General features: G+C 43.9%; 3 protein-coding genes across 7 annotated transcripts; 2 read left to right on the plus strand and 1 right to left on the minus strand.

The window, feature by feature from the left end:
• Window positions 1–1,502: 1,502 nt before the first annotated feature.
• On the plus strand, window positions 1,503–43,221 carry CSNK1E (casein kinase 1 epsilon). 2 transcript variants are annotated; one of them, XM_028745802.2, is made up of 11 exons: window positions 1,503–1,733; window positions 5,948–6,035; window positions 24,325–24,435; window positions 24,555–24,703; window positions 25,354–25,582; window positions 34,595–34,765; window positions 36,318–36,466; window positions 37,955–38,147; window positions 38,489–38,628; window positions 39,854–39,919; window positions 41,591–43,221. In XM_028745802.2, exons 2-10 carry the CDS (start codon window positions 5,960–5,962, stop codon window positions 39,884–39,886), a joined length of 1,251 nt encoding a protein of 416 aa, XP_028601635.1. In that variant the 5' UTR covers window positions 1,503–1,733; window positions 5,948–5,959; the 3' UTR covers window positions 39,887–39,919; window positions 41,591–43,221. The 2 variants fall into 2 exon arrangements, with proteins under 2 accessions (XP_028601635.1, XP_028601636.1); XM_028745803.2 differs by lacking the exon at window positions 1,503–1,733 and adding an exon at window positions 2,021–2,041.
• Window positions 43,222–51,758: 8,537 nt separating this feature from the next.
• On the plus strand, window positions 51,759–85,432 carry TMEM184B (transmembrane protein 184B). 2 transcript variants are annotated; one of them, XM_028745900.2, is made up of 10 exons: window positions 51,759–52,115; window positions 64,352–64,582; window positions 68,141–68,306; window positions 72,441–72,531; window positions 73,525–73,600; window positions 77,826–77,917; window positions 78,552–78,721; window positions 79,227–79,421; window positions 80,287–80,310; window positions 81,412–85,432. In XM_028745900.2, the coding sequence occupies exons 2-10, from the start codon at window positions 64,379–64,381 to the stop codon at window positions 81,651–81,653; spliced, it is 1,260 nt and encodes a 419-aa protein (XP_028601733.2). In that variant the 5' UTR covers window positions 51,759–52,115; window positions 64,352–64,378; the 3' UTR covers window positions 81,654–85,432. The 2 variants fall into 2 exon arrangements, with proteins under 2 accessions (XP_028601733.2, XP_028601734.2); XM_028745901.2 differs by lacking the exon at window positions 80,287–80,310 and having other exon boundaries at window positions 51,761–52,115.
• A 6,188-nt stretch (window positions 85,433–91,620) lies between these two features.
• On the minus strand, window positions 91,621–115,532 carry MAFF (MAF bZIP transcription factor F). Of its 3 annotated transcripts, none has more exons than XM_028746282.2 (3): window positions 115,245–115,532; window positions 97,092–97,164; window positions 91,621–94,754 (listed from the first exon to the last, which is right to left on the minus strand). In XM_028746282.2, the coding sequence occupies exons 2-3, from the start codon at window positions 97,125–97,127 to the stop codon at window positions 94,341–94,343; spliced, it is 450 nt and encodes a 149-aa protein (XP_028602115.1). In that variant the 5' UTR covers window positions 97,128–97,164; window positions 115,245–115,532; the 3' UTR covers window positions 91,621–94,340. The 3 variants fall into 3 exon arrangements, with proteins under 3 accessions (XP_028602115.1, XP_028602113.1, XP_028602114.1); XM_028746280.2 differs by lacking the exon at window positions 115,245–115,532 and adding an exon at window positions 114,820–115,152; XM_028746281.2 differs by lacking the exon at window positions 115,245–115,532 and adding an exon at window positions 114,071–114,578.
• Window positions 115,533–118,233: the final 2,701 nt, after the last annotated feature.

Genomic DNA, 118,233 nt, shown 5'->3' on the forward strand with positions numbered 1-118,233 from the left:
CAAATGACAGAATGCAGCCTGAAATGTTTATGGTTTGGATTTTGTGTTTGACTTTAAGCTGAGTTTTGAAGACAAGCATACAGCCCATTCCTAAGCGAGTTTCTTGGGATGTTCCACCAAGCACCATGAGGCAGATTGAAGCAACTGCCTCAGGCAGCACATGATGGCTGCACAGACATGTCTGAGAACAAGCACTTGCAAATGGCTCAGGGTCCAATAAGTAAACAAAAGCAAATAAATGTTGTAATGAGTCTAGAGTGTTAAAAATATTTTGGTGTGGAGACTTGAAAGAAACATCTCACATTCTCCAGAATACAGTGGTACCTCAGGTTAAGTACTTAATTCGTTCCGGAGGTCCGTACTTAACCTGAAACTGTTCTTAACCTGAAGCACCACTTTAGCTAATGGGGCCTCCTGCTGCCGCCGCGTCGCCAGAGCACGATTTCTGTTCTCATCCTGAAGCAAAGTTCTCAACCTGAAGCACTATTTCTGGGTTAGCGGAGTCTGTAACCTGAATCGTATGTATCCTGAAACGTATGTAACCTGAGGTACCACTGTACAGGCTGGATGTTTTGCAAAGCAAGCCACAATCTTGAGATTTTAGGAAAGACAGGAGGCCGCTTTACACTGTGTTAGAGGCCTTTGGTCTTTGCAGCTCAGCACAATGGCCTGTGCTGACAGGCAGCAGTTCTCCAGGGTTTTAGACATGGGTCTCTCTCTCCCAGCCCTACCCCCTGGAGATGCTGAGGGTTGATCCTGGGACCTTCTGCATGCAGTGCAGATGCTGTCCTACTGAACACTGCCCTTTGTTGTCAGAGGGATACTTCCAGCTGGATCTTAATGGGATTTACAAAAAGAAAAGGTGTGGAAGTTTTGGCTGTTAATGCACTAACTGCATTGGGCCAGGCTTTAGGACTACAAGCTCCCATATCTCAGCCCTTTGTCCAGAGTGCGCAAAATATAACTTTTCTGATCTTGAGGGGTTTATCTGTCTGTGGATTATGGATTTGCTAAAAAGCTTTGAGCTGTGCAACAGAGCTGGATGCTTTGGACGCCTACCCAGAGAGTTAGGATGAGCTCAGCTTCCCCTCCAGCTTAATATGTGCAGAAGCTTGCAGCCTCTCTTGTCCTGAGCCGAGCAATGGGCGCCTTTTCGTTTACCCAGATGAGAGGCATTTGGCGGCCGTTCTTCTGGATTCCGCGCAACGCGATAGCGATGCACTGCGGTGCAGGTGTGAGCTAGACAGCTGCTAACAACTTTCACAAAATTGCGCCGGTACATATTTTTTGGGGATGGGTAGCGGGTCATTTCAGAACCCCCGTCCCCCGCGCGTTTACCCCCCCCCCTCAAAAAAAGCGGTTGCCCGCGTGGGCGACCAGGAAGCCCTCGCAAAGCAAGAAGCAACAAAAACAAGCCGCTGCCCCTTTAAACCTCCGAGGGAGGGCCCAGGGCTTTGTAGGATGACATCAGTGGGTTTGGCCCTGAGACTCAATGGAAACTCAATGAGCGAGAGCCTCGGCTGTACACACACCGAGGGAGGCTGGAGGGGAAGGAGGGAGGCAGCTGAGCAGGCAGAGCGCAGAGAAGGAGGAAGCGGCGGCGGCGGCGGCGGCGGCGCTCAGAGCTGGCTACGGCCGCCTTTCCCAATCCTCCGTCATCCTTCCTTCCCCGGCGCCTTTCCTCCCTGACAGCCCCGGGAGCAGAAGCGGCAGACAGGCTCCTTCCAGGCGGGGTGAATATTGTGGGGATCCGGGCAGGTTTTGGGGTGCAAATCCGGGGGGAAAGGCGGCCCCTCCGTCCCTTTGTTTTTCTGCTGAGAGAGGAGGATAAGGCGGCGGGGGGGGGGGGGGGAGGGGGAAGAGGCTCTCGCTCGCTCACACACAGCACACAACGCGCACATACACAACACAACACAACGCACACTTACACAACACGGCGCACACAAGGCTGGGCTGGCATAGGGCTGGGGGCCCCCCCCGTGGAATTTGGTGACAGGCGAAGGAGGAAGCTGTAACCGAAACGGGGGGACGACAACAAAAGGCTCGTTTTCTCTCTCTCTCTCTGTGTGTGTGTTTTAATTTTTGACGGAGACAAAGGATTATGCAGGCATCTTTCTCCCCCCCCCCCCATTCCCGGCTTCACTTTCGGAAGGACACATTGAGGGGCTCCTGTATCGCTTCTCCCCCCCCCCCGTTCCTCCCCCCCCCCTTTGCTGTCTACATGCAGAAATGGCTCCACTGACTTTATATATATATTTAAATTTTACTTACTGGGGTTTATGCTCAACCTAATGTCCAAGTCAGTGTGTGTGTGTTTGTTTGTTTTTGAGAGGAGGGGGTGATTGCTGCTGCTTCTCCCCCCTTTCTCCCTTTTCGTTTCCTATACTTAACATCTGTGTATGGCTTCACAAACAATTGGTAGTGAGTAACGGGTATCTTCTCTTCTTTCCTCTCTCCCCCCCCTTGGCTCCAACCTTCGGCTGTTTGTGAGGGGTTTTTTTGAGGTGGGGTGGGGGGACACACCAATAGTAAACACTGTTGAATTTCTAAAAAGGTTATATTTGACAAATAGGGTGGGTATTGTGAGGTGGAGGGGGGGAGGAAGTGGCTGTTATTGTAAATCACTATCTCCTTTTGTGCACTGGGAAGGTTCGGTATTGTAGGGAGGGGGGTGAAGAGGGGGGCAATATCTCACCCCCACCCCCACATCTTTTCTGAAATGTTGCTTCTTTGTACCAGCTCAGGGATTTGTAATGAGGATTGCATAGTAAATAGAAGTTTTGCTGCTATTTCTGCTGCCTAATTCTCATTCCTCGCTGCATTATTCTCCCCCCTCCCTATTTTATAAGATGCTTCTGGCGCTGGAAGAGGGTGATTTAATTTTAAGTTATACTTGTGGCTGAGTGATGAGATGATCTTATCAGTTTTTATCTCCTTTTAATGCTTGCATTTGTTGTGTGTGGTTGATCTGCCTTCTTTAGCTCCTTTTCTTTTTTGGTAACTGCTCTGAAGGGAAATGGAGAGGAAAGAGAGAAGGAAGCAAATATCTCTGTTGTGGCACATTGCTTTTTAGAAAAGTATTGCTATATTTGTGTGCACACTCCTGTTCCCCCAATCCTTTGAAGCTGATATGGAATACCCCCCCCCCCCCCCAATTCTTCAAACCCAGAAGCATCCATTATATATCTAGTCAGCTCTCGCACAGTGTGGCCTACTGTAGTCCTCGATGCATCCTTGATTTCTAGCAAATCAAGTAAAGCTGGTATGGAAGTCCTCTTGTTTACAATAATTGCTTGGGGGGGTTGCCTATGCTGTACTGTAAAGTGCTGAATGCCAGATGTGTGGGGCCTGCTGTGTGTTTGCACACATATTTTTATTATATGATTGCATTTACATAATGTAGAGTAGGTTTGTGTGTGGTGCTGATTCGAATACAGCTTTCTAGAATGTGTGTGTGTGAGAGAGAAAGAGAGAGAGATAGAAGTGGCTATTAATATAGTATAAGCATCCACTCATGCAGAGTATATGCATTAGAGTGTGTGGGAGTCTTTCTAGTTTCATGAAGAGGGAATTCTTGGCTGGCATCTTGACTGCCTAGGGCTGTTGCTCTAGTTTGAGGAAGGCCATAGAGTTGGCTTAATTCCTTTCTGTCTCTCTGGATGGAGGAGGTGAAGGCCTGAGAGTTTGGAGAGAAACTGATGTGGCAGCAGGGTGGGTGGGTAAGTGTTCCCATCCCCAGCACCTGGAAGCAATTCCTAAGGTGACTGGTTGATTTCTTGTTGCCCTTGGCATGAACTGGTCTTGCTGCCTTCTCCGAACCCTCTGTCCAAAGCATTGCTTGCCGTATTAAAGTTTCAGTCATATGCATTCTTACTAGGAAGCAAGTCTGATGAAGCTGGAGGTACTTAGGTGTGTGCTTCATTATTCTCTTTATGAAAGGGAAATTGGGAGATCTCATTCTTTGTCTCCACCCCCCCCCCCCCCTTGAACAACATCTGCTTTTTTAGAAAATGAGTTTGAAGGCCAGTCAGCTGTAAAGCTGTGTGGGGTACTTCCGAATTAAGCCCCAATGTTCTTGCAGGAAGTTAAAAGGTCACAACTAACTGCAAACCACAGTGAGCAGCTGGGCCCCTGCTTGCTTGAGCCCAGTGCTGTCCTGAGTGAGATGGGTTACTAGCTGCTGATACGCCATCCCTACTTCGGTCTGCCTGTCCTCTTGGGTTATGTGTTGAAGAGAGCTGGCAGAGAAACCTAGGAAACTCCTAACCTTTAGGGATCAAGCATCTCCAGAGTAACTTCTGAAAACTGCTGGCTCCTTCCGGTTCGTGTGTCACCAGTGTTTATAGGAATAAAAAAAACCTTATCTTGTATTGAGAGCAAGTTAGAGTATGAGTCAAATGTATATGCAGTTACATTCCTAGTTTAATTGGGGTAGTGGAAGGGATCAATCCTATCTTCTTGCTTGAATATAACCTCTTGATTCCTGTTTGTTCCCCAGGGCTGTACTTCTGTTGTGTATTCTGCTTGAATTTTAAGACAAGAGAATAACTCTGTAGTCCTTGCAGATTAACAATCCTGCATGCTTGGGTACATGTTTTAGCAGGGGACTTTGCCTTCTGTTGTGCTTTGAGTAATTGGAACTGGGTATTTAGGGTTCATGATGCCCTGTTAAAGCTTACAGTGGAATGTGTGCCTTTAAGCTTCACCACTTCTCTTTTTGCAGTACATGATTAGTTTGGATATGACTAGAACTCCGCTTTACTTTGCTTATTCTGGCATATTGTAGACCTTGGGGTGCAGCAGAAAGGAAGCTGTAGACTCCATCAAGCGAAAGGACCCCCTGTCTGCTTAATCCTTGCCTGTTCTTTCAAGCAGCCTACCCACCCAGGAGAGCAAAGCCTGCATACAGTACATTAATAAATATGCATTACATAAATTAACCATACAGCAGCATCCTTTAAAAAGAGCCACAGTCTTTCAAACAGATCAACGTTACTGGAACAGTGGTGGGGCGGGCAGAAGGAGACAGGAGAAACACAAGATGGTGGTCTTCTGGGAGAGGATATCGCTGGGAGTCTCCAGAACAACATTTGGCACAGGCCTAAAGGAAGAAGTTGGCATGCATGGTTGAAGTGAAGGTGGTAGTGCTGGGGTTTGGATGGATCCCTCATGTTCATGAGTGTGATGTGTGGAAACATATGGTGTGCCTAGTGTCAAATGTGGCATGCAGATGTGCACCTTGGGCCCAGTAACTGGTTGTGAACCATGCGATCGAGGAATTTGTCCTGTACTACCATGCTACTGCCCAGAAGGAAAGTGAAGCAGAGTAGAAATGTTGTGAGCCCCAAATCCCAGTTCATTGGAACGCATGCCAGGTGTAGGGTTCTGGCTTGTCCTTGAGATGGGTTCACTTTCTCCACCATAAAGTTCTCTGCTATACATTTTGTTTTAGCCAGAGGCCTGCTTCCTGGTTCCAAGCGTGTTTTATGTTCAAGTCTGTCTCACTGATTTCATTGAGGCTTTTTTCTAGGTAACGTTGCAGCCAAAGTTGGCCTTGCAGTCAAGGTTACTTTAGGTGACTGGTTTGGTTGAACTGTTACTTCACCACATTTTCTGAATGCCCCCCAGCCTGGAAAAAAACCTGTTAAGAAATATCAGACTACTGTTTACTAAATTGAGTGTTTTACTATGACAGTGAGAGAGTCCCAAGGGTTTAGGCAGCAAAACTGGATCCAAAAACTTTAATTGAAGAAGGAATAAACCAGGGGTAGGAACCTCCTGATGTTGCTGAACTCTCATCACTTATAGCAAGCATAGCCAGTGGCCAGGGTTGATGAGGAGTTCCCCACACCAGAAATAAATATTGGGTCTCTCATATGGTAGCTGAATGTGTTGACTTAGGTCATCTTTCTAATCTTACCCTGTATGTCCTCTGTTTTATTCCCAGAGCAACTGAATCATGGAGCTTCGAGTGGGGAACAAGTATCGGCTGGGAAGAAAAATCGGTAGTGGATCCTTTGGAGATATTTATTTGGGTGAGTTTGTCCTAACTGTAGGAATGCATCTTCTAATAGCTTAGAACATTTTGGAATAGTGAACTGGTGTGTGTTGGTTCTTATGTGTTTCTTCAGCCTTGTATTCTCCTCTTAACTAAGGAGGCTAAGGGCCAGAGGAAAAACAACTCCTTTAGACAGAGACCGGGGGGACATACTCTTTTTATCTGATGCCTGGAATTCATACTATTTTAAAAAATTGAGGTGTGGTAAGATTTCTGTACTACTGTAAAAGGCGGCAAGCATTTCTCACAGGGCCTCTGTTCCTGGCCCCTGCATTCGTGTCGGTGGAACACGTATAAATGTGCCCCCCTTTTCCCTCTTCTGGGTCCAAAAGGACCATTCATTGGTGATTGTGCCAATTGGACGCACCTAAAATAGTCGCCGCCTGTATTCATTAACAAAGATGGTGGTGGAAGTTCTCAAGCTGCAATATGTTCAGCACTGTATAACAGTCTGACCCAACCTGGTGCTTTCCAGATGTTCTGGACTTCAACTTTCATCAGTCAGTCAGAGTTGTCAATGATCGGGGATAATTGAGGTTGTCCAACAACATCTAGAGGACATCTAGTTGGGGAAAGGTGCTATAAAATCTTGTATCTGTTTTTTGGATTTTGTATATAAAGTACCGTATTTTTCGCCCTATAGGACGCACTTTTTCCCCTCCAAAAATGAAGGGGAAATGTGTGTGCGTCCTATGGGGTGAATGCAGGCTTTCGCTGAAGCCTGGAGAGTGAGAGGGGTCGGTGCGCACTGACCCCTCTCGCTCTCCAGGCTTCAGGAGAGCCGCAGCGCCAGCCCCACAAGGTCGGGGGACAGTGGGGAGGCAGAACGCCGCCATCCCGCTGTCTCCCGATGTGGTTTGGAGGCTGACGGCGGGGAGACGCGTGCTTCTCCCCGCCGCCAGCCCCGCAAGCTCCGGGGACAGCTGGGAGGCGCAGCGCGTCTTCCCGCTGTCCCCGGACCTGGTCTGCAGGCGGGCGGTGGGGAGAAGAGCGCTTCTCCCCACTGCCGGCCCCACAAGTGCCTGGGGGGGAAATAATTTTTTTTTCTTTATTCCCCCCCAAAAAAACTTGGTGCGTCCTATGGGCCGGTGCGTCCTATGGGGCGAAAAATACGGTACATGTTTGTTATTTTATAAACATTTATAACCAGCTGAATATAAAAGTATTCAAGCAGTGTATAAAACATGATATATAAAAGCAACAATGTTTTCTTTAATCTCCACATTATTATAATAATGGTAAAGTCAAAATAGTTGGTACAGGTTTCAGCTTTCAACAACCTGATGGATTACTTAGATCAGAGTCCTTGCTGGCAGCGCCATGTCTAGCAAAGCTAGGGCAAATAAAATAGGTCTTTGAAAAGATGTCTAAAACAAAGAAAAGGCAACACATATGGCAGAAGGAAGAGTGCCAGGGTAGTGATGTTGCTACCAAATGATGGTCCATAAGACATGGTGCTACTGGTAAGGAATCCTCAGATAAAGAAATCTAGCAGGTCTGTGTATACGGGCAGGTGGTTTTCAGGTAACCTTGTTTTAAAAACCTTTATATCCACGTAACCCTTCTACTGCAAGGTATTCAAGATAGCTTATAATCCAAAGCAATCGGTTAACAAACACACCACACAACAAGGGAAATGGCAGCAGCAAAATAGGCAGGCAAGAAACATCAATGACATGTTAATGGCCGAAAAGTTGTGAGATTATACTGGGACTTGACATCTAAAAAATAGAAGGCCAAGTATCAAATGTGGGTCTTCCTGCAGAAAATAAGCCCTGCCCTTAGTCTCAGCTCACCTGTCCCCTTTCACAGTGGGGGCACCCAGTTCAGGACTGTAGGTGTTACGCTGTGTTGCGTGCGTTTGTTCCCTAATTGGGAAGCCCTTTTTGCTAGCTTGTGGCAACTAGGCTACGAAGCTGGCTGCTCTCGGGAAAACTGGCTTGTGTGACAAAACGTGCTTTGTCACTCTGCTGTGTTGCACATCCCTGGTGTAGAGTATGCTTGCAAGGTTATGACAATGGCGGTCTTAAGGATTCCTCCTCCTATATGTCTCATGTAGTTCTGATCACTGAGGGTGTGCAAGGGCCAGAGAAAAGAATTCAGATTCTTACCTCCTGTATTTCTCTGATTGGGAAGGGGGAGATTCTTTTAGGATACCCCTTAGGTTATGAATTGGGGGCGGGGGGGTGCTTGCCTTTTTTCTTTTTTTTACTTTTGAGGATGGTGGACTTAATTATGTTTGTCAGTGCTTTGGCTTATTTTTATACTGCCAGGCTTCATGTCTTCCTCTTGACAACCCAGGGATCTCTTCTCATAATCAGTCCAAACTATCTATTGTTCTGAATGACCCTACCTTTTTGTGTGTGTGGAAATATATAAAAAAAATTAAAAAATTGTCCAGTAGCACCTTAGAGACCAACTAAGTTTGTTCTTGGTACAGTATAAGCTTTCGTGTGCATGCACACTTCTTCAGATACACTGATACAGAAGTCACCAGACCCTTATATATAGTGGGAGGGTGGGGTAGGGTTTTTGTGTGTGTGTGTTCACTTAATGGTGTGCCTAGAGGTAAATAAAAAGTCCTAGGTGCGGCTTCCCTTCCCAGGGCTGCATCCGAAAGGGCTACCCTCTGAGTGATCTGTAAGGTGATGCCTCTGCATGCATAGCTTCTGTGTAGCATGTAGCTGGCTTTCCCAGCTTCTAGCAGGGTGTCACATTGCAACCTCCCATCTCCAGTTTCCACTCTGGCATTGCCACAAGATTTGCCAGCCCCACTGTTTCCCAGATTCCTCCTCTTGAGTGTGGTTGCTTTGGGTTGTTTTCTTCTGAGCTGCCCTGCCTTAGTTTTCCAGCGTAAACCTTCCATTTTCTGCTTATTTTATTGATATATTTATATATATTCAGATTTTTATAAGCTGCTTTTCCACCTAAAAGAGTCCTCAAAGTGGCAGGTGACAATGCAGTTATTAAGGATACAACTAAATTAAAACAATACAAATTAGCCTGTGTTGTCATCCTTCTGGCTGTGTTTTGAGTCCTCCTGTGGGTGGATCATAATACTGGGCCTGTGTTCTTTGCCCACTGGAAAATCCTGTTCCTCTCTGACACCATGGAAATGGGCTTGTTTGATTTTAAAATTTTATATCCTCTTCATTTTACTTAAAAACAAATGAAAAGTTTAAAAAACAATATTTTAAAATCCCAATTTGTTCTGGTATTGGGTGTGGTGGATATGGTGTCTCTGGCTGCATCCTTCTATGCTTAGGCCTGTTAACTTGTACCCCATCTTGTCACCTTTTCCTTTGACTATTTATTTCCAAGATTCTGGTTTCCACTTGTCAAAAGCACTCTGCTCCAACTGGATATCTGCCATACCTATTTAGCAACCAAACTTGTATTTCTCTCTCTCCAAGGTCTCAGGGTAGTTTTCTCACGCTATCCCTTTTTACCCTGTGAAGTAGTCTAGCCTGCAAGTGATTTTGTCTAAGCCCCCCGGTGAGCTTTGTGGCCCTGCAAGGATGCAGCTTTCTCTGTGTCTGCAGAGTATGGTTTGGACCATACTTGGAGTGGGGTTTTCTGATCTACTCTTTTAATGAGGTTCTGGAAACGGATGTGGCATAAAGTGACATGGATTTTAAAAGCAGTTCCCCCCACAATAGTAGTATCTAATAATAATAATAATAATAATAATAATAATAATAATAATAAGAATAAGAATACCCTGTATGTTTGTGTGCCTAATAATTGATGCAAATTGTTTTCAGAATACCTTTGAATGAAGCAGGATATGAACATTTAAATTGGGTGTTGAGTCCGTCTGTGCTGGGAGAGCCACAGGTTCCTAACTCCTGCCAGGCCTCATGGCCAGTGGTCATGGATGATGCGACTTAAGTTCAACATCTGGAGGGCCACAGGTTCTCCACCACTGGTTTAAATAAACAAACACAACTTTGAACCCAGGTCCCTCTGGTCCAAGCCCTATGTTTTTCCAACTGCATCCAACTGGACTAGCTTTTTCTTAAACCTGAAAGAAGACCCCCACCCACCTAACAGGCTACTTCAGCAAGAGCCGTTGGGCCCTATTCTGCTTGCACCTTGAATGCCTGCTGATTTCCTTCATCACCTCTGAAATGTTCATCCATCCCTTTTATTCCCAGCCCTGTATTGGTTGTATATTTTTGTTTGCAAGCCCTTGCTTACAAAGTACTTCCATGGTCTGTTGTGCATCAGCTAGGAACTTGCTGCTGTGGTGTTCAGTAATATGTAATTTGTAGTTATCAATTGATTATGGTAATTTGGTAGCACTTTGCTGGCAGCTACATATTTTTTAGCTTTTTCTGCTATTCCAGAACTGGTGCACAGGTGGGGAGCTACAATATTTATTGCCTGTATTTTAAGTTCAGCCTTTGGTACAGGGTTGACAGGCTTCAAGCAAGGGATGGTGGTCACTGACACTGCACATATAGTGGTTGTACTGCAAATGCATGATTGCTTCTAAGATGAGGGTCAGCAAGTATACTTTGGGCACTGTCATGTTGAACGTAGAGATGAAGCAAGGTGCCCTCTAGGAATAAAGATGGCAGAACTGTCCATCCCTTTTTCTTGCAGTTGTGAAAGTATGGGCATAGGCAAAGATGGAATATGTCTGGCTTGAAGCCTTTGCAATTTTGCAGGATAAGATAAACGCTGCATATTCTTGATTAGGAGTATTTCATTATAGTTTTTCTGTTAAGTAACAGACTCTTAAGTGATGGCAGCTTGTTTTTTCATTCCTCCTATTTTGAATGTTGTGGCATTGCTCAAGTGATGGGGGGCACCAGTTCTCTGGCCAACCATGAGTTTTGGAAAGCTTCAAAAATTGATGAGCTGGTGTATTTAATCCTTCCCAAGATCCAGTAGCCATTCAATAGTTTCATCTCAATGTCAACATGAGCGGATTTGAAAACGTCTCAGTCGGCTCAGCCCCCACTGTTCTTTCTCTCCACTTGCATCCTTCCTCTTGGTCTTTCCACCTTTTTTATTTCTCTGTCCAATGAGTGCCAAGTGAAGTGTATTTCATTAAATGCAAGCACTTGTATTTCCTACCCCTCCACAAAATAACTGAAAGCGAAGTAGGTAAATCAAAAATGGGCTGGCTGCTTCTGCACATGCCAACCACCGTGTGGATTGATTGAAATTGTGCTCTCAGGATGCCAGCCCAGTTGTGCAAATCAGACTGGAGTGACTTACCCCAGAGGGAGGTTGCTTGTTGCTTGGCAGGCCTGGTATTGGGAAAAAGAGCATTGGAGATCAGGCCGAGAGACTGGGGTGTCCTGGACCAGACACCCTATAAGCCTCTTTTGCATTCTATGATTCTGTAATTCAATGGCTTTTATAAACACACGTCTGGAATGTGGAGACTTTGCTTTCTGTTGTGAAGACTGTTTGGTTTGGGAGGCTCAGCTGAGCAACACTGCTGAACCAATGGTGTGGGGGGGGGGGGAGGTGGGTGATCCTGAACACAGTAGCCGCTTGGGGGGGGGTGTATTGTCATTGGATCCAGAGGGAGAACTTTTATCTGCAGGAGTTGCTACAGGTTGGAATAGAGATTTTTCTCCATCAGACACGGAAGGCTGTTTGGCAAAGCAGGGCATGCTGGGTAGCTGGTGGTGTCTGCTTGGACAGTTCCTGATGGCAGGCCCCTCCCTCGGAGGGAGGGGGTGTGTTCCCTTTGTTTCCTAGCTAGTTAACTCTCTCTCTCCCTGCCTGACTTCACCCATCTGCTCCATTCCCATCCTTTTCTTTCGCCGCTCGGGAACAAAAAATGACAGGGAGGAGAGGTGGTGGCAAAATGTCGTTCTGCTCTTGAATGCCAATAGGGGTGTGTGGAGTGTATTTATGTGCCCCAACAAGTCCATGCATCTAAATTTTCCAAAAGGGTCCCTCGTGAAGACTGTCGTTTTCACTTAGGCTGGTGGCATCAGTCTTTTTGTAAGACTTTCTCCCTCATGCCACCCCCCCACATTTGAGCAGTTTGAAACAAATGGATTTTGAAGTACGCGGCCCACACGATTGAATGAGACAGGGGGTGGATGCTGCGTAGGATTCTTGATGATTTCCAGATTTCTCAGATCACTGAAGCATAAGGTCTTGGTAGCATTTGTATCTATATGGAATGAGGCAAAGGAACGGGATTGCTTCTAACTACCCTTTGTTGTCTTGGCTGCTTCATAATCTTATTTGTAATAGCAAAGGCATGATTATGATTGGATATGGTTTCCTGGGGATTTATCTCATATGGGGACGGTGCCTGGTGTTCACTTGACTCTTCTTTCTGTGTTTGAACAATGAGGTGGGGATTATGGGATGGGCTGGGGAAAGACAGGAGAGCAATGGAGGGAGTTGCAGGTAAAGTAAGGCGGTTGGGGGTTCAGGAAAAGGCTGGCTGAAGAACTGGGGTTTGAGAAGGAACCTAAATGGAAATAAGCTTTATAAATGAGCCTTAGGTATAAGCACCAGTATGGTTAAAGACCTGGGTATGAAATGGGGAGAAGTATGCTATTTTCATTTTTAATGTAGTCATTGTTTTTGAAAGCATTTCTGACTTTTAGCAGGCAAGTGGTTTTTTATCATTACATTTATATCCCACCTTTACTGCAAAGAAGATCAAAGTGACACACAAAAGTTCCCCCTTCTCTCCATGTTACCTTAACAACAACCGTGTGGGGCAGAATTACACTGAGAAACTGTGATAGTGAACTTCGTGGCTGGGTTTAGGATTTGAACCCAGATCTTCCAGATTCTTGTCCAACACTTCAACCACTACTCCAAATAGGTAGAGTTCTTGTACTCTGAGCTGCATTAAATTCAGTCTTCTTCTTACCTTGTTCTCTGGTGTAGGCAGCAGGGGCTTCTGTCATGCATAACAGGATGGGACCAGGAAGATTTTGGACTTGGCTGTGACAGAAAGTTGGGTCTTTGCTCATGCCTGCTGCCTTTTGTATTGTCCACACTGCTCTGGGCTCCTTGACTAAGCAGTCCAGAGACAAAACCACTCCAAAGAATGAATGCTACATAGATACGTAGAATGTATGAGTGAGATAATGACACCACCTCCTGTTGTGGATTTGACTTGTGAGGCTTTTTAAATATATTATCCTCCCCGTATGCTCTGCTGCCCTAAAAAAAAAAAATCTAATTAGTGAGTCACAGCCTAAAATACAGTTTTTAGGAAAAGGTAGGCAGCTTATGTAGTAGTAGTAAGATGTTGGCGAGGATTGCTAAATAAGCAGTTTGCATGCAACTTGTGTTGGGGAAGGACCCCCATGGCATGAGGACAGAGCACTATGCTTTGTATGCGCAAAGGTACAGTTGCTCACACTGGTATCTCCAGGAGGGAAAAAAGAGGTTTGGGTAGCAGGTGATTGGAAAGAAAGCTCAGCCTGAGTCTCTAGAGAGCTGCCTGCCATTTCAGAGCAGACAAAGCTGGGCAAAATGGACCAATTAGCTGGCCTGGTCTAGAGCAGCTTTCTACATTCTGCTTACAGATTCTTTCGAGGTAGAGGACTATTTTGAATGGCTGCTTGGAAAAAACCAGGTACCCCCCTTTCAAGATGTGTGTGAGGCCTCCAGCCTAAAGGAGAGGCATCTTGATACAACTTCTCACATGGCATTCTCAATACTGCCTTAACACTTGTAGGATTCTAGACCAGCTTACAAAAATACCTTGCGTGTGGCCACTGATGTTATAAATGGATGCCATTTTTCCTGAGTCTGCAGACGACCGACCTGAAGCTGTGACTCAGATGTCAGCTCCTGTGTGCCCACAGCCTCCCTCCTCCCGGCTAATCTCATTGGGGTTGTAGCTTTAAAGCCTAGTGACAACACTCTTTAAATGTCAGCATTAACTTTGGTTTGCTGATCATTTTAGCAGATGGAGTGAGAATAAAGCCCATGGGAAGGGGGGGGGAGAGGACTAGGAGTTCCTACAGAGAAGGAAATGCAAGAGAGAGAGAGAGAGAGAGAGAGAGAGGCAGGCACCGCAGGTTGTATAACTCTGGTCCTAAGGGGGAACGTATCTTCCTAATGAGTAATGCCGGGCATGATGATAAGATAATGGCTGAGAATTTAAAAGCGGAAATATGTGTTATGCAAGTGCCATGCACTATCCTATTCAAGTGAAGAACTGAGTTGGTGGATCACATCCCTGAATTTACACCTTGCCCTCAGGGCTATGACTAAAATGGAGTGCAACTGCTTTGCCAAACAAAGTTCACTGACAGGTTGGTGATGGCAGTACTTTTGTCTCTGTGGATGTTTGCTTCTCCCCCCCCCCCCCCCACCTGTTCAAATGATTGCTTCACACACATGTTCCTGTGGAAAATGGAAATCTTCCTTTCTCTGGCTGGTATATCAGAACATACTATATTCCCAGCCTGTTGTGCCTTGTTCTTCATTTCCACAAGAGAGAGAATGTTGCTGATGAACATAGAGCAAGATAGGGGCTGCTGCTGTTTTTTGCTTTGGCCATTTTTGCCCACAATTGCAGAACTGTGTGCTTGTTGGCTATTCCTGCAGCGTAGATAAGGACAGAAGTCTTTTACTAGGTCACTTGCCAATGGGGTTCAACCCTGTTGGGAAATGCTGCCCCCTATTCCCAGATGCATAGGAGCAGGCTGTCGTTGCACTCTGCACATACACAGAGGTGTTTTTTATTGCTTTACATTGTCAGTACCAACTTCCCAGAACTGTACACAAGTTAAAGGGCTTTCCTTGGTCCAAACTGCTCTGTGCTGCCATACCTGTGCACATAAGTGCCGTGAGATGACTTTGAGGTGGTTCACACATAATGCCAGACCATGGTTTGTTCCGACACGAAAGAGCAGTTAAAGATGGCTTGGAATCTCATGCTGCTTCTCGTGTGGCACTTCCCATAGCTTGTTTTTCCCACTGGGTACTTAGTGTGTTCTTTCCCTACAACCCTGTGTTGCATGACAGGGAGCCATCCAGATGTTGGACTCAACACTCATGAGCCCTAGCCGGCATGGCCCGAGGTTCAGGGGTGATGGGAGTTGTAGTCCAGCAGCATCTGGAAGGTCATGGGCTCTATATCCCTGCAATATTGGAATCGGGATCAAATGCTGATTTTCAATCCTGGTTTGCAAGTTTAGTGAAAACTGTGGTTCTAATACAACAGCAAATGATGCTTTGTCTCAAAATAGAAGGGCAGAGATCAGGCCGGAGAAGAATGGTGGGAACTGCTTCACATATGCAGTGAGGGGAGCCCAAGGCTTGCTACGCTCTACTCCTTTGAGTAGGTCTACTGGGAGTTTCTGCACCTTAGGGTGAGTGGCTAACTGGCAAAGTGGATCACTCCTGAAGCCCCAAACTAGATTTGTTTTCTCGGAAACTTGCCCCAACATGTCCCTTGCATGATCATGATTCTGCCTATAGAAGGTCACTCAGACTTTGAAAGTTCAAGAAGCAGCGACACTACAATATATACAATGGCAACTGACCAGTTTATGGTAAGCCTGAAAACCTCAATTTGTGTTCAAAGCAGTGCACCTCCTCTTACCTTTCTGTTCATGAAGGGAGGTTAAATCAAATATTGCTGCTCTCACTGTTCTCTTATCCTATGGCCTGTTGATTTGCCAAGCCTCTGTTTTGCATGGGGCATTCTTTATTAAGCACTGCAATTTGTATTTGAAAGAAACAGTACCAAGCTTCAACTACATTCAGTATCCTACTTTGGACTGTGAAGTGTAGGGTCTAGGTCACTTTTGAGCTTTGCATATAAATGTCCCTGATAGCATTCCATGGCCTCGGGCTCCCTTGTTTACAGCATTTTTCTTATACCCATATGTGTATAAAATAAAAGCATGCATAATATGTAATTTAATAAAAATATAAACAATATATATTTACCCTTTGCAGCCTTCCCTGCTCCTAGCTTTCTTACCTTTCGCTTGCTACATAGTCTCTAAGCACCTTACAACATTTTAATAGCATAACAACAATACATTGCAATTTTAAAAACCCAAAAACTTGTAGAATAGACTCGGTAAAGCAGCAGCAAAGCTACAAACATGAGTCTGACCAAACTGCGGGAGGCAGTGGAAGACAGGAGTGCCTGGCGTGCTCTGGTCCATGGGGTCACGAAGACTCGGACACGACTAAACGACAACAACAAGCAAAATATCTTATCAAGCAAAATAATCAGAATCAGACAAATGCCTGGGACAAAAGTTCTTACCTGGTGGCAAAAAGACATTAATGACTGGGCCAGGCAGACCTTACTGGGGAGACCCCCTGCACAGACCGGAAGCCAGAACCAAAAATGACCTCTTCCTTGTTACCATTCCTCAAATCTCTCTGCGAGGAGGCACCCAGGTAAGGGCCTCTGATACAGATCTAAGAAGCCCCTATAGGGTCATGTTGGAACAGACATTTCTGAAAAATACCGGGGTCCAGATCTGTATAAGGCTTTAAAGATCCAAACCAACTTTTTGAATTGGCCTTGGAATGTAGAGGCACCCAGTGCAGCTGAGCCAGTATCAGCTTTATATGATCATTTTGCCCCAAATCTGTTTGCAATTGGGTAGCTGCATTCTGCCCTATCTGGTGTTTCTGAACAGTTTTCCAAAGCAGCCTCATGTAAAGCACAGTGCAGCCAGGTTATACCTGTTCAGATAGGGTTGTAGCTGATCAGCAGCCTAAGCTTCTGGAAGGTGGAACTTGACACCACCTCTTCAAGTAACAGCAGTGGATCAAAAACTATGAACCTGCTCTTTCAAAGAGAGCTCCCCATCTCCAGCATGCTGCACACCACTCAGCTGAACAGGTGAACCACCCACCAGCAGCATCTCGGTGTCATCAGGTTTAAGCTTCACTTTATTGACACTCATCCAGTCCATTATTTCAACCAGGCAGCAATTCAGCACATCACTGCCTCACCTGCAGAAGATGAAAAGGCAAACTAGAAATGAGGCCATTTCTAGTGACAGCATGCTTCAGAGCTCTGTATGACTCCTGCTTTTGTGTATATATTAAATAGCATGGAGGACAGAACCAGCCCTGTTGGACCCCCTCACTGGAGAACCCACAGGGGCGTGCTGTATTCTCCAGCACCACCACATGGAGCCAACTATCCAAGTAGGAGTGGAAGCACTGCAGCATTGTGCCTCCAGCCCAGCAAGTCATCCCAGAAGGATATCATAGTTGATGGTATTGAAAGCCGCTGAGAGACTAGAGCATCAAAAGGGTCACACTCCTCCTGTTTCCACCCCCCTCAACACAGGTCATAATCCAGAGCGACTTGAGACGATTTCTGTACCCATACTGGGCCTGAATCCTGATTGAGATGGATGTAGAAAATTTGTTGTTTAGTCGTTTAGTCGTGTCCGACTCTTCGTGACCCCATGGACCAGAGCACGCCAGGCACCTCTGTCCTCCACTACCTCCCGCAGTTTGGTCAAACTCATGCTGGTAACCTCAAACACTATCCAACCATCTCATCCTCTGTCGCCCCCTTCTCCTTGTGCCCTCCATCTTTCCCAGCATCAGGGTCTTCTCCAGGGAGTCTTCTCATGAGGTGGCCAAAGTACTGGAGCCTCAGCTTCACCTGGAGGAGGAACCGGCAAGCCACTCCAGTATCCTTGCCAAGAAAACTCCATGGACAAAGACAACAGGCATATGTAGAAAATTAGTCTTCTCCAAAGAGTGCCTGGATCTGCTTGGCAACCATCCTCTTGAGGAACTTTCCCAGAAAGGAACCTCTGCTGCTATTCTGAAACTATTTTGAACTTCTGAATCCAGGGGTTTCTTTAGGAGTAGTCCACCACCACCTTCTTCAGGTGGCCCAGGCATTAATTACCTCCCTGGCCCAGCCAGCTGCCCCCTCCCAGTCAGGTTTTGTAAGCCAAAAGGGACAAGAGTCCAAAATGCAAGTAGTTGCAGAAACCTAACCATGTACCTTCTCCAAGTCCTCAGGCTGCAGGATCTGAAACTCATTTAATGATCTTTTACCAAAAAAAGTGCTCCAGGCCACCCCACCAGAATTGTTTGTTTGTGTGTAATTATCTCTGCTGTCTGTTGATAACACTTCATGCATCTAAAGTGGACGCTAATCCATAAAACCTGTTACAGTGGTACCTCGGGTTACATATGCTTCAGGTTACATACGCTTCAGGTTACAGACTCTGCTAACCCAGAAATAGTGCTTCAGGTTAAGAACTTTGCTTCAGGATGAGAACAGAAATCATGCTCCGGCGGCGCAGCAGCAGCAGCAGGAGGCCCCATTAGCTAAAGTGGTGCTTCAGGTTAAGAACAGTTTCAGGTTAAGTATGGACCTCCAGAACGAATTAAGTACTTAGAATCATAGAATCATAGAGTTGGAAGAGACCACAAGGGCCATCGAGCCCAACCCCCTGCCAAGCAGGAAACCCAAGGTACCACTGTATAATCTTCAAGGTGTCATACAACCTCTCGCTTTGGCCGTATCTAAATGTAACTTTTGATTGTAATAGTCAGAGCTGTGCATTCTCAGTGACTATGTCCAACATGGGATTTGGAAATGGAGCAAATTCCAGTATTCTAAGAGGGATTTTTTTTTAAAAAAAGCTATAGGACACCAGAGGGGTCTAGGAAGCTCTGTGTGCATAATTTCCTATGGCTGAGGGCCTAAGTTTCAGACCTCTGTAGAACATCTTCCTCTTTCACTTGCCTTATTTGGGGCAGAATAAGATATGCAAAACATGCATAATATATCCAACTTCTAGAATGCTACTTCCTTTGTATAGGCATTCTTTAGCCGCTGAGCGTTGCTAAGTGTAACAAGCCTGACACATTTGTGGCAAGACTATAAAGTTAAGATTTTGCAACCCCGGAAGCCCTAATTGTGTAAGCTTGTTATAAGCAAAATAAGTGGTGCTTCTGATCTTGCAATAACTGATTTCTTTGACATAACACTGTCCTCAGCATTCACAGACAGGCTAACAGCTTAACTGGCACCAAACCGCTCGAGCTAGGTAAACCAATACTGATTACAGAATAAAGCAGGACCAGAACGGGAGAAGAAAGGTGATTTAATTATAATTTTTATAAGTGGTAGGTAGGGGAACTGAGAGTGGAGGCTGCAAAGAGTGAAAATGGTTTCCTGGCCATAAAAAGCATATTCCAGAGTCTCACTTCCTCCTCCTTCCCTAGCTTCTCTGTAAATCAGGGTTAGATGATTGTTTATATCTTACAAAAGTGTTTCTATACTACTATATCATACAATGTCAGGGCAGCATACACCATTAAAACACAAAACACTTTTAAAACAATGCAGATACTGAGGTTCCCAAGAATGCTGGGACGCATCCCCATGACTTCTGAATGACACATCCTAGAGCAGGATTCCTCACCTTCGGCCCTCCAGATGTTTTTGGTCTACAACTCCCATGATCCCTAGCTGGCAGGACCAGTGGTCAGGGATGCTGGGACTTGTAGTCTGAAAACATCTGGAGGGCCGAGGTTGAGGAAGCCTGTCCTAGAGAAATCTGCTTCTTCATTACAATTTTGCATGACCTGTGCTAATTTTAATTACGAATCTTGCTTGTTTAAATACAGATGAACTGAAACTGAGCTAGTTTTGCACAAGGTGACAAATCAATTCCTTTTGGAATCTCTTTCATTGGGGCCTCCCCGACGAGCACGACGAGCCTGTTGCCAAAATGAATGGGATGATATTCTGCATCATGCTGCAGTGAAATCACTACAGCACAGTGTGGCGAGGTGGGAAGCATCCCTGTTTCCAAAGCAACTGGGGCAATGCTCTGCCTTACTAGTATAGTGCAGTTGCCATGACAACTGGCATGTTCCCTCCCTGTGCTGAGGGCGCAAAGCATTGACTATCTTCTGCCCTCAATGTCACAGAGCCAAAACATGGGTACATAGCCTCATGATGTTATGTTCCCTACATGATTCCTAACTGGTTGGGATCACTCAGAAGAAGAAAGCAGAACCCTCTACCCCACCCAGCTGCAGTGGCACCACAGCAGAGGAATAAATTGAGAGCTGTGAATCGTTGCCAGCAGTACCAAGAAAGATACTATATACATGCATTTCAGTCAGGGACTTAGGTAGCCCGACCTGCCTTGTTACGTTATGGGGTGGGCTCCCTCCACCCAAATAAGTAGATTGTGAGGGGTCTTGGTACAGTGGTACCTCTGGTTACGAACTAAATTCATTCCAGAGGTCCGTTCTTAACCTGAAACTGTTCTTAACCTGAGGTACCACTTTAGCTAATGGTGCCTCCTGCTGCCACTGCGCCGCCCCCAGCACGCGATTTCTGTTCTCATCCTGAGGTAAAGTTCTTAACCCGAGGTACTACTTCCATGTTAGCGGAGTCTGTAACCCAAGGTGTTTGTAACCTGAGGTGTTTGTTACCCGAGGTACCACTGTACATGCCAAAAGGATGTCCTGGTCTTAAGGTCTTTGTGTTTAACCTTTTGTTTAAGGGGAGGGGGAAGCTGAAATACTTAGAGAATTAACTTTCATCAGTTTATTGTAATCAAAAGATTATATGCACACACCATTACTGCAACAGCTTCCAAAATGCTATAGATGTTTTGTCAAATGTATGTTTGATTTGGGTGGCATTTTACTAAGCTTTGCTCAGATTAGACACATTTAAATTAATGGACTTACCTACTTTAATCATGTTTATTAATTTCACTGGGTCTACTCTTGAGTACAGTCTTGTTTAATACCATCTATTGTTTTTTAGCTTGGATGCCTTATGCTCAGTGATTGCCCACAAGGAAAGACAATTGGATGTATGTGTTGGCTGGGGATCTGCCGCTTTATTGGGTTAGAATTCCACCTCTGAATGTTCAAAAAATGTTTTTCACCTTCTAAAAGCTCTGCTTTTGCCTCAAACTTTTGGGAATGCAAATTTAGCACGGTCCTAACATTTAATTGTTAAATAGCTGGACATAATTTAGTATATAAACTGAAAATAAATGGCACCAAGAAAAAAGGAGGTCTGCCACCCGGGCAAATTTTGCATTTTGTTGATGGGAAATGGTAAGGAGTTACACGGGAAATCACTGGAACAACTATTTTTAGAGCAGCAGAGAGCCTTGGCCCAGATTCAAGTAAGCCTCAGTTCTGGCCCTCAGCTGCACCTGGCTCCTTACATGAGCACTGCACAGGAGCACCTAGGAGCCAGGAGAATTGGTTAGAGATCAAGGCGAGAGAGGCTGTAGCCTTCAGAGCTGAAGAGGAGGCAAGACAGGAACTGGGCCACAGTCAGAGTGGTCAGGCCAGTGTGGGGAAAGGAAGTAGGTGAAAAGGATGGGTAGGAAGGGAGAGAAAAAGAAGCCTCTGGAGGGAAAAGGGCCAGGAAAGCAGTGAAGGAATTTTGAAAGAGGTACGGTTAATATTATTTTTTTAAATAAAATAAACAGTGCATTGAGAGGCAGGGGATAAGAGAGGAAAGCTGTTGTAGGAGGAAAAAGTGGATGTAAAAAGAGCAGGGAGAAGGAATAGGGTGAAATTAAAATGTGAAAGGTAGAAGAAGGGATGTGAGATGAATTTTAAAAAATATTTTTTTTGAGAGTTGGAGGGAGAAAGAAATAGAAAATAAAAAGCTTTCTGTGTTTAGAGCATCTAGATCAGCAAATTCCACCAGAAGTATAGAGGGTTGAATGTTACCTTTTTTCTAAAACCTGCCATCCAACCAGTTGTTTAAAAATGTGCCTCTGCAGCAGTGCTTAAAAACTAAGAAAAAAGAATAAAAACCTTCTTAAGATAAATTGATGTCTGGATTAGCCCCTTGTCAGAGTGAGTCTGGTAGACCTCATTGGGAAGAAAATTCCATTGGGAAGGCACGACCACTGGTAAGGTTCTGTTCTTTATAGATGACAGCTTAGCCACCAACCAAATTAGGGCCTCAGCGAAAGATTGAAGGCTGTGGGAATGTTTGCATGGAAGCAGGTATTTTAGCACACCCTTGGATTTGGTTAAGACTTGGGTAGGCTGCTGAGCAGATTAGGAATAATGAGGATGAAAAACACTCACTCTCTCGTTTTTGTTACAGATAGGTAGCCGTGTTGGTCTGTCATAGTCAAAACAAAAAAAATTCCTTCCAGTAGCACCTTAAAGACCAACTAAGTTAGTTCTTGGTATGAGCTTTCGTGTGCATGCACACTTCTTCAGATACCTGAAGAAGTGTGCATGCACACGAAAGCTCATACCAAGAACTAACTTAGTTGGTCTTTAAGGTGCTACTGGAAGGAATTTTTTTTGATTTTTCCCTTGTTTTTGTTAGCTTCTGACCTACAGAATTGGAGTGTCCTGAAATAAAAGCCATCTCTTAACAACGTATTTGACAAGTCTGAGATTGGGAAGGAGATTGTGGCGTAATCGTTGCAGGCAGGCTGAGTGCAAATCTTGCTGTTGTAATTTTTGGCTGGTGGAACCTCTCTGTTCCCATAAGGGGGGGAAATGGCATGCTCCACCCTCTTCTCTCGCAACCAAAAGAGCAAAACAAAAATGATTTATTTAAAAAATAAAATAGGGTTGTGTGCAGCACTTAAGCAATTTCTTGTTTTGGTGGCAGCTAAATTTAGCTCCACCCATGTCAACATTTAATTAAATGAGAAATATAATGGCACCCTGTGTGTCGTAGTCCCTGTGTGGTTTAATTTGCTAGTGAATCTTTTTTTCTTCATTCAGAGTGTGTGAGTTAATTGATAAACCAAATGGGATTTTAAAAAATATTTCCAAAAGTATAATTGCATGCTTCATTGAAGAGGAGGGCACCTGAAGAGAGGGAGCAGGTGGGACTGATTGTGGGACCTAACAAAAAGAAGCCAGTTGATTGTTTGCTTGCTTGTAAATGGTTTCACTGCAGAAATAATAATATGCACATTGTTTTGATGGCAGTGGCAAGAGTCCTAGGATACAAGGTATGTGAACAAGAGCTACTCCGTCAGAAGGATACCTCGGTGCTAGGAGAATTGTGGTGTTTACAGTGCTTGCAAAGCTACTGCGCTTTTGCTGCCAGTGGGGAAAAAATGGGGTGTTCCATACATTTCTGGGGTACATCAGCATGGTGTGTCTGCAGTCTTGTCAATCATTGATCCATGATGTTGCTGGCTCCCTCTTTTGTGTATGTTGTCCTCGGCCCTTATTGCTGCCCATTCTGATCCACACTCCTGAGGTGTGCAACCAGTTGCATCTTCCTGAGAAGTGTCCCGGCATGATGAATGTGTCTCTTTCACACTTATAAAATGCAATGTGTGAAGTTCCAGTTTTTTTTACCCTGTGTAGCTAGGGTTAGATAATTTCCTTGTCCAGTGCCGACCTAAGAATTCCTGGCTAAATTGAGATTGTAATCTAGTTATTTATTTAGGTTCATGCATTATCTGCTTGACCAAATTTAGCACCTTGGGCTGTGTTTTTTTTAGTAATTGTGGGCAAACTGGTGAGCCACTTACATGTATTCAGATCTCTGCTTGTGGCCTCTGATGCATCCTTTTAGGAATGGCTTCTTTACATGGATGGTATCCCAACACTTTAAATGTCTCTTATGGCTGTGGTATATTTATTGCAGCTGATACACGGCTTATGATGAATGTGCTAAAGCCTTCACTGCATCAAACAGCCTCTGTGCTTTCCATGCCATTTGAGGCTGAAAAGTGCAAACAAACATTTAGCTAATAAAAGCCAACTGTTTGTTTATACTTTTCACATTCGGAAGGCTCCATCCGGTGAGTAGTTCATCACCTGAGGTTTTGAATGTGTTTTTTTTAATCAAATGCTTGCTTTGGCTTGAGGGTCTTAATCTCCTCCTAGCTTGACTAATTATAAAACAAAAGATTTGCCTCAAGTTCTTAAGGTGGATCTGCTACACAATATTAAAAAGGCTAGCACCATAAACTTTTTTTGTGAATTTAAGGGTGTTTCACCCAGGTCATGCGGAATGGAGATCCAGTGTGAAGTGAGATTAAGAAGTGTGTCAATAGGACCAAGGGCACATGGAGTTCAAATTGCTTCCCAGCCATAGCTTGATGGGTGACCTTGGGCCAGTCATGTTGCACCCACCCAATCTACCTCACAGGGCTGTTGTGTGCATAAAACAGGGGAGGGGAAAGAACTGCCCTAAGCTTCTTGGATGATGATGATGATGATGGTGATGATATTTACACCCTGCCCATTTGGCGCTGTTTTCCCAGGATGGATGAGATAGAAATGTACTAAATAAATAATCATCCCCTCCCCTCTTTGTTTTCTTGCAGGTGCCAATATTGCCACTGGGGAAGAGGTAGCCATTAAGTTGGAATGTGTGAAAACCAAGCACCCGCAGCTCCACATCGAAAGCAAATTTTACAAGATGATGCAGGGAGGAGGTAAATTCAGCGAATAATGAAATACGAGTTGCTATGAGGTACAGTGGGGTTTGAATATTAAACCTTGGTGCCTGCTTCTTGGTGTCTCATAAGGGGTGTGTGTTTCTCTTCCCTCTTAGTGGGCATCCCTTCCATTAAGTGGTGTGGAGCAGAGGGCGACTATAATGTGATGGTGATGGAACTTCTGGGACCCAGCCTGGAGGACCTCTTCAACTTCTGCTCTCGCAAGTTCAGCCTCAAGACTGTTCTGCTCTTGGCAGATCAGATGGTGAGTTCTTATAATCTGTTCTTTATGCTCACGTGTGCCTTTCTTCTCAGTTCCCTTCTTTGTAGCAGTAGTTCAAGATTTAATTATCCTAAATTATTACGCTTGAGTGGGGAATGGAGAAAATGTGCACAAAGGGTGTCTTGTTCTGCAAGAGCAGGAGAAGCATAAATCCTCATGTAGGAGAGATGGGGGGCATGTAGCGTATGTGCTATTGGCCAGTGCTGGAAGATGCTGAGGGCAATGGGGTGTGTTGCTAGAGTTGGTAGTTTGTGATGCACTTAGACATGGGTGCTCTGAGTACATGTTTACACACCCTCTTTGGCAGCAGCAGCAAGAAAATTCTTCTTCTGGCTCCCAAGTAAATGCATTTGAAATGTTCCTTTTGAAAACTTATTAAGCTCCAGAGGTCCTGTGATTAGGCCCACATTTTCACTTTCCTGCTACCGAAGGACAGAAAGTTGGGATTGAAAGAAAACTTCAGGTTCCCTGATTTCTCTTTGAGATAACATTGCCAGTTAGAGGAGACTTCTGGTTAACCCTCTTTTGTGTATTTGGTTTGCTGTGTAGCTTGCAGTGCTATTAGTGGCCTTGGTTTCACCAATTTCTGTGTATATTCTCCTTCCTGGCACCATTTCCCAACCCATTTTCAGATCAGCCGTATCGAATACATTCATTCCAAGAATTTCATCCACCGAGATGTGAAGCCAGATAACTTTCTTATGGGGCTCGGCAAGAAGGGCAACCTTGTGTACATCATTGACTTCGGCCTGGCCAAGAAGTACCGAGATGCCCGCACTCACCAACACATCCCCTATCGGGAAAACAAAAACCTGACTGGCACAGCCCGCTATGCCTCTATAAATACTCACCTTGGAATTGGTAAGCTTGTTTTATACTTCCTTGTTACTATGGAGAACATGGTTAGGTGGAGAAAAGTTGTTGTGGCCTTCTATATGTTGCTGGACTCCCATCAGCCTGCATAGCCAGCGGGCAGGGATAATGAGAACCTTAGATCCACATGGTCTCCAGCTTTGCGGTAAACAGTAATCCATTTAATAGTAGTTATAGTTTTGCAAACTTGTGTAATAACTGCAAGGTACCACTGAACACTGAGCTGAGCTTTCTTGGTCTGCAATTGTGTGCTTTTTCGAAGTCCTGACATGGCCCAGACCAGGGGTCATTTAACCGGCCCACGAACCGCCCCCAAACCGAGCCGCCCGCTCGGCAAGTCTCTGCACGCTGCGCTAAACCAGCACAGCACAGAGACTCTCTTCTGTGGTGCCAGAAATTGCATCTGCACAGATGCCGGAAATTGTGGGCGCGCGCGCGATCCAGCCCACAGAGGGATCTCTCCTGGAGTGAACCTGCCCAGGTGAGGTAAACCTTGCCGACCCATTCCCCAGACGTATGAGGCCACCTTTTTTTGTACAGCAGGCCGAGGGCATTCTCTTACTTGGCTCCTTGCAGACTCCTTTGTGATGCTACTGGGTAATGTGTGAGCTAGCAACCTAATAACACTTAGCAATGGAAGCCCATGGCATTAGTATCCAGTATGAGGTCTGTGTTTGAAACTTCAAATGGTGTAAACCATTCAGCTTTTCAAGCAATTGATTACTCAAATTTTACACAATGAAAAGAATTCTAATGCGCTTTTTTGATACGTCATGTGAGGCAGTCTTTTTTGAAATGCCAAATAACTATTTTGAATGCCTTCCAGTGTTTGGATAGAGCCAGGGAAATAATGTCAATGTCTCCCCACTCCCCCTCCCCCAAAAAGTGGCACAGGGGAAATGGACTAGCAGATCTCTGTACTCTTATGTAGGCTGGTCCTTCAAGAGTTCTAGAGGTCTTACTAGCCACACCCAGTTATTCAGGGAAAATGTTTTCTCTCTTAAGTTTTAGTTGATTGTGCTCATTAATCAAAGTTTGCAGCCCATCCTATGAACTTAGTCACAGTGTCCAACGGTTAGGCAGAACATTTTGTTCTATGCTGGTTGCCCTGTCTCAAAAAAGGAATTAAGAGAGCTGGGGAAGGCTTAAGGAGAGCACAACTGAAATGACCAGGAACTTGGAGGATTGGAGAACTTTTTCACCTTTAGTTTAGAGGGAAAGGATGGCTAAGGGGACACAGGGGAGGATATAAAATCATGAATCATTTCGAGAGAATCTGATAATTTATATCTTTCAGAGTACTGATAATTTATATATTTCAGGTTCTTCAGGTTGCTAAAAATCCACCTAAGGTTAATTATGTTCATGCAATGCATAATTAACTTTGGATTAATTGCTCAGATGGCTTTTTTTTTGGGGGGGGAGGATTAGACAGACGTGTGGAGTCTTTGAATGGCAATCGGCTATGAAAGCTAAAAATGGTATTTCCTACCAACAAGGTATAACTGTTAACATCATGTTCTGCTTGGAAGCTTACGAGGGGCATCCTGCTGGACATTGGATCTGTAGTGTGGCTCAGAAAGGCAAGTTGTTGTGGGAAATTCCCATCCTCTGCTAGCCTTTAACTGTGCTGCTGAAGATGAAGGAATGCATAGCAGAACTGAAGTAACAGTAGAACATGTTTTTTGGGCCCTTTGGCAGTTTAAGCTTCTGGACAATTGGCCAGTGACCTGGTCAGCGCATGATTAAATGTCAAATGTTAAACAGTCTTAAAATTTATCTGCCACGATGACTTCCTTTTGCTGCCTTGCCGAGAGAGAGAGAAAGAGAGAGAGAGAGAGAGATAGCTTATACCACATGCCTCAATACCTGCGGATGCCCCCCCCCCCCCCGGGAAATTGGAACGTGCAAATAATTTTTAGGCATGCAAATAATTTTTTTATAGCTGCAGGAAAGACCTGCAGAATATCTTCCTCCCCATTGTGTTGAAAACAACAAAGCAGTAGTATTGCTGCGTGGAAGATTGGAGGATCCCAGTACTGTAAATATGTTCTGCATCACATTGAGATCAATAAGAGGGAAATGTTTCACGTGCTTTGTGTTTTGAGAGACATTTACTTGCATTTCCCTTAGTGAGTCTGTTTTTGGGTGATTGGAAGCGTGGGGAGTGGGCTTCACTCTTTCTTCCTTGAATAAGTGGCTGTTGTTGTTTATAGTGTTTGTTAACATATTTACCAGCTGAGCAAAACTGACCCAATTCTGGACAGAATGTGTCTAGTACCAGTGTCCACTGGTAAGGGGGGACAATCCATTCTTCAGCTTTAAATAATCCTAATAAGCTCCTAGGGAACAATGGAGTTCCCAGGAGTAGAGCTTTAAAATAGTATTATCATCCCCATCACTGGTCCCTTAAGAGTAATATTAGTTTTGGCTTTTTGTATGAAATTCTAGCTCATGGAGACTCTTAAAACGTGGAACCTTATAACTAGGGATTTGCTTTTGTCATCATGGCAAATTGTCTTCTTGCCATTTGGTTGGTTGCTGTGTTCTTTTGATAAAGTGCATCTGTAAGAATCTTACAGCGATGAGCTTCATCAGCAGTAGCCAACATGGTACCCTCAGATGTTGCTGGACTTTAACTTGCATCATCACTGACCGTTGGCTGTACTGGCTGGGGCTGATGGGAGTTGTAGTCCAGCAACATCTGAAGGGCACCATGTTGGCTACCACAGTGTACATGCTCTGTAAAGGCTGAAATTTCAGACAGCTTGGTCTTTTTTAGATAGCAGTACAGTATGAAACAAAAAGCAAATTACTGTTTTTTAAATGGTATGGCGAGTCTTACACAACTATATTGTGAGGACTAGTTCTTATTACTGATTCAAACAGGAATCTGATAAAGAACTTTCCTAATAAATTAGTCATCCAGTTAGTTGCATGAATGTGAGAGACCAGTTGGTAGATGAGTATTGTTTGGGATGCTGTATATGCTCTTAAAAATCATTGGGGGTATTGGTAGAACAGGGTTGCTATTTGCATATATTTCTCTCTTATTTATTGCGTATATGCTCTGTGCTTTTCACATTGGAATTTTTCCTTCTCATTGTAAACCATTTTGGGTACCTTCTGTAGAAAAGCAGAATACAAATAAGAATCTTGAGTTGTGGTCTGTGGTACTTTATGAAAAGAGCTGGCAGACCACGGTTTGTGATCAGTCAGCAAACTAGAATCTGAAACCGTGGTTTGAAATTGTGGCTCATGCTGTTTTTTGGCATGCTGTGTCCCCTTTGGCCAACCATAGTTAAGGTCTCTGATCTGCCTCCAGAGGTCCTTATGCCTGCAAATGGGGATGCTGAATAGATGGAAAATGAAATCAGATAGGCAGCCCAAACCATAGTTGTGAACCGCCCTGAGATCTGCGGATAAAGGGCCCCCACGCCCACCCACAAAACTGTGGTTAGTGCAAAGCAAGATTTGCCTGTTTTAAGTTGCCTGGATTGATAAAATGTGTGTTGGTCTTTATCTGTGCCTGTTGTGCAGGCCATGTGTACATGCAGCAAGATTAAGAAGTTTACAATTGTCATGCAGGTTGTGTACAACTTGCTGCGTGGTGTTTTTCGTGTAAGAATTTTTTCATGGCTGAGGGGTTCCTTAGTCAAGGTTCTTTCAGCAACGCTAACTGCTAGACTGTGTATGTAGTAGCCATGCATAAATCAGTCCCAGCTGCTGTTTGCATGAATGGATCTTTTGGACTTGGCAAATAAGCAGCTAAAGTGTGTGTTTGCATGTTGATTGGAGGGACCTTAAGACTCAGCAGTCTGACTTGCATATTGCAATGCATGTTTTGACATTCCTCTTAGAAAGGCATACAACCATACTGTATAAACCTGACTGATCTAGATATTTCAACCTTAAACCTGCTGGAAATTCTGCTTTTTTGTTTTTCATTAAATGAGTGGCTTGTCTAATTCTTGCAAGGCTAAGTAATCAGAAGCTCTAAATTTAAAAAAAAATCTGCGGTGGGAGAAATCAGACTCAGGAAGCTGTAAATCCGTAAGCTACATTGAGCATGCAGATTTTGGAAATGTATCTTTTATTTTTTATTATCTTTTGTTTTGATATTGTGGTACTGAAAGGCAGGGTGTAAAACACCTTCACTATTGCCACTTTACTATGCAGGAATTGTGTTTTACTTTAAATGCACAATTACAGTCAGAGTTCTTCATTTAAAGAAAAACAAGTTTAGTGACCAGAATCTCATGTTAGATTATGACACAATATTATGTGCAGTACTATGATCTATTTTGAGGCAGGCCTATCAACTTGGAAGCCCCTGGACCAAATGCAGCATGCCAGTCATAGATTGCTGGCGGTCTGGGGCTGGATAGTCGCGCCCCCAGGCTGACCCTCCGTGTTAACATAAACTCTGCACTACTGAAACCTCGTAAATAAAATGGGCTTCAGGCACTTGTTGTACGCAAGGCCTAGTGGATGGTCTGAAGTCTTGTGAGGAGTCTAGGCAGGAGCTATAATTGGAGCCGGCAAAGCTTTTAAATGGACGTTTGACAAGTTTGCCATTATTCAGAGTCTAGAATTTTGTGCTTTAAAAATACCACCTTCTGAATTGGCAAATGTGGCTGGTTGACTTCATTTTGGCTGCCCAGCTTTAGCAGCGATTTTAATGAATGGACCTAGTACATTTTTATTCTGTAGTATACTTGTGTTTGATGTTTTAGGGAGGAGGGGGGAAATGCATTCTGTTGAACTTAATTTGGCTGCAGTATTCTAAATTTGAATGTGCAGTGCAGTGATTACAGTGTCCAGAGGACATGCTGGGTGTGTATCTATTCAAGCACTGAGTCGAGCGCTTCACCTGGACCTTGCAGGAAATATTACTAGGAGGAACAATTTGGAAAAGGCAGCTCTCTAGTCAGCATGGAGTCAAGCATTCCAGTCAACTTTCACATGCTCAAAATATGTCTTCCAGCATATCCTGCACCCTTTAGATCTCGAGATATATGAAACAGACACCAGAAGTGCCCAGGGAGATGGCCTGTAACAGACTTTGTCTAAATAGCTGGAGGAGAAGGGCATAAATATCTGAATGGTGATTCCTCCCCTCTCCTTGCTCCAGCTGGGCCCCAGAGCCTTCCTGCTGATCCTCCCTTGTAGCATCTATAGTTGATTTCATGCCAAAGTGTAAAGCATTATCCACACACTCCAGGTCAGGGAATCAAAATTTACTGATTTCTCTGATTTTTAATGCCAGTCAGTAGCAGGCAGGATCAAGCCCCAAATTGGCGAGATGTTGCCTGATGCTGATGCTGCTTCTCCAGTGGGGTGTGGGTGGCGCAGGTGGCTGTGGCAGGGCAGGGCGGCACTTCCCCAAGTGGCAAAATGGTTAATCATGAGCCTGGGCCCCAAGCACTCCAAAGCTCCATTCTGATTTATGATTCAAAATAGCTTCTGGTGCTGCGGGAAGCAATGAAAAAGTAGGTGCACGCCTGCTTCTCATGGTTTTTTCCGCTGCCGTGGTGAAACCACCTACAGTGTCTGAGGCCAAGTCAATGTGAATAAGCATAAAACTTTTCAGAAGTTACATTAAAAACAAAAACAAAACCCTGCACCTCCCTGTTAATGTGTTTATTTAACATTGTTCTCACAGAGAGGATTCCACAGACAGTTGAACGCGTCTGTTCAGCTGAAGGAGCTGTATGACTTGAGTTGTGCCACAACAAATTTATTAGCATCCTTTAATGTGCCTCAGGACTTTGGTCCTCTGCTGTAGCAAAAACAAACCAAAGGAGGCAAGCTTGTGTTTAGAATACAGGATAACACAAAGTCTCCACCCAGGAGCCCAAAGGGTGCGCAGGTGCTGAAACTTCCCCTTGAGGCACCTCCCTGAACTCTGTTGCTTTTCTCTGAGGAGAGCTCTGGTGCTAGTCGTCAGCTCAGCTGGAAAAAAAAGTGCTGGGGTGAGTGGGGGAGAGGCTGTGGCAGGCTCAGGCTCAGGGTCCCCCTGCCAAATGAAGAAGGACCTTTTCGGGGAGAGTAGCATCCTGGCAAGGGGGCAACATTCCCAGGCACTATCCTGCTGGTCTCCTTTTGCACCAAGTAAAGGCCTTTGTGTTCAACCAAGCCCTTTAAAAAAGTATTATGAAACCTGGACTATCTGTGTTTACCGCTTGGGGTGCGGTTGAAATGTTTGTTGTATTTTTCTTTATATTATGTACACACACACACAGAGGGGGGGGGAGAGAGAGAGAGAGAGAGAGAGAGAGAGAGAGAGAGAGAGAGAGAGAGAGAACGAACTGTCCAGGTAACATTGTTATGTTAGAAGGTGCATAGAAGATATATATGCATATAGATAGGTAGAAACACACAAACATACCTCTGTTTATATGACTGGGGCAACCCCACTTTTCAAGATTCACATTTCTGTTCCCTTTGCACCTAACAACTTTTTCACTTTTTTGTTTATAATTTTTTTATTCTGCCTCTCCACCAAATAGTGCTTAAGGCAGCTAACAGTGATAAACTTGTTTGTTGGCTTGTTCATTTCGTTTGTGAATTGCTTCTCATGAAGCATCCCAAAGCACTTCAGCAATAAAAACAAATATAAGAAGAAGTTTCAAGTCCAATAGGGAGACACATTGGATTTTTAAAAATACCCAGTAGTTGGGGAGAAAGGTCTTTGGTGGGTCCTGAAAGGGTGATAGAGAAGACATGCCTGCCTTATATGAAACGCAAATGAGTTCCAAAAGATGTAAAATGCAAAATATGGGTACTTCTCTGGGGTTTGTGTGGTCTGTTTTTTTAAAAAGAAAAAGCTGCAAGCTGCTTTTCTCCTACTGTATTTCCCCCTGTATCTGTAAAAGTTTAGTAGTTTAATTTGTGGTGGCTTATAGCATTTTGTATGGTAGCGTTTGTTTTAGAATATTGGGTTTTGATTACTTATTTGTAACCTGCCTTTCTTCTAGGAAGCTCAGGGGAGGGCACACAATTCCCCTCCCTGCGTATTTTGTCCTCACAGTAACCCTGTGAGGTAGGATTGGCTGATAGTGTCTGGTCCAAAATCACCCAGTGAGCTTTGTGACTATGGGTGGATTAGAACCAGAATGGCTGTATGTACAGTACTTCACTTTGAGACAATGAAATCCTTTCTCCGTGATTAAAAATTCACTTGGGTCGTTACTGCTACTTAGCCGCAGCACGGGTGCCGAGGATAAAATTGGATCAAGATGCACTGTAACCTGCCTTGAACCCTTATAAGCTAGCTGAGTTGCTATTAGGGAATGCTGGAGAAATTAGTACAATAAGAAAACAGCTAAAGGGAATACTGTATCATTTTTCATACTGACAGTGTGATGAATATTGCTCAGACTGTATGCTAAATAGATCTTTTGGACAGGAAGCTCTTTTCTATACGGACAAATCTTTCAGAGACGGAGCTTCTTCCGTAGTAACATCCCCCCCCCCCCCCCACGTTCCAGATACGATCCAAACAAGGAAATGGCACAGATACAGGGAAGAGAAATCCAGCCACAGTAGAAAGATATTTCGGCCAAATGCACGCTAGAGGCCAAGTAATAAAGGTCAGGGCCACAGTCCATCACAGTTAAGCATGCTTAAGCCCATTTGATATCAATGAGCTTAAGAGTGCTTACCTCTGTACTAGATTTTATTTTTCTTCTCCTCAGCTGTACACTGAAATATGAAAGGTTTCTGTTCTGTTCTTGTTTTTTACATTACTAGTGCTCTCTGATAATTTTTCAGCTATTCTGGCATACAGTGGGGTAAAAAGGCAGGGTCAACTGAAACTTTAGGTAGCAGGAAACATGAAAAAGCAGAAGGATAGACACCTGGTGCCACAAGGATCCACAAGAGGCAAAAACATATGTTTTGGTCATGTGTGTTTCTCTCTCTCTCTATTTATATTATATATTTATATAAAAAATAGGGCAGGCAGACAGAAGTTATCCCTTTATCAACATACTGTGGTCTTGATGAAAATCACTTCCTTAAAGCTGCTATTTGCATCAGGAGGGAGTTTGCATTTAGACGGCGGCTGCTATTTCAAAAAGACAGGCCAAACCCACATGCGTTAACATAACACACAGTTTCCCCCGCCCTGAAACCAGTGCTAAATGCGGGAGTGCCGTCCTTCTTAGAATCTGAGGAAGGACAAATCATATACAAAAGATAAGTTGAATTCTAAAAAGCATCTAGAATTGATTTGTATCATCAGTTAGTACAGAGCTTTGTAAATAAGCTCAGAAAAGTTACAAGCCTTCTATACACACACACCAAATACACAGCCAATGGGCCTGCTAAGGGCTAGCAGAGGAGAGATGACTCTGTCCCCCTCCTCCAGCAGGCTGTTGCCTTGCTTTGATGGGAGTTGAGGAGATGGGTTTCTTCCTCTGGCCACCTGTTTGTTTTCTACTGGGCACCACCAACCTGATCCGTTGTCTGCATGCTATTCCTTGTCACCCATGGCTACTAGGCAAGTGCTTAAATACAAGCCTGATTATACATTTACTTTGGATTATTAACTTTGGCTTCTGTTGGTCATGGGGAAAGGTAACTATCGAAGCCTTGATTATAGGAAATCTTTGCCTACAGCAGTTTCCTCAGAATCTCTTCTTTGCAGTCTTGAGTGCCTACTTTTTCAAAAGAAAAAAGGAAGATAGCTGAAACTCCAAAGATCTTGAATTGTCTACCAGTTTCAGTACCTCTTTTCCCTTCCATGGTTTTGTGCAACACATAGGCCTGCCTGGATCTCAGTCTTGCCACATACTTGCAGGACTCCGTCAGAGGGGATGAGCGCTGGGCCTGCTTTTTAAAATAATAAGTATAAACAAATCTTCATTTCTTGGCAGGATAAGCCAAATTCTCTGTTCTGTAGCTTGTCTGTATCATCACCTTGACTTTTCTGACGTAATGCAAGCTATTGCTGGAATAGCTCTGCTTCATGCATGTGTGTGCATCTGTTTCCAGAACAAAGTCGCCGTGATGACTTGGAGAGCTTGGGCTATGTGCTGATGTACTTTAACCTTGGCTCACTGCCTTGGCAAGGCCTGAAGGCTGCTACAAAGCGCCAGAAATATGAGCGCATCAGTGAGAAGAAGATGTCGACGCCCATCGAGGTGCTCTGCAAAGGCTACCCTTGTAAGTTCTTCCTTTGCATGCACAATTTGCACGTGCCCTTGCATCTCCTACACTTAGAGATTCGTTTCTCCATAAACATACTCAAATTTGTCTAGTTGCCATCATTGCATGTGCTCTGTGACCTTGCTACTTATTTAGGATCGAGATGAACGTTGTTCCTCTGATTGCAAAATATTGGGTGAACAATCTGAGTGGCTGGGGAAGCCCAGCCAGATGGGCGGGCTACAAATAAATTATTATTATTATTATTATTATTATTATTATTTCAGCAAGTTCTGCCCCCAGTAGTCTAAAAACTGTAGCTAAATGGGCTGCCTCAAGAGGTAAAGGACAAGCCTGGGGAAGGGTCATAGCTGAGTGGTACAGTATCAGTTTTGCATACAGAAGGTCCCAGGTTCAATCCCCAGGTAAGATTAGGAGAGAGCTGTCTGAAACTTTGGAGAGCTGCTGCCAGTCAGTGTAGACTCTACTGAGCTAGATGGCTCAGCGGTCTGACTTGGTATGAGGTGGCTTCCTATGTTCCTAAAGCCTTGCTTGTACCTGAAGCAGTCCGCTGGGTATATGTTGGGCAAGCTCATTTCAGAGTCTCTCAAATATAGGCCTCTGGGGCTTACGCAGAGCAGGATTAAGTCCATATGCTACTCCCTTTATAGAGGGAATTGGAAGCCTTAAATGTGTGTATTCAAGTATGTTAAGTCGCAGAGTGTGAGGGACAAATTTCACTGCCTATGAACAGATGCACAGCACTCTGTCTTTCCTGCTTAAAGCATGGCCTCTCCCTGTACAGCACCAATACCAGAGGTGCATGCCCTCCCAATATACAAGTCCTGAGTCTCGATGGGCGGACCTGTATTTGTGAGAGGAAGGACTAAAAATCTGGGAGGAAAGTGGAAGGGGTGGCATGCAAGCCTGCCCGTAGGTTATTTCTCTCTGGTTTTGGGAAAAGGGGGGTGAATTTGGGGGCATGTATTTGGCAGGTTTCTGTGGGAATGAACTGGAGTAAGAAGGGGTAGGAATAGTCATGTACCTGTTACCTCTGCAAATGGACGAAATAAAAAGGGTTTTTGCACCAGGTGGTGTAAGAAATAGCCAAAATATGAAATGAACACAACCATATAATACGTTCATGCTGCTCTGGCTCTTTGAAGTTGGAGAATTTATCATTGTTTATTTAAATACTTAAAAAAATTTAAACATACATAGAATAGAAAGACAAACAGGAAAACTAAAACATAATAACAAACCGAATAGAGTAATATTAACAGCAGATTATATATCTAAAGATTTAAAAGACATTAAAAGATATTAAGGCTGGTGAAATTTCTGGGGGAAACGAAAAAGGCTTCACCTGGTGCTAAAAGTTGACAACTTAGTGCCGTGTGAGTGTCTCAAGGGAAGGCATTCCACAACTGCAGTGGCACCTCCGAAAAGGCCCCTCTAGTAATCTATAACATGAAGACTTTATGAAGGCAAAGAAGAGAACAGCAGTGCCTCATTGGGGGGACTGCTGTGCTTGATGGCAACTAATAATCTCTCCCTGCTTTTCTCCCAGCTGAGTTCTCAACATACCTCAACTTCTGCCGTTCGCTGCGGTTCGATGACAAACCAGATTACTCTTACTTGAGGCAGCTGTTCCGCAACCTCTTCCACCGCCAGGGTTTCTCCTATGACTACGTGTTCGACTGGAACATGCTCAAGTTTGTGAGTAATTCCAGTTCTGAGCCTTTTTGTTGTGTCCTGGAGTCTGTGTGTGCTTGTGAGCTGCAAGTGGAGGCGAGTGGGGTGAACAACAGTGATGGCCATGCTTGAGGGTCTCTTTTTTATTGATGGACTCTTGTGTTCACACATTATACTACAAATTCTTTTTAGCAGCAGAGTTCTGTGTCCTGACCTCAACTGCTGTTTGTTTGTTTTTCAAATAAAAAGCATGTTCAAAACCCTGTATGGCTGTAGAAATAAGCTTGGAAACAAGCGCATAAAGATCACACCCACACGATTCATTTAAATAATATTTAAAGTGTGTAGCTTCTTCCAACAAATCCTGGGAACTGTAGCTTGCCCCTCACAAAGCTACAATTCCCAGTAGCTTTAATAAACTACATTTCCCAGGATTCTTTGGGAAATGTGTTTTAAACATATGATCTGGATGGGACCACAATCTCAGAAGACACACGATGGGGCTTCTTGTTCTGCACTGTTCCTTGTTGGACCATAGCCAAATCTTGTTGTGATGGGGCCTAAAGATATGCTGAGGTGGCACTGTAAATTGATGGAAAAACTTAAATATTTAGTTCCTGTGTTCTTAGTTTTGGCTAACCATGAGAGGGAGCATGGGCTGGTGGGTGGTGTACCTTCTCACTTCCCTTCCCTGAATGTTCAGCTTTCTTTTTTCTTAAGTGAAATCAGTCTCTGTCCTCAAACGTAAGTTGATTAGATATTAGATAACAGTATAAGAACAAACCAAGCCCCTGATCTAGCAGGTCGGAGGGGGCAGTTGTATACTTGCACCTGGCCTTGCCTGGCCTCCTCCTGCAAAGGAAGCTTCACTCATCAGCAGGAAAGCCCTTCTGCTGAGGAGCAACCTCATGCATCTGCCCAAACAGCCTGGGAGCTGGCACAGCGAACGGGCATTTACCACCACCTTCTGTCCTGCCCGGCATGATCATCTGGTCTGTGGATGGAGCGCTGGCTGCGTCACTCCACTAAGCCGCACCACTGCCCCCCATGAGTTACGGTTGCAGCATAAATTCCAAGCATTTGTGTCTCATCTAAGCGCCTTTGCACTCTGTCCAGAACACTGGAAGACAGGGCAAGTTACCATTTACTGAGCAGCAGCAGTAGAACATTGCCTAAACTTTTACTTCTTTTCAGCATGAAAAGGGTAGAAACTCATTCCACTTTTTTAAAAAAGAAAGAAAAGGAAAACTGAACATTCAAGGAAGGAGCCTAAGGGGGTTCACTGTCCACCCGCCCACACTCCCTGTCATGGTTAGAAGAAATAAAGAAAGCAAAATAAACCAGCATATGGAAACTGTCCTGTATGATTCAGTTTTCCTTCCCTCCTCCCCTGAACTCTTATCTTGTTGCATGTGCAGCTAATTCTGCATATGAATAAAGTGATTTTTACCCCTCCCTTTTTTTAACCTCCTTCTAAAATCTGGATGCATTCTGGGGTGTTTGATATTCCAGGGAGCAGCCCGGAATCCCGAGGACATGGATCGGGAGAGGCGAGAACACGAGCGAGAGGAGCGGATGGGGCAGCTCCGGGGTTCAGCTACGCGGGCACTGCCCCCTGGACCTCCTGCCGGAGCCACAGCTAACCGCCTCCGCAATGTCGCTGAGCCCATGGCCTCCACACCCACCTCCCGCATCCAGCAATCTGGTGAGTAGAGGGAAGGTCACCTGCAAACCTGTTATCTGCATAGCAATGAATTGCACAGCCATGGGCTCGTTCCTAAGTAAAGTAAATCCTCCGTATGTGTAACTACAGCTGCTCACCTTCTTCACTGCTGCTTGCTCTTTCCTTTCCCATTCCTTTCCCATTCCTCCCCCCTCTAGCAGTGGTGGTTGTGGGACTCTTGCCCCGTCTCTGCCCTGCCTTTATCCTGTTCAAAATTTAGAGTTTAAGCTCCAAGCGGAACAGACTCTTCCTCACCCCTCTTTTTCTTACCTTGCTCTGCAAAAAGCATCAATTTTACAAGTTAGTAATTTGCCCCTTGCCAGGAAACACGTCCCCCAGGGCAATTTCACGGGTGGACAGGGAGCGGAAGGTCAGCATGAGGTTACACCGAGGAGCCCCTGCAAACATCTCCTCGTCTGACCTCACAGGGCGGCAAGAGGTGTCACGAATTTCAGCGTCACAGGTGGGTTCCTACCAGCGGCCAAGTAGGGCCAGAACTGCTTCCATCTGCTTGTGGGCTGTGGATAGAATTAAGAAAATAGTAAAGAGTCTCACCAGGTCATGTTAATCTGGTAGCTACCCAGTTGGTGCAAATCCTTATTCTGCTTTTTTGTGGGACTGCGTTAAAAATGGCCTGCTTCTCTGAAAACGATGGCAATTACATCCTTGTGTGAAAGGGGAGAAATTACCAACCTTCCAGCTGTTGAGAATTTAAACATTCTGGCAGCCCAGCGTGAGAAGCATAACAGCTAAGCTAGCTGTGTTGCAGGGCTTGTCATACGCTGAAGTGAAAAAAAGAATCTTTAGTCTGAATTCTTGTGTGTGAAGTGCTATCAGAATAGTCACGAGCCACCAAATATGTACAGCAAAAATACATTACGGCTGCTAATCTGCTTTTCTCCCGCCAAGATACATATGGCTCAGACCCATGGGGTATTTTGTAGATTAATAATAGTACATTGAATTATGCTTGGGAGTCAGTGTTGCAGTGCAGCCTATGTGCATTCTTGTCTGCTGATGTCAATAGGAGGCGTTCCGTACTAGTTGAACTTCCCGATTCTTTTCAAAGACACAGACCCATTGCAGTGATTTATTCAAGTCAACAACAAATATGGATGATTTTAACCAGGGGAAAAAGGACAAAATCCTTGGACTAGCTGGAACTGGTAGAAAAGCACTCATGGCTGCAGCAACTGCCTGCTTCCCCAAACTGGGAACAGGATCAGCCAAAGGATATGTAGCATAGCTGTCAACTTTCCCCTTTTCTTGCAAGGAATCCTATTCGGAATAAGGGAATTTCCCTTAAAAAAAGGGAAACATTGACAGCTATAATATGTATGTGTGACACTGTCTCCTTGGAATCTAGGAACCATCAGTCATCATCATTGCCTCCTTTTTTGTGGATTTGGTTTTAGCTTTATTAACTAATCATCAGTTAAACAATTCTTGAATCTGCTGAAAAAGAAGTCAACTGGGAAATAAGGTTGAAGTGCATTCAGTGGCAAGCCATCTACCAGTACTTTGATGAAAATTATCCTGTGTTTGTAGGTAGTTGAATGTACTCCTTGGAAGGAGGGGGTGGGGTCTTGCTGAGACAAGGGTGGGAGAAAGAACCTGGATGACATCTCTTTACCCACCCTTGCTAAAGTCCTCTTCTTCAGCCTACTCACTTCTCTATTTGTTTGTAGACAAGTGTGCCATTTGATCACCTGGGGAAGTGAAGAGAGGATTCCACCGGACCAGTGTTTGCTTAGGTGAGTCTCTGCCTAACCCCTTCTCTTTTGTCTACATGGATAGTGGATCTTCATGGGTTGATATGCTTCCTTTCTGCATGTAACCCCAGCATAATGCCCCATGGTTATAGAAACGGCACAAGTGGAATGTTTGAACAGCCCCAGCTGTTTAGAACCTATGACAGAGAGATCCAAACATTCATTCTCTCTGTGTCTCTTGGTTGGTAAATGTTCCAGGCCTAACCAGTATCACAAGACCATTTTTGAACATTAATGGGCATGGCTAAACTTTGGCAAACACGCCACGATTAGCAAACCATATAGTTTATTGCTGTGGAAACATGTAACCCTAGGCATATATTAAGAGATGCCTGTTGAGGAATGCATTCACCCTACAAGCTCAACTGCTAGGAGCTACCTAACAGTTGTAGACCTCACCCTTGAGTCTCACTCACATGGGACGCTTGAAAGATGCAATGTGCACAATTCTTTAGCACACCATAGGTTGCTTTCTTGGCCCCTTGGGTGAAATCAGTTGGTCAGAATGCCTTTTCCAAAAACAGCTTGCTCTGCACTTCCTTACTTGGTTGGAAAGGAATATGAGGCAGGTTGCTACTTGCCTTTATTGCAGAGGGTGAAGAAAGGCAGGCTAAGGGGGAAGAGCAGTGACTTGAGTCCTCTTCCCAAAAGCATGCAGATGTTGATATAGAAGTAAGCCACTGCTGTTTTTAAAAGCAGGCCTTTATGTAGCTTACTGGACTTGGCCCTAACTCTCTAGCGCTCTTTGGATGTTCTTCCCTGTGTAATTACCATTGTGTGGGTGGCGGGGAGAGAGTGCGGATATGTTCCCTGGCCTCACCTCCCCACCCCCCAAAATTACATCATTGTAGCTTTCCCCATCACTCCCCACCACATCACAGGGGCTGAATTTCTGAATCAGGAAGCCTGCCCTGCTTCTGTAGGCTCCCTCTGTGATTATGAACCCTGATCTGAAGAAGTGTGCATGCACACAAAAGCTCATACCAATAACAAACTTAGTTGGTCTCTAAGGTGCTGCTGGAAGGAATTTTTTAAAATTTTGTTTCAACTATGGCAGACCAACACGGCTACCTACCTGTAACTAGAACCCTGATCTATCAGGGTTCTCAGTTGTGTCAGGAGCCTCTTGTGGAGCAGAGCAGCCTGCCGATTGCAGAAGTTCAGCCCCCAACCTGTTCAAAGCTGCAAGAGTGTTGATGGTGTTGTTATAGAAGGAGAGGGGCCATGGAGTGTGTCCCTGGAATCGCAACACCCTTCTGATTTAACCCGCCTTTCTTGCTGTGTAGAATTTTGACTTTTCTTTGGGAGGTGGGAAGATGCTAACTCTCCTTGTCTGATGCTTCCAGCATTAACTAAGGCGAGCATCTTTTCAGTTTTGGGGCTGCTTCCAGGATAAAGCAGTGCATGCCCACGTTGCAGATACGTTGTGAAGCTGAGGGAAGAAACAGGAAGCACCATGTATACTGTTTCACAAATGTCCTTTCTAAAGAGGGTCCGTGGCACAATCGGCTGACACATTTTCACAAGTGTTGCTGCTGTGTGTAGTACTAGTAGTAGTTATTAGTAAGATTTGTCGTAGGGTCTCCACTGTTGGATGGGGGGAAACGTTTTTAACAATGCTCTCTTCTCCCCCCCCCCCTTTTCTTTTTCTAGTGTCTTCACTGTATTTTTCTTTTAAAAAACAAAATAACAAAAACAAATTTAAAAAAAGAAAAAAAAGAAAAAACCCCCAATTTCCCCCCCCCTGCCAGCAACAAGGAGAGGAGCTGCCCTATGCTGGCGTCCATGTCTTTTCTGAGATCGTTGCCTGCGTTCCCGAGCCCAACTTGCCTTGGACAAAGTCACAGACGCAGGAGGAGCCTTGCCGAAACACCTCTGCTGCCGTCGCGCAGTTTCATCTCCGTAGGCTTTGCCCCATTTCACGCCAGCAGGCTATGGCCAGCCACCCTCAGCTTCTTGCTCCCTTTTTTTTTTGATCTGTTTGTATCATTGGGAAAAGGAAAAAAAAACCACACAACACAAAAATCAAACCCCCGACTTCCATATTTTTTAAAAGTTCGGTTTGTGTAAGATGAAATTTGTTTCCAGCATAATTTTAAATTCCGTTGGGATTGTGGGGGGTTTTTGGGGGAGGGGAGGGTCGGGGGCGGAGGAGGAGGAGGCAGTGGAGGATGTTTGCAGCAGACTTTTACAATTCCAGGCCAGAGTGGTGTCGAAAGCTGGCTTTAACATTCATTTTAAATGTGAACTGCGGTTTCTAGCAGGCGCTGCCTTTGTGGGTGGCAGGGGCCGGGGTGGGGCAATGGTGGAAGAAGCATTCTTTCCCTAGGGGACACCACTGCCCCTCTGTGCATTCACGGGCATGTTGGGAGATGCCGCGGGCAGACCAACGAGGCGAACAGTACTGGCACAGCGGCAGTGCATATGGGGTTGAGGCATGTGCTGCGCAAGGCAGGAGCAAATGTGAAGGACGTGGAACTGTTGCCTGCCTCATATGCAGGCAGTGGGGGTGGGTGGGCGCCTCTTCTTTTTTAAAAAAAAATTGAAACAAAACTGTTTGCGTGTGTTTAGTTTATATTTTTTTAATTATTATTTTGTACTTCCTCAGGAGCCGGGGAGGGTGTTGAGGACAAAGGGGGAGAGGTATGTGAAAATAACAGTGCGGGGGAGAGTCCCTGCTTTTACTTCAGGGGGTTGAGCCTTGTGTACCACCAGTTTCCCAAAGGACCACCCCAGCTCAAGACGCACAACCTCTCCTCACGAAAAGGTGTCTCCCACCCTCTGTATTCACCCCCCATTACTATTTTATTTTTTTTAAAATAAAGACTTTAGGCTTTCCTTAAGAAAACCGATCCATCCTGGGATGTGCATCGTCGCAGTCGTTACCATGCTGCAGCCTCTGGCTTGCCACACTTTCTTAATTTTATTTTTTACTTTGGACAGTGTGGAACCATTGGAAGTGGGGGTGGGGCTTGGCATATTTGGTTCTTTTTATTCTTTCTATTTAACACACAGCTCTTTTTATTTCTCCCCCCTAATTTATTTACCCTGCTTACTGTGTCTTTCTTCCTTTCTCTCTCTCTCTCTCTCTCTCTCGCTCTCTCCTTTTTTTAATTAAAGTAAAAAAAACAAAACTTTTTATTACTTTTAAAAAAAACAAAAACAAAAAACCTTGAAGAACTTTGGGGGGGATTTTGTACTTTTTTCCTGTGTAAATATTGGACTTTTTTGAGCTTTATCGTGGTTGTTAATTTGAAGTAATAAAGTAGAAAATGATAAAGTGATGGAAGCATCTGTCTTTTTCTTTCTTCTCCTCTCCCCCTTCCAACCTGGCTGTGATAATGTCATGTCGGCAGGAAGTTTCATCTTACATATAGCCTCCCTCCTGCTCTGTTTCCAAGTTCCAGGAAAAAGATTGGCAGGGAAGAGAATGTACACCATTTGTACACCTAAAAATAAAGCTGATCTGGCCTTCAGGTTCATAATTGATATTGGTCTGATAGCAGAAGAGTCATCTGAAATGTGATGCTACTGAAGAAATGCTGCCTGCCTTTTGGGCTTGAAGGAAGAATAGTGTGCAGAACTAGGAATCTCCAATTTGGTCCAAGGGCCCTTCGCTCTCTATTCTTTTAGAATTCCAGATGTTCAAGCCAATGTCACAAACACCAACACACTCAAAACGACACTTCCAAGCCTGCAGCCGTGAACTCCATTAGAATTTAAATTGCATAATTGTCACAAGTTAAAGAGCAAAAATGTCATTGAGCACTAGTAATTTCGGTTCAGCCATAGAAAGCGTGTGATTTTTAAGCTAATGCTGCTAGACTCTTCAGCTGAATCTGGATGCACATTTTAAATCAAAACTAGCCAGGCAACTGCAGATTTATTGAGAATATGTCGTTTGTATTGAGATTGAATCATCTCTTGTTGATGCATTTTCGACAACCTTTTGCTTTCATCTTGGGTTAATGTCATACAAATTAAATTATTTTAAGCAACATTTTTTTTAAAAAAATTATAGTGACAACAGGTAAGTTTAATAATTTCTTTACACCTTATGATGTCCTAAAGAAACAATTTTCTGTTAATTTATAAAAATGGGGCTAATACGCTGTTTTTGTGTGTATGTGGAAATAGGGAGTTTTGAATTCTTTCTTAGCCATGAAATTTGATGGGGTAGCACTGAGAGCCACCATTCATAGTCTGGAACATAAGAAGCTGCATTTATACCAAGTCATGACTATTGGTTTATCTAACCACGAATTGCCTCTTGACTGACAACAGCTTTCCAGTGTCTCAGGGCAAGGTCACCTGATCCTTTTGTGTGGAGGTCCCAGAGACTGAACCAAGATCTCATCCCTGCAAAGTCCCGGTCCTTTCTGTAGTTGTGAAAACGATAGTGAGATCAAGAATCTGGCAAGTTTTTGCTGAAAAGCAGTACAGAAATAACCAGGCTTCAGTTGCACACCTTGCTTAGCTCCAGTGCCCATGCTAAAAATATATCTCCTGGCTAGAGAAGAAATCGGGTGGCATGCAACGTTTGGGTTGAGACATTTTGTGTGAAAGTGATTGGATACAGTCCTTTGGGCTGGATTCTCTTTGAACATGTACTGTGGTTAGCAAATCTGTATTCAGATGTGGGACTGCGCATCAGAATTAAAGGTGTCTAATGTTTACCTTATTGAAAAGAGGCATTAGCTTATCAAAAGCATATTAGTGCAAAAAGCTATGAGGCTTTCTCTCCTTCCTGGTTTGTAATCTACTTGGAGAGATGCTAATCCTAGGATGCTGTGTTTAGTATGGGAGAGGGCTCCCATTACTGTAGTAGCTTGTCCCATGGCAGCTGTGGGAGCATTTTGGCTTTGTAGGGCTGCAATTTTTAACCTTGCTGTTTCCATCACAATAGGACTTTGTACAGAACCTATTCAGGAAAGTGTGCCATTACATATGTGCAGAGTGCCATTGTTTTCCTCCCTTTAAAAAACCACTCTATTATTTTCTGCACATATATGGACAGGGGAAAAAGTTTCCACGTAAGAGTGCCCAAGTATGATTTCCAGTTAAGATTGACACCATACCACATAAGTTTTTGAATTCATGTATTTTCACCTACATATTTCATTGCCAAAAATCTAAACACACACAAACTTTTTTAAAGTGAGGAAAACCTGCCTCTAATTGCATTATGTTTTCCTCCCCGCAAAAAATAAATAAATAAGTTTTAACTATTTGTTTCCCAAAACACTTTTTTCCTCTAAATTATAAAAGAACAAAGTATTCCAACCAACAGACAAAAATAATGAGTTCATCTGAACCAGGGCATCTCTGAGCACAGCAAAACATATTTGCAATGCATGGCTCAATTCAGAAAATGTGAACTGTTCATTTCTGCACATTTGCAGAGTTCATCACAACCTCTGTTCTGTCTGAGATGTGGGGGAATATATTCCAGGTTTGGGATGTGGAATGATGTGGAGTCACATCCAGACACCATTTTCCTCAAATGTGAAACAAAAGGAAAAACAGATAATTATTATAGAAAGAGGCTAACAGTCGCTTGTCATAAAACAAATACTAAACCAAAAAAAGTTCCTCAAAGTAGGGAACACTTGCTGCTTCCTTTCAGGACTTCAGGGAAACGTGCTGGTGGATCTTAGGTTCTTGAAGAAAACAAAAGCAGATACAAGTCTGCTCACTCCTGTACTAACCTGGCTGAAGCGAAGCAGGTCTCTGTGTTGTTAGTGCTTGTGTGGAAGACAGTGAAAGCCCCTTTAATGTTTCCTTGTGTTCTATAGAAGAATAAAAAAATGAGACCTTTTGTAATTGGGAATGGATATTCAATTGTGAAGGCAGGCTATGCCTTTATAGCTGTGAAATACGGCTTATCTTCTCTGAAAAATATCCAAATGACCATTGGGAAAGGATCAAACTCCTTTACACGAGAGGCTTGGGTGTCTTGTACTACTTGATCCTAAAAAATATGTTCCTATTATGAAATTTGGGAGAAGGGCATATGTTGAGAGTATGACATATACTTGGTATCATATCAGTTCTAGGCAGCCCCAGTTGAAAAGGTAATGTGAGGGGCTGGGAAAGACCTTCCTGAAACTGACCAGCTTTGCCAGTCAGAGCAAGCAGCACCAGATTAAACAGACTAACTCAGTAGAAAACAGTTTTGTTTAGTAATATAAAAGAATTTAGGGACGCGGGTGGCGCTGTGGGTAAAAGCCTCAGCGCCTAGGACTTGCCGATCGAAAGGTCGGCGGTTCGAATCCCCGCGGCGGGGTGCGCTCCCGTTGCTCGGTCCCAGCGCCTGCCCACCTAGCAGTTCGAAAGCACCCTCGGGTGCAAGTAGATAAATAGGGACCGCTTACTAGCGGGAAGGTAAACGGCGTTTCCGTGTGCGGCTCTGGCTCGCCAGATGCAGCTTTGTCACGCTGGCCACGTGACCCGGAAGTGTCTCCGGACAGCGCTGGCCCCCGGCCTCTTGAGTGAGATGGGCGCACAACCCTAGAGTCTGGCAAGACTGGCCCGTACGGGCAGGGGTACCTTTACCTTTATAAAAGAATTTATTTATTTTAAAAGGATATTTTGGACCACTTGGTTGGCAAGCCTATGAAGGCAATGTGCAACCAGGAGAGTCAATTAGCAACATAAAAATCACCCTTAAAATAGAACAAAGCATCATTTTAAAATGGCATGACATTTCAGCAAAACAGATCAGACCTCTGGTGCTGGGCATGCCATACTTAAAAACCTAGAGAAAAAAGGGATTGGGAGGGTCAGGAATATGGTCACATACACATATATATAGCAAGTGGGATTGGCCACAAAACGCTGGAGTCTGGAGTGTTCCTGCTCACGCTTCCAGTCAGCCATGTGTCCTCCCCCCTCCCCGATAATCCGTCCTATTTTCTCCCCCACAAACAGCATTCTTGACCATTGAGTGCATTCATTCCTTCATTGGGCTGTTTCTGGGGATTCCCCCAAATTAGGACCTCTGAACTTTGGAATTAGAGGGAATGATTTAAATTTAGGTGCCATTTGGACTGGGGATTTCCTAGTGCTTACTAAATCTCAATGTGGCGGTTGTAGTGTTGATTTATCTGTGTTATATATACATTAACCTGGAATCTGCTCTGGTGTAAGGCAGAGGAGACATTTTTAAAAGTCTGTTCCAGTAACAAGAAGCCGAAAGCACCAGCCTGAAGATGACGAGTGAGACCTCGTCGAAACGTCGCCTAGACACCCCAACTTTTACACGGGAAGACACCCGAGGACACCAAAACCTGCATATATATATATATATATATAATTACTACTACTACTATTATTATTTCATATTTTTCACCTACCCTTCCTCCCAAAGGAAGGCAAACAAAACAATATTCACATACATACATGCATTTAAAAAAATCAAAATACAAACCAAATATCCTCAGAAATAATAAGTTCAAAGTTGCTAGTTCAATATGCAACAAACCTGGCAGTTGTTGAAAACATTGTGATACAAAAGCATCATATACACAATCAAGTGCTCCTCCTGTTACTCAGGGGTCAACAGCATATAAAGACCTGCATTGGTACCCCTAGGCTGGGCTACCAGACTCTTGAGCTTTCTTTAACACATATCAAGCCCTCGTGGAAAGTTATGAAGCAAAAAGTGCAGGCACCCTTCTAAGCTATTTCTGTGAAATGAGCCAATCTGGAATACATTTTCTATTAAGAAACATGTGATCTTTTATTGAAACTTTAAAAACAAAACAAAAACAGAACTATTACCCTTCCCAAACTCATGAAGAGACAAGACAGAAACAAAATTATTTATTTAAAGCATCTGGTAGTTATTACAGTAAGATCTCCTCCATTGCCCAGGGCTTGGTATCTCTTAAGAGCCATACTATAAAAGTGAGATGAAGAGAATAACTTCCTGGTATGAAAAACTGCTCACCAGATTGTACCACAGAAGAAGCTGCCCTCATAATTGCTGTCTTGGCAGATCTCACAACTGATGCCATACTTAGTCACACAGCCAGCTAACTCTTGCTGGAATGTGGGGCCTTGCTGAATCAGTTGTTCCAGCAACATCTTGCAAGAGCAAGCTCTGCACTACAGGTTTAATGGGAAACATAGAATTGAGATGATGTGTAACAGTCAGCTGAGCACAAGGGTGTGGGCATAATACCATATCAGTTTCATGATCATTGACATTGGAACGGACTCTGTAGGAAACATAGCTCAAATTGTCTACCTTGCACAGTATGTGAGATTTTAGGGGGTGAAACTTAATTTTTGCAAATTTCTTCAGTGAGGGGGGGGGGTCTTAAAAATATGTTTTGGGGTGTGAGGAACTCAAACCTGCTATTCTTTTTGTGACTGGACATCATTTAGCTTGGTTAAGTCTACATTTGATGAAGCAGCACCATAAACTGTTTACCTTCTGAAAATGTCAGGTAATGTGCTAAATAATAATAATATTAATATATAACTGCATGTATTTGGTAATCATTTGTAATGATTTCTATTCAATTTTACAGTCATTTGGTTTACCAAGCAAAACGAAATTATATCAATTTAGCCTAAATACCTTTTGAATTCCCAAGTCATGTTACAACTTTTTAGCACCCCTCATTTTTTTAATTTGAAAGTTGAAAAATTCAACATGCCCTGAGGATGCACAGGATACCAAAAACATCCTCAATGGCCTCTCTCAAATTAAGGATTTTATATCTATGGAGAACCATTCCATGGTCTCTCTTAGAAAGCCATCTACTTTGCTGAGCTGCACTTGTATGCACCAGGAATTCTTGTCTGGTATTTTAACAATGATAAAAGCACATTTCCTTTTCATTCACTTTTAAAAATGTCTCCTCTGCCTTACACCAGAGCAGATTCCAGGTTAATGTATATATAACACAGATAAATCAACACTACAACCGCCACATTGAGATTTAGTAAGATTGCGATATGCAAGCCAGCTCTGTCACTACCTGTCATTGTATAGTAGGACAACTCACATATGCAATGACTTTTTAAAATGGAATGTGCTCCAGAGGTGCCACAAAATAAATGCTGACTGATTCTAGACAGCAGCTTCTATAGAAGTTAAAGGAACCTTTGAAAGTCAGCAGGAAGTGACATCTGAATGCAGTCAGTCAAGTGGGTGGGTGGATTACGTAATCTGAACGCACCTTTTAAGTGGCTGTTTACGTAATCCGAACGCACCTTTTAAGTGGCTGTTTACGTAATCTGAACGCATAAGGTGTTTGGGTGGACAACTGTTCTGCTGAAAAAGGAGTGAACATACTAATTTTAAAAATGCATGTTAATATAAATTATGTGTAAAAGGGGAAGAACAGATTATTCCTGTAGAATTTACACAGCAAGATTTAATTGTGTGTTCAGCTAAAATATATGTTTTAGGTCAGGTTTCCTCAACCTCTGCCCTCCAGATGTTTTGAGACTACAATTCCCATCATCCCTGACCACTGGTCCTGCTAGCTAGGGATCATGGGAGTTGTAGGCCAAAAACATCTGGAGGGCCGAGGTTGAGGAAGCCTGTTTTAGGTACTATAAAAGGTAAAGGGCCCCTGGACAGTTAAGTCCAGTCAAAGGTGACTATGGGGTGCGGCACTCATCTTGCTTTTAAGCTGAGGGAGCTGGTGTTTGTTTGTTCACAAACAGCTTTCCGGGTCGTGTGGCCAGCATGACTAAACCACTTTTGGTGCAATGGGACACTGTGACGGAAACCAGAGCACACGGAAACGCTGTTTACCTTCCTGCCACAGTGGTACCTATTTATCTACTTGCACTGGTGTGCTTTCGAACTGCTAGGTTGGCAGGAGCTGGGACAGAGAAATGGGAGCTGATCCTGTTGTGGGGACCTTCTGATCGGCAAGCCCAGGAGGCTCAGTCGTTTAGACCACAGCACCACCCTGTATATTGTACTGTATATTGGACTCTGCAACATATTTATAGGAAGGCATAGTCTAATATAGACATAGATGCTGGAAGTGTAATGCTGGAACTGCCTCACCGAGGCATGTGATATGGGCATGTCCAGTGGTATTTTCTTTCTGGTCAGAAGCCATTGTATCAATTTTATATTATCAAAATCATTTATATTTGTGTATGTCCATGTGCTCTTAAATTATATTCCTGTAGTATGGAGATGTTTTGTGAGACTTTTGTGGTCGCCAAAAGACTTCTACTCTGAGCATGAAAGGATAAACACACAGCATCTGTTACACAAGACCTAAACACCCTTGCTACATCTGAACACACTTTTTTTTACAAACACCAACTTTGTCTGGATACCTATTTGGACATTTGGAGGGCATTTATCAAATTATATGTGTAAACAAAGATGGATGTATTGATGGTTATCATGTTGTTAATGTGAGCTGTTAGGTGGTTGTTTTGCTCCACTCTGTACACCTGTTTAATTTTTCTAATAAATTTGCCATTAAAAAAATAAATTTAAAAAGATTTAATTGGATTTACACAGAAGGTAAGCCATCTCTTGGAACAACTGACTGCTTAAGTGTATGCAGCGCCATAGCAGTCTCATAGCATGTGGAAAGTAAAATAAATGAATAGTGAGAAGACAATAACTGGAGAAACATAATAGTAAACATAGCAACAGGATGTTGAAAGGGGTTTGTGTGATGGAGAAATTCCACCCGCCTCTGCAGCAGGCGATCTTAAGCAAATTCCTGCTTTTGATATACTATTGTATTTGGATTCAAGTAACAAACGGTGCCCCCTAGCGTTTTGTTGAAAGAGGGACAGCAAGAAATACTACCTTTATTACTCCAGCAGTCAGTAAATTCCTAACTCCGTTAAGTCAGAAAACAACCTCCCCCAAATATTATTAGACAAACATTTCAAGAGCAAGCATTTCCTGTCTACTGATGGTCTATTTTTGCTGCCGAAGTTTTTTGTTCACTGAACAAATGTCCAAAGTTTAGAAAGGGATTATGTTTTGAAATATAAGGATAATTTTAAAAAATAAAATTAAATTGAGATTATAGTGAATTAAAATAAATAAGAAAAAAGAGTAGAAAAAGGGGGAAAGAGAATTCATTTTTCTTTTTTTAAAAAAAGCAGAGGAAAACATCCATAACAAAATAACCACAAAATATAATTAAGGCTACAAACTATATCGTATGTATGTTGATGTATAAATTTATTGCTTCCCTCAGGTATATGTTAATCCATATATCACTATGGTTTCGACAAATACGTTCCAAACAAATTTGTCCATGCATAATCTTCGTCTTCATGAGAAATAAAAATGACCACGGAGCCGAGATGGGGAACTTTTGGCCTTCCAGATGCTCTTCGACTCCCGGCAGCCAATGGCCAATGAAGGGATGATGGGAGTTGTAGTCCAGCAACACCTGGCGGGCTACAAGTCACCCAATTAACTGCCTATGGCTCAGAATTCCTAAATCCAAATCATTCCGCCCATTCACACGCACACGTGTAATGCTTGTCGATGCCAGCTTACCCCCCCCCCCCGGAGCTGATGGTACTTGCCAGCATCATCAGGGAGGGCCCCTGATCTAGAAAAAGACCAGCTGCTATTGGGCAAATGGTCAGAACCCGAAAGTCCGGAGCTGGAAGCAAAGTGCGGCGCTGGAACGGCGGAAGGAAAGAAAAGCGACTCTGTCTCTTTAAAGCGACCGCCGTCGCTGCTGTTCGGGCGGAGCTTAGAATCTATCTGTGGAAGGCGGGGGGATGGGGACGTCACTGTCCCTGAGGCCACTGGTTACGTCACCGCCTCGCGGCTCCTCCTCCTCCCTCTCTGGCAGGAGCGCGCGCTGGAGAGAGAGACGGGCAGCCAGCTAGCCCGCGAGCTTCGCGCCTGCGCGGAACTGTTCGCCTGCCCAGTCTCTCCCTTCAGCTGCTCTCTGCCCCCCCCCCCCGCCTCCCTCTGTTTGGGGCCGCAGCAGCAGCAGCAATAAGCCCGAGTCCGGGGCTGAGAAGCGGCCCCGCCACGCCAGGTGTTCGCGACGGAGCGGCTGCGCGGCCACGGAACCCCCGGCCTGGCCATGGTGCTCCTGAGGGCCTCTCGCCCTGCCCGGTCCCCCGAGTGACGGAATTGCCCCTACCGCCAGAGGAGGAGGAGGAAGAAACGGAGCCGGGAGCACGACAACCCCGCCAGCGCCAGTCGGTGAGAGGAGAGGGCGGCTGCTGGCGGGAACGGCGCCTCAGGGCACAAGTGGCGCGGCGAAGGGAGCCACGGGGCACTTGGGGTGGCGCCTGGCAGGGGTGGCCCTCGAAGCAAGAAAGGGGTGTGAAGGCGTGTGGTGCGAAAAGGGGAACGGCCCTTCGCCCCTTCCCGGAGGCCAGGTGGCACCTCAGCGTCTTCAAAAGCTGCGTCTTTTGGGTCCTGGTGGCATGGCCTAGAGATGGTGGCCCCCTGGGATGTGGCTTCCAGGGGGTGGCATCTGCCACGCCGTCCTTTCTGCCACCCTATATGACATCAGGTCCTTGGGCCTTAGCCAGTGGGTGGGGTGCAGAGTGTGATGGTGGGGGCGTTTTGTTTTTGTAATTTACAGTGGTACCTAGGGTTAAGTACTTAATTCGTTCTGGAGGTCTGTCCTTATCCTGAAACTGTTCTTAACCTGAAGACCACTTTAGCTAATGGGGCCTCCTGCTCGTGGGCCTCCGGAGCACGATTTCTGTTCTCATCCTGAAGCAAAGTTCTTAACCCGAGGTACTATTTCTGGGTTAGCGGAGTCTGTAACCTGAAGCATATGTAACCTGAAGCGTATGTAACCCGAGATACCACTGTACATAAGTTTACGGATCATCTTTTTTCTACTTGGACGTAGGCAAGGTGACTTGAGCGCATAACATAGCGGTAGTCCTAGGTGCCGTCGTCGTGCCACAGGGTGCTTAAATAACACGGCCTTGTTGGGTGAGGATGAATGTGGGCTTTGAGCATTGTGCAGAAATGGGTAAGTTGTGGGAGATGTGGCACATTTGATGCCGGTCAGTGTCCTAGTGATGCTGCTAAGATGTTGAACGTGGCAAGTGTGCTGTAGAAACCCAACTCATCCTGCCACATCTGGCACTGAAAATGGGAAGAACTATAGGGAACACAGTAATGCTTTGCTGAATAGCAGAAACACATAGCATAGTTTGTGCTTAGTTTGCGTGTGGTGCAGGTCATCTTGAGTGGCATGATGTGGACCTTATGGTGCTTTGACGCTGAATGTGGCACTAGGTACAGTGCTGTAATATGGTGTGAGCTTAGTAGCTTTAGGAGGAGGAGTGTACGTAGTGCTAAAGTGTGCCTCCTGAGTAGAATATCAGTTAAAATCCAGCATTTACTATAAGCATTAAAACTAGATGAGATTGGCCAAAGGTTTTATGAGTTTACAAAGCAGGTTTGAGGCCCTAAGCTATTTGTGTGGTTGGACGTCTTTGTATAATACAAATTATTAGATACTTATTAGATAAATTTCACCTTATGTTCCATCAACTTGTGTTCACTATTAAAGCACTTTCCTTTTTGCTTCTCTTTCAGCATTTCTTATTGCTGAAATTTATGTGCAGATAGTAGTAGGAGGCAATTTCAAACAGTCATCTATGTTTAATTGTAATTTACATCACACTCTAAAAGACTGATATGCATTATTTTTTCCAATGAGAAATTAACTCCAAGAGCCAGGTAACACTTCACTTTTGAAATTTGCTACTTTGGCTAAACATACATCTGGTGTTATCAGTTGTGAATTGTACAAACACATATGCATGACTATATTTTCCTGTAATTCTTGGCATCCAGGAAAGGATTCCTTCTTTGCTATGTGTAAGAATCTGCCTCCTTAAATAAAGTATGCACCATTTATAGATAATGATTCCATGTGTAATTGTGACCAAATTCTAAAAGTTGTGTGAATTGGTAGTACAGTATGTATTTTGCACAAGGTTCATAGCTTGTTTTTTTATGAGAGGACAAAAATAATTATTTTGTATCTTCAAATGATGGGGTTTGCAGTTCCATCTTGAAATGCTATGGGGTGTTTTGTAGTTCTGTAGTATTAAAAACATGGCATCGTTACTGTGGAGTTCTCTAGTATACAAAACACACGAAGGAAGACTGTAATATTTGTAGCCTCCCTGTAGACTGAATAGGTGAAGTGTACTAAACTATATTCTATAATTTTTACATGCAGTGTGTGACATTTCCATGCTTAATGTAGTTGAGCACCTTCAGTTATTTGAAGAGTAATTTCTCAGTGAGAATGGAATGGAATGGAAATTACGGTAATCCATTCAAAGGAGTGAATTGCTATGTATTATTTAGTTATAAATCGTCTGATACCTAAATCCTAGGAGCAAACCTTAATTGTCAGTTGCAGTAACTCCTTGAAATTGCTGCCTACTATCACATAGGATGTTGAGGAAAAGAGTTGAAGGACAATAATGAGTTATTATATAGAGCCTAAGATGTGAAGGCAGGGGCTTGATTTTCCCTGACCCACCCATGCCTACATATGTTGTTTTTCCTCCTCTGTTGCTATAGGACCACATCATCTTTTCAGCACTCCTTGAGCTGTAGCTTGGTAATAGAAGAGTAGATTCCTGCCAAGATAATTAATCCTGCCAAAACCCCTTGGGTGTCTTTAAAGAAACTGATCTATAAGCAGTCACGGTAGTAAAATGGAATACATAAAGCTTTTAGCTACAATAGCTCTTAAAATATGATATTGAAAATAATATCTAGGAAAGCATTTCCAGTATGAGTTACAAATTGGGGAGGGAGACGGATCCTTCCAGCGACAGGAAGTCACTTTGTCAAGAGTAGTCTGTTTTAATGTGTGATTCTTGACTGCTAGTACTTGTGATCTGGCTCAACTCAGAGGATGTGCTCCTCTCCTCCATTTACTAATTATTATTTTTTTGCATGAGCATTCACTGCAGTGTGTTCATAGAGCGTTGGCTTTGTTTTTCAGTGCAAACCGTGGCTGGGAAGGCACAGATCACCTTGTGCCCAGGGAGTAGCACATGAACACTTGAGTCTGTAATGCAGCGTGGTGATCATTTTAACAACCCCAGAGGGATGCAATTTACAGGAAGCAAAGAGGGGAGGGGAGAATTAGCAAACACATTTCACCTGCTGCACAGTACGCTCTTTAAAATGTAACAACTGTAATTGGAATGAGCACCCCTTTAGCCTTGTGGTACAGTATAGCAAACTGTTCAGGAATGGTTGTCATATTAGTGAAAGCTACTGCACATGGGATGCGGAAATGGCTTATGCTTTTGCACCATAAGGTGTATGTGGAATGCCCTAAGCTGCTGTATCATGCAGCAGTTCCATATGTTCTCTCTCTTGCAAGTGAGTTGTTTCCATGGCTTCTCCAGTTTTTGCTGCATCTGCCTTATCTATGAACAGTGCTCATTGGTCAAACTAGGACTAATGTTGTTACCACCCATCCACACTAGAGCATAAACCTATAGGCTTTTAGAAGACAATGTAAGCCATTGTGTGATCCCTTTGAGACAGACATTTAATGTTTTATTACGGACATGATTTATCTCTGACCGACCAATGGGATCAACTCCCTTATCTTGTGTAGCCTTTTTGTGTGTGGTAACTTTATATTAAATATTTATTGTAAGATTTTTACTTGTGAAATATTTACTTATATATTGAACTTGTAGAAACTTAAAGATCATTGGATCGTTCATTCTCAAACTATGCACCTCAGAAGCACACATACATAAGACCTCATATACCTATAGCCTAGTGACACAAGCACTATTCAGATTGTTGTTGTTGTTTTGCATACTATTAATACTAGACAATCTACATATGCATAATAGAAAGGATAGATACTGGTCCCAAAGGGTCCCAAAGCTTGACAACAGAAGAAGGACTTAAAAATATATATATATTGCTCTTTCAGTTGCAAGTACTTTTGGAGGGGGGTGTATCTTTGCAGAGAGGTAGGACAGAATTAATGTATCTCTACCCATTGGAGAACTAGAGAGCCACACTCCTGTCTCTGTGCTCCAGTTAAACACTGAAATGCATGTTAATAACTAAAAATGTGATTGAATGGCGTATCATTGATGTGTGATTCCCCACCTCCCATTAATATGTTAAAGGGTTGCGTGTTTGCTGCCACAGCTAACAGAGCAATCCCTGTGCACTTATGTAGTTGAAAGCTGGTGAAGTCACTGGTTCAAATCTCAGCTCAGCCACAAATGCATTAGATGGCTTTCTGGTGGGTTGTCTCAGAAACAAAATGGGCAATACTCTGAATGAATAGGATACAAGTGAAGCTTTATCTACTTTCCTAGTACATTAGTGTATGAAAATAATTTTTCACTTGCAACTTTCTATTGCTATTTCAAATAAATCCCTTTTAAACTCAGCTCTCACCTCTGTCTTTTCAAAACGTTAGCGTTCAAGAAATGCTACTTCAGGGCGATATGTGCCTCCCTTTCCCTGAAGAGCTGCATGGCAAGCAGCAGTGAGATCATGGGTATGAGACACACAGTGTGCATAGACTAATTCTGGTACCAATTCTGGGAAGGTGACCCATCCTAGAACTGCAGTGTTTGATCCTATTTTTCAAAGGAAGAGTGGTATGCTGGAAACAGCCTCCTCCCTTTCCTCTTGTTTCCTGTCTCATTCCAAAAAAAGAGTCTCGCTGTGGTATGCTGACCTATTATAATGTGGGTCAGTCCACACACACGCATACACACACACAAAAGATGGAGAAGGAAACTGCAGAAATTAATAGAGCAGAAAAACTCTCTTGGAGAAAGATAGTTGTTCATAGTAAAAGGGTTTCATTGTTGATCTGCACATCTGATTTAGGGTGGATGATGGGTGTTTGCAAGTGAATTGGTTGACCTGGTATAGGACAATATTTAAGAACAAGGCAAAGGAAGGAATAGACTAAAGGTGCAGCTACAGGGATGAGAAGAAGGGGCTGTTTTCTGTGAAAGTAAGGTAAGGAGAGTTGCACTTTCCCATTCTAGAATAAACAGAGAAACTTAAAATCTGGAAATAAATGTTGTCTCCGATCTAAATTTTACAGAACTTTTCAATATATATTTAACTAAAATGTTGTAACTGTTTAGAACTTATCATTTACTAAAAAAAGTTATACATAGTCATTTGTTTTTACCATTTACAGTGGAAAACTTTTTGTTTTGATGAAAAGAAAGACAGCTTGAGTGGCATTTTCTGTCTTTTGTTTCACTGAGCATACAGCCAGCTGTTTGGATAAAAAATGATGAATAGGCAAAAATCTCATGAGGATTTGGGCTATTCAGTCCCCCGCAGTACGACTACAAAAGCTGTGTTTGGATGATGCTTTGTTGTACTGATAGCTTAATTATATCACTAATAAGCAGCCTTCTTCAGTGTGGGTGAACAAAATTCTTATATGCGTACCAGAAGCAAAAGTAAACTGGCATGGAATGAGATCCCAAAATATATGGGGCAGGTAAAGAGTACCTGCTGATGTTCTAGTTCAGGGACCTTACTCCTCTCTCTTTCCTGAGACTTCACTTTGTTTTTACCTAAAGAGGCAGTAACACATTAACCACCAATAAACGCAAAACTTAAGGTATACAGAAATTAACAGAATTTTAAGGTAAACTTGGATTCCCTTCACATTGACACAGCAGCTCATTATACTGAGCATTCTTTTGTTCAGTAACCAAAGTAAGTACAGCCTTGCCATCTGCTTGGTTATTGGACTTCTGTTCCATGTGCCATGATGTCATGACATATGACACAACAGCCCTTGAGGCAGTATATCATTCTACAACATTGTGTCAGATGCAGGACCTATCATTAGTCCCAACTTAAACATGAAGCTCCTGTATATTACTTTATATGTTTGACTTTCCTTCTCCCCCGCTTCTCAGAATAAAGAAAGAGATGCAGTGATGATGTTGCTTTTCAGACCCATCTTAAGGCAGGACATGAGCGACATAGAATTATAGAAAGCAACCTGGAATCATAGAATCATAGATTCCCTGCAATGCAGGAATCTTTTTGCCTAACATGGGGCTTCAATGCACATGAGGCTTCTCTTAAGGAGAGCTTCCCTTAATGCACTTCAGCACTGTACTAAAGGAGAGCTTCGCCCAAGGCACTTCAGCAAGGCATTTTAGCATTTCGGCACTGTACCAAAGTTGAGGAAGAGGTGACACTAGCAGCAGGGGGCTTGTGCAACTACTGCTTTTTGTGTTGTCGTCGTCTTCTTCTTCTTCTTCTTCTTCTTCTTCTTCTTCTTCTTCTTCTTCTTCTTCTTCTTCTTCTAAAAGGTAAATGACCCTGTAATGACCCTGGTATGGACTAGCACAGGGGTCTGCAACCTTTAAGACAAAAAGAGCTACTTTGACCCGTTTCCGAAGAAAAAAAGAACTGGGAGCCGCAAAACCATTGCGATCTGACAGCGGGCGGGAAGGTGACGTCGGGACGGTGCGTGACTAACGCACGCACCACCCCCATGCGATGTCACAGCCAGTACAGCGCCCGCCACAGTGGGGAGTGTCGGGGCACACAATTCGCCTCCTCCCCTCGCTAGTATCCGCCCCGGAGCTGCGGCAAAGGTGTAAAAGAGCCACATGCGGCTCCGGAGCCGCGGGTTGCCGACCCCTGGACTAGCAGATGGCTATCAAGCTGCTATTATTATTATTATTATTATTATTATTATTATTATTATTAACACAGTTATATTAAGACTTTTAAAATTGTAATTTGGCTTTAAATGAAATTCACATTTAATACAAACCAAAAGAAAGTCTACAACTTCGAATCTCTTGAAGCTATGAGTGCCAATTAAACATGGAACCTGTGCCATGATTCTTTTTCATTCTGACCTTGGTCTTCAAAAGTGATTTGCTTAGTGCCCTCTCTGTCTACAGAGAGCACTGCTCAGAAAGTGGGAACCAGCACCTTGAATTGCCTCCAGAAGTATATAGATGGAGCAGCTGCTGGAAAATATTGTGTTTTATTTCCATTCAGCACTTGATTGATAGAGCAAATGAGGCCTTTGGTCTAATTTGACACTTCAGCATTTCAGTTATAAATCTGTCACCTATATGATAACTCTAAATATTGAAGTGTCCAAATTCAGTACACAAGTTCAGGGCACAATCCTACATTTTAAAAGCCAACTCAGTCCACACATGTATTTTTAAAGTGTGTGGGGGGGGGGGAGGTGCAAAACAAATTGTAATGTCTCCTTTGAAGACAGAGAGATCAGAATGAAAGTTGGTGCACACATTTAAAACACAATTATGCCATTCATATTCAAACTCAAGATTTGCCCCTGCGCCAGTTTTCAATACTTGCAAAGAATATTCAGTTACTCCAGTCCGTTTAGATAGGCATGAATTAATGGTGTCAAGGTAACAGTTTCAGAATGGTGAGTAGTAGCAGTGTATGGAATAAAAAAGGCATCCCTAGCCACAACAACAACCTTTAGACCTCTAGTCTGTGAGCCTAATTAGGCCCACCAGACCTTCCCATTTGGACTGTGAGGCCCGTTTTGGCCAAGCCTCACCCACCTGCCCAAAACCTGATGCCACATATGGTGTCAGTTGAAGTGCAGGTAAAGGCAGAGCTTTGACAAAAGGTGTTCTGGATGGAGGTGCTTGGAAAGCCCCTTGCACAGTGTTTCCTAAACACTGGCTTTTGCTCAGTACTTCCCAAGTATCTACAATCAGCTGATTGCTGCACACACATTCTGTTGCCCACACAGTTTAATTTCAAACCACGCAGGCAAAAATGAAACACCTGACATCACTGTGACCTGCAGAGGTGCACAGAGATGCAGCCTGGTGGTTGGAAACAGTTCCCCACTCTTATGTTAGTAGAGCGACAATTCCTTGAAGAGGTAGACACTCATACTCGGATAGGTCACAAACCTGAAATATATGGTGACCTGTTTATTTATTTCATAAAATTTATACACTGCTTGATTGTAAACACAAAACTCAAAGCAGTTTACATAAAAATTGACCTGTTGCTATGTAGAGATTGTTGGTATATCTCTGTTGGAATGAAAGCATGTGCTTTTTTAATAATTCAAAGCAAGGGAAGGAAAATATTATTTGAAAACATACCACACATTCTAAAATTTTGGGGGATGAATGATATGCTTGACTGCTTTATTAGTCAGATGCATTCTTCACTGGTTGCATGCACTAGGGGGCAGTGTATGTTTCATGTGTTTCTTTGCATTTTGAATGCCTGTCTAGACACCTGCCATTTGAAAATGCATTTTCCCTTACATTTCTTAGGGGTTTTTTTTGGTGGGGCCGGGGCTGGGCCTGGTGGGGGCAAGGGGGAGTGATTTGTCCACTGGTGCGGTTAGGTAATTTTACACTCTGGTTTTCATGTGTAATCTTTTGTTTATTTAAAAATGTGTTAAGCCAGCCATGCTATGTTTGGAGATATTCCCGCTCATTCTCTTGAGTTGGGCCCTGGACCATTGCCTGAATATTATTTTCTGATGGCACCATTGGGTTTGTTTTGCTTTCTTCTAAAATCTTGGCTTGTACTTAGAATAGGGTATGTAGATTTATAGGTTCTGTAATCTGTTTAAATAATAATAACACATTACTGTATATGAAGCACTGAGAACTCTCTATCTCAGTAATCGTTGCCACAATCCTTGCAAATGTTATCATATCCATATTGCAAACAGAGTTGAAACTGAAAGATAGTGGTTTGCCTAATAATCAAGCTAAGTTTCAAAATCACATTAAGGCAAGGATTTTATTAGGACAACCTAAACAGCATAAAATAGTGTACATGCTTTTGAGTCCTCCAGAACTTTTCAGAAGAAAGGTTTGACTACAGAGCTGTGTCTCTTCAGCTGTTTCCGATCCATGTTTCAAAAGTCTTGATTTTTTCAAATAGGATTACTGCCAAGTAAGTAATCCTATTTGAAAAAATCAGGACTGCCAAGTTAGTAGGCATGGGACGTGGGTGGCGCTGTGGGTTAAACCACAGAGCCTAGGGCTTGCCTATCAGAAGGTTGGCGGTTCGAATTCCGCGACAGGGTGAGCTCCTGTAGTTTGGTCCCTTCTTCTACCAACCTAGCAGTTCAAAAGCACATCAAAGTGCAAGTAGATAAATAGGTACCGCTCCGGTGAGAAGGTAAAGGCCGTTTCCATGCGCTGCTCTGGTTCGCCAGAAGTGGCTTAGTCATGCTGGCCACATGAACCGAAAGCTGTACGCCGGCTCCCTCGGCCAATAAAGCGAGATGAGTGCCACAACCCCAGAGTCGTCCATGACTGGACCTAATAGTCAGGGGTCCCTTTACCTTTACTAAGTAGGCATAGGATTGCATCCTTTAACTACCACTTTAGCACTAAGAATGGAAAGTCCAGTTCATTCTTTTGGGCTTCTTGATAGAAAGGCTCTCATATAAGAAGGTTTTTAATAAAGCGTCTTATAAATTGCAGACAAATCCCCTGCTTTGGTATTTATATCTAGCTGTCATGTGAATTGATCATAAATGGGAGTGTTTGTGTAGACTAGGGTTGGTGTGTTGTTGTTTTTAAAACTATCCTCGTTTATTGTAGGTATTGCTGTGATTTACAATATCTCTTTTTACATTGTAATAGGATTGGATATCCTTCTCTCCTTAGCCTCACAGATACCTGATAATTTCTTTCACCTTTTCATTCAAGCTTAATTGGCTAGGCATACATCTGTGGTAAATCCTTCCTACATGTGTATTTCATAAGCTTAGCAAAAACCTCTTACTTGTGCCCTGTGGTGTGTAGAATGTTGTCAGACGGAAACCAATTTCCTCCAGACTCAGCAGCAAAGGCGTCTCAAACTCCACCCTGTTTTCAGTTTCCTGAGTGTCATCTTTTTCTATAGAACTTCTTCCTTCCTTCCTTCCTTCCTTCCTTCCTTCCTTCCTTCCTTCCTTCCTTCCTTCCTTCCTCTGCTTCATGCACATCTGGGTTTTTTCTCTTTCCAAGTGCAGTCTTCATATTATATTTAGCATTTCCACAGATCTCCCCTCAAACCCCACTTCTCATGCGAATGCAGACATTTTGAGTTTGCTTTCGACTGCAATAATCCCTGACCATTGGCCATGTGGCTGAGGTTTATGGGAGTTGTGAGTCCAACAACATCTGGAGGGCACCAAGTCTGGTAACAGTGGTCTATACCAGTGGTTCCCAATTAGCTAATTACTGAGGGCCGCCTATTTTTCAAAAGCCAAGCCACAGACCCCCTACTTTTGAAAATCTTGATAACTCTATGGTAGTTACCTCTGCAGAGCAATTTTTTGAACAAAATGTGGGGTAGCCCCTAATAAGCAATGGATTTTAGGTATATTAAAAAACAGACGGGGGCTGAACAATATCTGGTTTTCAACATCGTGATATATCAGCAGCTAAACATCACAATATTCTGATATATCACAGTCTCTGAAATTGGAGATCAGGTGTGGGGATGAGGGAAGGAGCAGCAACAGAGGTTGGGTGGGTAGGGTGCCTGCAGATGAAGGAAGAAGCAGTCACGGAGATTGGATGGGTGCAGGGAGGAGAGGAAGCAGAATCACCTCCACTGCATGGTTTGAGTGGGAGGGGATGGAGATGGGGGGGGTGCATCAAGCCATTGAGCCAGCGAAGATGCACATCCACTGTGGCTGCTGTTGCTTTCCTGCTGACTGAGAAAAGCTGCTTCGCCTCAGTGCCAGGGGAAGGTAGTGCCACCGTGCCCTGAAGTGAGGGCCATCAGCTGCCCTGTTCTCCATCAGTGTGAGGGGAAGGCAGCACCTTGCAATCTGCTGTCCTGTTTTCCCTCCTGAGGGAAGGCAGCTCAGATGAGCAGCATATTGGCGGTACCTTGAAATCAGCTGCCCTGCTCTCCCTTGCTCAAGAAGCAACATATTGCTGCATATTGATTGCCAGGTCAAAATCGTTATCACAGTGGAATTTCAAAACTGATTTTGGCCAATATATTGAAAAATCACACAGTGCTAAAACAGACCATAAGATTTGTGATATTACCTGTGCAAAAATGACAAAAATTTAGTGGGGGGGGGAGGCAAGGGATGGGGCTGCGGACCCCCTGGGTGTGTTCCGCGGACCCCTATTTGGGAACCACTGGCCTATATACTATCTCCTTGTTCTTTGTGCACTATGGGGATTTGTCAGTCCCCATTCTTTTCAAAATAGCTTTGTGTTCCCTGCAGAATGTAAAGTATTTTTACCATTGGGTATTTTTATCATATATTCAGACTGGGTGGATATTTCAGCAATGAGAATGATGTATTAAAACAAACTGAAGTAGGAATTGTTATGTAACTAGAATGGTGGCTGGCCCAGCTAGAACAATCAAAAGATCTATGTTGAAAGGGGACTCTCCACATGCTCACCTTATTTGCTCTTTTCTTGTAAGGCCAGAGGAAAACAAAATCACATGTTGATTCTTTTTATAGTCTACTGGTCTGGTTGTGATAAATGAAAAGACTTCATATAGAAATACTTGGTTCTCCAAAAAAATTTCCTGCTGTGTGTATCACTTTTGTAATTCATGCATAGTTGTGCTTCATAATTTCAGTTTAACAACTTAGATAATTTACCTATTGGCTTTTCAGTTCATCCTCCCATTTCTTAGAGACAAGAGTACTTGCTTATGATCTCATTTCCAGACTACTTGATCTTCTTCACTGCTGACACTTTGTCAGTTTTTGGATTTGCATAATGAGCATAAATGTTTGGATTTTTTCTGCTCAGTTGTACTTCTGATTCTGTCAGAACAATCAGAGTCAGACGGGAGGTTTTAAGTCAGTACCAGGCTAGCACATCTATATATTGGTTGGGCACACATATGCCATGTAAAGCCAATACATTTCTATCAAGTATTGGTGCTTTTTACTACCTTCTGTTCTGTATGAAGTTTTTGCTTCATGGGGTGACTTGAGAGAAGAGATCACTAGATGCACAAACAGCCAGCTTCTTCCTGCGGTCTCAAAACAGTCACCTTAAAATGTTGTGCCCCATGTTTTTGAAAAAACTTATTGCAACTCTTTGTATAACCACTTATGAAAGGAATAAAATTGAATGTGTTAATAGAGTATCAAAAATGCACGATTGTTTTAGGCAGTGTTCCAGAATTCTCTACAATTTAAATTTAGAACTGCTTTTCACATGTCTGACCTTCTTTCTGACTGTTCAGTGACTAAAGAGTAGCTGTGTTTGATACCATAGGAACATGATCGATTTCTCCCAAATTATTCCTGTTTACCTTTGCTACTGAAGGCCTTTACACTTGACAGAAATGTTTAGCAAAACTCTGGGATACCTGTGAGGTGTTCTGGCTATGATAGGTTGTTTCTGCTATTTTGAAACTTTTCTGTCTCTCTCTCTCTCTATAAAATTCCTCTTTAGATCTGAAAGACCCACAACTCTGAGGACATGATGATCGTAGTGACTGGAGTCATGTCTGTGCCTGAGCTGGGCTCCCCAGCCAGCACTCCTGCTGCAGCCCCCAACTTATCCTGGATGTCTGAGGTTGGCACTCCCACTGCTGTGGAGCAACCAGTATTCCTAATGACTACAGCTGCCCAGGCCATCTCAGGTTTCTTCGTGTGGACTGCTTTGCTTATTACTTGCCATCAGGTAAGCAAAATAAAATACTTCTAGCATTTTGAATGGTACTTTGTAAAGGCACCTTTTCTACTGCAGCCTGAGAAAGAGAGAGAGAGAGAGAGAGAGAGAGAGAGAGAGAGAGCTGTTAAATTTACTGTGCTGACTACAGTTAAGCTTGCTGTAGCCTTACCTGCTCTACTCTCTGCCATCATTAGATCATGTAGAGTGGATGGAGCTTGTTGCCCAAAGTGGTTACTGCTACTTCTGTTTTAAGCTACAGATCACTTTATGCAATATTATGGCCTGTAGCATACATGAGCAATCTCCAACTCCATTTGCACAATGTATACAGGTGCACCTATGGATTAACACCATTGAACAAGCCCCCATGTAACTTGAAGGAGAGGAGAGTGCGTCTTTACTTTAGTTGTGATACAGATGTTTATCAGGTAGAATATATGTTTGTCAGGTATTTGCTGTGGTGCGATGAGTCTGTTCTCATATAGTAGTCAGAGTGGAAATGATGTGGCTAAAAACAGCTAGAGTATGGAGGGTGGGGGGAATGCAGGACTTTGCTGTCCCATCCCATTGTGTGTGAGACAAGCAAACCTCAGAGCTGTTCAGACAGTGCCAGCATATACATAAGGCTGCGGCTGCCAGGAAGCTGTCTACAAATTAGTCTCTTCAGCTCGCCATTAAGTTCATGGTGCCCATGTCTTGCCTAACAATAAATCTAGGCAGTAACTTGTAGGGAAAAGCAGGGCAATGTCAAAGCTATAGAAGATAAAGCATCTTTCCTGTCAGACTGCTAATACTATGGGGTGGATTGCTGTGATAGGCCCTGGGGCCTTTATTCCAGAATCCTAAGTAGTAATTAGTCCGTCAACTTCAGAGGTATGCAGACAACACACTTCCCTCATAGTAATGCAGTTGATTGGCTTAGGAATGATGTACATTTAATTAAGTGTGTTTCATTGGGGTGGGGGTGGGAGAAGGCTATGTAATGATGATGTGCCATGATTCATGGGGTTTAATAACCCTTTGGCGTTATCTTCCAGTTTCATAGCTCTGCCTGTTCTTAGCACAAGGAATAAACAGCCATTTATCATTTTAAATCTCTGCCCAAAATGTCTGTCATGATGATGAACACGCTGTACAAATGATTTCAGCGAACCTGGTTGCATGGTGAGGAGGAGGAGGAGGCATTTTCCTCTCCTCCTGCCACCAGCTTTTCTGCTGTAAAGACTTGGCTGCTGTATTTCATCAGGTTGGTGGGTGACGGTACAAACCAAATTTAGCATCCTCTTTGTAATGCTGTCTAATAGTGTCCTTGTATGATGAGTAACACATGCAAACCCTACAATTTCATCAACCTGTGTTTAACACCTGTGGGTTAATGAATAGATAAGTGACTATCCATTGGAGAGCTACAGAGCATTATATAATGAAACTGGCTGTGTGAGATTCAAAAGGGGATTAGCTACTTTATGAATCAGAATAGCAGCTTACCTGACATTTACTTGGGCAGTAACAATGAATCTTATTAGTTCTTCTTTAGAACATTACCGTATTTTTTGCTCTATAAGACTCACTTTTTCCCTCCTAAAAAGTAAGGGGAAAGGTGTGTGCGTCTTACGGAGCGAATGCAGGCTGTGCAGCTATCCCAGAAGCCAGAACAGCAAGAGGGATTGCTGCTTTCACTGTGCAGCGATCCCTCTTGCTGTTCTGGCTTCTGAGATTCAAAATATTTTTTTCTTGTTTTCTTGTTTTCCTCCTCCAAAAACTAGGTGCGTCTTGTGGTCTGGTGCGTCTTATAGAGCGAAAAATACAGTAATTGGTCATCTGCTGCATGTCTGTTGGAATAGCGCCATCTTGGTGTGTAAACAGTTGGCCCCCAGAGTGTACAAAGGGAGAGTTCTAGTCTTACAATCTCTGTTGTTATGGAATTCATGGGCACAGAACGTAGTCATGAGTACTAGTGTAGATGGATTTAAAGGAGAGAAATCCATGGAGGATGAATCTATCAAAATGCTGTTAGAATTGATAGCTAAGTGAATCCTCCGCAATAACAGGCAACATATCAGATGTTAGGGACGAATAAGAGGGCTGATGCCTTCATGTTCTGCTTGTGAGTTTCCCCAAGGCATCTTGCTGACTGGCTTTTGGGAATTAGATGAACCTTTGGTCTGATGTAGGAGGACCCTTTCTCTTAGTAGTATAACTGTTTCATGCATTACAGCTGTAAGGTTGACTCCGTAGATTGCTTGCATGCTTATTTATGTATCTGAAGAATTTTTATGTATTTCTTCAACTGAAAAAGGCCTCCAGAATGGCTTGCTAAGATCAATTGAGCTCTGTTACGAAGCTGACTAAAAATGCTCAATATCTTTACACTGAATTATATATGAGGGCTGTGTAAAACTAGATTATAAGACAAAGAGCAGCTAGGGTGTTCTATTGAAGCCAACTAGTCATAATCATACAAAACTTTTCCCTCTGCAAAAGAAAAAAAACCCTAGGAAATGCCTCCTTTTTTGAAGAATTTCCTGTGTTTGCACTCCTGGTGCTGCTGCTATCTGGAAACACCCTGTGGGCCAAGAAAAGCACTATTTCAAAATTACTGTTCATAACCAACATTCTAATACACTCTCCATCCAGTCTGTTTCTAGTCAGTAAAGATTTTAACTTGTAGGATAGGCAGGCTACCATATAAAACAAAACATTTTAAAGATGAGATTTGATTCGTTTGCAAAACTTATTGGTGTACTCTTCTGTTATTAGAAAGCACGATAGAGTTTGTATTTGAGAGACGTCTTATATGTCTTTGCAGATTAAAGTTGTGTTTATGGCTGGTCCTCACTTTGGTTGTCTTATATTTATAGATCCAAAAACTTTATTTTTGTGTGGGGTCATGACATTACAGAAGGCTCTGCTACTGTATTGCACTGAAAACATACGAGCCATATATGTCATGTGTATGTGCTTAAATCTGGTTTCTAAAAGTAATATATTGAAGCTGTGAAATGTAGACATCTGGATAATGAATGTGAACGATAGCATAGGATAGCTTCAGTACTGTAGCCATTTCACGGCTTCAGCACATTACATTTAGAAACCAAATCAGTTTGTAATTAAAATAAGTAAATCTCAAGTGAAAAGTATATCATTCAGATGCCTAGTACTTTAAAAAAAAACACTAAAATTATTCTTATCATTTGGATAGAAAAAATACTGTGGGACAGTTGCTTTTTATTTTACAGTAAATATAGTACAGAATGTTAATTTCATTACATTTTATAGCAATTTATATATTCATAAGCTACCTTACTTTGTAAATGAATTTTATCCCTTGTTCTTGTTTAAGGATAAAGAGCAGATGTAGGGTAAACATAGACCTTACAGTGCAAAAACCAAGTAAATATATCCTACTAAGCTATAAACTCAGTAAGAAAGCCTTATGAGAGCAAAAAAGTGCTTATATGCTGTGTATGGAATTGCATTCTTAAATTCCCATTATCACTCCTCTTCCTCCTTAGCTTACTTTTGTTCTAATTTGACATTATCCTGTTCACCATCTTTTTCATCCAGATCTATATGCACCTTCGTTGCTACAGTTGCCCCAATGAGCAACGCTATATTGTCCGGATCCTCTTCATTGTGCCCATTTATGCTGTCGACTCATGGCTCAGCCTCCTTTTCTTCACCAATGACCAGTACTATGTTTACTTTGGCACAGTGCGGGATTGCTATGAAGGTAAGGTGCTGGAAGGCATGGAAACAGGCTAGAGAGAAGGTGGTGCTTTGTATGTGAGCCTGAAGGAAGTACCCGTACAGGAGGGTCTTAGTTAAATATGGGGTTGTGTTCTAAATATGGAGAAGTGGCAGGAAGTCTATGGCAATGATGGAATGATAGGCCAAGCTGCTGGCTATAGATATTGCTCGCTACAGCAGAAAAGGAATCTGTATATGAACTAATACATAGGGATGGAATAAATGCAATATGTTGTTAGAATCTGTGGACATTCTCCCCATCATATAAGAAGGTTCAGATGATGAAAAATAATATTGGCACAGAATTCAGAAGCCCAGATACAAGAACTCAAGAAACCACGCAAATAGGTATGACTCCTTTGGTTCTGGTGATTCACTCAATAGATTATGCCAGTAGTTTTCCATCAAAGAAGAAAAGAGAATGTATGAGTGAGTTCTCTCAGCAGATTACTACTAAATCAACCTGAGCAGTTGCTCTAGGATAGCCTTCGCCAACTTGGGACGACCAAAAGTTTTGGACTACTGGTAGAATTCTGCAGCTGTCCAGCTACTGATCCCAGATACCTGAAAGATGCTTTCTAGGAAGCATGTGAAAAAAGACTTTTGCATTCCTCTGGTTTTCATAAAAACATGTAAATACAGTTTTGTTTTGTTTTTAAATTAGGGCAGTTATGGCTTATTTAATACAATCTCCTGAAATTGTTCAGAAGGACAAATATGTGAATGATCTCATGACAAGATTTCCTGCTCCAGTGCTAGAGAGCATGTGACAAATTTAAACTGATCATGGTGCATTCATTGCAGAGTTTCTTTATCTTTAACTGAAAAACAACCTTCAACAAAATTCCTATTTAAATAAGTTGAAAATATTCTTTTTCTGGTTATTTAGGTAGAACACACTGATTTGGATGAAACAAAAAAATTACCCTGCAGCACTTGCTGTATTTTAAAATGTTTTAGTTTGTGGATCTTGTGAGATTTTTTTTTTTTTGAGCAAGCCATACTAAGAGAGTCTCCTGCTGAGTTTCATAGCCATATGAAAATATGATACTAGTGCAATATTTGCTCATGAACAACTGTGGTTAGGAGATCACTGGGCTTTTCACACCTATGACAATACATTGGGATGTGTTAACAGATGGCAGATGCACACACACACACAATCCAGAGGCCATCTTTGTTTGGCCTGGCTTTCCCTTTCCTCTGCCTTTGCTGAGTGTGTATATAAAGGCGTAGCTGCGTAGCAGGAAGCCTGCTGCTCTGTGAAATTCATCTCCTAGCAACAGCTATTATCCCCTTTGCCTCGCCTAGGGAGTTTGCAAACATGACAACATCTGCTCAGAGGGTCAGCCCACATTCTAAAGTTTGCCAGCTTGATGGCCTGTATGCAAATAGGTTTGGGTCCCCCTCCCTGCTTTCGTACTTTCTATAGTTAAAACTATGTCTAGGAAAATCAGAAAACAGGAGGGGGTGGGAATCTCCTTTCATTTCAAAAGAGATTTTTCCCTTGGGAAAGTCTGCCCTTGGAAAACGTTAAAGAAAATACACAGCTGGAATCTGTGGCATTTAGTGTTTGATTCTTTTTTAGTTGGTAGTCTTATTTGAGAATTTAAATAACATCTTCAACTGGAAATGTTGGCAGTAGAGCACTAGCCAGAGACTTCAGCACAATCTTATGCATGTCTCCTTTGAAGAAAGTGCATGTTAAATGGGACTTATTCCAAGATAAATTTGCATAGGTGTGCGTGTGCAACCTAAATGTACTTCCATGAGGAGCTTGAGGAATGTTGGAAACGCTTTTGTTCTCTTCCACCTAATTTCATCTTCTCCTAAACAAGGTCCCAGAATAGGCAGCTCCTACTATAATGAGCCTTTCCTGTATCAGAGGGCAGGGCGGAAACCTCTTGAACAGCAGTGTGCTTTTGGTTATTCCTCCCACAAAAGCACTGAACTTGTTTTGTAGACATCTGGAGATGCAGGAAGATTGTTGACTGGAGCAAGACTTCACTCTGTGTAATAAGACATGCATTATATAAGTGATTAGTTCCTATAGAATTCTGTGAATGGAATTGGGTACAAGAAGCTGTCTGATAGTTTTTACTGAATTAATATTTTCTGGAACCTTTTATCCAAATAAACCCTTATGATTGTGGCACTGAGTTTGGGTTGAGGATAGGCTGAGAGATAGTGACTGGCTGGAGATCACCCAGTGAGCTTAGTTAGTGCTTCTTCTTTAACCATTATGCCATACCAAGTTTCATTTTGGTGACCTGGAGTGGAATGGTATGCCAGTCACCATTTTTTGGGACGTGATATACCCTGTTTAGGTTTTATTAACTCTTGTGTTCAACAACATGAGAGCAAGAAGCAGGCCACACTCTTCCCTGGAGTCCACATACTCTACATAGACATCTGTAAGGACCACCTCCTTACAGATGTAATTGTATGCATGAAGTCTTCCTTGGGATCTGGAACAATTTGGATTCCATATTCTAGTGAAGCCTTTGTATGTCCAACTGTATGTGTGAAAGTGTTTTCCCTGCATATGTGGATGTCAAAAGAAGAGCGTGGGATGTTGGGGGGGGGGGAGTACTCTGTATGGCCTTGCTGAGTGTTTCTGTGCGTTGAACATGGGAGTAAATAATACCCAAATGTAACTCTAGACAAAAAGTTAGGTTAGAATTATGATCTTTGACTTTTATCAAAGTCAAAAAGCAGTGCAGAAGGGGGGGAAAAGGAATGCACTTGACTTGGATCTTGAATACCACCACAGAACAACAGAAGAGCAGTTCACAAAAGGCAAGACTCTTACTCTCACCAAAACAGAACCTTTGTAACTCACAGTATCAAAGTAGATGTGACACTAAATGTTTATTTAGCAACCATGCTGAGTTTTTTAAAAAACAAAATTAATAGCACAGGCTTTAATTTTCAACTGGACTAGGTGATCTTAATGCCTGGGCAGTATTTGAATTGGAGACCTTCAAAGTAAAAAGGATTCCTGCTGTAGTCCTAATGAAGTCATCTCATTTCCACAAGTGCTGTTAAAATTCACAGCTGCATTGAGATTTTGAACCAGGAAGAACTCCGCTCACAGCTGTCCTAGTGTATTCTCATGGGTGAGGTTCAGCCACAGTTCGTGATATCGTAGGCAAGAAGAATCTGGTGCTGATCCTCACATGAACAGAGCTTTTGAGTACCAAGCTTATCATTCAGTTTTTAAAAATGTGATTACAGAGCTGGAAACCCATTGGTTCATACTAGGGAGTGTGTGTTTGTCATCGCCTTGGTCAAGCTTAGCAGTTTGGCACCTGGTCAGTATTTGCATGTGAGACCTTCAAAGTAAACAGAAATAGCACAAGCAAGTTGCATGACTGAATTGTCATGGGAACTTCCCCATCTAGTACACCATCAATGTCCCAGAATGACACTAGGGAGCACTGTGAGTCTAGAAATGACATATAAAATGCTCTGAACAACTTCCATAGATAAGCATGGCGGAATGGCTTGCAGGTGAAATGGTAAAAAGAATATTTGTGGTCTGGAGTGGAAGCATTGCAAGTGGATTGTACTATAAGTATTTTATTAGCATAATATTCCTGTTATGTATATGAAGCAAATTATCTTGCCTGCATCCTGGCACAGCCCATCATTCCTCTCTCAACTGAGAATCTTTTGATAAATAAAAAATTATCCCCAGTGAATTGGAGCAGATTTTTAAAAATAAAATAAATAAGATAAAGTACTGGATGGCAGAGAATATCTTAGAAGCAGCATTCTTCCTCTCATAAAGGACAGAAGACCTCTTCTGAAGTGGTTTAGACTGTGACATATTTGTGTACATTCTAAAAACAGTGGGGTCCCCCCTTTTTGCTGCTTTATTCACATGCAGATCTTAATTGATTCAAATAAACTCAAATAGTCGATCAATAAAAATGTCTTTAATCAAATGACAGGTCTGGTAGTGCGTTGTGGGATGTCTGGTAGTGCGTTGTGGGATTCTTTTTGAATTGCTGAGCTAGAACCACCCCCCCCCCCGTGGTTCCTTTTAAACAACATTCTTTGAAACCCTTGGAGTATATTTAGTGATTTTTGCTGATTTCATCTCTTTTTGCAGCTTTTGTAATCTATAACTTCCTTAGCCTCTGCTATGAGTACCTTGGCGGAGAGAGCTCCATCATGTCTGAGATTAGAGGGAAGTCCATTGAGTGAGTATGCTGTGTGTCCTATCTATCTATCTATCTATCTATCTATCTATCTATCTATCTATCTATCTTCTTTATCTCTTTGGTGGGAAAGACTTGAGTGCAGGCTGGCATCTATCATAGCACTTGTTCTGCCTCTGCCACTGGAAACTCTTCAGTGAGATGAGTATGCTTTAACATTGAATAAGGCCCCTTCATCTAGTTTACCAATTTCCACACCAGTCTGATTGAGACCATTTGGTCACACGTGAACTGCACTTCCAGCCTTATTTTCCTTGTTTTCCTCCAAGCTCCTTTTAGTCATACTGGCAATAGTTTTGTTGTTGCCCTAAGGCATTTCTGTCCTAATTTCAAATTAACCACAATTGTTCTTCACACAACAAGACATTGTGAAATCTGCAGTACTTGGGAAGCAGCAACACCTATTAACATCAGTGGGAGGTGGGTTGAATCTTGCAGCTGTAATTTAGCATAAATGCGTGGAAAAAGCAATTTGGGAAGAAAATGTGGGGAACAAATTGTGTGCCTGCTTGTTTGTTTGTTTGTTTGTTTGTTTGTTTGCTTGCTTGCTTCCTTGCTTGTTTGTCAGTGGGTTGTTTAACTCCACTTTCTCTGAAGACTAAAAGAGATGTTATTGTCATACCCTGAGGTGCTCTGTCTGATCCTTTTCTTTTAAAAAGTGTTTAATATTATATATCCATTCTAGATATCAGCATGAGAAAACAGTTAAACTGCTGTCAAACATCATAAATACTTATACACCTTATTTATAAAACAATCTTAAATGAAATCTATTTATACATTGACCACTAATAATGAAACATATGTTGTACGGTATATATTTTCCCACATTTATTATGCTATTTTTGTGATATACAAATACCATGAGAAAACTTGGTATACTTATTTGTATAACATTATTCTTGTTTATAAAACCCAATAATAAGATGAAATCTAATTATTTTCTGATCAGCTGTCTTGCTATCTTGCTTTTAGGTCCAGCTGTATGTATGGAACCTGTTGCTTATGGGGAAAGACGTATTCCATTGGATTTCTGAGATTTTGTAAGCAGGTATGGAAGGAGAGAACTTGCTTGGAGAGTTAGATGCTGCCACATGATGCTTCTTTCCATAGGATTATTCAGAAGTAGAATCTGCAGGGACTCCCTTAAACTAGTTTTAGGACACTGCTGAAAGTGTGAGTGAGGATGTCAGTTAAGATGAGTATGTGCCCCCTGCCACACCCCCCCCCCACCCTTTGCTTGTTCTCTTTAATTTATCTATACAGAACACACAAATCACTTCTAGGTCTGTCAGTTCTGCCAACCTTTTGAAAATTGGAGACAGAAGTAAAGAAGAATTTAGTTCCACTTAGCCTTGTAGCCTAGGGGAAGTTTTGTGTGAGCTATGGAACAGGAAACATTGAACTGAAATCTCACTTACCCTGCTTACGTAACTTGCCACTTCACTTTTCAGCCAAGGCCCAGCTCTGCAGTAAAAGAACCTGTATGAGCTTAAAAATATTTAGAGAGAATTGATTCAGTAACAACAAGAATGCTAGCATCAAATAAAGTATCAGTACCTAGCTGCATTATTGACTCTGCCGCAATGTCAGTTTAACTGGGAGTGTAGAAAGTATGCATGGTTTGTTCACATTTCGTAACTTTTACTACATTATTAATTTGGGCTATTTCAACCACACTGCATTGCTCTGTCATGGATATACCTGTTTATCTGACCTTGTGATCTGTAGTGTCTTGTTCTTTATATAGTTTTATATACCTCAGGTATGTACCCATCACTTTTGGTGTAACTGAAGCCCTTTCTGCCTCATGTCCCTGTAAATCGGCACCAGCACATTGTGAGCTATGCGCTGATTGTCTTCTTCCACTACTCCCCCCCCCCAGCAGATTTATCCCATTTTTATAAAACTTCATTTGAGAGCAAAGGCAGTGTTAACACCTAAAGCACATTGTCACCCAGATGCAATAGAAAAAAACCATCTGTACAAATATTGATAATCTCTTTTTAAAAAAATGGTAAAGGAGATTGTGAGTGAAGACTGGTGTACAATTGTGTTATTGTGATACAAATGGCAAGTATAGAAGGAAACTCAGTAAAAGACATAGGGAGAATATAACCTTAGCGTCAGATTAGAAAAAGCTGCTGAATGTTCCTTCAGTTCATGCTGAGTCTAGAAATAGTTGAGTGTAGAAAAAGAGGCGATGTGGCCAAGGGTTCAAATTTGGCTCGTGTGAGGGAACATTGTGTGATCTAATGCTTTTGGAAGTGGGGGTGTGACTCTGATACTACTTGGGTTATTTTTAGTCTGTGTATGGTGTTAGGCAACGAGTAACTTTTTTTTGTTTGCATCAAGACGTGTAAATATCTGACTCAGTTGTCCTGATAATTTGTTTGTACCTCATGATTATCATTAGTTGCAACAGGTTCTTGTATGTGATTAAATGTCACATGCTGCTCATATGAGTCCTCCTACTTGGGTCTTGCAGAGGAAGCAGTCAAGGATGAGCCACAACTCTTCACCAAGGGAACCTCTCCCAGTTTAATTGTAGAGAATAAATTACCTGATATGCTGCAGCCAGCTCTGTGTAAACTGTCGGGAGGAAGTGACAATGGTTCTTGATACATTTTTACTACACAATCCTATTGATAAAGTTTCTCTTTCCCCTGCCCTTCCCTTAATAGTAGTACAGTAGGACTCACAGAAGACAGGTCTTCTCTCAAAACACTACTGTTTCTCGGGTCCATCTATTCCGCATGGAAATTTGGCATCAGAATGAATGTCCATTACCAAAGAATGAATGTTCATTCCCACTAGGATAGTCCGGGCCTCTTCCTTGAATTTTCAGATAAATGAATGAATGAATGAATGTCTAGTGTAGTGTAGTGTAGTGTAGTGTAGTGTAGTGTAGTGTAGTGTAGTGTAGTCTAGTCTAGTCTAGTCTAGTCTAGTCTAGTCTAGTCTTGTTTACCCATGGAGATGCAAGGGGGAAATGTGCAGGCAGTGTATTCTCTCTTGCTTAGTAAGAAGTAAAGCTTCTCCTCTCTTCCAGAAGCCTGGCCAGTGAATGCTAATGCATTGTGCTACCTGACAACCTCTTGGATATTTGCTATTTTCAATTTCATTTTATTTTTAGTGTGAATTCCTATTTTTATTAAAATTATATTATAGATCAAATAATGTTTTAAATGGAAGCAGTACAAAATATATTAAACAGAGCACGGTCTAGATACATGGTTGTTGACTGCCAGCATTTTAGATTTTGAAGGATTTGTAAATGGTGTCTCTGCCACCGCCATCATATTTCTGGCTATAGGCCTAGGATTAGGAGTGCATGGTGAAAATATGTTAACTTTGGAACTTCATTTAGCATGAGCAATTTCACTGTCAATGTTAGAGTGCTTGTGTATGTACAGCAGTATGTCCTTGAGAGATCCAAGAGCAAATGTTTTGGAATTATTTTGTCCATATTTACAACCCAGGAGGCTGTCTTTTCTGAATGCTGTGGAGGTGATAATAAAGAAGTGTATTGGGATTGCTAATATTTTCTGTGAGCTGCCCTGAGACTTCAGGGTATAGGGCGGTATATAAATTCAATCATCATCTGCAGAACATAATGTTTCTCTGAAAATTGCAGTTGAAGCAACAGGGTTGACTGGATCAGAGAACACTTTCTCCCCTTCTCCCCAATGTTCCACTCCACTGAAGAAGGAGCTACATTTCCTACTGCTAGCATTCTGTTTCCCTGGGGCAAATGTGACATTCTCAGGCCACTGGACAGGAGCTTAAATGTGTCTGAGATATGATTCAGAAGAGGGCTAGCGCCACACCACATTTTGATGATTTGTTTGTCCTCCCCTAGACTTCTGCCCAGTGACAGAGTAACTGTCTGGGTCACATCACCCACATGCTGTCCCTGTAATGTCTTAACACTTTCTTCACCAGGAAGTGTCTAAAAATAAAAGTTTGTGGGATTGGGCTGCAGGAAAATGATTAAACAACCCCCAGAATGGAGAAGAGGAAGCTTAGAAGCAAGTTTAACAATTAGCTTGACCTTTTCCAGTTCACATCATGGCAGTGACTCATCAGCTGGATTGTGCTGGGATTTTTTAATCTCATTGAAGTTTTATGGTCACCACCCAAGAGCATCTTATCACAAGCAATCTTTCCCCCTCTTTTGGCTTTCTCTTTCATATGACCGCAAGGCTGGTTCTTCCTGCTTGAGTGCTTTCTACAAAGCAGGAGATTCCTGCTGAAATCCCAGAATCTTCCACTAGCTTTTCCTCCTCTGAACATGATGCCTAGCTCACAATCTGTCTATGAAAGCAAATGTGCCATTTCCTTTGCCAAGAGGGAGCTTCAAATATACATTTATTTATTTATTTAGAGATTTCTATCCCATATTTTTAGTGACTGTATACTGTTCAGAGTGGCTTACAAAAGTATAAAATCACAATCATGCAAGACAATGAATATATGCTTAAAATACAGTAGGTTGTATCTAACTCATACTCAGAGTAGACCCATTGAAATCAGTGATTTCAATGGATCTACTCTGAGTAGGACTTAATTGGGCACAACCCAGTAAAAATACATTAAAATGTTACAATAAAAATGTAACAAAGGCACAGACTGCAGAATACTCTCTCTCTCTCTCTCAACAGCAGATACTTAGGGGAAAGTCTCCTGGAATTAAAAAATGACTTTACTGACCCACCAGAGATAGGGTCACCACAATTCTTGGGCTGTGTGCCACAATATTGCTGCAGCCACTGAGGTGACCCCGCTCTTGTTACCATTATCCATGGCTTCACCCTGTGTCCCTCTCACTCTCAACCAGGAGCACGTATGTCTTGTCTGGATTGTGCTTCAATATGCTTAGGTGTCCTACAGTTTATTACCACTTTCAGGCATCAGTTCCGAACCCCAACAGCTTCCTTAGTATTATACGAAAAGGAGAAATAAGAGTTGTGTCCAGTTTGCATACAGATGTCCATTCACCCAGCCTTTGGTTGGGTGGCCTCTTGGACAGCTTTTAGACACAGAAGAAACCATGTTTAAACATATTTTTACTCTGAACATGGCTAATTAATGAACAGATTATCATCCCTGTTCAAGAAGCAGAATGACAGTCATAATTCCAAGTTGATGGTGCGGCTTTTTTTGGTCAGTTAGATGAATGGGACTGACTGGTTAGAGATCAAAGCCTGAAGGTTGTGGTCATTTGTTCTTCTCAATACCCATCTTGCCTTCCTCCTCCTTTTACTCTCTTCCAGGCCACTCTGCAGTTCTGTGTGGTAAAACCCCTCATGGCAATTATTACAGTCATCCTCCAGGCATTTGGCAAGTACCAGGATGGGGACTTTGAGTAAGTAAATAATTTATTTCTAAATTATAGAGTTTTCTTTGTCACGAAACACTTATCTGACAGTCCTGTGAGGGACTAGGAGTCTAACTGAAAAGGAAGGACTTACCTATCATAAGAACTGGGAGAATGCAGTAATGTCATGGCTGCAAAAAGGTGGATTGATTTGGCTTCAGAACCTTGAAATCAGAGTCTATAAAGTTCCCAGGGTAAACCTTGAGCTAGTTGCTTTGGGCCACCTTCACAGAATTGCTGTGAGTATAAATTCAAAACATATGGTATGCTGCCACAAAACACTGGAGGAGGAAGTTGGAAACAAAATACAAATAAGAGCCTATTAACATGGCCCCCTGACCTCTGCAGTCACAGGAAAAGCTTTGGTAAAGATTCCCACAAATGTGCCGGCTTGCATACATTTTCCCTGTAACTACCATGTTTTCTCAATGTAGAAAAGCTCTGTATGTTGTATGAAATGGAGGTTGCTGTAATTGGTTGTAATGGTAGTATAATCTCCCTGTTGGCATTGGGTCATTGTTTAGTGATGGAGCTGGGAGCAGGGAGAAGTCTTTAAAGCACTGCATGAGCTAAGAAACACTGTATGTGAGAAACTGAGCATTCATATTTTCTTCCCTTACAGTGTCACCAATGGGTATCTCTATGTGACGATAATTTACAATATTTCTGTCAGCCTGGCCCTCTATGCCCTCTTCCTCTTTTACTTTGCCACACGTGAACTTCTCAGTCCCTACAGCCCTGTCCTGAAATTCTTCATGGTCAAGTCTGTCATTTTCCTGTCATTCTGGCAAGGTGAGACAAGCACACATGCCTTTAATCCACAAGTAGATTTAACTGGGAATGCCTGAGAGACAATTAAAACCTAATGACACATGACACATTTTTCTTCTATTTGGTTTAGGATTCTTTTCATCAGTGTTGCCTTTTCGCTGTAGGTGAAATGCAGATTCTGCCTTGTACGAGAAATGAAAATTATTAATATTGTGTATTCTGAAATACCCATACTTAGCCATTCTCCTTTTGTGTCCTATGTGTAGACTTCTTATTATCATTTGGACTGGCAATTTGTAACCTGCTTTTCAACAAATATTCTCCAAACAGGTTACCGTAAGAAAGAAAAATACAAACAAAATCTGAGTAAAATGATAAAATGTTGCAACAAAGAAAGATTAAAACAAGGAGGTGGCAACAAAGAGCTTCTTATCTACACTGATCTCTGGGCCTTTTTGCCGTATGTTGTTCTGTGGAGTGTTCTGAGGTTCCCTTAAGTCTTACAATTTGATTCTGCTTTGCTCAGGGATGCTGTTGGCCATTCTGGAGAGGTGTGGTGCAATCCCAAAGATCAACTCAGCCAATGTATCTGTGGGTAAGGGGACCGTGGCTGCTGGCTACCAGGATTTCATCATCTGCGTGGAAATGTTCTTTGCAGCCATTGCTCTGCGCCATGCGTTCACATACAAGGTCTATGCAGACAAGCGTCTTGATGCGCAAGGTATGGAGGCAGGGCCTGTGGTGAAAGAAGGGCGATTTCCCAGCTGAGCTTGTTCACAGTATAAATTCCTCAGCTGGGCAACTGAACACCATTTTCCCATCTGCCACATTTGCACACTGGTCATCACCTGATTTGGTTTTCATTTTCCCTAGCTGTACAGGCTGAAAGACGATCTTCTGTTGAATTATGGGAGACACTCTCTTGAGAGTCCTTTCCCTGCATTTATTATGAGCTTCCCTGCACGCAAGAATAGAAGTAATTTACGCATAAAAAGTTTTCCCTTTGGAAGTAATGGTTTTAGAACACAGGAGGCTGGCTTATGCCAAGTCAGATTGTTCTTCTACCTAGCTCAGTGCTGCCTACACTGACTGGCAGCAGCTCTCCAGAGTTTGAGTTTGTGGTCTTTCCCAGCCCTATCTAGAGGGATTGAATCTGGGACCTTCTGCACACAAAGTCTGTGATTATGTTCCTATACATTTCTCCTCCTCTTAATGCTAAAATTTGGGATGGTGAGCCATTTCTTAGATATGGTAAACAAAGTTCACTGTATCAGTTCTGTCTGTCTGGACTAGGGGAAGGGGAATAGGTCCAGAGCATAGCTGAGATGGAATAGACTAGGAAACCCACTTGTAGATATTTGGCAGGGGAGAACCAAGTAGCAGAGTTTTACAGACAGTCTCCCCTAAAATCTTGTATTTTATAGTAATTGTACTTGGTTTGCTATAGAGATGAATATTGGGGTAATTTCCTGGTGGAGAGCCTGAGAATAACATGCCTTTTCAGACTGTTGTTTCCCATATCTTCCTCTCTTGTTTTCCCCCCTCTTTCCTCTTTCCCTTGCTTTGGGCTCTGGTGTCTGGCGCAGCTGTTCCATCATATGGGCCATATGGTAGGTGACATGCTCTCTCTTCATTTGTTTCTCTGTCTCTTTGTTGAGACGCTATTTGCTACTGTGACTCTTTTCAGCTCCCTGCATTATCTGTCCTGTGTGCATACCATTAGGTATAACAAATGCACGTATGTGTACTTCAGGAGAAGCATGAATGAAAGGGGAGGTGGCTTTGAAGTTTTTGTCTAAGCTGCTCTGGTTACTAAAGAGCCAAGTTGTTTTTAAAGCAGAAGGGACTTGCCTCTTCAGCAGAGGGAAATTGCTGTGATAGAAACTTTAAAGAAGCCTCCAGCTGCACATGAGGGTCTCAAGTGTGTGTGTGTGTGTGTGTGTGTGTGTGTGTGTGTGTGTGGTTTATTTGACTTATTGTCTTCAATCTGTTGACTAGGCCATTAGTATACTTGTGTTTTGTCACCCATCCACCCCCAACCTGCTAAAAGAAAAGTTATCCACAATACATTGTCCAAACTGTATGTTTTATAGTAATTTAAAAGTAAAAGTATTGGAGTAAGTTGGTACCAGTTACAATCAGATTGCTTCCTGGGACAGAGTTAGTAACATCTGGAAGCAGTTTCTGCACTGGTATGTGGTGTATGCAATGGTTCATCTTCTCCATTCCCTACCCTAAAGTGTGACTTCCACTTTGATCTGACTTCCATCTTTGCTTCCTATTGCCAGCAGAAACTGAAGATCTACTTTGGACATGAGTCCCTCTTTCCCTTTCTCTTGCTATCTTTCTCCTACCCTTGTTTCAGACCACAAGCTGCTCAAGCCACTTAGTATAAGTTACCTTTCCTCCTGAACGGATTTTCTGTCCCTCTAGTTATACCTTTCTGTTGTGTAACCTTTCCTGATCCTTGAAAGCAGCCCATTGCAGCCTAGGTGATGATCTCTTGCTCCTGCTGCCTCCCCAGAGTTGCCACCATGTTGTATGTCACTCATTTTGCTTTAGCATGCCTCCAGGCTGGTGTAACCAGTCCGTTAACTGCCAAAAGTTGCACCACATGCAGCTTTTGCTCACATTAATGGGATATTTGGGCGGGGGGGGGGGGGGAGAGGAAGACTTCTATCCCCAGTCATTCTTAATTTCTCTCTCTCTAGGCCGCTGTGCCCCTATGAAGAGCATCTCTAGCAGCCTTAAGGAGACCATGAACCCCCATGACATTGTGCAGGATGCCATCCACAATTTCTCCCCTGCCTACCAGCAGTACACTCAGCAGTCAACCCTAGACCATGGACCACCTTGGCGTAATGGCAGTCACACGATCTCACACTCCCACAGCAGCTCTGGTGCTCGTGACAATGAGAAGACCCTACTCCTGAGCTCAGATGATGAGTTCTAAGCAGATGATGAAGCATGGCCCAGCCTGGAACTTTCCCTTTATTTATTGAACCAGAAACACAGGTCATATCCCTTTTTTAATATGGTGCTCAAGTCAGGAATGGACACTTCTTGTTGCCAATTGTGAGCATGGACCATTGTGACTAATGCAGGTGGTTTGGACTGTCTTTTCCTAGTTTCTTCTTGAAAGGAGCAGATTTCACTTAATAAGGAACACTAAATTCACCTGGCATAGAATACAACAAAGATCTGGGACCACGCTTTCTGTATGCTGGGTTTCTGCTGTTGTTAATGGGGAAGGCAGATGGAAGAAGGGTCAGACAAGGAAAGCTTGAAAAAATGAGGCTGTATCTTTACCCATTTACCTAAGTTGTCTCGAATATGGCTGGCTGAAAGTAGCAAAAACAACCCCCCGCAACTGCACTACTAAAATGCACTTCTAGACACCTGTTAGACCTAATTTGGTATATAGGTTGAACCCTGTCTCTAACTGTTGCCCCAGTATTAACTTTTGACCAACTTTTGGCTTGTGACCAGAATTCCCTTAGGCACAGTATATTCCATAGTAATACAGTCACATTTATGTTCTGCCTCTGCTAATAGGATTTGCCCCATCTTTGGAAACATTTTTGCTAGAAGCTAATGCTCACCGTTCAGAGAGTCACACACAATTCTTCAGGACATAGGATAAGGATGTACATTCCAGTCAGGTTGTTGAGTCAAGCTGCACATCCTCATCCATTGTGGGTGGGGGACCACACTGGCTGATTCTCGAGTGGGCGCTTGGGAACCACCTGTTGGGTGATGTCTAGTTGCACTCACTTAAGAGGCAGAACACATCATTCTTTTCATTCTCTTTTGTAACTTCTCTTGTGGAGGAGTAGTTCTGCAACTCCTAATACTAAAATGTCTTTATCACATCTATCCTCCTCCTCAGGCATTTACATCCTGGTGTGTTTTAAAATTCCAGAACATGTGTTGTAAATTACCAATTCTTCTTGCTGTCATCAATATTTTACTTTTGTTAATAGTTAATTTTTAAGTGCCAGTGGGATAGAGCTTGCCTGGGATGGTGAGCATTCCACCTTCTCTTCCCTTGCTTTTGTACCGGACTGGCTGCAGTTTCGCCAGCAGATGTAAACATATCTGTGATGCGCATTTGTTACCTTGCCATTACATTCCCTTCAGTCCACGTGATTTAAAAAATGCATTGGTTTTCCATTAACCTCTCTAGGCCTGGCCTGTACTTGCACAAGTTCACTAAGTGAGAATCACAAGGCCCCTTTTACAAGCTAAAAAAGCCTATCAGTCACTGAATTTACCAGACACCTTGGTTTGCTTGATGATTTAAAGCTGGAAAGGGCAATAGAATTAATTGCAGTGTGTTGTACTTCTCTGCTGCCATTGTGGTTAATTGTGCCTGCATTAATACTGCCCGCAAAAAAAGGGGAATAACATTAGACTTCTTCCTTTCCTGACACCTCTCTCGATTCCTCTTCCCCATTCACTACCAGTAAGGCTTGTTCTGGTCTACGCTGCTATATGTGTCTCTCCCACAGCTTGCTGTGGTTAATGGACACCTGCTCTTTTACGGTGATTTTAACCCCTCCTGTGAAGAGTCTTGAAATGAGGATCTCTGGGGTTTGACTCTTTTGTTCCTTTTCTCTGTGCCTTAATATTCTCTCTCACCCATGCATCACATCGTAGTTAATGCAGAGCTCAAGGACAGCAGCAGCATCCTTCATCCAAGCTGTGCTTGGTTAGACAAGAGTGTTTGTGTGGGGCTAGGCAGGTTTTCTGAAACTTGTGGTTACTCTTCTTGGAGGAAGAGGGACGGTTGTGCTGCTGCGGTTTGCACTCTCACACTGTATGTTCCAGAAGAAACCGGACAGGAGGTGGGATGCTGGAACACAACAGCTCCATTCATATCCCCTGCTTGAAATAGCCTGAGGGACTGATGAAGGAAGTAGAAGAGAAGATATTTAAAAGCAACGTGTTTCTGTAAATAAAAAAACCATCCCTCTCTTTGCAGTTAGACGTGTGCAATATATTCTTGTGGGTTGGCTTTTAAAATCCTGTTGCTGCTTTAAAAGGAACCCTCAGACCCACATAGCTGTTCTTTGTAACTGGCACTCCAATTACTAAGCCGTAGCAGTGAGTTGTGCCACCATAGCTGAAGCATGCTCGTAAGCCCTCGTTCTGACCCTCTTTTGAGCTAGATGTAGCCAGTTGTTGAGCTGCTGTGCGCCGCCTTTTCAGAACTGGAACAGGAGAGGGCTCTGGTTCCTCCCCTTTCCAGTGCAGCACAACCACACTTTCACAGTGATGCAGCTCTTATTTCAAAAAGACTAATGGGCTGCTCTTGTTCCAGCTGTGGATTTGGCGTCAGGTCCCTGCACCAGAAAATAGTTGTCCCTTTGTGCCTGCAGTAGGGCTTCTTCATCCAGAAGTATGACATACCTCCTCATGAAACAGAATGGATTTCAAAGAGCCCTTTGAAATGACCTTTTACCCTTTTTTGTTTTGTTGTTTTTTTACTTCTAATTTTGGAGAAGGAGATAATAGTTTACTCTTGCCTGTTTTTATGGGACTCATTTACTTCCCAACTCTCCAACCACTTCCAACACACATTTACACATATTTGTAACGAATCTTCACGGCCAGTTCCCTTTTTGTATGGGTTGGGTGAAGGATGTGGCTGAAGTCTGTGCTGCTGACTTGCCGGTATTTCCATGTTGGGAAAAATTCTATATTTTTAAAAAAATATATTTAACATAAGCTATATATAAATAGCTTATTCTTGGAGCTTCTTATGAGTAGCAGTTTCAAGTAGCTATGTACAAGGTCCAGTAATAGCAAAAGGTCTCAGGCTATGTGGCTTTTTTCAAAGTGGAGACATGGAAAGGCATCAGTGCTAAGCTGTTAATAAAGGGAAGGTGTTTTTGCTCTCCCACAAGACTGGAAAGTGATAGGCCCAAAAAGCTTGACCCTCAGTGCAGCAGTGATCCTGCATTCCCATCAGGGCAGGGGTAGCCAACATCACCCCCTCCAGATGTTGCTGGACTACAGCTCCAGCCAGCATGGCCAATGGTCAAGGATGATTGAGAGTCCAGCAACATCTTTTGGGGGGACAGTAGCAGTTGGCAGAGTGAGGCTGTGCTACTTACCTGACCTCCTATTTACTGGGAGGGGGAAGGACGAGGCAGCAGTGAGGTCAGCACAGTGCAAACACACCAGTAGAGATAATCTGCTGCTTCTGCTGGTGCATTTGCACCATGCTGATCTTCTTGCTGCCTTATCCCTCCTGCTGCCTCCCAATAAACTGCAGCTACTCAAAAGCTGGCAGGTCAGGGTAGCCCTACAACACCAACTACTGCTCCTGGAAGCTGCTGTGTTGGGTAGGCCCTTGATTAGGGATTCTTAGAGGCTAATCATTTAATATGCATTCATATACATCAACCCCACCAGAATACTCTAAGCGCTGCTCCCTTCCTTGCCTTCTCTTTCCTCCCCCAACCTTGTTTTTTTTACCAAGTAACATACCCTCTGGAATTTTGTTTTTACTATTTTTCCATGTAGCTTAGTTATTTGTATATAAATGACTGGGGAAATATACGCTGTATGATAAGACAGAGTTACCTAGTTTTGTACCTATTGTGTAATAACTGATGTGAGCTCAGAGACAAGATATCGTCTCTATTTTGATCTTTGTGATGTTATACTGCTCTGCGGAAAAAAGCAAATACGACAAATAAAAATATAGAGATAATCTAGATTGTACTTAATGTGTCTCTGGTTACTGATTTATGGATATTCCCTGCTTCACTTCTCATGGGCTAGAATTCTCTGCTTTAAAATAAAATGCAGTTAATGTGTAATTCTGTATTTTGCACATGTTCCAGTTACATATTTTGATGGGTGGAGTAAGAATTACATGGAGCATAGAGAGCAAAAATGGGGGACCATAGAACAGTGTTTCCCAACCTTTTTTGGGCAAAGGCACACTTGATTGATGAAAAAAATCTTGAGGCACACCACCATTACAGCCCCGTGACGTCAGCGCGCAGCGTCACGCCGGGAGGGAAGGGCGCCGGGGCGCTGCTGCTGCCGCCGCCGCTCCCGGCAGGCATGGGCCCAGCTGAGGCGGCGGCGGCTGTTGTGGTGGTGGCGGCGATAGCGGGCGGAGGAGGGGGCGGCGGTGCGGCCGAGGTGGCCAGTGGCGGCGGGGGAGGCGGTGGCGGGTGGAGCAGGAGGGCGGCCGAGGCCGGTGAGGGAGTAGGGTTGCCCGGGGCTTGAGCCGTCGCCGGGAGTTGCTGCTGCTGTTGTTGCTGCTGCTGCCCGGACATGCCGGCCTCCTCCTCGTCCGCTGTCTCGCGCTCCTCCCTTTTGCGCGCGCTGCCCCGCCGCTGCCCCATTGGCCGGGTCCTGTCAGCTGATCCTGTGTTATTTCCTGTGTGTGTGTGTGAGGGGAGAATGGAGAGAGAAACCTCGGCACCACCACCGCGGAGCCGCCCCCGGCTCGACGCGGATCCTCGCCGCTGCCGCCCCGCCTCTCGCCGCCCGACTCGCCCGCCTCCCTCCCACGGCACACCAGGCAACTAGTGTGCCGCGGAACACCGGTTGGGAAACACTGCCATAGAATGTAAGGTGCCTATAGCCATGAATTCAATTTCCATCTCACACAGCGATTCCCGCTACAATGTTCTCATTTGTTAGAGGTAAGTATGAAAATGGCCACACAGTGTGGAGCATTGAAGCCTAAATTACTACCATGGAACAAGGACATGGAAACTTTTCAGCACAAATTCAAATTGACATCTCTCTCTCTGGCATAACATTCTGCTCACCCTTTGTCTATTCTCTTGTGGGTGTCATCTTTCAACATCCAAGTCACAAGGAGCATAGGTAACAATCTTTATCTCCTTTCCTATTCTAGGAAATTGTATTTCTCCATTCCACACACTCCCACATTTCTCTTGCGCCTGAGACAGAGGCTGATCTTATCATTATTTCTAGCGGTGGAAATAATTGCTTAGGAGGTTGTTGTGGCTATGTAATATCAGTGGCAAATAACACTGGCTCAAATGAGCATTAGCGAGAGAGATACTGGTTTAGCACAATTGTCTTGGAGAGTAGAATTGTAACTTGGCATGTATCCATTTTGTAGGATTGAACTACTGCCCATTGTGTACTTTGATATGTCTAATGTCTAAAGTAGTTTTCTTGCTGGAAGTAGTGGGATATTTTTTTCCAGAAAATGATGTAAATCAGCCTTTTCCAACCTGGTGTCCTCTGCATGTTGTTGGACTACAACTTGCATCATCCCTGATCACTGGCCATGTAGACGGGGGCTAATGGGAGTTGTAGTACAAAACATCTGGAGGCCACCATGTTGGGGAAGCCTGCTGTAAATAGTTGTGTATACCAGCCATGGCCTGCATGAAAAAAGTGGATAAGTGCATGTGTAAGGGAGAGTTGTTGAGCTTCGGCACACCTTGCCCCATGGGACTCTTGGACTCCTTCCTGATTGTACCAATTGGTTAGGGGCAAGAGGAAGGAAAGAAGGAGGCTGTTGGTTCTGCAGGTGGGGCGCCCTGCTAATCATGTCAGGGTCCCTGTCTGGATGTGGCTGAAATTTACTTCAAAGAGCCCTTCACGTGATTGCTAGTTGCATATTATGACGTCTCATCTAGTCTGCCACGAGTGCTTCCTTTGAGTTTGAGGGAATCTCAGGAGAGCCAGCCTTCCTTACCCTCCCCTGACTCTTAAAGGCAGCACTCCAAGCTGCAGCTGTTTCCTGTTCAATCTTTACTTTCGCATGCTCAACAAGCCTTTTGCTTATACAAAGTCTTTATACTGACCTGCTATAGTCCAGAGTGGTAAACTGGTGGCCCCTCCATATGTCAGAGGACTCTCAACTCCTGTCACACACACACACCCCGATCATTGGCCATGTTGGCTTAAGATGGATGAAAACTGGAGTCCAACAACATCTTGGAGGGCCACAACATTGCTGCCCTAGTTACTGTCTCTGCTCCTGGCTCAGGTAGCCTTTTAGGATGCAGTGTCTGTAGCCTTGGGCTCCTCCGTTTCAAGTTTGGATGCCAGGAAGATAGGGCCACCTGCTGCCTCCATGGCGCACCCCTCAACTTGGACCCTTGCCTCCTTTACTGCCCTCCCTTGGCACAGACCTGGTTCCTATGTCTCATAACCTCAGAGTGGTAGAGTCAGTACCCCTCCCTGCTGTGCAATAACATTAATGGAGTGATTTTGTATAAACTTCCCCATGTCCTAGAAGGTTGACAGCTATTTCTGGAGACTGCCAGCTCATGGTGAGACTACACTTTCACTTCCCTGAAAGCCTGGTGTCAGCAGTTAACTTGTGCTCGACTGCTGGATGTCAGAGGAGGATTACATTTAAACCTTGTGTGTAGATTGTGCATTCTGGATTTTCCCAAAATTGGCAGCAAACAGCATGACATTTAGATATAACATTGCTTAGATTTTGGCACTTCATTTTTGAATATGTTTCTTTTGCCTTTGTTGTGTGGTTTAGCTCACGTGTTTGAAATATCAAGATCTAGCTTACTCCGCAGAAACTTGGGCAGAGTTAGGCTTTGATCTCATAATTTGATTTGTATGTTTGTGTTTTTGTTTCTTTGGTATATTCCCAGGCAATTTGCCCTAACCACATGAGTAAAAGATAACCATGTTGTCAGACCAGAGTTGAAGTGGCAACAATGCAGCTAAAACCTAATGCTTTTAGAGAGAAAACAAAAACAGTAGATTTTTCTAGGCAAGGGCTGGTGAACCTGTGGCTCTCCAGGTGTTGCTGTACTTCAGCTCCCATCATCCCTGGCTACTGGGCATGCTGGAGGAGTGATGGGAATTGGAGCCCAACAACATCTGGAGAGCCACAAGTTTCCCCATCCCTGATATAAGATGCTCCCAATTCAGGCAGCAGCCTGTCCCCAGTGTAGGCATGTTGCAACTAAATGGGACAAGCTCAGTTAACTTGGAAAACTTTTTGCAGTGGGGTGGGGGTCAGGTAGACTGTGTTAGTCTTAGTGGATAAACAACAAAGTGACTTGGGGCCAACAAATGTATTATGGTATCAGTTTTCATGGAGCACTGCCTTCAGACCTAGTGATCCTGAACTGCTATCTAATTTCCCCTTTCCTCTAGTCTCCTAGTAACTGACATGGCTGCTTGTTTTCTAGTGTGAAGAGAATCCTGGCGTTACAGTGATGGCAATGCTCTGGAATGTGGAATGGGTGAGGCTACTTGCCAAACTCTCTGACCTCCAGGTAGCATTCCAGGGATTCTTTCACATGCTTGCTTCAGCTGCCCTGCTTGGCATTTTACTCTCATTTTAAGAGAGTTTTTCTCTGGCCTTTTACAGGCAAAAGTCCCTGTTGTGATTGTAGGATTCCTTATGTGTGTGGAAATGGCCGTTGCCATTAGCATTGCTTGTATGACCCTAAAGGGTGTGTTGGGGATGATGGGAGAAGCTGCTATTGTATTTCCCCCCCTCCAGGGTTAAAGAACTTAGGTTGGTGTATACAAGCAGTCTACTCTCAAAACAACCTGTGCTTTGTGTCAGTGAAACTAGATTTGTAGATCAGGCAAGGATTCCAAAGTCTTCACATTCAGAAAACATACACACAGGAGAGAGGAGCTGATAAGTGGAAATGCTGTAGCTGAAGTGGCTTGTGAGATTTTTAAAGTGTTATAGCCTGATCCATACAGATGTGCAATATGCAATAATTTAAAGTATGTGCTAAAGGGGTCGTGTGCCTACTTCCCCACCAATTCAGCTCAGAGCTCTTGTTTTTATCAGGTGACTGCAAGGCTTCCCCAAGTTGGCTTGGTGCATGTTGTGCTGCCTGATGAAGCAGTTGTATAATTGCTTCACTGCACAAATTGATTTAAGAAGTGCTTTATACCAAGTAAGACCATTTGTCCATCTAGCTCACTCTTATCTATAACACTGTGATTGCTGATGGCTCTCCACGGCTTTGGATGCAAGTTTTTTCCAGCCCTGCCTGAGATGGAACATGCAAAGCATATACCCTTCCTCTGAGCTACCCCACTCCCCCAATTTTTGCAGCATAATTGGACAATGGAAGGCTAATAAAGAATATGCAGTTATAAGACACATAAGAAACCGTGAATCAAGCTTAGGGTGATATCACACTAACTCATACTCTGAGCAGACCAATTGAAACCTGAGTGTGCTTTAAATTCATCGTGATGTGTACGCTTCTTGCAGCAACCTATAATCTATAAAAGTTGGGAGTACCAAGGGAGTGCTAAGCCAGTTGTTTAGTACTCCACTGTAGAAGAGTTAAGCATGAGCGTATATAATTCCCGTTGCAACTGAAGGGTCTTCAGCACAGTTCAGCCAGACCCAAAGTCGTCTAACAACTTACGCTTACATTTGCAGTTCCTTTGCATCCTTGACATTGCCAAATTCTGGCTAAAGCAGCCTTCCATCCATACTTTTCAGCAGGCCAATGTGTCTTGGTTTTGTTGAAGCATTGCTAGCCTGATCTCTCCCACCCCCATTTACAGTTGTAAATCTGTTGCAGTGACTTGTGCTTCCCCTGCCTCTTCCACATGAGAACTCCAGGCAACATATCTGTTGTTACCATTGACACGAAGAAAGTGGTTGTAAGGGTGCCACTGACACCAAATGGGTTATTTGCCTGTGATATGAATAGCAAGGAGTGGCACCAATCCCAGCTCCCACCCCCACTTCATTTTGTGCTCCTCTTACCCAATCCCCACCATGGTATGGGGGGAAAACTTTCCTTCTACTCTACCTCTCTAGTGCAGGAATGTTCAGAACATCAGTTAGCTGGAAGATGGGGAACCTGAGGTCTTCCAGCTGTTGGACATGGATCATTCCTTCTATGCTGGCTGGGGTTGATGAGTGATGGAGTCTAGCAATTATAGGTTCCCTATCACTGACCTCACTTTTAATTCTTTTTAGCTCTACGAGGTCATCTGTGTGTTCTCATGTATACAATTTCCCTCTAAACTGGTGTGAAATGCACCCACATCATTGTCTTTCAAGGGTGTGTGTTACTGTCACTCGAAGATTGGAGTTCATATTTTTCAGTAGTGCAGAAGATCCCGAAAACTGCCTCCTATAGCTTCAACCTGGCACCTCTCCCTGCTGCGAAGACAGTTTTGAGAAAAACACAAACATCTTGTTTTTAGCTTCTCCGTTTTGAAAAAAAAAATCTGGCTTTATTTGTAAAGTCTACAAAATACAGAGGAGTCTGGCAGGACACTTACTGTAAGTCAGAAAATAAATAAGTACTTTTCTTGCTCTATAGAAGATAAAATGTGATTTGCATATATAAAATATAAAGTACGGCTCTGTACCAACATCCTGGCCGTGCCACAAGGCGGAATGGCATAAAGGACGTGAAAAATAACTTATATTCGTGCAATAAATAAATCACAGGTAGGAACAATGGGAAACAGGGGTAGGGGAAATGCTAAATAGGGAACCCCCATAAGCATCATCACAGGGTGGAGGGGGAGGATGGACGGACGGATAGACAGACAACACTGGTTTGGAAGCTGATTCCATCATGGAGGGGGATGTGATGTCACTGTAAGCTGCAGGATGGGTGAACCCAACCATATGTCTAAAGAAATCAAAGGGTCAATTGTTTGCCATATAAATAAGTCACTGTGGTACATGCCTGGAAGTGACTGCCCACAAATACTCACTGGTTCCTATATTAGCAAATATATTTAAGGGTGGAAGGTACCTTCCAGACTCATCTAATCTAACCCCCCATGCCCTTTCATGGCTACCTGCACTCAAGCCAACCCTGACTTGTTTCCTTGCCAACATCTTAACATTATCAATGAGGTGGTAAACCTAGCTGAATTACTAGGTGAATTTCAGGGCTGATGAGATTGTAGGTGGTGTACGTTTCCTTTCCCCCCCCTCTTACGCTCCCAGCTTGGGCCAAAATTCTAGTCTGATTATAAAATTGATGGTGATGGACCAAAACTGATTTCCCCCGGTGGATTAGAGGTGAGTATTATGCTTTAATCGGGTGCTGGTTCCTGCATGCACCATTAGCACATCTCTGTGCCACATGAATCCCATGAATTCCATCCCAAACCTGGTTTAAAGGGAACAGCAGCTTTATTGAAGCCTGGCTCAGCACATATATTTTTAAACCCACTTAGCATCACATTTAAACTGAGCCTCTGCTGGGCTTCTTATGGCACCACTGCTCATTCCCAGTGGAAGAGCAGTAATCTAGGGACACTTAAACTTCAGAGGAGGAAAAACTCACTCAAATGCTGACTGGTCAGCAATGCATAACTTTCGCTAATCAGTGTTATTTACAGTGCCACCTTATGTGTGCCTATTCAGAAGGAAGTCCTACTGAGTTTGGTGGGGCTTATTCTCCCCGGTGAATTGGGCATCTAGTATCAGGCTAACCAAAATCATGCCCTTCAAATAAACCTTGGAATCAAACTCCCACCAACCCCCAGGATTGCACACTTAAAAGGATGCTGGGATAAAAATTGTGAGCTCTTAATTCCTCCGAGCAAAGCTCAGCTTCCCCTTCACCTCAGTTTCTCCAGCCAACTTTTATCTGGGTAGTTCATTAGGGCAGAAATTGCTTTTGGTGAGGAGCTCTCAGTTTTGGTTTGTGTAGCCAGGATTGCTACTGCCGTGTGCAAATTAATCTTTCAATATACATTTGCTGGCTTGCACAGGGCTGAGGAAATTGTGTTTCTTCTGCGCCCTCCCCTCCCTACACCAGTTGCAGTTCCCCCTCCCCTCTTCCATACAACTGAATGGAGCAAAGAGGAGGGGGATGCAGGCCAGAGAATGGTGTGGCATCCCTGTTTGATGAGTGTTCCCACATGCAGTTTCTTCTCCTTCCTCCACCAGAGTGAATGGACATCCCCCCACTTGTTTACAGAGAGCACAAAGGGGCTCATAGGGTTTTCTTTTAGTCTAGGTTGGGGAAGTGGAACTGACGCCTCTCCAGCTGTTGTTCGGCTGCTTCTCCCACCAACTTCATCCAACATGAGCAAAGGGCAAGGACAATGGGAGTTGCAACCCAACAAGAGATGAAGGGCCACAGGTTCCCCATCCCTGCTGCAGAATGTGCAGAATCCTCCTGACTTTGGGGCTGGGCCGGTCCTCTGCATACTTAAATTCTCCTGAAAGTAGATGCTTTTCAATTTTTGTAATGATGATGTTTAATTACTTCCTGATGCTCTGGGCCTAGTTTTTTCCCACTACACAGGGAAGATGGAGAGTAAATATGGAAGTTTCTCTCCTCGCAATACCTCATCTGCCATTTATTTTCAAACAGGTTGATTTAGACACACTTTGCAGATCATGCTGGGGTTTCTTTCTGACTGCCTCCTCTTTGTCCCCAAATTATCATACAGGTCACTCAGCAGGAATACTGCAAAATTGGGCAACAGGCCACCACAGTGATGCCTCTGCAAACTATTCACACTAGAACCAAATGGCTTTCCCAGGATTTCAGTTATAATCCTGTTTCCCCTTCCCCATCTCAAGTATTTCACATGCTTTACCCTTCGTTCTCCTGCCTCGCCCCATCACTCCCCTCCTCACTTTCTCCTAGCTTGCTCTCCCTCTCCTTAGGACGTTGCTTCCACTCTACGTCAGAGATCTTGCAACCTCAGCCCAAGAGCACCGTTACAACATAGTGTCCCATGAACTAGCGTCACGCACACCCGCGCAGCTGGAGACAGCGGCTGCCTTTTCAAATCACTGCGGTGCGCTGTATTCTAGCATGCTAGAGTGGGATACCAGCAACTGACCTAGTCTTCTCGGCATGTACCTCAGTGACCCCTTCCTCAGATCGTTCGTACGACCGTAAAGCAATAATTTCCTTCCTTGTCCCTTGCTGCAATTAGTTCCCTCTTTATTGTTATTGAGCCTGCCCACATACCAAAGGCCCAGGTCTAATTAGGGCTGCTCTTGCTACAGCCGGTTCAAACCACACCCACAAATTGAAGAGATCTGAGCCAAAGGGTGCATGGCTGTGAGGAAAGGCAGAGTGACAACACAGACAAACACAGGGCCAGGATGAGAAAGGTGAGCTGACAAGGGTTCCAGAACCTTGCTTCATCCTGGATGGTTCCTGCAGCGGCAGCTCTCACCGACAACATGGCGGCTTCTACCTAGTTTGCCCTCTCACAGGAAGGTTATTTCCCTTTTGTAACCCTTGCGGCCGAAAGGTTCTCCGAGCCTGTGTTCCCAGCTTGTAGCAGGGAAGCCCTCTCTAGGCCCACCCCATTGCATCAGCTGGGGGCAAGGGTACGCAGAAAGGCAAGAGGAGAAAAACCTGGCAAACATAAAATGGGGGAGGGGGAGAGAGGAAAAAGGGGATAACTGGCCACTGCATCTCAATCCACGGATAAACATCAACAGTTAATTACGCAAGTCGGGCACCACCTTCCCACCCTCTCCTCATGAAGGTTAAGGGACAGAGGAGGAAGTTCAACATTCAGCCGTTTCGTCTTCAAGTTGATTCTGTCTCCTTTGGATGGCAGAAGAAAAGTGGAAGAAGGGGGAGGGGCCAGTGCAGCTACAGCCATTCTAGGTGAGAGCTGGGCAGAGGCATGGCAACAGGACTCAGTTCGCGACACGGGCTTATGGACACTAGGAGTATGTGGCCTGGTTGGAGCCAGATTTGACGATGGTGATGACGCTGGCAGTGGCCACCTTGCCAGTAGTGCCGTGTGCGGTGACCGTGCGGGCGAAGCCCTGCAGCGCCTCGTATTTGCCGCGCAAGGCGTCGAGCTCAAGGCGCATGGCGGCATTCTCCCTCGCTAGCTTATCCACCTCCCTCTCCAGCTCCGTCTTCTGCTTCTGCAGCTCCTCCTTTTGACACACCCGCTTGACCCGGCAGCTGGCCGCGTAGCCACGGTTCTTCAGCGTGCGCCGGCGCTGCTTCAGCCGCGCGACCTCCTCTTTGGACAGGCCCCGCAGGTGGTGGTTCAGTTCTCGCACTGACAAACCCATTAGTTCTTCATCGGAAAGGTGTGGCGTGTTCTCGCCCATTTCCCGTTTGATCTGTTGGTGAGCAGAAGGAGCAGGTGAGTACCGAGCATCAGAAAGGCTCAGGAAAAGGACACATGAGGTGAGAGAGAGAGCAGCTCAGAAAGGCAAGAAGCCAAGGAGGAAGCTGAGCAGGTCTGGCAACGTTCTGCACCAAGGAAACCCAAGTGCTCTGACAGTAGTGATGCACATTATAAAATGCATACATTATGTTTATTTGGGGATGTCGAACCTGTGGCCCTCCAGATGTTGTTGGACTACAGCTCCCATCAGCACCAGGCAGAATGGCCAGTGGTCAGGGATGATGGGAGGTGTTGTTTTTAACTACCAGGCCTCGACAGGACCACAGGTTCCACAGCTCTGTGGTAATTACACATACAGTGGTACCTCAGGTTAAGAACTTAATTCATTCTGGAGGTCCGTTCTTATCTGAAACTGTTCTTAACCTGAGGTACCACTTTAGCTAATGGGGCCTTCTGCTGCCGCCGTACGATTTCTGGTCTCATCCTGAAGCAAAGTTCTTAACCCAAGGTACTATTTCTGGGTTAGTGGTATCTGTAACCTGAAGCGTCTGTAACCCAAGGTACCACTGTACTTCCAACAGATATTCAAGAGTGCTCACAAATTATGTCTAAAATATGGGTGTGTTTTTAAAATTAACTAAAAGTACTGAACTTGGTCCGGATCTGACCCTGCACATCTATGCTTTAGTTCCATCAAAGTCCATAGGACTTACAAGTGACTCATGACTAATTTATCCCATTGCTTTCAGCGGGACTAGTCAATGAGATTGAAAGTATGACTAACTTAGTCTGGATTCAACTCAGTGACTTTGAAATGATTAGCATAACAAATCAGTAACTGGTGCAACAGGTGTAGCATAGGCTTTCTATAATCTGATATCCAGCACACTTTGAGGTGTGAGACAATTAAAACAGGAACGTCACCTTATAGAGTGCCCCCCACTCCCTGATTGCCTTAACCTACAAGCTTCAGTTCCGCACCCCTTGAAACCACACGAAACCTCAAGGCAATTACAGTGAACCAAAAAAAGATTTATAGTAGTGTTGTTTTGAATAGAGAAGTGGTGTACCAAAACAAGAAGCAGTAAAATTCAGGCCGCTGATGGCTAGCATTAGGAAGGGACACCTGGACAAGATAAGGAATCAGGTGTCTCTATTTTCAGTACCTGCTCAGCCTCAAGGCCTCTTGACAAATAACACCAATTGCTCAACACTGCTTTATTATTATTGTTTCGTTTCCTCAAACATCACGGGTGTGCTCACCTACCACACACCCCTACAGGCTGTTTCGCGAGAAATCTCTCAGGAAACCGGCTTGCTCAGCTTCTCCTTCCATTATAGTCCCAGCAAGTGGGAAAACAAGTGTTATAATTTCCAGTTAAGACATTCCTTTTCCTTCCTGTTCCTAAGCTAACTTCTTGTACAACTTGGGTCAAGTTGTGTGCAAGGGGAAGCCCTTTAACTCTATATATGGGGAAGGCCCTGACATGGTTTAAGGAACATGGGGCCAAGGTATCACATCAGACTGATGTTACCAAGAAAGAAAATACGGATGGGGCCTGGAGAGACTCCGATACAACAGGCAAGGTGAGCACATGCGGCACAAACTAATCCTGGTAGTAAAAGGCAGATCACGTTGAACAAAACAAAATGTAGTGCGATCACACCCTCAGAGGAAAAGTACCAGAGGAAGAGCACAGAATATCCTTCCCCTTTCGGCTCCACCCAGACTGGAATCTTTTGCAGACACTGTCTGCTGCCACTTTCCAAAACATATTTTTGCCCACCATGAGGATTAGAAACTCGCGTTTCTCAAAAAGCTTAAGGAAGTCCAGATTCTCAGGATCCTCCTCCTGTGCCTGTTTGCTGGTGGGAGGGGAGAAAGTCTAATTCCACACACTAACTTCTGCATGTATATTTACCGGCTCCGAACATTTGGGGAGTAGGACAGGGAAAAGCGGGCAATAATAAGAGGGAGGAAGCAGAGTTGTGAAATAAGAAATGGAGGGCCCAGAGAAAAGAGGGAAAGTGGAAGGCAGGGGAGAGTAAAGGAGGAGGTGGGGGAAAGCTACAGAAAACACACAGCAGAAACGCTGGGCAAAGGTGCTTTTGCATATTTCTGAATTGTTCCAAATGGGGCCAGGTTTTCCATTTAAACATATGGACAGTTGCTCACCTGCATAATGATCAGTCTCCCACACTGACCCACAGTTATCGGATGGATCAGCCTCTCTCACCCTCCCATCCAGGCCTGACTTTGTCCTGATCTAGAGATCTATGAAAACAAGGGCTGGGAGAAGCATGTTCTTCGGTGCAGTGACACTCTTACCTTTAGGGCTTTGCTCGACAAGCTGTCAGATGACATTTTACGTCGCGCTCCCACCGATCCCCCGGAAAAGAGTCTGTAATTGAGCAGAACAGAAAAATAAAATAAAAATAAGCCTGTGATCTCTATCCACCTCTGCATTTTGTGCTCTCCGGGGGGTGGGGGGGGGTGGAGAGAGGCAACATCTGCCACACAAATGTACCCCTTCCTTTTTGCCCTGCTTGGGTCTCCCAACCCCATCCTCCACTAGCCATCGTGCTAAATGGACAGGCACAGAACAGACACTTGGATTCTTCCCTAAGAAAACCATCCTTGTGGGTGGGTGGAAGGATTCTTCTAATGTTCCACAATTCTTTGGTCCGGTAGAGCAAAGGAGAGATACCAGATTGCTGACCCAGTGCCAGAATGAGTCATGCTTGTTGGTGTTGGGGTGTGTGTGTGTGTGTGTGTGTGTGTACGTTTAAAAAATCTGTTATGGTTTTCTGATGCTCTCACACACTAGCCCACCTACCTACCCAAAAAGCTACACACACACACACAATAGCGTCTCTACACTGGGCATGTCCTGCAGCTACCGGAAACTGCACAAGGGCAAACATTTCCTGAGAGGGAGGAAACAGAACGGTGGGGAGCCAGCTGGCGGGTGTGTCTCTGACATGCCACAGTGCCTAGAAAGCCACCAGGGAGAGAGAATCAACACAATCTCTTTTTACGTGCACAGCAGAGGTATTCAGGCCGCTTGGCGGCCGGTGCCTAATAAGCAAGAATCCCCACATCCCCCAAGTGCAGATGCATACAGATCTGCTCTCCTTAGGGGATCAGGCATTAAGCAGCTCTGCCTGCAGCCAGGTGTCTGTGCATTTTTGGGACCAGCTGTTTCACTAGGGAAAAGGACTATCTCAGTTATATCGACTGGCAGAAGCCTTTGCGTTGACACCAGTAGCCTGAAGAATTTCTTGTTAAAAGATTTTGCAGCAAAAAGGGCAGTTGGCACCCTTGACCAGCTACCATGACAACCCTGGCAAGGCCCCGCTGCTGCTGTCTGTCCTGGACCCCATTATTATTATTATTATTATTATTATTATTATTATTATTATTCTGACCCATCTCCCTCAGCAGTGCCCATTGGCTGGATCTAGCCACCCTTAAAAGGACAACAAAAACACCTGTTAATATTTTATTGGTTCTTGTTTCCCCCTTAACAAGACAATCAACCAAGAGAAACAATAAAAGGATAATAGCAATTTGTACTGCAGTATCATACAATTAAAAATTAATGCCACCAGAGCAAAACTAAAAGGGAGTTTGGTATGTGAGGAACAGGCTGCAGCAGTACAGACCCCAAATGCCAGAGTGTTTATTCCTCTTTGCGCCACTTGCTGAGCGTAGCTTTGGCATATGCTGCAAGAGCAGATAAGTCTTCCAACCACTGGGCAATCAGGGGAGGAAACGCAATTCCCCCCCAGCATTGCAACACTAACTAGCCTTTTGGCCACCGACAGGACGTGCAAAGTCCAACTACACTGCCCTTCTGGAATATAACTAAGTGTACCATGGGCACCTGAGAATTTTAGGGATTTCCCCAGGTCCAAGTTTATACTGACGACAACTTCCATCTAAATCAGCGCCACTATAGGGCATGGCCAGATCATACGTTTCAGCACTGCCCCGTGGTACCACACCACCACCAGCTATCTGCGGGTACAAGGTGTCTGTTCAAAGCATCTGTGGGGCTACAGGTTTCCTATTCTCAATGCAGAAGACTGGAAAGCTATCAGGCATGTGAGCCCAAACCCTGCTATGTACAAATGCTGGACTGGGGAAGCCAGAGTTCATAATCTTTGCTTAGCCCTCGCTCACCTAGGGCCAGTTACTATTTTAGCCTAACCTACCTCACAGGGTTGCTGGGAAGGTAAATGGAAGGAAACCATGCCCATGGCCCTGAACTTTTTTTTTTTGAAGAGGAGAGAATAAAAGCATTTTTTAAAAAGGTGCTAGAGATCAGCAAGGACTTCATTTAAGAGCAGGCTACAGTTAGATCCAAACAGGCACCACAAAAAAATTCCTATTTATCCTACTGCTCCAGAAGCCTATGAAGATCAAGCAATTTCCAACATGCTGGCTGAGTACTGTTGATTCCCTTCTAAAGGGAAGGGGGCTCCAGAAACAGACCAATGAAGCCTGAATTTATTCTAAGCGCATAATTTGGGTGTTTGTGTGGAAAGAGAAAAGCACAAAGTAAGATCCGCCTTGCCTCTGTTTCTAAAACTTGATGGGAGCTATACTTCCTTGATCCCAAAGAAAGGGCAAATTCAGTCAGGTCAAATTTAGTCATGTCAGCTTCAGCACCTGAGGTCAGCAATTTATTTTTGCAGGATTTTTATACACATTCCCTCACAGGAGCATCAAAGCCCCAGGAATGAAACCTGAGGCAGAAGTTCAGGCGTGGCGTTCTTTCAAATCCGCAGTAATTTTCCTAAGAGTCATGTTCACCACACAAAACAGACACACACACACACACACACACACACACACACACACACACACACGGTTAGGGCCCAAATGTATTTGTGGAAGATCCCTGGCCAGAGAAACGGCCAGATGTATATTCCCCTTAGAATGAGAGGAGGAGGTAGAGGAGGGAAAAAGTTACTCAAGTCTGTTTGTTTTGCTCATACTGAGACATGCCTAGACAGGAGACTGGGGACAGATGCAACGGCGATGGGCACAGACCCAGCAGCTAGAGAAACAGCAGGTTCCCAAGTCTTGGAGAACAAACAGGACTGCCTGTTTGAGGAAGGCAGAAGAGCCCCACAATGCCAGCTTGGATTGGGGCACTGCTAACCTGCCCCTCCAGAACCAGGCCAGAGTTTCTTCTAGGAATAGAAACCTAGCCACACATGCACTCAGCAGCTTCAGCTCAGCGAGCAGAAAATACACTCATTTTGTTTGGCTTCTGTTGCCGCAGCTTAGTCAGTCACCATTTTCAACCCTCAGGGCAGCCGTGTTTCCATGGGAGGACAAACAGTACCTGTCTGTACAGTCAAATGACATTCAAGATGGGAGGCAGAGGGGAACCATGAGCTAATACATTTCCTGCCAGTATCCCCAGCACGCAGCAGGCACGAAGCTATCCAGGTATAACTAAATAGGCCCGATTATGCTGCTGGTTCAAAAAAGCATATTGAAAAAGAAGTGACTCTATAAAGACCTTCTTGGGCAATCATTTCATCTAACCATCGCACATTGTAACTCATTTGTTCCTGGAGTCCCAGGCACCTTTCCCCTTTTCTGGACGGTGCTTGTGCCCCGTGACACAACTCCCTTGCTAATGTCATACTTTAAATATTTTTCATCTTTAACGCTTTAGGGGCTGGACATTCCCCTTCTTGTGCCAGTCAGCTGCATGCACACTGAAGAATATTCTTCCTTCCTATGAGTCCCAGGCATTCTGCGAGCCTCTTACTTAATTTCCTTTGTTAAATACAGCTATCCTCTCCAGTACATATACATACATCCCACATACATTACGAACCTTGGTTTGTTTTAACTATGGGATGGTGTTAGGTGTGAAACCAGCACCCTTCCCTAACTAGGGTTCGTTTCACCATCTCACCCCAGACACTTGCCAAACTACAAAGGAGGCTGGTTTGTTTGTTTGTGGGGAAACTTGTGGCTTAACACTACATGCAAACCAGGCCACAACACCCCTTAAAAGAAAGCAAAAACAAGACTATGGATCTGCACCACTCAGTAGCAACCTGTGGGGGCAAAACATCACACTAAGATGCAGCAAGCTTGTTTTCTCCAGCTCCAGAGTGTAGGACCCAAACCAATGAATTCAAGTTACACGAAAGGAGATTCCAGGTAAACATCAGAAAGAACTTTCTGGTGGTAAGATCTGTTCAACCATGGAACGGACTCCCTCAGAAGGTGGTGGACTCTCCTTCATTGGAGGTCTTTAAGCAGAGGTTGGATGGCTTTCTGTCACGGATGCTGTAGTTGAGATTCCTGCATTGTAGGAGGCTGGACTAGATAGATAAGGGTTTCCCAAACTTGGGTCCCCAGGTGTTTTTGGACTACAATTCTCATCATCCCTGACTACTGGTCCTGCTGGCTAGGGATGATGAGAGTTGTAGTCCAACAACAACAGGAGACCCAAGTTTGGGAAACCCTGGACTAGAGTCCCTTTCAACTCTTTGTTGTTGTTGTTTAGTCGTGTCCGACTCTTCGTGACCCCATGGACCAGAGCACGCCAGGCACTTCTGTCTTCCACCTTTCAACTCTACAATTCTATTTATCTATGATTATATCCTTGTGTTGAAGTAGTTCCACTGGGAGTACAGCTGTAAGAGAAATCGAAAGGCATCTTTACCATGCCTTCCAGCCCAGGGTCTCTCAAAGCTGTTCACAGCAAAAATAAAAGAGTACTGTAGTACCTCGAGTTAAGAACTTAATTCGTTCTGGAGGTCCGTTCTTAACCTGAAACTGTTCTTAGCCTGAGGTACCACTTTAGCTAATGGGGCCTCCTGCTGCCGCCGCGCAATTTCTGTTCTCATCCTGAAGCAAAGTTCTTAACCCAAGGTACTCTCTCTGGGTTAGCGGAGTCTGTAACCTGAAGCGTCTGTAACCCGAGGTACCACTGTACCAACAACGGAAAATCAGGATGCAATCCTGTTGTTCTGAGAAGAGTGTCCCACGGGCTAAAAGGAAAACCAGGTTTTCCTCTCCACCAATAGAGAAGGAGTTCTGCTGCATCCAAAGCCCTCTCATTCCACCAACACACCCTGAAATGAGGGCTGAAATGTATGTCAGCTATGGAACTGGGGTATTTATTTTCCTTGGAAGGAAGAAAACTGAAGTGGAGGAGGGGGACCTGGAAAAAATTGAATGAAACCCACCCCACTAACAACAGCCCAGCAGGCCATGAGCATACCCAGGAATTTTGTTGGGGGGCGGGCAGAACATCAGTTTGGTACCTATTTTTATTTAGGGGGCAGTTGCCCCCCCTTGGCTACACCAATGTAGCAGGCCTTTAGATTTGGCAGTTTGCTTTGGATTCTTCCTTTCCAGGACCAATAGGGGCCTTGCACTATAAAATGAACAAGAAAGGACGGACAGGAAAACCCCACTCCCACTTTAAGCACAGCCCTGCCAAAATAAATCAACTTTTTGCCACTCCACAGAAGGCCAAGCGCCAGAGAGCCAAGTGGACCTCTCTTGGGAGACAATCTATAGCTTAGGTGCATTTTCTTTAATCCTCCGGATTCATTGCTCCGGACTGAGCAATATTAACTGCCAAGCAGGCCACAGAAATAGTTAGCAAGGCACCCCAGGGTTTCCCTCCCCCCAAAAAACGTGATCAGGGTGGCCATGTGCCCTACTTTAGAGAGGACAGTGCTTTCTTTCAAGGGCTGCCTGGCCCAAGTCCAGTTTAAACGATAAAGAACACTAGATAGCTCCGTCAGTAGAGTGCGAGACTCTTAATCTCAGGGCCATAGGCTCAAGCCCCATGGGGCAAAAGATTCATTCTTGCAGGGGGTTGGACTAGATGACCCCACGGTCCCTTCCAACTCTATGAAGCTATGAAAAGGAGAGCAACAGAGCAGGGATCTTGAAAGTTGCCCCTCAACAGTTGGCAGCACCTGGACTGTAGACTGAGCAGGCACACAGTTGCCTCAGTAACAGTCTTCCCCACTACAGCAAAGTGCATTTTTTAAAATTTCTATTTAAACCGCTTATTTCTATTTAACACCACTTATTTCTAAATTTGCATCTACCCATTTCAATGAACACATGGAAATGTGTATCAATCACTGTGTTGATTGCCAGCGCTGGGGATGAACCATCCCATATTTGCAAAGCTTTCCCTCTCTGCTACCTAAATACATGTAATGTATCCCCTCTGAACATCTTGCTGCTTTGGTAAAGGCAAGGGTTAACACTGAAAGCTCAGCAAGAGTTAATAATGAAAGCTCAGCCTTCTATTTGCCTCATCCAGGACCCTTCTTACCCTGTAACAGGGAATGTCACTGCGACAAAGTTTGAGAACGCCCATCTGCATTTAAGTTACTTCTAATATTTCTATTACCCATTTGAGGGCGAATTCAATTTTAAGTCGCTTTGAAACCTCATCTTGGCTGGTGCATAAATGGAGTATAAGCGAATAAATAAATAAACCCACCATTTAGGACCTCCATACACACTGCCCAGGCTTGGACCCCACTTGGGTGCTGCTAACACAGTGGTTTTAAAAGGAAACCAACCAACATTTGTCTGTGAATGTAGCCTTAGAATTATGAACAAGCCCCAAAGAAGCATACAGTCAGTCTCCTCCCCAACATCCCATCTGAAACTCAGGACACACTTTTAACAACAATACCATCTTTGCACACAGAGAGGAGTTTTTTTGGTGGCTGTCCCACAGGAACTTAACTCCTACAACCCCTTTAGATGGAGAATCTTGCAGAAGTGTTAAAAGTCCTTTTTGGGCTAAACTTGCACAGTTAATTAAGACAGAAGAGGAATGGTATTTTCTTCTTCTTTAGCCAACCTGATTCTTTTTTTTAATCATTATCTGCCCCAAGCCATTCAGACGGGCTTGGTTATCCATCTAAATAAATAAGAGAGAGAGGGAGAGAGGGAGAGAGGGAGGGAGAGTCCTTTGAGGAGGACTGATAGGTCAGAGACAGCAGGAACGTGGGCGGGAGAAAAGCCGGCTCACTGTGAATCAGCAGAAACAGGTTGCTAAGGCCATCTGTGTTGCCCTCTCCACTGTGCAGTCCACCGGTACCGAAGGTTGAAGCGGACTGCTGCAAAGTAGCCAGGCATGCAAGCCCCCCCCCCGCCCCCGTGCACAAAGCAGGGCTGACGGAGAAGCCACAAGGTAAACCAGGACAGGTAAAGGAAAACACGAGAAGATGTGGCGTGTCAGGGTTTGCGCAGATGGGAGACGGATGAGATTCCCCAGCCAATGACAGCAGAGGAGTCAAGATGTTCTGGAAGAGGAAGCAGCACAAAACACTCAAAGGACTGCAATACAGAGAGAGCGTCCCTGGCTTTTATTCTGGGCTTATACTCAGAGGTATGGGAGCACTGTACGTGCCAGAGGAAATGGCACGGTAAGCCAACCTTTCCCAATCTGGTGTGCGCCGCCTCCACCCATGATGTTTTGGACATGGATGCCCATCAGCACAGCCAATGGCCAGGAAATATGGGAGTTGGGAATCCAGTAATATTTGGAAGGTATCACATTGGAGACGCCTTGGGTACATGAAAGCCAGGTGCTCTGGTGCACGTCAGGTGCAGCCAAGGTATACTTCCAGAATCAACAGGGAACAGAGGACACAAAATGAATCATGTGTTCAGCCTCCCCACCCCACACACTGGGAAGAAAAGAAGGAAGAAAGGAGACTGGAAACGAGAGCTGAAGCAAGGGGTGGTTGGCTAGTGAAATGTTGAAATCAAACTTTGAACGAGGAAGTCCTCTGTTCACAATCAGTGCTGTGTCCAGATTTTGGACAGCTTAGGCAAAACATCCTCCATGGGCCTTTATCCACCCAATGGGACCACCTGTTCTCCCCTGCCACTGTCACAATCTGCTCACTTGTCAGAAAAAGAGTGGTCGCTGAGGGGGAGGGAAAGACAACCCACAATGGGGTAGGGAGTGGATCTTGGGAACCCCCCATCAGTGTGGACCCTGACACCAGCCTTTGCTTGATCCTCTCCCCTGAACTCTCTAGGTGGCCATAGGTAATGCAATATCTTTCAAGCTGAAATTCTCAATGCACGTACCAGAGAGTAAGCTCCACTGGACACAGTGGAATTGGCTTCCATGTACATTTGTAAAATTTGTGCTGTCAGGCATGTTCCCCACCTCAATCTGCAGTATGGGGATGACGACACTGATCTACCCTAGAGTTTTCGTGAAAATTAGCGCATGTTCCATACACTGAAGCGCTACACAGATGCTAAGGGTTTTTTTGTTTTTTTAAATAGTTCTATAATACTAGAGAGAGTCAGGGCCTTTCTGTACAACTAAGGAATGCTGACCACAACCACATTTCAGCCTCTGTGAAATACTCATATATTATAGTAGCACCACATTGCATCCCAGTGGGTAAGGATGAGAAGAAGCCTTGCAGCAGAGGAAGCTTCTTGCAGGGGCTGGGCTATCCTCACTGCAACCTTCCCACCCCAATTTTAAAGTGAAAATAAATGTGTGCTCCAGCACAAAAGAGAGGGAAGGGTGGAAAAGGAAATGCCAGGCTCAGATATCTTTATAATGTAGTTCAATGTGCAGATTATAATGTTGCTTAAAGTTGCAGCTAGTACAAAGTATGGTGGCTTAACAGCTCACAGGGGTGGAATATCAACCTCATGTTACATCACTGCTGAAAAGAATTGCACTAGCTCTCTATTAGCCACCAAAGTAGGTGCAAGGTGCTGGCACTGATATACAAAGCCCTATTCTGCTTGAAGCTGGGAACTAGGATACCTAAAAGACTGTCTACCCCTTACATTCCCAACTGATCATCACTCTGTTTTGCAATCATCTGGAGGTGCATGCCTGGGAATCATTGGATCTGGACTGTTTTCACACACTAATACCCCATCCTGTAGAATGCTATCCATTATATTTTATCCACACAATTGGAATGAATTTCTGGAACCGAATTGCTTTTTCTGTGCAGCCTGAGCAGAGCAGGAGCAGTCACTGTTAAGAAGAGGTCATAATAAGCCAATATATATGGGACTGTCCTTGGATCAAACAACTTTTCCTTAACTTCTCAAAGCTCTTAACCTAGCTCAAGGTTGTCATCTGAACTAGCCAGAAGTTTAACTAAGAATCAATCACAGTCAGTCCATCATTTGAAAAATAAGACTTTAGAGCCATCTTGCCCAAAAATGGCAAACAGATATTCCATTTTGGTGACTGATACCTTGGTTTAAGGAGCTATTTGGCACCTACCGGTAGCTTATAAACCTGCATTTCTAACACTGCCTACTTTACCCAAACCTCTGCTGCTGTTTAAACCTGCATTTTCCTTCTCATTTAACAGAAGTGCAGCTATCCCCACTCCATATATATTGTCTCACCCTTTCATGAACTTGAGAGAATTTATCTTTAAGGAAGTTCACGGAGTGCTGCAGGCCACTGTGTGTGTGACGGAGAGGGGGGCAGTGATTTGTGCCAGACATCACTAATTGCATCATAGGAAATGTCCAACAAGTCTCCATGACACTTGTGTAACCACATTCCATGAAGCAAGCAGAGTAGGTGGAAGGGGGAGGAGGACTAGAGGGAAGTACTGCTCTCCTCACCTCGCTGGGACATAAAGAACAGATGGGTAGTCTGCATACAACCAACTACTAAACAGAATAACAATTAATAAAGCCATTCATTGGAAAGGCTTAGAAGCACACAGCAGCCTGAGCGGGTTGTAGCAAGCGAGTGCCCTTGGTGTTATACTTCTCAGGATCAGGAAACTAAAGACAAATAAGAGGTGTATGTTAGGATAGGGTTGCCATACGTCTGGGAATTCCTGGACATGTCCTCTTTTGGCAGTCCTACAATCCAGGGGCAATTTTACATTTGAAAGCAAATGTCCTGGATCTTGGATTTTAAAATTTGTGTATATGCAGGTGGCTGTGGTTCAGGCTCTGGAAGTTGTCCTAAAAAAACTCAACAACCTTTTGTGTCCAGATTTTTACCTCTTGAAATATGGCAACCCTGTGTTAGGATATTTAAATAGGTCTATGGGCTTGTGATCATTCTCCTACTCTCTTTTGGAGGGCAGCTTCTTTCCACTCTTCTTATGTTTGAGGAAGGAGGCTGCAAACAGCTAGGAGAGAAAAGGGATTACTCTGAAATATAAACATCTGTTTACCTTAACTTGCTAATTTAGTACACGCATCAGCCACCCTCTGTGCAATGAAGCACTGTGACTGAAACCCAAGTTAGCTCCATAGAATTCAGTGGGACTGCTGGCCTCAACGCAGCTTGAGAGATGGTTCGCAACAGGGCATTTGCATATTTCTGTGTACTTTTCTCTGTCCCCGAAGAGCATGTTAATTGAACTTGAAAGCAAAAGCGAGATGCAGACAAGGTGGAGAAGAACAGCACAACCCAAAGACCTTTAAGTGCTGCATTCGACATTTGAGTAGACCCATTAAAAATAATGGACATTATTAACTTAGCATCACCAATCATAATGGGTCTACTTTGAGATGGGCTGTGTACACGGCATACATTTAAAGCACATTCCTTAATGTGCTCTAAATGTATGGTGCGTACACAGCCTAGAACCCTAAGGCTACAATCCTAAACCCATTTATTGGGGAATAAGCCCCACTGAGCACCGTGCAACTGAGGAACAGTGCACAGGATCGAACTGCACGGGGACTCACAGAAATGACATCATCACTGGGTGACTAAGGAATAGCAGCACAAATGCATAATAAGATTCAGCAGGAACATGGGTTAGAAGTCAAGAAAGTAGAAATGGATGCAGAATGGTGGCCAGATGGAAGAGAGGACAGAGCCCTGTTAGGAACATAGGAAGCTGCCATATGCTGAATCAGATGACTGGCCCTTCTAGCGCCCACACAATGATTGACAGCAGCTCGACACGTTTTCAGAAATGGAGTATTCCCCAGCCATACCTGGCCTCGCAGTGGATGACCTGAGACCTTTTGTATGCAAATCAGCTGCTCTACCACGGAGCTTTGGCTGTCCCCAGTCCTCTTTTTCCACTTGGCCCCCTAGTGTGCAATACCAACCAGCCACAATACTGATAAGCAACCAATCCTCCTCCAACCACAACTCCAGAAGAATACAACACCTTCAATAACTGGCATAGGGGCTCCAGACAACTCAGTGGGTGGCGGCAGAGATCAAAATAAAAACTCTCACCCCATTCTGCATCAGGTTCACTGAGCCTACCACCGTCTCTTTGTAAACTCTGCAGCATAAGCTTCAAAGCCTTTCAAACTTGGGAGTTGCCAACTCATCTCCTAGAGGAGTTAAGGCAGGAGATAAGTCCTTATATTTTGCCTGCTGGCACAGGTCATTATTATGGCAATAATTTAAGAGAAGCATTTCAAGATGTGCACTGTCGTAGACCTGGCATCCAACTTCTAATGAAGCTTACTCACCTCACTAGAGAGTTGCTACTTCAAAACTAGCCGATACTTCTCCATGCTGTGTATGCTATTTCAAAAGCAGAGGCGGCTTATAATTGCATATGCATAAACATCTGCAGACAGCTGAACTCCGGCATAATAGTATCAAATGCTCAAGATAGTTCCTCGTAGGACACCAAGTTGTGCTTTCTAAGCCAACAAGAAACAGAAGGTTTACACTACCACTTTCCCCACCAAGCAGCAACTTATTGAAACCCCTTCATAACCGATGTTGCTAGACTACAACTCCCATAATCCCTGACCATTGGCTGTGCTCGGGGGGGCTGATGGGAATTGGGGGGTGCAACAACATCTGCAGGGAGGTAGATTTGCCAGCGCTGCCTTATATACCCAGAATGCCTTCCCCACTGTGTTCTCCAAATCAACGTCCATCAAGTTTCAAGAACTACCCGTGTCAGGAACTATGCTAAACGGAGGCCAAAACATTGCAAACTGTTTTCCAAAGCTTGGTTTCACTCAGATCAACACTGCATGAAATCAGTGTGGTAGAAAAGGACCCGTGTCAATTATCTGTTATTTGTGAGTAGACTCAGTGTACATGGCTCTTTCATAAGTAGTGTGTGCAAAGAGACAGGATCCTGCTTCCAATCTAAATGTTGACAAAGGAGGTGGGAGAAAAGGGAGGATACAAATGGATTAATGTGATCAAGTGCTAATGTGAATCTGTTTGGTATCAACCTATATTATAGAATATGATATGTAATGGAACATGATTCCAAAGGGCATTAGCCAGGCACCATCTCTGTCTTTCTGGTGCCTACGGAACACCTTCATCTTTAAACAAGCCTTTCAAGTGGCTTTCTTTATCCTAGTCTGCATCTGTATTGGAACTGTCTTTTTATGTGAAATGGTTTGACGTATGGACCTGTTTTTAAACTTTTCTGCTTGCAACTGTTTCATTTTGTAATTGTATGTTTTATTTCTGCAACCCGCCTTGGGGCCTTCTGATAAAGGGTAGGTGAGAAATCAAAATAAATAAAAATAGTCTGAGGGCTGGCTCAGTCATTACAGCATGAGACTCTTCATTTCAGGGTTATGGGTTCAAGTCTCACATTGGGCAAAAAGATTCCTGCACTAGATTACACTTGTGGTGCCTCCCAACTCTACAATTCTATGATTCTACTGTTGACTTGTTGCCAACATAACCTTAGTTCAATATGACCTAAAGCTGATTTTAGGTCAGAGAGAACCAGGTATCTGATAGGATTCTGATAATTCCGAATTTAGGAGATGAGGGTTACTAGGTCTCTCTGGGTACTATTGCAAGATTGCCCCAGGTCAACAGGTCCTGCTATATACATTTATGACCTATGGATCAAAAGACCATACATTTTATGGTCCATGAACCAAATTTATATCTATATCAAAAAATGGACATAGTGATTTGAGGATATTGTGTTGTGGTATAGAGACATCTATAAGAAAGAGTTAATTATTTGCTTGATTTCTATTCTATGAATAAAGTTATCTAAAAGAAGCCAGCTCAACTTTAACAATAGCAGCTAAGATATCTGTCTCTATGTCGGTCTGAACTTTCACTTTCCATTGGGATGGAATCCAGTGTTGCAACACTCTCATGCCTATAGGGGTGGCTAACCTGTAGTCCTTCATATTTTTTAGACTTCTTCATCCATAATCCTTGGCCATTGGCCATGCTTGCTGGGGATGATGGGCAGGGAAGTCCAAAAACATCTGAAAGACTACACAGGGCTGACACATACTAGCGTATTATCTGTGGCAGGCAGAAGAGAAGAGAAGAGAAGAGAAAGGAAACTCTGAACCCGAGTGGTATTTAAAGATTAGTTTTCCCACCCTTCTGTGCTTCTCCCCTTTTCATATGAAATACAATTTAGTCTGCTTAATTCCATGTCAATTTAAAATTAACGTGAGACAGGACAGAGTAACAGCCACGTGAAAATGATAAAGACTCACTAGGGTGAATGAAGATCGCAGCAAGTCCCTCAGGCTCAGAGGGAGCCCGGCTACACCCTGGCTTCACAACTCAAATCTGCAGACCAGCAATTTAAATGCTGGCTCAGCTATCCATCTTGCTTTAGGTGGCCTGTTCACCTTTTTGTTATTTGGACACATGAATTTATACTTTTTTACCTTTGTCTGTGCAGATTTTTGCAGCCATCATGGGGTACTAGCCACTCATTTATTTTTCACTTTCTTATATTTATGCTCCACTTTTCTTGTATCATGGAGTCTAAGGCAGCATACAAGTGGTTCACAGGAAGTCACTCAACCAGGCACTGATCAGATCCGGACCAACTTGGCTTCAGTCAAGTAGCTGCCTCCTATAACTTCAGACAAGATAGCAGTAGCCAGCTTGCAAATCCACCCAGAAAGCTTGACTCTGGACATCTGAATCAGGTCACTGACTGCTCTGAGATCTTGTGATGAAGGGTGGTATATGAATCTAAATAATAATAATAATAATAATAATAATAATAATAATAATGAGGAGGAGGAGGAGGAAATAGTAGTGGGTTCCTGCACCTTTAATAGTTGTGTATTCCTGTCTAGTCCTGTCCTTCTTTATATCTGACAGCTCAAGTTTGAACTCAAGATAGAGAGGCTGCTTCTAAACTGGTCCTTTGACTTGATACCTTTCACATGTCATGAGTCACAGTCATCCCAAACAAAAACCTACTAATGCTAACAGCCCAGTTTTCCTTGGAACAGAGCCTCATTGATTGCAGGTGAAACTGACAACTGCAGCCCGTTTACTCACGTTTACTCAGAACCTGCTCCATCAAGTTCAATGGCATTTACTTCCCAGTAGATCTGAATGGGATGGCAACGCTAAGCATAGAATGGCAAATCACACCTGCTAAAATCCCTTATTCTACACAACTATTAAAGGTGCAGGATTCAGCACATTAGCTTTTTTCTTCTTCATCTGGCCACCCTATCTAGGAAATGCACTTAGTATAAATGTGCCAGTTTTCTATTTATTTAATAGATACCACCTTTCAGCAAAGCCTCCAAGGCAATTTACAATAACACAATAAAATACAAATCTCGTGTGATAAAGAGCAGCACCTTTTAAAAAAACGAAGCAACATTATACGCTCCTACGCAGCGTAGGGTTTAGCAGATAAGCACAAGTCCTTTGACTTGTCCCCTATTCCAGCAACATCTTCCCTTCCTCATTCATGTTACGGGAACCAAAACAATACTTTGGCTTGGGAAGGGGGAACCACAGGTATGGCACCACATGAATGCGCGGGAGCCCATGTACAGTTAAAGTATCATCATCAGGATTTCCAGTTATGCAAATAAACAATGTGTGACAGCTGAACAAGTCCAGACATTCAGATATATACCACAGCACAGGAAAGTTCCCTCAGCAGAGAGAGGGGTGGGGCCAGAGCACATGTTCCATAGGCCAAGAGGTACATTTCCCAACATCTCCAAATAAAAATCTGCAGGTAACAATGACAGCTGCTGCCAGTGTGTGTGTGTGTGTGTGTGTGTGTGTAGACAACACTGGTTTAGACCAACCAATAGTTTGGATTGGAATAAGGAAGTTTGGTATTCTCAGTTTATTCTGTCCCAATAGTGGAGGTGGCAAACTTTTGGCCTTCCAGATTTTGCTCAATTACAACCCCATCAGCCTGAGCAAGCACAGCCAAAGGCCAGAGATAATATGAGGTGTCTTATAGCAACATGGGGGGGGGGGGAGGCAAAGGTTCCCCACACCTGCCCCACAGAATCTAAAAACAAGTTACACACCACCCTCCTGAATCCATTTCGCCTCTTCCTCCCTGTCAAATGCTTCTCTAGGGACAGATACCCAACTTTCTGTTTCTCTCAGTGGTGTAGCGTGGGGGGTGCAGGGGGGGCCGGCTGCACCGGGCGCAACATCTGGGGTTAGGGCAAATCCATGGGTTAGGGGGCGCAAATCCACAGGTTAGGGGGCGCAAATCCACGGGTTAGGGGGCGCAAATTACTTGCCTTGCCCCGGGTGCTGACAACCCACGCTACGCCACTGGTTTCTCTTTGAAGTGCTGCACATCTTGATGGTGCTAAAGATAATATCAGCCAACTCTGACCAATGCTTTCCTCTTTCTAGCTGGCCTGGACTCTTCCCACCTGCATTTGAGAGAAACCTGCTGCAGTGTAGCTGCATGTGATCTGTGTATGCATGCAGGAGGACATGTTCAGAGGTCACAGTTACTTTTGGCGTGACCAGCGTTGGATTGGGGGGCTTTCAGAGGGTTGGCCAACCTTGAAAGTGGCTGAGAAAAAGGTTAGCAAAGTCCTGGTGCAGCACACGTTATCTTCAGAAACAACAAGCACCAGATTTTCTGTGCACAGAAAGCATTACTAAACGTAGGCCTAATGAAAGAATTTCCTAAGCAGAGTAATAACTAGCCTGTGGACCAAGCCATTAGTTGGAGAATTACATTCCTCAGAAGCCATAAACATGCATCAAAGAGTTTATAGCAGGCCAGAGATGGAACCACAGAGTACTTGTCCGTGGCAAAAGTTTCTGTGAAAACCGCAACAGCTAATTGGGTTCCCAAAATATTGTTATTCTTACTTACTCCTGGATATTCATTTTTAAAAAATTATACTATGTGGGCATTCATATACAAACATCAGACCCTCTTTATAAAAAGCAGAAAATACAGTTTTCCACTTATATGTTAAATATGTGCACTATGTTTATAGTGGGTAACTTTTTATACCCTGATGGGCGGGTATAAATAACATTATTATTATTATTATTAAGCACCTTACAGTCTTAGAAATTCTGACCTGTGAGTCCCTGAACTTGAATGTGCCAAACAATTGACAACTGACTATATGCCTTGAATGATGTTGTTTTCCTGTTTTTATACTAAATGAATCAAAATAAAAATTAGCAGCCAGGGAATTATCATTATTTTTGTTCCCTGCCTGGAGGGAGGTGGTCTGTTTTGTTGTTTACTGTATCAATACAATACATTACAAAGAATCAAAGAATTGTAGAGTTGGAAGAGACCCCACGAGTAATCTAGCCCAACCCTCTTCAATGCAGGACTCACTTGTTTTTACAGTTTTCTCACAAGTGATTGTATCTTTTGAGGTCCTTGCCTGTTTTCTCACCCCCTGGATTTAGTAATTTTCCTATGATATCTATTGGGTAACCTTTGCCTTTCAACCTACAGTTTTTTCCTCTTCTTTCAACTGCCCCCCTTTTACCTTCTATTCTCTTTTCTTTCTCTGAAGCGTTTTATCTGTCACTTACATGTACAGCCACCACCCAACTCACTGGAAAAATTGTAGCCATCTCGGCTGGACAGGCTCAGTCCAGCAGTGTGTGGCAAGACTACACAACGGGATACAGAATAAAAATAATATTTTTAAGAAAATGCCCAAAGAGAATCAAATTACTAGTCAAATAGTATAAAGTGGGTAGTGTCAAATAATAGAGAACTGGTTACTCTCAAGCTTGTGCTAGATGCTAGTAGGGTGGCCAGATTCAACAGGGGGCAGTGACTCCTGCTTCTTTCATAGTTGCATAGAAGACGGAATATCAGTAGGTGTAGCTTGCAAGACAGGTTTCCTGGTGCCCACCTGCCACCTACTCTGGCATTTTTGAGGCACTGGGCGAAAACCACATTATTCTCTTGCAGCCTCTTGGGTTCCAAAATTATTCTTAAAATTGATGTGGCTGTTTTGCTTCTGCTCTCTCCCCCCCCCCCATTGTTTGAGCTTTGTAACAGATGCTCATTTTGTTGTTTTCAAACAACTGGCAATGTTTTATATCATATTTTACATACCTGCAGCCCTCCAGCAGTTGTTGGAAAAACCTTGATCATCCCTAACCGTTGGTGTGGATAGGAACTGGAGTTAAGAGTCCTTTAAAATCTGGAAGGCCACAGGTTTCTCCTTCGTGATCTCTCTCTCTCTATATATATCTCGGCAGTTTTCGAGGGGGTGGGATTCCTTCCTGATCCCAAATAGTTAGTCAGGACTCCCCAGGCATAAAGGATACTCAGAACCACCCAGCCTTATTCCAGAGAGAACATTCACACAGCACTGCTCCAGACCGGAGTCCTCCCGTTTTATTTTTGTCCTTAAAAAATGCTGACCTGGAAACTCTCCTGTGGAAGTTTCCCAAAGCCCCCCTCCGTGTCCCCATTCCTTGACCTCTTGTCACCAGACTCCCAGCCCCCTTCCGGAGGGTCAGGGAACCTGCTTGGGGAATCCCTCCTCCTCTACACGTCTCCCCCGGCCCGCCAAAGCCAGTACGCCGTTCTCTGAAAATAATAACTGGCTTTTTTTAACTACGCGGTATGGCGTGGGGGCGTGGGGGGGGAGTAAACAACCCTAAAACAGAAGTCGGACCTACACATAACCAGAGGATTTTCTGGCGGAGACCGCCCTGCCACCCCGAAACCCACCATCAGATCCCAGATCACGTCCGTGCCAGACAGACATCTTTACATGTGACCAAGGCCGCAGCACGTGCATACACATGGTTAATATGAACTATGAGTAACTCCAATGTTATTAAGCGATTTCCTGCCTTTTTGCAGCTGTCTCGGCTCCCTCGCAACTGCGTGGATCGAAGACGGAGACCCAGAAAACGGGGGGAGGGTGAACCCACATCCTTCTTGGATCGGGCTCCTCTCCATACCCCCCACAGACGAAAACTACGCTCGTGGGCAGAAAACGCTGCCTAAAAGAGCCTGGCGAGTGGATAATGGCTCTCGCTCTCGTGCCCTGGAGGAAATCGACACCAGCAGCCACTCCTCGCCACCGAAAATAAAGCCACGAAACGCGGTTTTCCGCCCAGCCGTCAGCCTCGGTGCGCCCGCGGTGTGCGCAAGGCGCCCCGGAGCCCCGGCGAGGAAGGCGCCCGGGCGCCCAGAAGCAGAAAGAGCCCCCCCTTCGTCCTCTGACGTCTCTAAGTTTCCCTACTACAGAGTTGCAAACGCGCCGTCCACTTACTTCGCCCGAACGCCCCGAGTCCGCCTTTTGTTCGCTGCCCTTCTCCTTCCCTTCCCTTCTCTCCTTCCTTGGGGAGCCCCCGCGTTTTTCTCGCCGATTCGGCTCTCCAAATCTCCTTGTTTATTTCTGTAAACGAAGTTGTTGTTTTCCGAGGAGAAGGGCTGAGCTGGGCTCTGCGCTGCGATCTGCTGAGTTGTAATATGAGTTTCCTGGAATTACTCACTCACAGGATTCTTTTCATTCATAAAAACACAGTCATGCGATGACATCATTCTTTCCCCTCCCTCCCCATCTTAGTGAAGGGCACAGGCAGGAGAGAGGTGAAAGGAAGCTGCCATCTTGGTGCTGGGCATTTCGTCTTAAAGGGACCCGCGCCTAAATCTTTTACCGGTGCTAGTGCTCCTTTTCCAGAATTAGCAGTTCAATCGCCATCTGCACCCCGATACAAACAAATGGATTGTTTCTGAGGAAAGAGGGAGCCACTGAAAGTCAGGAGGCAAAAATGCCAGCTTCAGCTATACAACTATTTTTTTATGCCTTATTTTGAAAAAGTTCCTTGTTTCTGAACACTATAACTCACAACTTCCTAAATTAGCCTTTAACCCAAGGGTGGGGAACCTGCGGCCCTCCTGACCTTGTTGGACTCAAGCTGCCACCAGCCTCAGCCAGCATGGCCCAAGGTGTATCACATTCCTGCTTTAACAACTTGCGATGGGCTGAAAATCATTAGGTAGCGCTCATGATAGGAAAACTTCATTGGATTAATTTCTGCCTGCCCCACAGGCCTGCAAACACATTCCAAGACCACTGCTGTTTCTCTTGTAAATCCTTCTTAGCGATGGTCTAACTGGTCCTGCTCCCTTCCTGTTAAATTTTGCTACACCTTTCAGTTTGCCAAGTGAGAAAGAACACACCTCTTCAAGTGAGATAGAGCAGGAAAAGAAGAGAGAGAGAAATACTGTACAATGGTACCTACGTAATTCATTCCGGAGGTCCGTACTTAACCTGAAACTGTTCTTAACCTGAAGCACCACTTTAGCTAATGGGGCCTCCTGCTGCTGCCGCGCCGCCGTAGCACGATTTCTGTTCTCATCCTGAAGCAAAGTTCTTAACCTGAAGCACTATTTCTGGGTTAGTGGAGTCTGTAACCTGCAGCGTATGTAACCCGAGGTACCACTGTAGTATATTGTTGTTCACTCACCACACTTCCCTAAGCTATGAGGAGCTCAAGGAGCAGTGCCAAAGTTTCCTTTAGATGAGAGCACACTGGAGACGTACTTGATGTCCGCTTTATTTACAAATATACAAGTAGAACCTATTGGAAGAAAGAAATACAGCTGTCCGACAGCAGGCAGCAAATCTGCTGACCTCTGCATCAGTTTCCTAGAGAGAGCAGCTGCGGCAGCCAGCTCCCAAGCTTCCTCCCATCCAAACTCTTGGCTCTGTTCTCTAAATTCAGACTGTAAAAATGGAGAGAGCTGATCTTAAACCCCCTGCCCTCTTACAGGTGAATTGCCCATGCCAGAAATTACCTTTACCATTATTTTGTCCTAGCTGCTCTGACCACAACCACACCATATATTTAAACCACATGACACGCCCCCCCCCCCCAATTCCTGAATCCCAGGAACTGTAGTTCGTTAAGCATGCTCAGAATTGTAGCTCTGTGAGGGGTAAACTTCAGTACCCAGAATTCTCTGGGGAAAACCACATCCGTTAATGTATGGGATGGGTGAGACCCCTGCCAGAATGACCAAACTCTCCAAACTGACAACAGTATGTTAAATCATACAACTGAATTTAATACAGTCATCCAGCTTATAGACCAACTGTTTATTTTAAAAAGCAGCAGCGGCAAGTTGGATAATTATTGGAAGGTAAATCTACAGTGGATATGTTTAAGCCACTTTTAAGAGTGCCAGTGTAGAGTTTGGAGTTTGGCAGGGAGCAGCTCTCCTGGGTTTTACAAAAGGGTTGTTTCCAGCCCTACCTGGAAAGACCAAGGACATGCATACGACACATGTGCTCTCCCACAGAGCTACAGAACTTCCCCCAATGCCATTAGGGTGACCAGATGCAAAAGAGGACAGGGCTACTGCACCTTTGATAGCTTGTTCCACAAAGCCAACATAAAGGTAAAGGTAAAGGGACCCCTGACCATTAGGTCCAGTCGCAGATGACTCTGGGGTTGCGGCGCTCATCTCGCTTTATTGGCCGAGGGAGCCGGCGTACAGTTTCTGTGGCCAGCATAGTCATGTGGCCAGCATGACTAGGCCACTTCTGGTGAACCAGAGCAGCGCATGGAAACACTGTTTACCTTCCCACCTGTTTATCTACTTGCACTTCATGCTTTTGAACTGCTAGGTTAGCAGGAGCAGGGACCAAGCAACGGGAGCTCACCCCGTCACAGGGATTCGAACCGCCAACCTTCTGATCGGCAAGCTCTAGCACTGTGCACTAGTTTATTTTTTAAAGGATTTCCAGTACTTATTCCTAAAAGATTTGTATGAGTCATGTCCTGACATTGTCTCAGAACCCCTTTAACTTCCTAAATATGTCAGTTTCTGAGGATAATAAGACTTCAGATCACTGCTTTCATCAGTGTTCTCTTGGGGGAGGAAGAGGATTAACGTAAGAGTTCATTCTGCTAGTCTCTCACACCCTCACCAAATGACAACCCAGGATTTGGAAGCAGGAATGGAGCAGTGGCTATCTGGGCGGACATCTGGTCTCCTAAACCTGCTTGCACCCGGGTCTGCCTCACCTATGGACAGCCCTTTAAAAAATGCCTGATTTGAAACCAGCCCAACCAGTTCCGTTGACTGATAGCAAGCCAGGTAATTTGTTTTTTTTAAAGCATCACTCTTATGCAACAGGAACATTCATTTTGAGATATGAATGCATATGCAAGTGAGCATTGGCTTATTTAGTAGATAGGGGAGATCTCAGCTGCAAATCTTGGCTGCAACTTGACAGACCAGCTGCAGCC

The sequence above is a fragment of the Podarcis muralis genome, chromosome 10 (assembly GCF_964188315.1).
Source record: "Podarcis muralis chromosome 10, rPodMur119.hap1.1, whole genome shotgun sequence".
Classification (NCBI taxonomy): Eukaryota; Metazoa; Chordata; class Lepidosauria; order Squamata; family Lacertidae; genus Podarcis; species Podarcis muralis.

What these genes read in the sequence shown, in the direction of transcription:
- CSNK1E (XM_028745802.2), top strand. Translation starts at nt 5,960, where the DNA reads ATGGAGCTTCGAGTGGGGAACAAGTATCGGCTGGGAAGAAAAATCGGT. An exon ending in AAATACTCACCTTGGAATTG is followed by an intron (nt 25,583 to 34,594) that starts GTAAGCTTGTTT and finishes ATCTGTTTCCAG; the next exon opens with AACAAAGTCGCCGTGATGAC. An exon ending in CTCCCGCATCCAGCAATCTG is followed by an intron (nt 38,148 to 38,488) that starts GTGAGTAGAGGG and finishes GCCCCTTGCCAG; the next exon opens with GAAACACGTCCCCCAGGGCA.
- TMEM184B (XM_028745900.2), top strand. Translation starts at nt 64,379, where the DNA reads ATGATGATCGTAGTGACTGGAGTCATGTCTGTGCCTGAGCTGGGCTCC. An exon ending in ATTAGAGGGAAGTCCATTGA is followed by an intron (nt 72,532 to 73,524) that starts GTGAGTATGCTG and finishes TCTTGCTTTTAG; the next exon opens with GTCCAGCTGTATGTATGGAA. An exon ending in TTCTGAGATTTTGTAAGCAG is followed by an intron (nt 73,601 to 77,825) that starts GTATGGAAGGAG and finishes ACTCTCTTCCAG; the next exon opens with GCCACTCTGCAGTTCTGTGT.
- MAFF (XM_028746280.2), bottom strand. Translation starts at nt 114,902, where the DNA reads ATGTGGGTTCACCCTCCCCCCGTTTTCTGGGTCTCCGTCTTCGATCCA. An exon ending in GCCGAGACAGCTGCAAAAAG is followed by an intron (nt 97,165 to 114,819) that starts GCAGGAAATCGC and finishes GCTCAATTACAG; the next exon opens with ACTCTTTTCCGGGGGATCGG. An exon ending in TGTCGAGCAAAGCCCTAAAG is followed by an intron (nt 94,755 to 97,091) that starts GTAAGAGTGTCA and finishes GCTCACCAACAG; the next exon opens with ATCAAACGGGAAATGGGCGA.